Source organism: Malus domestica, chromosome 02 (genome assembly GCF_042453785.1).
Source record: "Malus domestica chromosome 02, GDT2T_hap1".
NCBI lineage: Eukaryota > Viridiplantae > Streptophyta > Magnoliopsida > Rosales > Rosaceae > Malus > Malus domestica.
Genome location: NC_091662.1, coordinates 32,916,042 through 33,047,500, shown reverse-complemented (window position 1 = coordinate 33,047,500; position 131,459 = coordinate 32,916,042). Strand labels below are relative to the sequence as shown.

At 38.2% G+C, this 131,459-nt stretch overlaps 11 protein-coding genes and 5 long non-coding RNA genes across 41 annotated transcripts; 12 read left to right on the top strand and 4 right to left on the bottom strand.

The window, feature by feature from the left end:
• The first annotated feature begins 5,560 nt into the window (after positions 1–5,560).
• On the top strand, positions 5,561–5,914 carry LOC139191957 (rust resistance kinase Lr10-like). The gene has a single exon (XM_070812994.1). It carries the CDS (start codon positions 5,561–5,563, stop codon positions 5,912–5,914), a length of 354 nt encoding a protein of 117 aa, XP_070669095.1.
• Positions 5,915–5,998: 84 nt separating this feature from the next.
• On the top strand, positions 5,999–7,697 carry LOC114823720 (LEAF RUST 10 DISEASE-RESISTANCE LOCUS RECEPTOR-LIKE PROTEIN KINASE-like 2.2). The gene is made up of 2 exons (XM_029099146.2): positions 5,999–6,520; positions 7,377–7,697. Exons 1-2 carry the CDS (start codon positions 5,999–6,001, stop codon positions 7,695–7,697), a joined length of 843 nt encoding a protein of 280 aa, XP_028954979.2.
• Positions 7,698–9,856: 2,159 nt separating this feature from the next.
• Positions 9,857–13,620, top strand: LOC103429413 (uncharacterized). 10 transcript variants are annotated; one of them, XR_011578517.1, is made up of 10 exons: positions 9,857–10,219; positions 10,358–10,395; positions 10,498–10,560; positions 10,992–11,042; positions 11,177–11,238; positions 11,352–11,385; positions 11,484–11,646; positions 12,286–12,406; positions 12,650–12,715; positions 13,460–13,620. It is a non-coding gene; the product is annotated as an uncharacterized lncRNA (long non-coding RNA). The 10 variants fall into 10 exon arrangements; XR_011578521.1 differs by having other exon boundaries at positions 13,457–13,620; XR_011578516.1 differs by having other exon boundaries at positions 12,634–12,715.
• Positions 13,621–22,193: 8,573 nt separating this feature from the next.
• On the top strand, positions 22,194–24,449 carry LOC108172663 (uncharacterized). Its single transcript, XM_029099145.1, has 6 exons — positions 22,194–22,209; positions 22,284–22,729; positions 22,814–22,983; positions 23,065–23,152; positions 23,283–23,510; positions 24,027–24,449. The coding sequence occupies exons 1-6, from the start codon at positions 22,194–22,196 to the stop codon at positions 24,447–24,449; spliced, it is 1,371 nt and encodes a 456-aa protein (XP_028954978.1).
• Positions 24,450–25,695: 1,246 nt separating this feature from the next.
• LOC108172667 (general transcription and DNA repair factor IIH subunit TFB2-like) lies at positions 25,696–27,047 on the top strand. The gene is made up of 4 exons (XM_029095518.2): positions 25,696–25,851; positions 26,328–26,425; positions 26,682–26,765; positions 26,890–27,047. The coding sequence occupies exons 1-4, from the start codon at positions 25,758–25,760 to the stop codon at positions 26,995–26,997; spliced, it is 384 nt and encodes a 127-aa protein (XP_028951351.1). The 5' UTR covers positions 25,696–25,757; the 3' UTR covers positions 26,998–27,047.
• Positions 27,048–27,362: 315 nt separating this feature from the next.
• On the top strand, positions 27,363–28,470 carry LOC139190586 (uncharacterized). Its single transcript, XR_011574909.1, has 2 exons — positions 27,363–27,479; positions 28,396–28,470. It is a non-coding gene; the product is annotated as an uncharacterized lncRNA (long non-coding RNA).
• Positions 28,471–33,356: 4,886 nt separating this feature from the next.
• On the top strand, positions 33,357–40,905 carry LOC103441147 (putative alpha-xylosidase 2). Of its 16 annotated transcripts, XM_070817836.1 has the most exons (16): positions 33,357–34,193; positions 34,929–34,978; positions 35,056–35,205; positions 35,563–35,610; positions 35,904–36,015; positions 36,118–36,162; positions 36,537–36,654; positions 37,205–37,278; positions 37,541–37,654; positions 38,008–38,094; positions 38,555–38,705; positions 38,836–38,892; positions 39,601–39,667; positions 39,795–39,905; positions 40,026–40,076; positions 40,617–40,905. In XM_070817836.1, the coding sequence occupies exons 1-3, from the start codon at positions 33,974–33,976 to the stop codon at positions 35,089–35,091; spliced, it is 306 nt and encodes a 101-aa protein (XP_070673937.1). In that variant the 5' UTR covers positions 33,357–33,973; the 3' UTR covers positions 35,092–35,205; positions 35,563–35,610; positions 35,904–36,015; positions 36,118–36,162; positions 36,537–36,654; positions 37,205–37,278; positions 37,541–37,654; positions 38,008–38,094; positions 38,555–38,705; positions 38,836–38,892; positions 39,601–39,667; positions 39,795–39,905; positions 40,026–40,076; positions 40,617–40,905. The 16 variants fall into 16 exon arrangements, with proteins under 16 accessions (XP_070673937.1, XP_070673930.1, XP_070673933.1 ...); XM_070817829.1 differs by having other exon boundaries at positions 36,118–36,654; positions 37,143–37,278; positions 39,795–39,937; XM_070817832.1 differs by lacking the exon at positions 40,617–40,905 and having other exon boundaries at positions 37,143–37,278; positions 39,795–39,937; positions 40,026–40,238.
• A 2,630-nt stretch (positions 40,906–43,535) lies between these two features.
• LOC103441146 (rust resistance kinase Lr10-like) lies at positions 43,536–47,466 on the top strand. The gene is made up of 4 exons (XM_070817826.1): positions 43,536–44,352; positions 44,479–44,514; positions 45,969–45,995; positions 46,109–47,466. The coding sequence occupies exons 1-4, from the start codon at positions 43,614–43,616 to the stop codon at positions 47,200–47,202; spliced, it is 1,896 nt and encodes a 631-aa protein (XP_070673927.1). The 5' UTR covers positions 43,536–43,613; the 3' UTR covers positions 47,203–47,466.
• A 607-nt stretch (positions 47,467–48,073) lies between these two features.
• Positions 48,074–55,385, bottom strand: LOC103441145 (uncharacterized). 2 transcript variants are annotated; one of them, XR_001790660.2, is made up of 4 exons: positions 55,165–55,385; positions 49,110–49,206; positions 48,387–48,530; positions 48,074–48,295 (listed from the first exon to the last, which is right to left on the bottom strand). It is a non-coding gene; the product is annotated as an uncharacterized lncRNA (long non-coding RNA). The 2 variants fall into 2 exon arrangements; XR_530208.3 differs by having other exon boundaries at positions 49,110–49,202; positions 55,165–55,304.
• Positions 55,386–75,783: 20,398 nt separating this feature from the next.
• On the bottom strand, positions 75,784–76,775 carry LOC108170561 (uncharacterized). The gene is made up of 2 exons (XR_001786937.3): positions 76,378–76,775; positions 75,784–76,206 (listed from the first exon to the last, which is right to left on the bottom strand). It is a non-coding gene; the product is annotated as an uncharacterized lncRNA (long non-coding RNA).
• A 5,747-nt stretch (positions 76,776–82,522) lies between these two features.
• LOC103410726 (rust resistance kinase Lr10-like) lies at positions 82,523–85,001 on the bottom strand. Its single transcript, XM_008349400.4, has 3 exons — positions 84,185–85,001; positions 83,928–83,954; positions 82,523–83,821 (listed from the first exon to the last, which is right to left on the bottom strand). Exons 1-3 carry the CDS (start codon positions 84,858–84,860, stop codon positions 82,710–82,712), a joined length of 1,815 nt encoding a protein of 604 aa, XP_008347622.1. The 5' UTR covers positions 84,861–85,001; the 3' UTR covers positions 82,523–82,709.
• Positions 85,002–87,159: 2,158 nt separating this feature from the next.
• On the top strand, positions 87,160–87,876 carry LOC114821943 (uncharacterized). The gene is made up of 2 exons (XR_003769807.2): positions 87,160–87,482; positions 87,615–87,876. It is a non-coding gene; the product is annotated as an uncharacterized lncRNA (long non-coding RNA).
• A 10,203-nt stretch (positions 87,877–98,079) lies between these two features.
• LOC103409570 (rust resistance kinase Lr10-like) lies at positions 98,080–100,589 on the top strand. Its single transcript, XM_070817825.1, has 3 exons — positions 98,080–98,956; positions 99,084–99,116; positions 99,203–100,589. Exons 1-3 carry the CDS (start codon positions 98,170–98,172, stop codon positions 100,393–100,395), a joined length of 2,013 nt encoding a protein of 670 aa, XP_070673926.1. The 5' UTR covers positions 98,080–98,169; the 3' UTR covers positions 100,396–100,589.
• Positions 100,590–100,865: 276 nt separating this feature from the next.
• On the bottom strand, positions 100,866–105,872 carry LOC103409560 (uncharacterized). The gene is made up of 6 exons (XM_008348378.4): positions 105,523–105,872; positions 104,035–104,107; positions 103,842–103,935; positions 102,536–102,658; positions 102,387–102,444; positions 100,866–101,941 (listed from the first exon to the last, which is right to left on the bottom strand). The coding sequence occupies exons 1-6, from the start codon at positions 105,553–105,555 to the stop codon at positions 101,324–101,326; spliced, it is 999 nt and encodes a 332-aa protein (XP_008346600.2). The 5' UTR covers positions 105,556–105,872; the 3' UTR covers positions 100,866–101,323.
• Positions 105,873–110,591: 4,719 nt separating this feature from the next.
• On the top strand, positions 110,592–115,685 carry LOC103409550 (protein ABA AND ROS SENSITIVE 1). Its single transcript, XM_008348371.4, has 7 exons — positions 110,592–110,991; positions 111,669–111,768; positions 112,277–112,493; positions 113,776–113,953; positions 114,949–115,024; positions 115,110–115,156; positions 115,264–115,685. The coding sequence occupies exons 1-7, from the start codon at positions 110,903–110,905 to the stop codon at positions 115,442–115,444; spliced, it is 888 nt and encodes a 295-aa protein (XP_008346593.3). The 5' UTR covers positions 110,592–110,902; the 3' UTR covers positions 115,445–115,685.
• Positions 115,686–122,186: 6,501 nt separating this feature from the next.
• LOC103407407 (uncharacterized) lies at positions 122,187–123,218 on the top strand. Its single transcript, XM_008346338.2, has one exon. The coding sequence runs from the start codon at positions 122,187–122,189 to the stop codon at positions 123,216–123,218; it is 1,032 nt and encodes a 343-aa protein (XP_008344560.2).
• Positions 123,219–131,459: the final 8,241 nt, after the last annotated feature.

Below are 131,459 nucleotides of genomic sequence, written 5' to 3'. Positions count from 1 at the left end.
TGGATATTTTAGACCATGATTACGACACAGGGAAAGCAGCTTGTAGTTCTAACAGTATGTACTTTCTTATTTTTGGAACAATCAGTCTCCTTGTCCGGTTTGCTAAAGTTTTTTTTTTTTTCATGTCAATATTCTTCATACATGATCCATACTTAAGTTTTCTTGGATGATGCAGGCATCATGAAGATGATCATTTACGACTGCGTACTATGTGAGAAATTTTATAATTTTCTGTTGTTGAGTGTCATTGTAATACCTTTCCCTTGATTTAAGGGAGTAGACTTGCATAAGTTAAGTTTAGATAGGTTGGCAGATAGGTTGGCAGCTTTATTCCTTATTTTTTTTATTTTCTTGTTAGCTGCTTGCAGCAGCTTTATTTTCCACTTTCTTCCTACTACTTTCTCCCCATTTCCTGATTTCTTGTCGGCTGCATATAGCAGCTTTCCCTCCCTCTTCTCATATATATCCGGACTTCCTCTTGTACCAATACACATGAAATACATATGAAAACTTTAAACCAGAAATTCTACATGGTATCAGAGCAGGTTTTGTAACCTGTCTCTGGCCATTCTTCCCGCTGCATCTTTCTTTCAATCGTAAGCCATGGCTGAAGAAGATTCAATAAACATTGAGGGTGACATCTCGCATGCCTCTCCTTCAAATTTCTCAGACGTCGAGGTTAACACCAATCAACATTTGTGTTCAGTTCTCTTGAATGAGTTTAATTATCTCCCTTGGTCTCGAGCTGTGTCACTAGCTCTCGGAGGCAAAAGGAAATTAGGATTTGTAAATGGAAGTGTGGAAGCTCCAGACATCTCCTCCCCTTCATACGGTGCATGGCTTTGCAAGGATCAACTTGTCATGTCTTTGCTGCTCAACACCATGGAGAAACATGTTGCTGAGATTTTTAGATACTACAATTCTTCATGTGAGCTTTGGAAAGCATTGCAAGATATGTATGGAAATCAAAACAACTATGCACGTGTCTTTCAACTTAAGAAGGACATAGCCAGTGCCCAACAAGAAGGGAAAGCATTTGTTCAACATCTTGGAAGCCTCAAAGCCATGTGGAATGAGTTGGATGTATACCTTCCACATACCACAGATCCTATCATTCTCCTTAAACGAGCCGAGGAAGACAAAATCTACCAACTGTTGGGGAGTTTGAACTCTGAGTACGAGGATCTAAGGAGTCACATCTTGATGAGTCAGGAGCTTCCCACGTTCAACAATGTCTGTGCAACTATCCAACGAGAAGAAGCAAGAAAGAAAGTGATGAATGCTGAGCACAACTCGAGATTGACTGAGACTCGTGCATATGCCTCAAACTACAAGACCTCAGAGGCAAAAGTGTACAAGGGTAAAAATACACACCTGAAATGCAAATATTGCAATGGCGTTGGTCATGTGGAAGACAAGTGTTGGGAACTTCATCCTGAACTCAAGCCTAAGTTCAGCAAAGATGGAAAAATGATACCAAGGTCCTCACAGCAATTTCAACCTCACTACAAGGCTCAACTTGCCAATGCTCATCCCTCTACTATCTCACAAGGATCCATGGAGTTCACTACCAACCCATTGTCACTTATCAATGAGTTTGCAGCTTACCTTCAAAGTAAGGAACACGAAGGAGGTTCACAAGCTCGAGGCAATGAAAAGAGCAGTTATACAGCCATGTTAGGACAGTTTGCTGGCTTTCTTGCTGGAAATGAGAAAGTCCCAAAGGATGAAGCACCAGGTATACTCAAAGCTTTCACTACTGCCCTATTAACTAGTACTGAAAATGATTGTTGGGTAATTGATTCAGGAGCCACAGATCATATGACAAACAAAGTCACAAATTTGAATCATTTTAAACGTTTTTTAAGTCCCTCACATGTGTCTATTGCAAATGGAAAAAATGTCTTAGTTTTGGGAAAATGAGAAATAAACTTACTTTCACACAAAACACCTTCCACTACCTTATATGTACCAACCTTTCCTTTCCAACTTCTGTCAATTGGAAAGATCACAAACACCCTAAATTGCCGTGCCATTTTCTCACCAGATAATGTGATGTTTCAGGATGTTCTCACCATGAAGATGATTGGTGAAGGGGTCTTTATAAATGGACTTTACTACCTGTGCAAGAATACTTGTTTTACTCAGGCCCTTCAAGCTCAATCAAAGTCCGTAGATGAAAACCAACTTTGGCATAAGAGATTAGCTCATCCCTCTGAAGTTATCTTGTCTAAATTATTTCCAAATTTTTGTAAAAATCATGTTACTTGTGATACTTGTCAACTTTCTAAGTTTACTAGATTACCTTTTGGTAATTCAATGTCTAGGACAAGTAAACTCTTTGAAATGGTGCACACCGATGTATGGGGACCAACAACTGAATCAATAGAAGGGTTCAAGTACTTTGTTCTATTTATCGATGACTTCTCTCGAATGAGTTTTGTGTACCTTATGAAATCAAAGAGTGAAGTTCAAACTATTTTCAAAGATTTTCATATGCATGTTAAGACACAATTTCAATCAGACATTAAGGTGTTAAGATCTGATAATGGCACTGAATTTCTATCCAACAAAATGCTTCAATACATAAGTTCTCAGGGCATAATACATCAAACCAGCTGTGTAGGGACTCCCCAACAAAATGGAGTAGCCGAGAGAAAAAATAGAGATATCTTGGAGAAGACTCGTGCCCTCATGCTTCATATGCATGTTCCAAAGAAATTTTGGTCATTTGATATCCTCACTGCCACCTACCTCATCAACCGACTCCCAAGTCATGTGTTAGGGTTTAAATCTCCCTATGAAGTACTCAAGGGTAGGAAAATTAATTTGACACACCTCAAGGTATTTGGATGTGTTTGCTTTGTTCACATTCAAGCCTTGAACCGTGACAAATTAGATGCCAGGGCAACCAAGTGTGTGTTTGTGGGGTATTCTTCCACCCAAAAGGGATACAAGTGCTACAATCCAACCACTAAGAAATGTGTTGTGTCAAGGGATGTGAAGTTTGAAGAAGATTGTCCTTATTTTACTCACAAGGGAAATACTGCAAGTCAAGGGGATGAGCTGTTTGAAATCTTTCCACTTCCTCAGAACATTAATAATCCAGTATTGGAAGAGAGTTCAGTTACTGTGATACCAGATATTGAAGAAATACAAACTGACTCAATCACCGATAGCAGTATCCCGGCCAATGAGAGAGACGAGGAGTCTCATTCTGATAATTCACAATCTCCTACAGAGCCTCAAGGGCTTAGAAGAAATCCTCCTCGAACCAGAAAACCTCCAACTAGGCTGCAAGACTATGTTACTTATGCCTCACGGTATCCTATCAGTGAAAACATCAGTCTTGGTAAGTTCTCAACATCTCATGCTACATTTCTCTGTGAAATTGATAAACACAATTAACCTAGAAGCTTTCAAGAGGCTTTTCTCCTCCCACAATGGAAACAAGCCATGGCAGATGAGCTTAGTGCTCTAGAAGAAAATAAAACTTGGAGCTTGGTTCAACTACCACCAGGAAAAAAAGCTGTTGGAAGTCGTTGGATTTACAAGATTAAATTCAAGGCTGATGGTTCTATCGAGAGACACAAGGCCAGGCTTGTTGCTCGAGGTTTCACCCAAACCTTTGGGGTAGATTACAAGGAAACATTTGCTCCTGTGGCCAAGATGAATTCAGTGAGGGTTCTACTCTCAGTTGCAATCAATTGTGGGTGGACTCTTTATCAAATGGATGTGAAGAATGCTTTCCTTCAAGGAGAGTTACAAGAAGAAGTGTATATGCAGCCTCCTCCAGGTTTTGATGGTATTAAAGGTAACATGGTTTGTAAGCTACACAAGGCAATCTATGGATTGAAACAATCCCCAAGAGCTTGGTATGCCAAGCTCAGTTCAGTTCTAGAGAAGGCTGGATTCCTACGAAGTAATGCTGATTCTTCATTGTTTGTAAAAACTGGCACCAGTGGGAAATTGGTGGTGCTCATCTATGTAGACGATCTCATCATCACAGGAGATAATGTTGCTGAAATTGAGGCACTAAAAGTCTCGCTATGCCAAACAGTTGCTATCAAAGATCTGGGGAAACTAAAGTATTTTTTGGGCATAGAAATGGCAACCTCTTCAAAGGGGCTATTTCTACATCAACGGAAATATGTATTGGATCTTCTTCAGGAAGCAAAAATGCTTGATTGCAAACCTGCCATCACTCCCGTGGATTCTAAACTAAGGCTCAACACAGATGGAGAAGCCATGCATAATGTGAGTTACTATCAACAATTGGTGGGCAAACTTATATATCTCACCATCACACGTCCGGATATCACATATGCAGTGAGCCTGGTAAGCCAATTTATGCATTCTCCTACAGTTGATCATCTTAACATGGTTAAGAGAGTTCTGCGTTATCTCAGGGGTTCGATAGGGCAGGGAATCATCATGCGTAACAACAATTCCACTGCCATCAGTGGCTACACTGATGCAGATTGGGCAGGGAATGCTCTTGATAGGAAATCTACCACGGGTTATTGCACGTTTGTTGGTGGAAATCTTGTCACTTGGAAGAGCAAGAAACAACATGTCATTGCTCGCTCTAGTGCAGAGGATGAATATCGAGCCATGGCAGCCACTGCATGTGAACTTATATGGCTTAAAGGGCTTCTTTCAGACTTAGGGTTTACTAGCACTACTCCTATGTCTCTTATGTGCGATAATCAAGCAGCCATTCACATCGCTGCTAACCCTGTGTTCCATGAAAGAACGAAACACATTGAAGTGGACTGTCATTTTGTTAGAGCTCAAGTGCAAACTCAAGTCATTCAGACCATCTTCACTCGAAGCCATGATCAACTGGCAGATCTCTTTACCAAGGCTCTGACATCTACTCCATTTCATCGTTTTTTGGGCAAGCTTGGCTCGATTAATCTACTCGATCCAGCTTGAGGGGGAGTGTTGTTGAGTGTCATTGTAATACCTTTCCGTGTCATTGTAATACCTTCCCCTTGATTTAAGGGAGTAGACTTGCATAAGTTAAGTTTAGATAGGTTGGCAGATAGGTTGGCAACTTTATTCCTTATTTTTTTTTATTTTCTTGTTGGCTGCTTGCAGCAGCTTTATTTTCCACTTTCTTCCTACTACTTTCTCCCCATTTCCTGATTTCTTGTCGGCTGAATATAGCAGCTTTCCCTCCCTCTTCTCATATATATCCGGACTCCCTCTTGTACCAATACACATGAAATACATATGAAAACTTTAAACCAGAAATTCTACATTTTCACTTTTTACTATCGGCGAACCCTTCCCAACTCTCTCTCTACTAATTTAAAGTTGTTTCTTGCAGCTATCTATTTCGGGCTTCTAGCCATTGGTGAGTACTTCTTATTTGTGTTTTTAAATACAAAATGAATTTTCAATTTGAGACAGTTGAATGCAATTTCGAAATATTTCCTCTTGATTCTTATTTATTTCCATTACAGTAACATTTGTCCTTCCAGCAAGAACTGTACTCGGCATTCCATGTGTGATTGTGCTTTTAATCTATAAATGGAAAAAGTGGCACCTATCAATGTATGTCCTAATTGAAGAATTCTTACAAAGTCACAACAACCTCATGCCAATAAGGTACTACTCCGACATCAAGAAAATGACCAGAGGATTCAAGGACAAATTGGGCGAAGGAGGTTACGGCTCTGTCTACAAAGGGACGCTTCGGAGCGGCCGGTTTGTGGCGATTAAGATGCTCGGTAAGTCCAAAGCTAATGGACAAGATTTTATCAATAAAGCTGGTACCATTGGAAGGATTCATCATGTCAATGTGGTGCAACTAATTGGCTACTGTGCTGAGGGATCAAAGCGTGCTCTTGTATACGAGTTCATGTCAAATGGATCTCTTGATAAACACATATTTCCGAAAGAATGACTCATCTCCTTGCGTTGCAAGAGAGCTTTTGAAATTTCACTTGGTGTGGCTCATGGTATCGATTATCTACATCAAGGATGTGACATGCAGATTTTGCACTTTGATATCAAGCCTCACAACATTCTTCTCGACGACAATTATGTTCCAAAGGTTTCTGATTTTGGGCTAGCTAGACTCTGTCCAGTAGATGATAGTAGCTTAACGTTGACTGCAGCAAGAGGAACTATTGGATACATAGCCCCTGAGTTATTCTACAAAAATATTGGAGGTGTGTCTAACAAAGCAGACATCTATAGTTTCGGAATGCTACTGATGGAAATTGCAGGCAAAAGAAAGAACTTGAACGTTGCAGCACATTCGAGCCAAAATTACTTTCCTTCATGGGTTTATGACCAATTCAGCGAAGGAAATGACATAGAAAGTGAAGGTGCCACGGAAGAAGAAAATGAAATAACAAAGAAGATGCTTATTGTTGCTCTATGGTGCATCCAAATGAAGCCTAATGACCGTCCTACTTCAATGAACAAAGTAGTAGAGATGCTTGAAGGAGAAATTGAGAGTCTTGATATGCCTCCAAAGCCTTTCCTATACCCACAAGAGAAACCGGTACTGGATGATGAAGATGATTCAGAAACAACATGGTCATCAAGACCATCGAAGATGACGTCGAAGAGTCACAAAGTTTAATCCAAGATGCTGAAGAAAAAATGTAGCACCTGTTAGTCTGCATTACGTCTGGGCATAGTCATGTTGGGTAGAAGTTTGTGCCTTCCCTTATACAGCCAAGTTTGAACCTCCCATCGTAGTTTACAGTAGATTGATTCACTCAAATAAAAAGAAAGTTTGTAGTAGTAACAGGGTTATTCCTATAGCAAAGTAATAAATTTTCATTTATGATTTCTGTACTTGTCTTTTCAACACATTATGCTTCTCCCTGTTCTTCATTAGGGCCATCTTTTTCTTCCTATGCTATTTTATTATTTCCAATAGCCTATATGCTTTGCTATTCCTCATTAGGCACTTCTTGTGGGTTATGATTTAAAAACAATCAAATAAGTGGCTTAGAAAGATGGACGAGAGATTTTAAGCAATGGGGAATAATTTCGTAAAAACAAAACAATATTCAGGAACAGAGCATGCTTCAAGGGGGGTAAACTGTTTTTTTTCCAGACTTTATTCGCAAAGGAGATATGCAAATAAGCCTTGTTCATCAAATGAAGTACTGCCCAACACCGATGTTTGTCAATATCATGTACAATCTTCCTCGTATATACAGGATCAACTGATCAAGTGACTTTCTGAATTGGTTAAACAACCTTAGGTCTTTATTGGGTACGCTAACAATCAGAAATGCTATAAGTGTTATCATCCTCCGACTCAAAAAACATATATTACCATGGATGTCACCTTCCATGAGGAAGTTTCGTATTTTGTGAAGCCCTCTTCCGACTCTCCACTTTAGGGGGAGAGGGGGAGTGAAGTGCAGATTCGAAGAGATGGTATGGATGATGTGTTACAGGCAGAGTTGGAAACAGAACCTACTATGTTGCGTGATACTGATCAGTCGACTACAGATAGTGATCGGTCACCTGTTATTCCCGGAACTATTTCTACTGACGATAGATCAGATGTGCCCAGCGAGTTGCCTGTTAGTATGTCTGAGGAATTGCCTTCTAATGATCGGTTGCTTGCTGCTGATATGTCTAACGAGTTGCCTGATGATGGTTCGTCCAGTGATGATTTTCTAACAGTTTGGTACAATATGGTGTCATACATGAGGTAAATTTTGATTGTTAGCATACCCAATAAAGACACACCGGAGAGCACATGCATCAAGTTTACTCCGCTGATGAGAGTAGACATGCACATACGCAATACACCCAAACACTTTTGGATGAAGCTTTGATACAGAAACAAGAGAAACATGTTGTTGTAGCACATCGAACGGTGTCTGAAAATCAAGAACCCTACTTGGAACACGATTGATCAAATACACAGCAGCCAAAACAGCATGACCCCACAAATGATTAGGAACACATTTATCCAACATCAAGGAGCGAGCAACTTCCATTATTTGACGATTCTTCCGTTCGGACACACCATTTTGTTGGGGTGTAAACGGAGTAGTCGTCTGGTGAATAATACCATGATCACGAAAAAAAACATGTTAAAGTGTGATTCACATATTCTCCCCCGTTATCAGACCTGAAGACCTTAACTTTGGTCTGAAACTGAGTAGACACCATTGTACAAAATTCTTGAAGAAGTAACGGAACATCACTCTTTTTCTTCATCAAGAACACCCAAGTTAATCGAGTACAATCATCAATAAAAGTAACAAACCAACAGAATCCATTAGAAGTAACTTTCGCTGGACCCCACACATCAGAATGTATCAAATCAAATGGCAAAGTAGCTTTAGAATCACTTACAGGAAATGAAGCACGATGACTCTTAGCCATGACACATGTTTCACACTTGAACTCTGAATCACTACAAGTGCGAAACAAAGAAGGAAATATATGTTTCATATAACTGAATGATGGATGTCCCAATCGTCGATGCCACAACCAAATTTGATGTCTGTCATCCACTTTAGCACTTAAAACTTGATGATTATTTGAACCAAAAACAACAGTATCCTCCATAGTCAAGATGTACAAACCCCCTATTCTTTTACCATGACCAATTATCTTCTGAGTTTAAATATCTTGAAAATAACAATACGTAGGGTAGAAGTAAGCAGAACAATATAAGGTATCAAGAAGTTTTCCTACCGACAAAAGATTGCACTTAGATCAGGAACAAGTAAAGCACGGACCAATGATAAGGTTGGAGTCAGAGAGATAGTGCCTTCACCCTTCACAGGAGAATGTGCTCCATTTGCACTAGTAATATACGGATCACGAACATAGTCACATAACTCATCAAACACTCTAGGGTCACTAGTCACATGATCAGTGGCCCCAATATCTATTATCCATTTATTTGTTCCGCCAAGATGCATAACAACACTATGATTATATTAAGCCATTGAACAAAAATCACGAACAATAAAGGCACAAAAGATACGCAGCGGAATGAAAACAATTTACCAGACACTGTAGCATACGGCAATGTAGCAAAGCACTGTTCACGACATTGTAGCAATCACTGTTTACGACACTGTAGAGGACCACTTGTACTGTAGCACGCCACTATTCACTTTTTTTTTTTTTTTGAAGGAAATCACGAAAAATGTGGGCACAAAATTAAAGCACACAGGTCACCAAGAGCGAACTGCTCTGATGTCATATTGAACTAAACATGGTAAATACCAATATTAAATTAAACATGATAAATACCAAAAATATATATGACAATATTTGGGAATTTCTTATATATTCATTAATCTCCAAAGTGGAGTATATATAAGAGTTACAATTGGTATTATATATGTACTTCACCAATGTGGGACAATAAACTACTATTTACACTCTAACTAATACATAACTCGCAACAATTATATGTTGGAAACATTTTTCCACCAGAGAAGATTCCAACGCCAAATCCCTGAGAGCAAAGAGTGAAGCTCCTCTTAAGAGAATTAGGGATGGGCAAAATAATCGCAGGAACGGGTACACACGGGACCCTACCAATTAAACTTTGGTGGGTGTGGGCGCAAGTGCGGGTACCGTCTAACTAAATTGGTACCTTCGACTCCGAGCACGATATTATCTATATACTAAAACCTGGTGGAAGGCACTGTTCACGAGCAGTAAATTACGAAAATAACCCTCACCTGCTTCTTTTTCTCAGCTTAACTTTTTGTTCTGAACAGTTAATTTATGATTTTACCCCTTCTATACATGTGTTGCTCATCGCGAAAGGAGGGGGAGAAGGATGGAAAAGCCGCAGTTTTCTATTTGCTTCTAGACTCCTCCTATACACGTGTTGGTCATCGTGAGACGGATGTGCATTGCCCTCGGTGGCCACGCGTCTATCATCGCCGGTCCTTCTTCTTCGATTTCTTCGTTGGTGTTTTTTTCCGTTTGCCTCTTTCCCTCCATTCTTTGCTTTTTCTTTCCGTTCGCTTCTCTCTCTGCATCCTCAGTTTCTGCAAATTGTCGAACGTAGCTTTTTTTCTCTTCCACGCCGGTGTTGTTCTTGCTGTCCACACCTAGCAAGTTTCTCCGTCTGATTATTCAGCTTCGTTATTTTTCCCGGAAAATTGCTCGATTCGTGAATGGTTTAGGGGCTACAGATTTCTGCCTTTTTCAATTCGATTGAAATCCATTTTTTCTTTGCGTAGTCTAACGTGTTCTGGTGAGTTTTTCGTTTTTTAAGCTTATGTGATTCATTTTTTCGGTGGTTTTCGACTTGGAGATAAATTTTATCATTAAACTTTTTTTTTTTTTTTTAAATTTTGGGATTGCGCTTATTTGGATGGGTTTTATATTTCAGGAAACGCTTCTGCTCCAATTTTGGGCTTTCGTCTGCAGGTGGTTTTCGATTTAGAGATGAATTTTGTCTTTAAATTTTTTATTTTTTTTTCATTTTGGGGTTTGGTCAGTGCGCTTATTTGGTTGGGTTTTTGGTTTCAGGAAATGCTTCTTCTCCAATTTTGGGGCTTTCGTCTGCAGTTTTGCAAGCCCATTGTGTTGAAGGTATGTATATAAAATCTATTTTTTTCTATTGGTTTTTTGTTCAACATAATAATTTTTTAGGGGTGGTGTTCTGTTCATTAAATTTATTTTCTTAAAACTTAGGTTTTGCTCTCAAAGTTTTGATCTTCACATTTTTTTTATGCTGTAATCATTTTTATGCTGTAATTGTTTTTGGGTTTCCTCTCTCATTTTGCCTTTGTTTGGTGCTTTATTAAATTAGGGCTTACGGGGAATTTAGTCTCTTCTTGCTTGCTATGAAAGAAAAGCATGATTGTTAATTTTTTATCTCAACAGTACTCTCTCTCGATCTAATTTTAAGTGATTGAAAATTGGGTTTGGTGATTTTTCTGATTGTTTTTTTTTTCATGTTTTAGTTGTTAATTGACTTATAGAGCTTTTTTGTTTTGCTGTAATATTTGTTGAATTGAAAGGATTTGGAGGCTCCTGCTTGGGAACTCAGAAACCTTTTTTAATCTTTCCAGGTACACCCATATTTATATCCCAAACAACTGTTTATGTGTATCTCTTTGTTAGAGAAGGCTTTTGCCTTTTGGGTTCAATTTCATCTGCTCTCTGTATTGGATTTGATGACCTCTCGGTCCTGTTTTTGATCCAGCAATGGAGCTTGCATTGTCGCTTGAGAAATCGACAAATGAAAAGCTCTGCTCAACTTGCAGTGTAAGATGATAAGGTTTAGGTGATTATATTTTGTACCTGTAACATCGTTTGGTTCGTGTTATAAATTAACAATCTTATTATGCTATGTTCATCTTCGAATTTACGACTAACAGGTTGTTGAGAAGAACAAAGATGTGTAGTTCGTAGGTCAGTTTTGTTACCCTCCTTTATTTTTCCTTTAGTTGAAAAGGTTCTACAGAGACACTTGCGGCATGATTTTTGATGTTCTGCTTTTACCTTTGTAGGTGGAAGCCATCAAGAAAATATCTGAATATGTTGCTCAACTATAGATAATTGGCGAAGAACACGATTAGTGACATGGAGCACACTCAGTGGAGCCATTTACCACTACTGGTGTCCCTACTGATTTATTACCATATACCAATCCAAGTCCAAACTGATCACAAAGTAAGCAAGCTCAAAGCAAAGTTTTAGATGTTTTTTTTTTTTAAATTCTAATAAACAAAGATTTAGACAAATAAATGTTGAACTTGGCTAAACTAATTGATATTATCGTATTAGAGGGAATGATTTGGTTAGAAATATTGGTGTATATTTTTATGCATAAACTCGATTAGATAATTATAACCCAACCAAAAACACTTTAATTTGTTAAAAAGCATGTTATACCAACACATTCAAAGCTCACGCACTATAGATGTTCATAATTGCAGTAAGAAATGTACTTTACTCACTTTCGAAGGCTAAAGTGATTTATAAATGTGATCCAAAACGTGGTTGTGGCATTTCTTGCGTCAATCGTTCTCCTCAGAGAGGGTTGAAGTATCGTTTTAAGTTAGTGTTATTGTAGCTACTTTGTTTGGTTATTTGGAAACACACACACTCATGATTACATGAATCACTGCTTGGCTATTGTCAAAGTGGCACATGTTGTAAATAGTGAGCATTAGCAGGTTTTTCGAACACTAATGAAATATTAAAAATTAGAATATAATAGAATATGACTTTGTGCTTACAAATTTTTTATCCTTCTTCTAACAACTCTTTTTGAAACCATGTTACTAATATCTGACCTGATTCTTTTAGGGGTCGGACCACAAAAATTTATCTTCAGTGCTTCATAAAGCTTTAGAGGGTGCAATCATATTTGAAACTTTCCCCAAGACTATTATGGATGTTTTTGCATTGGTGTTGGAATCTATGAGCAGTAAGTTTTTCCATTGGATTTTAATATCTAAGCGTCTATTCTTTCGGCCATTTATGTTTATGTGAAGGAAAAATTAGTTATGTAGAAAATGAATGAATAGAAATAACATAGTAGAGAATTTAAAGTGGAACAAATAAGATTATACTCTTGCTATGTCAATATATATGTTTGTGTATAAACGTGTTCATATTTTTGCGTATGTCAATGTATAACATTGCTGCAATTAGTTTGGTTACTTTACAGGAAAGCTTATATGAATTTTTAATCGATGAATTCCAGTTTCCAACACTTCATTTTCTTCAATTACAGGTATTTGAATTTTACATGTCTAAATTTTGTTCTCCAATAATTTTTAAGATCAGTAGATCTGTTGAATTTGATAATATTATTCAACAATGTGGTCAGCTGTTCAAACTGCATTACAAAATTTAATATGTAGAATTAAGCATTGTAAGTTTGATCTTTTTCTTCTGAGTGATGTATTTCAGATATTGCCTTCTCCAACTAAACTCTTGAAAAGCTTTTCTATAAAATTTATAGTTGTTTAAAGTGTTGTATCCATCTTTGCAATTAGTCTCATAAATTATACCAAATTTGTTAATTCTTTAGCAAAATAAGCAAATCATTTTAATTTGTTTAGGTCAGATCATATGAATTTTGAAGTTACTATTTTGATTGCGTAATTATCCATGTTTCTAACATTGCATTCCTTTTTTTATAATAAATTTGTTTCGTTTTTAGTTCTAAAATGTAGTTTACAAAGGAAAATCCATGCGTTTCTAATCTACACAAGTCAAAAGTTAAAGATCATTTTGACAAAAAAAAAAAAAAAAGGTTAAAGATCAAGAAGAATTGATGAAAGAAGCAGTAAGCATTTTACAAGCGTCTCTCAGTTTTTATTCAACAATCCAGGCGTCCCATGTTTCTCCTCCCTGGTTTGGTAAAGCAGAAACTTATAGTTTGTCTTACATTTAACTGAGAGACGTTATGTGAATATATCACAATATCAGTAATTTTTTTGTATGTTTTGTGAATTTGTTGATATTCTAGCAGGAATTGCAATGGTGGAAGGGAACAAACATAAAGGCAGTGTTATTTCAGCCAAAAGCCTTATTCTCACAACATTGAGTACGATTGCTTAGACTTTCAATTCATTGTACCTAAATTGAAACAATTCTTTACTTTACATATGTCAAATATAATCTTTTATACAATTTCTAATCCCGCAGCAACGCGCGGGTGGTAATTTCTAGTTCAGTACTAGTTTCCAATGCAGCACAAATATATCTGATATTTGTATGGCCAACTTTAAAAATAAAAAAATTCCTACTTCTAAATCCTTCAATCCAGATCCCTTTAAGAAATATAAAGATTTGCAAATAATATGTACAAATAAATAATTGAGGCACCACAGTTTCCTCAAAATAAACCATAGAAAAATCACGGATTATGTTATAGCATTGCAGCCCATTCTTTACCATCAATGAGATTTTGCAAATCATTAGCAACGCATATGCATCCCGTAGCGGAACGAGCAAAGAGAGCAAGAGAGAGCAAGGGAAAGAAAATCCAATTCAGACGTCAGAAGATTAATTGAAATGCCTAACAGAACTACTAGCTTCCACAAGAAAACAACGAGCAAGCTACTAAATGTCCTAGAAATCAATAACAAACATGGTAAATTAAAAGGCAAACCACTCATAGGCAATCCACCACTATTCAAGGGTGCCAGATTCTTCAGACACTGCTAAGAACCATACTGCAGAGGCTATCCCCAACGAAAAACTGAAAATTTTCTTCGTAAAAGGATGACAAGGGCATCAACCAGGTCACCTTAGTTTATGAACTCACATGCTCATGTCTAGGAGGAGCTTTTAGTTCCTTGGGCTCCTTTTCTTCTTTGGTCCAACCTTGGATATACTCGTTTTCTCCTTCTTCTTGACTCGAGTGATTCCCAGTTATAACATTTCCAAATTTGTTCAATTATTTTTAGTTTCCTCGCAGTGGTGGGCATTTCTGTATTCTTCGTGTCATATTTGGGAACATCAGGAGCCTGTTAATCTTCTTGTTGAAAAGACAGATAAGAAAGGTCCGTAATGTACAATTTTGACCGAAGACTCTAGAGATCGGTACAAGACAGCTCAACAAGGAAGTAGTATATCTTATAAGAAAAAATTAAGTCACAATGTATTTGCCCTAATTGGATAAAAGCTATATCTTACATAAAAGAAGGGAACCATATACCACTAGAAATTTAGGGGTTGGCATGTCATATATGTAGTCGTATAGATGATCTATGTTAGAACCAGTGTTTTAAAAATCAGCCTAGGCGCTACAAGGTGGCCAGCCGCTCCTTTTAGCCCATAATCGGGAGAAAAATCGGCAAGAGGTTTAGGCGGGCGCAAAGGTAGCTTAGGCGGTGCTTGGGCGACCTAGGCGGGCGACTCGATAGCCTAGGCAGTCTGGGCGTTTTAAACTTTTTGTCGTTGTAGAGAGCTGCGTTGTTCTGTTTCTACCTTTCTGCGTTTCAAGAAGATGAAAGGAAGAAGAAAAAGATGAAAGGAATAAGAAGATAGAAATGTGTTTCTCTCTCTTCCCACTCCCCCATGTGACAAACGTACACTCCACTTTTTGTTTTATTTTTTTTTTAAATTAATTACCTCTAATCAATTGTCAAACATACATTGAATATTGGTGTGGTGTGCCCCACATCCCTTTTTGGTGCAGCATGCCCCAACTTCCTTTTTACAGACTTCAAAATACAAACCACAATCCTTTTCAAAAAAACAAAAAAAAAGTACAAACCACAATGTTTACACTTTTATTTTTTTTTAAGTTCACTATATAATAAATAATCTTTAAAAAATATTTATTATGTAATACATACTTATTATCATATGAACTTTCATCTTATGCAATCTAGTTCATTAAAAAATAAAAAAATCCTATCTATTGGAGAGACATTGTTGGATACCATTTTTACATTTTATCATTATTTTATTATCTTATCTATAGATTTCATACAAGTATAATTTTTCGTAAGTGTTAATATGCACTTATTTACAAGATATACAATAAATTTACCTAAATCTGCCTAGGCCGTCTAAGCGCTAGGCGCTAGCCCGCCACCCGACTAGCGCCTAGCGTTTTTTAGAACCTTAGTTAGAACACAAGGAGGCCGAAGGACAAAAGATTGCAAGAAGAGAGGATCGAGTCCCATTTCAAACTCTTGCATCCAGATGGACACTAGTGTTTTAAATGGTTCAAAGGATTAAAATCAGTATTTAGGTTCTTAAATTTGCATTCAAATCTGTTTCATGCACATTTCAATAAACTTTTGTTTAGTTTCGCTCAAATCATGTGCTATATATGGTTAAACATTTGCAAGATCAGCTCATTCGAACTTTTGCTTATTTCTATTGGAAAACTAACCAAAAACCCTAAAAAACTTTCTTTTTAATCAGCAGGAGAAAAGTTTTTGAAAATGCCGATCATACCTTTCAAACATCCGTACAAGATTGGGTCAGTATTCTGCAAATTTCATGTGGTTTCACCAGAAAATGCAGCCAAAAGAAGAAAAGGAAGACTGACATTTTCAGAAAACATTGGCATGCAAAAGAAAATGTGGCAAACATTGCAACAACCAAGACAACATGGATTCACATGCAAAAGAAAATGTGGCAAATATTGCAGCAACCAAGACAACATAAATTCACATGACATTCAAGCAAAGACAAGACAGTCAGTTTTCAGAAACAGTGCTGATAGCTTTCAAAAATAGTGTGTTGTCACTATCCAAAAAGTTGTAAATATTGGAACGTTATTCTATTTTAGGATTTGTATATAAGGGAGCTTTTCCTCCCATATAGACTACCACTATCTCAACCTCAACACGAAACAACACAGCAGAGACACACCATACACACCATCCTTCAATCCTCATACACTCAAGCATCCATAGCCTCCATATCATCCTTGTAAACACTTTGTTGTAAACAATTGTCTTTATAAACATTCTATATATCAATAAATGTTCAAGTGTACATATTCAAGCAATCTCCAAGTCTTAAGTAAGTTTTATTTTCTTTCTTTAGTGTGTTTGTTTAATTAAGACTTATTGTCCAAAACAAGGAAACACTATTGTAGTTATATTATTAACCTGCAAAACTGACGATCATACTTCGTTCGAGCATTCTTTTATAGTTGAATGCTTGCCATACAAATAACTGGACATTAACCAGGGTACCTCTGAGTTCTTCGTACCTCTAAGTTCAACTGTTAAGGCCTTATACTTGTACTGTGAGTGGCCGTCATGCTGAAACATGTCGAGTTCCATGTGCAAAGTTTTATGTTTAGTTGTTATAATGGTCATCCGACTATTTAACCGGGCCTGCTGTGCGAATGTGGTATCAGAGCCAAGTTTAATATTTTAATAATATAATTATAATAGTAAAGTACCTTGAGGATGGAAGTCATTGATACAACTGATATCACACTTGTTTATTTTGTATGAACAACATATATTATTGTCTCTGTAGACCTTGTTAACCACAACTACCAGGTATTTATTGTTACAGACACCCAACTATAACTAGCATAAAGAGAAGATTATCATATATATCCAAAAGAATTAGCAGGACTTTGAAGAAGCAGAAGTTTTATCTTGGTTATATTGAACATCCTTCATTTATTAGTAAATATAATAATACAGAAGTGCAGCATAAAGTTTTAGAAGCAAAAAGAGCAATGAATCAAGTTTTAGAGACCTTGAGAGAAGAAAAAGAGTTTCTAAGAAATCAGTTAGCCATAACTTTAAAGAAATGTAGACTGTAATTTATAATAGATTTTCTTAATTTATAAATTAGTGAACCTCAAAAAAAAAAAAAAACCTTAGACCAAAATAGTTTAGTTTGTTATTTTCCATTGAGAAATCTTAATCATATTTTGCATAGTGAAGAAAATTCACAAGCCATTAGTATTGTAGATCTTATTATTAGTCAAGCAGAAATATAAAATTAGAAAATAATAAGCATAATCATTTGTTAAATCAATTGTTAGAGCATTTTCAGAAAAATTCCATAAAAACAACTAGACAAAATTTAGACTATATTACATCTCAGTTAGAAGATAATAATAAAAACAAGATTTTGGCAAATACGATTAGCAGAAGAATCAATAGAGTCGACAACTTTTACTTGTCCAAAAGGACATTTTGAGTGGCTTGTTATGCCATTTGGACTTAAAAATGCTCAATCAATCTTTCAAAGAAAGATGGACCAAATATTCAAGAAATATGATAATTTTTGTAGTGTTTATGTAGATGATATTTTAGTACATATTAAAAACAGAAATGAATATAGGAAACATTTAGAGATAGTTTTACAAGAATTTATCAATAATGGAATTGTGATTAGCAAAAATAAAATAGCATTAGAAAAGTAAGATATAGAATTTTTAGGAATGTATATCAAGTCAGGTACAATACAATTACAAGATCATATAGCTAAAAAGGTCTTAGAATTTCCAGATAAGTTAGAAGATAAGAAACAGTTACAAGCATTTTTAGGATTGTTAAATTATGCAAGAAATTTTATTCCTGATCTAGGAAAAAAATAGTAGTATTACATAGTAAAACCAGCAAAACAGGACAAAAGTATTTTAATAGTGAAGCTATTAAATTAGTTCAAAATATAAAGGAAGAAATTACTAAACTTAAGCCATTAACATTACCATTAGATGATAGTTATAAAATAGTTGAAACAGATGCTTCATCATTAGGATGGGCATATATACTATACCAGAAAAAGTATAAGGAGTCTCCAAAGTCTGATGAACAAGTTTGTAGATATTCATCAGGAAAATTTAATGATGTACAGTCAAGATTACCATCAACAGATTTAGAAATTTTAGGAATAATAAACTCACTTGAAGCATTCTCATTATTCTTACATAATGAAATATTTACGATTAGAACAGATTGTCAAAATATAGTTTCTCATTATAACAAGATACATGCTAATAAACAGGCAGCTCGAAGATGGGTTAATTTTGTTGATTCCATTATAGGGAATGATTTTAAACCAATTTTTGAACATATAAAAGGTAATGACAATACATTGGCCGATATCTTATCAAGATTAATTTGTTGAACAGGAATGGAATATCGTGGACCATCATTCTCAAATAGCACAAGACCACAAGGCAGAAGCGTACATTTCAATAGCATAATAATGCACCATGGACCTCCATCATTCCATGGATTCCAAAATAGCATAAGCAGACCAGCATCACCACCAGTACCCACTTTCAACTTTAATGGCAATATTATTGAATGAATCAGAAATCCAACCCTAAGATAGAGGCCAAAAGTACCAGGACTTTCTGATAGGTAGCAGGTTCTCTTAGATAACTTTTGGAACCTTCAAATCAAACAGTCAAGCATGAGGTTAGGTCATGAAAAACTAATTAGAGCCTTAGAACAAGAGTTTGATAGTTTTAATTTTAATTTCCATCAAAGCCAGCAACATATTCATTCTCTTGAGCATAACCTTCAAGTCATCTCTAGGGCCATGAGTCATTACTTAGCAAGTTTACCAAAATGAACCAAGAACTCCAATCTCTTAGAATATAGCAGAAGGCAAGTGACACCCTGAAAAGAGAATTGAAAATAAGTTTGGAAACTGATCAGCATAAGAATAAAGAAAAAAAGGTTATTGAACCCATAGAACAAGAGGCTAATGAGCCCATAGAAGAAATTAAGATTGAGCTCTTAGAAGAATACATTGAAATGGAGCAGAATCAAAATAATGAGCAGCATCAGCATCTAAGTGATAAAGAAAAACAAGAAATATATGAAAGTTTTCTTAGGAACATATCTTTAGACTTAATATTAGATGATATTTTATTAGAAGAAATTTCAAAAGCAAAATTAAGAATAATGCCACCAAATATGCAAAATAAGATCCTGAGCAGAGCATCACAGTCCATGAAAGAGTTACAATTACAATTACAATGTGCTTTGTATCAGTCCATCTTTGATCCAAAACCAGGGATGGATATTATTACAAAGATGTATCCACCATGTCTTTGTGATAGTACAGAGAGTTGTATTCGTAAACCAAATGTTAACATAATTGTGGCCATAATTAACATGAGAGATTTTAGACTATGACATTTTAGTTATGAGCATCAAAAAAAGCATAATGTGGTAGAAGTTACCTTAGCCTTACTATTAGAGTTTGGTTATCTTGATAAAATATTCGTTAACCGTATTTCCCAACTAGAATTATTTCCTGAAAAACTTATAAAAGTAGCAGAAGATTATCTAGAAAAGTGGAAAGAAATTTGTATAAGTTGGTATGTACATATGCATAAACAAAAAGCTAGGCACATAGCCATGATTAATGAAGAATCATTTAGACTATCCCATATCTCTCCACACAGGTGGACTCCTTCATACAAAAGTATTCTAAAATTTCGAGGGATCCAAACGTTTGCTTTAGATGAGTTTGAAAATTTTAGGTATGATATGGTATTAGTAGCAGAAGAAGAAGGAATGCACATTTACACCAAGTCAAAAACCCGTCATCAGCAATACTGGAAGCCTTAAAATTTCAAAGGAGAAACAGAAGATATGTATTACAAGGTGAAATAAGATAGAGAAAGAGATGCAGAGCTAGTAGAAGACGATGAACAATATTGGAATAATTTGACAGAAGAAGAGCTGCATAACATTGACAACATGATGGAAGCATGAAGAGCTGATAGCAAATTTGCATAAGTTGAATAGCATCATGCAAAATAATGTATTTGATCAGACAGAAATGTCAACATCATTGTGAACCCCACTACAATAATGAAATAATGGCATAAGAGTAAATAAAGAAAAGAGCTTGACCCATTATAGACTTTTCATACACAAAATGTCATTTTGGTTAAGAATGAATAGTGCTAGGCCATTTTCATTAAAACTCCATATTTCTATATGTTTACATTGTGAAAGCAGGGGATAGACGATAAAGTGAAGTTTAACATGCTACTAAGGGCTGGTTTAGTATTGCTGTGCTTTGAAAAAAAGCTGATTCTACTGTGCTGTGAGAATAAGCAGTTGTGAAATAAAGCAGCTGAGTGTTTGGTAAACTTTTTTGTAAAAGTGCTTTCTGAAAAAAAAAAGCAGTATGATAGTGTTTGGTAAACTTTTATGTAAAACAGCTGTGACTGTGTGAAATGACCAAAAAATGTATAATACTATATTATTATTATTATTATTATTATTATTATATTTTATTTAATATTACTATTTTTATGTGAGGATTTTCACTCAGTTTCACACCTTCCTCTCCCTTTCATTGTTTTCACTTTCTTCTTCCTCCTTCGACATACACACACGGACGACAATGGCAACACCACCAATTGTGTGGCCGTGAAATCCCTAATCCAAAACCCTAAAAAATCAAGAACCTTCCTCACCGCCACCACCTCATTCTCCTCCTCCATCTCTGCCTTTCTTCACTACTCTCCTCTCTCTTACCCTTTCTCCATCGGAGCAAGACCGCTTCGCTTCACCCCTCCAATTCTCTGCGGGCGATGGATAACGGAGGCAGCGACTCAAGTCCAGCCTCGCTTTGCTTCTCGTTGTCTCCAGTCTAGCCTCTCTTTTTCTCGCTGTCTCCAAGTTGTAAACTTTGAAGAAGGAGAAATTAAAGATGGATAACGGAGGCAGCGACTCAATCCTCCTCTTCTCGCTGTCTCCAATCCAGCATCTCTTCCTTTCGCAAGCAGCGACTCAAGGTTATCTCTTCCACCTCCACCTCCTCCTCGTTTTCTTTTTTCTGATTTGAAACAAATTCAAAGTTGTAAACTTTGAAGAAGGAGAAATTGAATTGTTGTTGTTCTTTTTGTCTACAGATTCTTGAAGTAGCAGAGGAAAAATGAGAGTTTTATGCTTTTTTTTTTTTTTTTTTTGAAATTATCGATTTTGGCTGTGGTAGTCTAGTGGGTTTTTGGGTTTTGTGGAGATCGGCAAAGGAGCACCGTTTCTAGTTTGAGGGTGTTATTGGACTTTAGAAAGTTTCATTAAAAAAGCACTGTAGCTCCACGTGCTTTGAAAAAAAAAACCAGTTTTCCAAAGCAGCATTTAGCTGTTTCAGCTTTTCTGATGATTTTAGCTTATTTTCACAGCAGCTTCCAAAATCATCCTTTTTTTTTTTAGTTTATCAAACACCTTCAACATGCAATTTTCCAAATGCATCTATCTAAAGCCCCAGGTCCGGATGGTATGTCACCTTTGTTTTTTCAAAAGTTTTGGCATGTTGTTAAGCATGATGTAGTGAATGCTATTTGCTCTTTTCTCACATCTGGACGGTTACTATAGGAGGCTTGTTTCACTCATATTGTATTAATTCCTAAGGTAAATCAGCCACAGGAAATATCACAATTACGCCCGATTAGTCTATGTAATGTAATCTACAAGATTGGTGCAAAGGTGATTGCGAAACGATTGAAGAAATTTTTAAATGTCATAATTTCTCCACATCAGTGTGCCTTTGTTCTAGGGAGGTTGATTTCTGATAACACTTTGGTGGCAAAGGAAATAGGTCATTTCCTTCACAATAAGAGGTGGGGACGGGAGGGATCATTTGCACTCAAATTGGATCTGAGCAAGGCATATGATAGGGTGGAGTGGAATTTTTTGGAAGCTATTATGTCGAGGTTGGGGTTTGATAGTAGATAGGTGGCTGTCGTGATGATGTATGTGTGAAATCGGTTTCATACTCCTTTTTGGTTAATGGCGAGGAATGTGGGTATGTTGTGCCATCTCGCAGTCTTCATCAGGGTGACCCTCTATCTCCTTATTTGTTTCTTCTTTGTATTGAAGGTTTGTCAGCACTTATTGTGCATAAAGAAGAAAGGGGAGTGATTAGTGGGATAAGGATTTATGATGGTGCTTCTAGTGTTCATCATTTGTTGTTTGCCGATGATAGTTTTTTGTTTGGTAAGGCGAAGTTGGAAAAGTGTGCAGAGGTTCAACATATTCTGGATCTGTTTTCCCAAGCATCAGGTCAAGAAATAAATTTGGGTAAAAGTAGCATTGCTTTCAGTGCTAACGTGAGGGGTCATGTGCAGCAAGGGTTGGCAAATTTTTTGGGTGTTCAATTGGTGGAGCGACATGAGATATATTTGGGCCTGCCTACGTTTGTGGGTAAGAACAAACGGCAAACTTTTGCTTATATTAAGGAGAGAGTTCATAAAAGGCTATGTGGGTGGAAGGGGAAGTGTTTAAGCGGAGCAGGACGGGAGTTGCTTGTGAAGGTGGTGGCTCAGGCATTGCCTTCATATGCTATGAATTGTTTTATGCTTTTGAAGAATTTTTGTGATGATCTACATCAGCTCATGGCTCGGTTTTAGTGGGGTAGTGATCCTGACTCAAGGAAAATTCATTGGAAGTCGTGGGATAAGTTGTGTTTGGCTAAACCGGAAGGGGGTATGGGGTTCCGGAACCTTTATGCCTTTAATCTGGCGGTGTTGGCGAAACAGGGATGGCGTATTCTCCAGGATCCTGAGTCTTTGACGACAAGGTTGTTTAAAGCAAAATAGCACCCTCATTCGTCGTTTTGGGATGCGTCAATCCCCTCTTCTTCGTCTTATTGTTGGTCTAGCATACTCAAAGCTAGAATTGTCTTGGAGAAGTTGTCCAGATGGTTGATTGGTGATGGGGCGTCAGTACGTGTATGGAAAGATCAGTGGGTACCTAGACCATTGACTTTTCGTCCTATATCCCAGCCGCCTCCCTCAAGGCAGAATATGTTGGTGTAGGAATTGATTGATGAGGAAAGAAGAATGTGGTGTGAAACTGCATTGAGTGCATATTTTGAAGAGAAGGATATGGAGCATATTCGTGCTGTACCAATTAGCCATCGTTTACCTCCGGACAAGCTTGTATGACATTACACTGATAGAGGACAATTCACGGTTAAAAGTGTTTATGAGGGTTGCTTGGGATTATGTTAAACCACCTTCTTTGAGTGCTTCTTCTTCAGCTCTTGGTGGTAATTCATTTACTCCGTTATGGAAGGCAATATGGCAGGCCGGAGTCCCGCCGAAGGTGCGGAATATGACATGGTGGACTTGTCAAGACATTCTCTGGACAAAAGAGAATTTGTCAAAGAAAGGGGTTGGTTCGGATTCGTTTTGTGTTTTATGTAGTGGAGAGCCAGAAATGGTGGTGCATGTTCTTAAGGATTGTTCATTTGCCAGAGCTACATGGTTTGCAACCCCATGTAGTTTTCTAGTTGATTCCGTTCTTTGTGGATCGGTTAAAGAATGGTTCATGTTGTTACTTCAAAATCACCATTTGGATTTTGATTTTATGTGCATGGTGGTGTGGCATTTGTGGCAGGAAAGGAATGATAGAATTTGGAAGGGGAAACATGGGTCTCCAGCTGTAGTGGCTTAGTGTGTGGTGTCTTGGTTGCAAGAATTTCGGGTCGTGGCAGAGCTTGTAATTGCTGCTTAGCAATGCCATCCTCGGGATGGGCTTACGGAAGATGCTGCTGTGTCCCGGGAGGGGGTGGCAAAGTATTGGGTACGGTTGAATGTGGATGGTGCGACTAATTTGCAGAATAAAGTGGGTGGGGTGGGGGTGGTTCTTCGAGACGGGCAGGGACATTTTCTGGCTGCAGCGGCATCTTTTCTCCCTACGGTGACGTCTGCTCTCCAAGCAGAAATGTTAGCTATTAAGCGTGGTGTGGAGCTCGCCCATCAGCTTGGCTTTCAGAAGGTTCTAGTTCGAAGTGACTCCTCTCAAGCAATTTCCATCATTCACACTTGTGTTGACTGTGCGTCAGCTATGGATTTGTTAGCGGGGGATGTCCTACATATTGCAGAAGCTTTTACTGCTTCTAAGTTTATTTCCGTTTCTAGGAATAATAATAGTACTGCTCATTGTTTGGCAAAGGTTGCATTGTCTGTTGAGACAAGCATAGTTTGGGTTGAGAAGCCTCCTAGTGTTATTCAGGATCTCCTTATCCAAGATATTTTGTAATTTTCCTCAGTTAATGATATCATCTTTTATTAAAAAAAAACACCTTTAATATAAAAACTTTGAAAATAAGCAGCTTTTTTTAGGGAATTTTAACGAAAAACTCATGGTACTGTTCACTTTAACGAAAAACCACATTTTTACACTAAAAAGTCAATTTTAGTACTATTCACTTCACTCTTTATTTTATCCTTATCGTTAAAACTCAAAGTTTTCAAACTGTTTTTATTAGTTTTTTTTTTAAACACTTCAATGCCAAACCATACCTTAGCCAACCCCTTCACTACTGTTCAGATTGAAATTTCTATTTATTTATGAAATTGCCACCGCTTTGTACAGTGAATTGGCGCCCGCGCGTCAATCATCGTGGAGTGCTCAGCTTCGACTACTTTTTCGTCTGTTTCCATCCCCTCATTCATTCCCTCTTTTTTCTCTCCCGACTCTCTCTATGTAAACATCCAGCAAATCCCATCATCCTTCCCTTTTCTCACTCTGTAATTTTCCTCAGATCCCTCACCGATTCTCTCTCTCGCCATTCTCAGTCTCGCCAGCCGCGAACTCATTGACAACTTGCAGCTCCATGCTCCATGCTCCGCCTCCAGATTCGTCGCATGTACCAGCCGAAATGGTTCAGCCCACTGTGACTAGGGATTGCAGAGGTACAGCGAGAGGGAGAGTGGGTGGGAGTTGGGATGGCGGTCGAGTTCACGTCTGGCTTGGACGACGCCTGGTACGACGTCCTGATAGCGAATGATGGTTGTGACCGACTGAGAGTGAAGTTCGTCGGCTTCGACGACGACCATGACGAGGATTATGAAGTGAGCGAGTTGAGTTTGTTCAACGACATCGACAAGTTCAGGCGGAGGTTCAGGTAGGTGTCCGTACAAGTTCAGGAGACGTAGTGCGTCTCTGCCTCCACTAATACGGCGCCATTTTCTCAGCACCACCACCACAAATGTCTCAAAGAAATGGGCCATGAAGGAAGTGACGAAGTCCAATTTTCCCGAGTCCCTGGAGGAGTTCAAGAACCACCTGTCCACTTCGACTTCGTGCCTATCTCGCTTCGACACCGCCGACAAGTCATATTGCAAGGCTAAGTACGCCGCCGGGCGGTTCCAGCTTCTCCAGTTCGCCGCCTGCCCTTTCACTCTCAGAGCGTCCAAGCTCACCCCTCACATGTCCGTACATTCTCACTATGCCTATACATACACATATAAATTTGTATGTATATATGGATGTGATTTGATGATGTGTGTTTGCTGATTTTGGTTCAAATACAACTTCGTATTGTTCCCAAGGGATATACTGAAGATGGGGATGCCAACTTATAGCTTTTCAGTTCAAACATCACATTTGACTTCCATGGTGGAAGAAGGTTTTGATTTCAATGCCTGCATATATAATGGTAAGCCTCCCCTGTGAAGTTTTGGTGTTTAATTTAACTCCCCAATTTCTAATTTTGTGGAATATGATTTTACCCAAGTTAATATTTTTACGCAAACTAGAGAAGTTAAGAAATTGTCTCGATGAATTTGGGAAAGTGTAATTTGGGATTCTGCAAGTCTGTAACTTTTGATGTTATTCTGATATTTTGTGTTTTTTTTCCTTCACTGTAACATCCCACATCGTCCAGGGAGTGATCCTTAAATTTATATTCTCATCCCTACTTAGCACGAGGCATTTTGGGACCTCACTGGCTTCGGGTTCCATCGGAACTCCGAAGTTAAGCGAGTTGCGCTCGAGAGCAATACCATGATGGGTGACCCACTGGGACGTTAACCGTGAGGGCGTAGTCGGGGCCCAAAGCGGACAATATCGTGCTACGGTGCTGGAGCGGGCATGGGATGTGGTGGACCTCGGGCCGAGATGTGACATTCACAGTAGCTATGTTGGTCTCTCCTCACCTCTCCTTTTTGGCGCAGGATTCTTCAGATTTGATTTCATTCCTGGTAGAACTTAGTTTTCATGTTAAGGGCGAGGTATTAGTTATATGCTCTTTATACATGACTATTCTCTTGCAGTAGCATATGCTTTATTGAATTCCCCCATATTTTTTTGGCTTATAGTTATTTCCGACTAAAATATGAATAGTGCTGCAGTAAATGTTGCCACAAGAACTTTTCATAGTAATCACTGTTTTATTTCTTTTGTAGAACAGTGTTTTCTTCCACATGGAAAGTTTCTACCTAGAATTAATCTCTCACCTCTTGATTCTATTCTCTTTTCGTGTGTTAGGCATATAACATAAATACATTGAATGAGAGGCAAAAGAATATAGTCAAGGACCTTGCAGATTTGGGACTGATCAAACTTCAGCAGGTTATACTTTTGTGATTTATTCTTGGTATAACGTGCACTAAATTGGTAATAATTTCCCAGATGACAGTTTAACCATTTCCTGACCTCAAGTTTTAAATTTTTATCTTTTTGTGTACTTATCTAGGGAAGGAAAGACAGTTGGTTTATACCTACTAACTTAGCTACTAATCTTTTAGTTAGCTTGACAGACTCATCATCGAGGAAACAAGTTGGTTATTTGTACTCATTCTAGCTTTGTCTCTAATCGGTTATTCCACAACTAATTCCTAATCATCAAGAAAACTGATGTGCATCCATACAAGCTACTTACAAATTTTTTACTCACTGTTTTTGTTCAGGGATTTGTTATAGTGGAAACAAACTTCAGGCTCTATGCCTACTCAACATGTGAACTACATTGTGAAATTTTATGTCTTTTCCTAGCTGCTCTCCCCTTTTACCTACAATTGCATGTTTTAGTTTGATTTTAGGGAGCTCTTGCAATGGAATGTTCCCCTTTTGCAATATATTGAACATAAGACTTACCCCTACGCAGGGGCGGATCGACGGTGGGTCGTTAAGGTCTGTACTGAATCTTGCTGCTTTGGAACATTTCTTTTAGTTGTAAATAAGAAGTGTGTTAAATGTTTATGGTGTTGTATTGATGTGCAGGCACTGATGGCAATGTTGTCTCCTGATTTCAGCCTTTGTCTCTGCTTAATTCCAGAAAGAGTGGTAAGGTTCTCTCATTTGCTTTCCCCTTTCAGTTTATTACATACTTGGTTACAATTTCTTATTTTTCTTTCACATGGGTGATATGGGTTTCAAATAGGTTGTGCACTCTGTGTGTGCGAGCCAGAATTGTAGTATGGTTTTCAAGTTGCATGTTTATTCATATCTCATTAGTTTCTGGTTCTTTCTTTTATCATCTCGACGAATTTCATTATCAAAATTTGAGATATTTTTGGACGTTGAATGTTATTCAACGTTGGCCAACGAAGGTTATTCAGCTAATTCCCTCTGTTGTTTACTCTAATTCTTTATTAGCAAATGGATGAGCAGTTTAAGACACTAATTGTTTTATCTCACTACTTGGAATTAAGTTTGTCTCTGTATCCAAACATTTGGCATGTTCTTAGTTTAGGTCAGAGGAAATCATAGCCACACACTTTACCAGCAACAAATAATTTTCATTTTAAGGAAAATTAATGGAAAGGGCTTCAAAACTTTGCATTTTAATAAAAAAAACCATCTAATAACTTTATTTAATGATAAGGACAAAAAGAAAAAAACATAAAATATAAACATGTGTGCCCAGCGCTCGTTAAGTTTCATAAATAGTGTAGTAATGTTCCTCTGTCATATTCTTTGCTGAGGATTTATTTTGAACCTAGCGGAATCAAAAAGACAACTTGAGAGCTCAAGTTTGAATTTTTTTGCTATTTAGTAGTGAATTTGTAGCACAGTGGAAATATGTGGAATGATATTTTTTCCTTTCAATTCTAATTGGCAATATGCTGCAAATTTAATCTCATGTTATATTTATTTTGTTATTATGTATATTCTTGATTCATGATTGTAGATGAAGATGGTTGATATTGATACACACTTTCTGTCTGTTTTTGGTTTTCCGTTTATTTAATTTGGATAGGGTTTTGGAAAATTATCTTTGGTTTCTGCATCGGCGGCTCAGTCGGCTGCAAATGTAGTCCAGGCAGGCACAAAAGAGATCACTACTAAGGTATTTTTCTATCCATTCTTAAATTTGTTAGATGCTAGATGATTGCTTTGCTACTGCCAGGCATTTATATTTGGATATTAGATAGGTGATTAGGGATGGGCAACGGTTATGGTGGTCGGGTAACCCCGGTTATTTACCCATAACCGTTTATGCTCATACCCACATAACCGTTTACCAGTTGGGTAATTGCCTAAACAGTTATCCTCATACCCATAACCGTTTATAAACGGTTAACCATACCCATAACCGCATACTCATTTAACCGTAACATTTTAATACTCGTTTACCCATTTACCCTTTTTAACCCGTTTATCGTTTTTTTTTTACCATTGCCCATTTTTCACCCGTCTACATGTTTTTTAACAACTTGAAAATTCAAAAAAAAATTGTCATAATTTTTTTTTTTTTGACAATTAAACACCGTTATAGGTACATTCATCATACATTTCTGTATTTTAATTTTTTAAGTCCTTATACCATTCTAATAATTGAAATAATAGTTTACAGACGATATTTTTAACTGTTACCAATGAAGGTAAATATAATATTTGCTAAGTATTATTGGGTTACAAAAATTGTTTAGAAGACATTTATGTCAAAGCATTTCTATCAAAGCATTTCTGTCAATTTCAAGGTTACCCGCAAGGAATTTAAATTAATTTGGCGAATTCCTTGATGATGAGAATCATCATTCCTGTAGCAGTGTTATTGAGAGAATGACCGATGAATTCCTTGCTAATTTATTGGGTGCTAAGTATTATTGGATCGAGAACATGGTTTGTGTTAGTTTTACATATATAAAATAAATAGGTAAACGGTTACCCGTTTATAACCGCGGTTAATACTCATAACCGTCCATTTAAATTTCGCGGGTAAACGGTTATACCCATAACTGTTTATTTATCTAAACGGTTACCCATAACCGTAACCGTTTAATTTAAATGGGCGGGTAACCGCGGTTACCCATAACCAATGAGTATTTGCCCATCCCTAAGGTGATGTTAGCATTTACAAAACATATTGAGGACGTGAGGGTGAGCATTCTGAATTTGGACACATTATGCTAATGGTGTCATTAATGTAATCCCATCTTTTGGACACATTATGCTAATGGTAATCTCATCATGCTTAATTACCATTCTTTCTTCATGTCATTATTTTCAAAGCATTACCATATTAGATAGGTGGTGTTAGCACAGAATCCCATATGTATCTTTGACTGTACTATTAATATCATGATCTGAACATAAGGGATTAGTAATCATGTTATGCATGACATCAAGGCCTGTACTATTAACTTCCAATGGTTGACAAATTGGGAATTTGTTCATCGAATTGAGTTTTTGGAGTTTAAGTTCTTGGATCGATTCGAGATTTCAAATGAACCTTTGACCTACTAATCTTGATGGAGGGGCAGAGGATGAAGAAAATTGCGGGCAATGAGCTCTGACTCTCTAATTTTTTCACATGAATTAGCATATTTCATTCCCTCAAAATTAATTGTAAGGCTGCACTCAAAATGGGCTAAATGTTGAGCTTTGACTCTCTAATACTTTCACATGAATGAGCTCTAACTCTCTGATGTTTGTTTATAAGTTTTTGGATTAATTTTACATTGTAATTGGTTTCCCCTAATTTGAATGATTAATTGTTGAACTTTTCTTTCCTCCAAATCCTCATGTTTTCATATCCACAACCCAAAAGAAATCAAAGATGCAAAACTCGTAATTGAAGCTGTTTCTAGGCAATGCCCGCGGGATGTTATCAAAATATTATATGTAAAATATGTTGGGTGGCAATCCATTGGCAGTATATCACAAAAATAATAACTAAACGTGTTTCAGTTGCCTTATGCATATATTATCTTTCACCTCTCATATGCAACCGAGACCTATTGACCCTTATGGGGCCGGGTATATATGTGTTCTGTTTTGAAATTAATACCATGATTTATTAGGTACATGGTAAAAAATTGTTCCCCTCTGTCATGAAGACAATTGTATGTGGGATTTGTAATCACACTTGAAACATCACTGAAAAATTAATATCCCCATTACGTTTCGATGAGACAGAATCTGTGTGTTTTGAGTTCTCAAGAAAAAAGATTAACTGAAAAATTAAAATAGTCCGCATTTATATCCATATCAAAATTCCAAAGAATGTGTGTTGTATTATTGTCATAGCTTTCTGATGAAGTAGATATTGGAGAGTAAGTATGAGAAAATGTGAATAATTAGAGGAAGTTAAAGACATCTTTGCAAGTAAGCAAAAATCTGACCATGAGATAATTGGGTTTTCACAAAGAGTTTAGAGAGAGAGAAAGAGGAATAGTATCATATTTGATGATGGTAATGGCCACATCTCAATCGTTTGTACGCTAATATTACTTTAGTCTAAAGAAAGATCCTAACTTGCTTTGGCTGCTGAAGCCAATTCCAAAGAGGGCTATGTCTTCTACTTGCTCACACAAAGGTTCCAATTTTTTGCATTCTTTTGGGTTTTTTTTTAAATTTATTTATGAAATTTAATGACTAATTTTTAAATAATGAGAAACTAGTTCTTCGCTGTGAAATGTTCATTTTTCGGTGTTTATGTTAAAACAATAAAATCTTATTCTTCTATCAAATGGGTTGTAATTTCATATGTTTTAATGTAAACTGTTCACTGATTATGGTTGTAGTGGGTTGGTTTGGATCGCAGGATTATTAGAGCAACTCCACCCATAGAGCCCTCCCCCTGGCAATCCACTATTCAATTCACCCTATTGAACAGTAACTGCCTTAAATGAATAGTAATTACCATTAATGAACAGTAATTGCCATTTACATCTTCACCCTTGGAACCCTCCCCCCTGACAATAAGCAATTAAAATAATAGTTTTTTTTTGTTTAAATAATAAAAAATTACAAAAGCTCTCTCTCTCTCTCTCTGACACAAAAAAAATAAAAAATTGCAAAGCCCTCGGGCCACAGGCCCGTCGACTCCCCACCCCCTCTTCGCTCGGGCTCCCACCCTCACTCGGGCCCTTCACCGCTGGAGCTCCTCCCACCGGGCCTCGGGCCCTTTCTCCTCGCCTGTCGCCCGAGCAACCAGCAACACTGGCGTTGCTCTTAAGGTCTGGAAAAGTTGCAGCCTGAGATGGACCAACTATCTGAGGCCAGACTTGAAGAGAGGTCTTTTATCATAATATGAGGAGAAGATATGCGGGACGAAGAGGTGAGCAAGAGAAACGGTGAGGTTTTATTTTCTGATTTGGATTTTGAAATTGAGTAATTTTCTGCTTTGTGTCCTTTGAGTATGTGTGAGATTTAGTTTCATACCAGGGGTTGTAATGGGTGGATCGGATGTAAAATTTTCTTTTCGAATTTCAATCCCCCCTAAATCTCTTCATTGCAACCAAACATTTGAGGATTTGGTTTTAATTGTTTGTTTGGACTTTTTGAGCTTTTGACCAATTATTTGGATGCTAGGAAAATTTACATGCTATTTGGATACTAGGAATATTCATGGAACTCAAACAAGATTGTTTTCATAATTTTTTGAGAAATGTGGAATTTTGTTTATGATGGTATTGACTATTTTTCAAAATCCTATAATCTGATCAAAGTTTTGATTTTCCATTAAGATCAATATTAGTTGTTTTTGGTTCAAGAAATTTTGTAAATTGTTTTTGGTTCAAGAAATTCCAACATTCTTTGTTGGTCCTTGAAATTTTCATTAGTATTGAGTATAGTGGTTTTTGGGGCAGGTTTGCATGGCAGATGAGAAAGACGATCTTTGTGTCCCTCGACACAAGTATTTCGGGAAGCTGGATGATTCGTCTATGTTTCGCGAACAGGTTTGTTGCACATGCATGTAAATGGTACAAATTGTTTTGGTTTTGGACAATAAGCTTTTAAGTTTTACAACCCTTGCAACGGGATTGTGACTCCAACAAATGTAGTGTTGGGGGATACAATTTGGTTCTCCTTAATACATAATATAAAAGGGCCTAGAAATTTTCCTTCAAGGAATATGCAAATGTTTTTTGCGCATCTTGGCCTGCAGTTTGTATGAAGGGGCATTAGTTTGTGTTATCTGCATTGGTGCATTTGAGGGTGTGATTTTGTTCTTACTGCCTTTTTAGGTTTGAACATCTGTGCTTGACAACTTAGCTGCTCGAACAAGAATGGAACACTATTTCTGTTTTTTGGGAACTGCTAAAACATGTGCCTAGCCTGTAGGACATATTTTGCCGTCATAACTACAGGGGTAAAATATGTGTGAACTGCATGTTACTTATGTTCCTTCTGTTTCATATGGAAACAGGGCTTTTGCATATTTTTGGCTTTGAACATTTGTGCTTGAAAAATTAGCTACTTGAACAAGTACTGAACACTTTCTATGTTTTTTATTAACTGCTGAAATAGGTGTATGCCCTGCAGGACACATATTTTGCCATCTTAATTACACAAAATATGTGTGAACTGCATGTTGTTTTTGTTTCTTCTGTTTCTTATGGAAACATAACTTTTTTGGCAACCATGTCTTTGTGATAAAGAACGTTTAGTTTCTTCCTACTAATTGTGCAATGTCTTTAAATGTTAGCTCAGTTGAATGTATATAAAAGCCAAGCTTATCTTATTGACCTCATTCACTCACGTGTCCCTTTGTTCATTCATGATAGTGTTGAATTTATTCAGATTAACTGTATCTTATTTATGCAGTTATGCCTAAAATAGTGGTTCCCACTGCAACGTGCGGGCTTATTTTCTAGTTTGTATCTATGGTATAAGGTATTACTTTGGTCTAAAAGTAGGGGGGAGAGTGGCACTGTGCAATTTTGGGTTGATTTCATTTTATTTACAAATTTGCCACAAGCTCTCTCTCCCGCTATCTTAATGCACACATGTTGATGATCGCGGGAGGGGAATAACAATGGTAAAGCACGCCCTTTCCGTTTCCTTCTCAAACCCTCATTGCCTTCTCCGTCTCATAGACCCGCGACACAAACGGTCTCGCCTCCGTTCTATCCTCCTCTCGCCGCCGTCTCCCTTCTCTCACCTCTGTTGTCTTACTCCTTTCTCTGTCTCTGGAATCCTATCGTCATCTTCCTCACATGCAAGGCTCCAGCCCTTTCAATTGAAACCAAAACGTGTTTCAGGCGAAGACGAAGAACCCCATCGAAGTCTCAGAGTACTCCGACTCTGAGCTCATTCTCAGCTACATCTCCGACCCGTTTGGGTTCGCCGTCAAGAGGAAGTTCGACTGGCAGGTCCTCTTCAATTCGAGCTCCGAATCCAAAGACCCATATGGTGAACTGGTGTTTAAGGGCCAGTACCTCGAGATATCCACCTGACTGCCGAAAGAATCCTCCCTGTACGGCGTCGGAGAGAACTCTCAGCCGCACGGGATCAAGTTCTACCCGAACGATCCATACACCCTCTTCACCACTGATGTCTCGGCGATCAATCTCAACACTGATTTGTACGGGTCCCACCCGGTTTACATGGATCTCCGGAATGTGGGCAACGAGGCTTACGCGCACTCTGTTCTGCTGCTCAACAGCAATGGCATCGATGTGTTCTACAGAGGGACTTCTCTCACCTACAAGGTCATTGGGGGTGTTTTCGACTTTTACTTCTTTGCCGGGCCGACACCGTTGGGCGTTGTCAACCAGTACACGGCGTTCATCGGCAGACCGGCCCCGATGCCCTACTGGTCTCTTGGTCTGTTCTGCTTCCTACCCTCTGCTTTGCCTTCATTAACTTACTCAGTTATTCCTACTTCTAGCTTTAGATTAAAAGCATTGGATGTGTATATTTTTTCTGGTGCTTCTTTCCCTCCAACTTTGCAATTTTTTTTTAGATGTTAATTGTTTGGTTGGTTTGTTGCGATCTTTTCATATTATTTTGATATGGGATTTTGCTTTTCTTGCATTTTAGTTTGATCAATATTGTGAATCAATGAGTAATTTCCATTGGGACTATAAGAACAAATAGTAATTTAATTCTCAGTGCGCAGATTCTGATTAGTTGCTTCTAATTTGTCGCCCAAAATGTTAGGTGTTTTGTGTTCGACGTATGAAATGATAAATGTGTGTTGATACCGAAAAAGAAGATGAATTTAAAAGAATAGAATCTCTAGGACCAACTGATGAAAAGGATCAGAGAAAAGGTTGTCGAATACACTCTTGGTCATGCATCTGTGATGTTGTAAGAGCTTTAATACTATCGCTGTAACATGGAGAAAGGAACAGTCCATAGATATCGAAGTTGTCCTATAGCACTGGAGGGCTTTGGTGCATTTTTGTTTTGTCTGAGTGTACATTGTTATTGTTGTTTTTGGTGTTGTGGGTGGAACCGTGGAAGTGAGGGAGTGGTGGCTTACAGTGTGATTCTGTCAGTCGTATTTCTTTATGTTTGTTTGATTTTGGTTTCTGGTTTAAAATGTCGATGTTTAAGGTGCAAAACGAGGAGGGAATCATCACCGAACTCTACATCTTGGGAAAATGGTACATAATCGAATCTAATCCGCAATTTTTTTGTATGATTGTTTATGGGAGTAATTTGTGGTTTTTTGTGGATACAGTTCGGAGACGAACAAATGATCACCAAGAAGGTGTGATAAAGGATGGAGGGAATGAAGTATTGTTTAATGACCAAATCATGAAGCGGAGGACAACATGGAGTGGTTCTGATTCTCATACCCTGCCACATGCTCAAACACATCAGACTCAGAGTAATTGAGAGCTAATTGTACAATATTTATGATTTAGGGCTTGCATTCATTAGAATGGAAACACATTCTAAATTAGGAATATCATAACATTGTCTTACGAAAATGAGGGAAACTGAAAGTATATAAATTATGAAGTGCAGAACTTCAAAATGAGGGGCAAAAATTTTGTGTATGCTAAAGATAGCATACTGCATAAACCTCAGTTTTAAATGTGACAACATGATAATGCATTTCAGTGCATATAAATGTAGTTCCACAAATTAGGCTCTATCTGAATGCAATTGGTTTCTCTGCTAGATTGCCATGGATGAAGTATGATGTTTTATTTACCGCATCTAATGATCTTATGGATTGCAGGAAGAAGTTATCAAGTTAAATGAACAATTTAACCATTTGAAAAGTTTGGTAATCTCTTATGCCTTGGTTTATGTTCAAGCTTGAGCTTCTTAGTTGGCCGTCAATCACTATATTTTCATTCATTTATTTGGGATGTGGTGGCACTGTTGATGCCATTGCTATCAAATCCAGGATTTTTCATCTCAGATTTCACTTTTGACAGTTGCAAATTGGTGCTTTACTTAACTTTTTTTCCCCTTAATTTCGTAAAGTTTAGGCCTTTTCTTAATATTTAAATAAAAAGGAATATCTTTCTGGTATTGGTTAGTTTTGATCTTGATATTATCTGGGTTTGGTGTTAGTGGGGATGGCGGTGTCGTGCAAAGTTAGCCGTTTGTGGCTCACCGGAAAACCCCCTGATTGGGCTTTATTAGGAGGGAACTCATAATGTAGTAGATATTCCTCAATGCAAAGGTCCCAATCCTAATGACTTTATTTTTGATATTTAATCCTTGGATTAGTGTTAAATTCTATATTTTTTTAGTTTAATTTGTGTTTTCTTTTCTGTTTTTGCAGCTCATCCTCCAAGTATAAATGCTGCTGTGGAGCTGCATAAACAAGGTCCCTTTTCGGTTATTAAAACTCAATGTTGCTTTCATTTCCAGTTTTTGAGTCTTCTATTTGTTTGGTTGCTGCAATTATTCAACTTATGCTGCTATAATATTTGTTTCCTTCTGTTTTGTCCTCTGCATTAACTACCATTTGGATCATGTGAATGAAAACTTTCATGTATATTTCGAATAATGAGCAGTTTATTGCTGTTAATCTTTTGATCACTGTATATGTTGCTAATTTACCTTCTCAAACAACGTACATGTAAACATTGATATATAAAACTTATTTACATGTTAATAGTATGGTTTCTTTACTTTTGAGTTTGGTTGAACAACAACATTTTCTACTTTCTAGAGTTCATCCTCTTTATTTTAGCCCAGGCCAACTCACTCCACTCTGTTCGAAGCTCTTCAACTTTTTTGCACAAATTGCTCAAAAATTCCTGCTCTCAAACATCTTAGATCCCTCACTCACCCTTCTGGCATCGACGCCCCAAAGGTATATTTCTCTCATTGCTTTCAGAATTCAGTATATATTTATATAGCTGACATGTATATAGACATTCACATATGGTAGAACTAAAAGGATGGTAGAATACTCGAATAATGGAATAGAGTCGAGATTATGATGAGAAAGGACAATAAATAGCTATCACTATGTGAATGTCTTATTTTCTTTCACTATATAATAGCTATCACTAACTTTTGTTTTTACCGTCTTATTGTATTTCCCATGTTGAGAGAGAGAACTAAAAGGATAGTATAATGCTCGAATAATGGAACAGAGTCGAGATTATGCCCGAGGTGTTTGGTAATCTTTCTACTTTACCAAAGCCAAATTGCAATTTGTTTTGGTACAAGGAAAGACGCTCTGTTAATCTAGGGATATGGTACCCCTTTGGTTTTTGGATAGGATTTGGTGCATTATCAAATAAGAGCTTTTTTCTTTAGAATTATCGAATCAGTGCTTATGTATGCTGTCTGTAGATGTTACAGTCACAACTACAAATACAAGTTGAGAGGAAGATCATATTCCTTTTGTGGTGCAGCTGGAGTTTGTTATCGTATGCGGTGCTTTTCGTTGTATGGCCATATGAAGCTGCAGATGCAAATATTTCTTATGGTAGTCTTCTTCACTATGAATAGATTCATAAACGCATACTTATTCACGCTTGCATACAGACTTTGGGGTTGCTAAGATTTTCCTTTGGGTTTCATAGGTACATGATGATCCTTCTAACGCTCCAGTTTGATGGTTTATTTTCATGTGCATATTTTCTGGAAGTTCATTCCTGTTTTGGGATGTTTGAATATATAGGCATTGTTTAAATTACAATATTTTATTAAGTTAAACTGTTTAAATTACTTATTATTTATAATTTTAGCCCTTGCGCCACTTGGAAGGACTGCTGGTAGAGCTCATAGCAATTGATGTAAGTCCCTTACTTCCGTAATAGGGTACTTGGGAGTGACTGCTGGTAGAGCTCATTGCAATTGTTGTAAGTCCCTTACTTCCGTTATACGGACACTTACATTTATGATCATTTTTGTGTTAAGACGATACAGTTATAACTTATAACCGTTTACCATAGATCAACGCATATGTATATCGAATTTACCTGCATTACTCGAACAATTTGCTTTTCGATTCGCGAATGGAATTAATAAAGAACCAATATCTGTGTAAAAGTTTAGTTTCCAACTTTCTAGCAGTGAAAATGTTGCCCTTTCTGCAGACTACACCCTTTCACACACTCACTTTGATATGGTTAAACATATATATTCAAGATTTTGATCTCTGTGTGATTTGGCAATACTTTTCAACTAATATTCCTCTCTCTCTCTCATGAAGGCACTCATTGCATTAAACAAAGGATCCCAATTAATCAAGTATAGCCTGAAAGGGAAGCCAAAACTTCGTCCATTCAGAATTTCTACTGTGAGTAATTTCCTTAAGAGAAGAACAAGTTTGAATCACTTTTTTTGAATTGCGTTTATTATAGTTCTTTGAATGAAAATCCTAATTTGTACAAATTACAAGGTATGTTACCACTCTCCTTAATCTACATATATGCAATGTGCAAAATTACATCTGTTCTCAAGAATGAACCTGTTTTGTTCCATCCTTCTGTTAAGGATTATAATTTATATAGGATTTATAAGTTCTCTCTTTCGGGTTACTTTTATGTTTCGAATTAGTTGGATTTAGCATTCTTCACAAGCTTTGATAATTGTTTAATATCTAAGTTTTGTTCCATGCATGGTTGATTTTCTTTAATAATTGTTGAATCGCTTCTATATTTGCTTGGTACTTAGGATCTAAAGCATTTTTTGCATCTTAGGTAAAATCGTTTTAGTTCTGAATTTCTTTTCTTTGATTGATTTTGGTGTGTTTGCAGCACTCAATGTCAGATTTTGAGATCAACGGATCAGCTCACTGCTGCGGTCGATGTTGGGGAAGGTGATGCGATGTTAGAAATTAGGCTGCGAACAGGTTCTTTGATCAATGTTCTTATTAATGCTGGTGCATTTGTGCTCGCAATCAAAAAGGTTGTTTGAATGTCTGTGTTTCTGTGTTTCTTCTTTGAATGCAATTACAATTCTGAGTTTGTATTTGTTGCAAATTTGAGGAATTAAGTTGGTATTGCACTGATTATGTGTAATGTTATATGGGCTTTAGGATCCACACATGGCTACTCATGTGAGTGAGAGATTTGCGGAGACTGACCGGTTCAAGGTAATGCCATATTTTTGTCATATCTCAATATGTCTTGTGCTACTAAGAAATGAGCTCTTCTCTGGCATTTTGGACAATTGGAAATTAGGTCTTATGCTTTTATGTTTTTATTGCCAATGCCATTGTGATCACTTTAGCAAGTTTTGTCACTTAAATTTGTAGGTTTTGAAAGAGGACTTTGTCAAATGTCGCATTCACTCACATGTGTTGTCGTTGTTGGCATGTGCAGAGCCATTGGTCTCACCCCCGCGATCTTCCACGATTCCATTTTTCCTTTCTTTTAATTTATTTTTAAATTGTACCTTCCTCAACACGAAAAACAAAGAAACATTGATCCATGGAGACTGCAATTTGTGGGAGAATCCATCTCTCCCCCAACCATGTCTTCAACCCCAAACCAGATTCTCTCCATTTTTCTCAATTCTTTCCCTCTTTTCAGATTTTGGGTTTCCCTCAAAATCTTTGATTTCTTCATCAATTGTAAGATTAGGAGTAGATTTTCTTAGCTCCTTTAATTCAAAGCTTGGATTTATTTTATTTTATTTTTTAATTTTAGGAATTTTATTATCTTTTTATCTAACTTTATGAAATTTAATGTATAATTGGCCTAGAAAATTGATTCTCTCTTATGGGTTTCCTTTTTTTATTTTTTTATTTTATTTTATTTTATTTTTGGTAAAATGCAAGTGTTCTGTACTTATTTTACAGAACATGAATTGCCAAGGGTCAACACTTGAGAAGGTGATTTGGGTGGAGGTCGTAAAGATGGGCATTTGTAAGTCTTATCAATCTTCAATTTTTATTTTTCTTGCTTTTATTTTAGTTTCTTATTACTAATTTTAGTTTTGGGTGTATTTTTTACAGTGGTTGTCAAAACGAGGTTGTTTATGTTGTTTTGATAGGTTTGATCATGTATAGAAGCATTTGATAGTGAATACATGCAGAGTGCTTGACAATTGAAAAGAAGTGTCGAGATTTTTGTTGATCCCCTTATGTTGTGATGCCAATTTACGGTACTTATCAAGTAAATTGGTTGACTAAAATGGTATTTTCTGTAACTGATTTAGTTGTTGCTATTGTGTTCTTAAGCATGACGTCTGACCGCCAATGACATATTCTATTATTTTTTACAGCTACCAGCACCTAAACCTCCAACAAAATGGAAACTTTTGCCAAAACAAAAGGTATATCATTGTTGTAGGAGCCGAACAGTACCTTATGTTTCTTTTTTCTTTCTTCTTCCCCCCCTTTAAGGCTTTGTTTTGGTTTCTCATATGTGGCCATTTGGGGATTGAGAAATGTAGTTGGAATTAAGATTTTGAGAAATTGGAACATCTTTAGGAAAATGACACAAGTTGGTATAATGTTAATGGTTTGCAGATGCGTAGTAGACTATCAATAAAATTGCTATAAATGAAATTGCTATCGATGAAAATGGGAAAGAAACTTGGGGAGATAATGTTAATTGTTTGCAGATGCTTAGGAGCCTCTGAAACTGCTTAAATTTTATATATTGAGTTGCATAAAGTCCACTAACATACGCAACCAGAGTCAGATTGCCACCCTTGGTGGTGTTATCTTTGCAATGCATTTAAAGTGGGGATTTAGAAAATCTAATAATAAAACTGAAATATATGTTCCATGCTTTTCGCTTTCATTTTGGGTTAAAAGGTTGGAGCTTTGGATTGGGATTTTCCTTTATTAAACTATAATTTTGTGCTTAGGAGCAGCCTCGCCCATGAGCGGCCACTTGGTGCGATGGCAAGTGCCTTCACCCATGAGCGGTAGGTCTCGGGTTCGAGACTTGGGAGCAGCCTCTTCATAAATGGGGGTAAGGCTAGCCGACATTCACCTCTCCCAGACCCTGCATAAAGCGGGAGCCTTGTGCACTGGGTACGACCTTTTTTTGTGCTTAGGAGGAGGCTATATGAAACTGCTTAATTTTTTTTTAAACATGGAACTTTTTTTTCACTGTAATCTGTTTTGTTAAACGTAATGATAAAGATTTATCAATTTTGTTTGTTTGGGAGGTTTATGATCAGAACCCTGATGAGACCTTCAATGTGAAAGGCTTCTGGTTTCATAAGTCACAACAAAACTGAATACCAAATGAATAAAAATCTGGCCATAAATGCACCACTTCTTTACTCCATATTTATGCACATATCTCCCAATACATATGCACTGATGAGACCTTAAGGAGGTTATGATATGTTTCCCAATTATTAAACACACCGAGATAACTTAACAAGTTAAGTCCGATATCAGGCTCAATTGTAGGTTGCCTTTAATTATTATATCTTTATAAGAAACATTAGCTTATATGTGCACTAAGTAAACTAAGGTCATCTATTATAAGTTTTCCTATGTCTTCGATCTGTTTACAATGTGTGTGTTATTTGTGTCTGATTGGTTTTTCCCCTATATTTTCCTATGTTGTCTATCTCTTTATATGTGCACTAAATAATTTGATCAGTGTGTCTGTATTATTTGTGTCTAATTGGTGTTGGGTATTTTCCAATTTGGGCTCTTTATTTACTTGTGTGCAATCCAATGTCTTATCTGGTTAGAGAGAACATAATGTTTGACAATAAGATGTCTGATATCTGATCCAATCTGGTTATGTAGATATGCTGAATAAGTAAGGATTGTTTGCTGATTTAGTTGCATATCGAGTATCTAGGGATTGTCTTTTGTCAGTAGATGATTAATTGTAGATGTAATACCCCTTAGTAGAAGGAAATTAAGGTGCATTAACAAGAAAAATCAAGATAACGTGTACACAAGTGGATTAGTATTTTTGCTGTCAGTTGGTGTCCAACCTGATGCAAGCATCTTTTGAAGTGTGTAATATCTTTTGAAATGTATATAAAAACCAAGCTACTTATCTTACCGACCCCGTTCACTCATCTATCCCTCTGTTCATTCAGGATTATGTTTAATTTATTCAGGTTCAATGTGTCTTATTTATGTAGTTAAGACTGGTGCATTCAAGTTCCGCAGCAACGTGCGGGCATATCTGCTAGTTATTATTCTATTACTTATGATCTTTGTTTCAATATCTCTCTACTCTTCTCTTCCGTATGCATCTTCTTTGTTATTTCCTTTTCCTTTACCGTGCGTGGCATCTTCAGTTTATATGTCGTCTTCTTCGCTGAATTTGTCATAAACCCAAGTGGGCTGCAACTGCATTCAAGTTCTTTAGTCTCCTTCGCTGGATTAATTTCGTTAGTATATTTGTCATGTAGCAATCAATCCGGTTTCGACCTATATCAAAGCCCTGCAACCATGAGAATTCAAATCCGTAGACCAGTTTCATTGTCGATGTCTATGTAGGAAATGTTCATACTCTTTGTACCAGGTCATGATGTCAATAACTATAAGCTCAACACGGCACCTATCCCTCGAATCGGATGAGAGAGGAGCACTGGAACTACTGATTGTATCAATGCGAGGGGAACTATAGACACACACAGCTATGCGAATATCCAAGGGGTCATGAAAATTATAGGCTTAGGCAGTTCAATCGGATCCATATTTTTGAAAGCCAAGCTGACACCCCATCTGATATCGAGTTATGAACTTGAGAAACAGTACTAAATGAATTCTGGTCACTGAAGTCAGCGATCCGCATCGACTATATCGCGATCATCCTAAGCAGCATTGACAGTTCCACATGAATAAGTCGTGGTCTGGTGATACAAAGAACAATGATTTAATCTTTAAATTGTGTTCTGGCAACTTTAGGAACGACCAAAATCCACTTGTTCAAAAAGTGAGACGACAGGCGACAGTAATCTAGTCGTTTAAGCCAAAAATTGTAAGTGCAGGTTGGAAAATTGAAGGGAAGGTTCAATGGCCCTTAATTCTGTCCACATCCGAAAGACTTCGAAATCAAGTTGACCCAGTAATGCAGTGTTTCTACAAGTTAACACAAAGAAATTCTATCCACAAAACTTTGTTATATGAAGGGTATGGGGAGCTAATTTCCACAGTAGACAATGAAGTTCACAATTATCTGCTCCTCACCACTAGTCAACGTAAACGTAAACGTGTGGGACTGAGGAAAGCTATTTCTATGGAACTCGAATACTCCGTTCCTTATCGTGGTTGCGAGATGACTACTACCCTTTGCAGCAGGATGTGCTTTTAAAATGACTGAAAACGTTTTTGATGAAAAATATTTTTGGAATTAATCTTTAGTAAAGATGCAAGTAAATCTTGTAAAGTGCTTTATGGAAGAAGCACAAAACTGGTGTTTTTTGCAAAAAACACTTTAAGTGCTTTTGGAACCTAAAAATATTTTTTCTAAAAACGCTTTTAGTTATTTTAAAAGCACATTCAAACGAGTCAATAACCTCCAAATTTGAGTTTATGTTCTTATCAATTTATTCTTAGCACTCTAATTTATTTACTACGAATTACAAGCTGCGGTCGTTGTACCCTTTCGCAAAGGTAAGGAACAATCCTTTTGTCTTTTACTCACTACTTCACGTCTAGACCGATATTGAATATAGTATGTGTTTTTGACTTAGTAAATTTGGATTATTGTAATTTCGATGAAGTTTCTACTTTTCCACGTCAGAAATGAATCTCACTTCGAGGAAATGAGGGTCTTGCATATGCTTATAAGTAGTTAATGCAGTTCACAATCATCTGCTCCCAACCACAAACTGAGGAAGCTATTAGCGTTTGAAACCTCCGGTTTCCTCTCTCTCACCATGGCAACCATAAGAGTGCTACCCTTTACAGCTAGTTTATTCATAGTATTTCTAGTTGTTGGCTTTTTCTGTGTAGTTTGCAGTGCTAAGGATGATCGTCATCACTGTGCACCTTCTTCCTGTGGAATCATCCCCAACATAAGCTACCCTTTCCGACTGAAACATGACCCGGACAACTGTGGTGACCAAAGGTATAACCTGTCTTGTGAGCAGAATCGAACAGTATTGTACTTGTATTCAGGAAGATACTATGTCCAGGCAATCAATTATGATAACTACACAATCCGAATTGTGGACGCCAATCTTCGTGAGGGTGACTGCTCTTCAATGCCTCGTTATTCATTGGCTCAATTTAACTTCAGTAACGTATATAGAGAAAAGAATCCATATCGCCTTGTTTTTGTAAATAGGGAGCCTATAATTTTCATGACCTGTAAAACCCAAGTGAATTCTCCTTTCTATGTGGATACTGCTCCTTGCACCAGTCCTATGAGCAGCTCAGGTGGGCATGTTTTTGTTACGATTGGTGATTTAAATGCCTTAGATATGAGGGATTTGTGCCGTATAGATCTTACAGTTATGACATCAAGGCCTGGTGCAATGGACACCTACACAGACATCCACAAAAAGCTAGTCTATGGGTTTGAACTTTCGTGGTTGCAGATCAAAAGCAGATATCACGGGTTGAGTCTTTGCTCCATCGACTACGACACAAACAAAGTGGATTGTTTTTATAACAGTACGCATTTTCTTACATTTTTAAAAAGCAGTCTCCTTGTCCGGTTTGCTAAAGTTTTTTTTTTTTTTTTTTTTCATGTCAATATTCTTCATATGATCAATACTTTTGTTTTTTTGGATAATGCAGGTCCCATGCAGATGATCATTTACGACTACCTACTACGTAAGTAATTTTATAATTTTTTGGGTTCTTTAGAGAAATGTCCTTGAAACTCCTATTTTCCAAACAAAAACCCACATAATATTAAACATTCAAATAAAACCCAAAATTCAAATAGACTACCATGTAAACAAATATATAACCAATTATTACAAAATATTTACAACTTATGCCACAAAACCCTAATTATGTCAATAAATATTATCACACACCCTAATTATGATTAGCAATTAACCCCATATGGAAATTTTATCCTTCTTGTATCATAAATATTAGTAACATATATATATATATATAATATTAATTTATCCATATTCATAAACAATTATGGGTACATTTTTCATATGAAAAAGGAAAATCCTTTGTACAATCAGTTATTTTGCATCAAATAATATTGTTCGATAAAATAACAAACAATTAATATTTTATGTTGTAGGTAAATTATTTTACATACATTATTATTACATACATTAGACATTTTTTATTTGTTATTATATATGCGTGTTAAAAATAATTTATCTAAATTTATATGTAAAATATAGGTAAATAGTGCCCAAATTATATAGTAAAAACTAAACCAAGACAAATTATCACCATTAACATAAAACAGTAGATACATTACTTTACACACACACACACACACACACACACACACACACACATATATATATATAAGATTAAACAATAGGTAAATTATGTTGTAAGTACATTATGTTTGTAAAAAAAAAGGAAAATTGCAAGTAGTAGATATATTATTTTAAACCAAATTTCCTTTATTTATAGGTGAATTATTTGCATGCATTATTACATATATATTGGGCACATTTTATTACTAATATATATGTGTGCAATGATTCACCTATATTATTGTATAAAATATAGATAAATTTATTTTGAATCAAATAGCATTTCTTTTATTTTATAAGTAAATTATTTTGCATGCTTTATTACTGGGCAAATTTTATAGTGCCTTTTCATATTTTCATTTGGTAAGAAAATGACAAGATTAAATTAAAATTGTCTAATTTTATGCAAATTTGAAAAACAATTACAAAATCTTAAGGAAGGTGTAACATTAGTGTTTTTTTTTTTTGGCCAAAAGCATTAATATACAATTTGTTATGATATATTAATATGCAATGATTTTAAACATTAATGCATTTTTTTCATTAATCCCTCCCTTCAAATCTGCATAGAATTAAATGTATACATTAAAATCGTAATTAGGGGTGTTTTAGGCATCTGAAAAATGCAAAATGTGTAAAGGCAAACATAATTAATGAATTTGCTCATGTGGAGCCTAGTCATTGAGTATTATTCAGGTAAAAAGACTATGTCGGGTTTTATGTAAAGAAACTTGAATTTCAAGGGCTAAAGTCATATTTTCAGTAATGTTTTTCTTTTTACTGTGAACCCTTCCAAATAACCTCTCTACTTAATTAAATTTGGTTTTGCAGGTATCGTTTTCTGGCTTCTGGAAATGGGTGAGTATTTAGGATCTTTATTTTTAATTACAGAATGCATTTCAAATTTGAGACGATTCAAGGCCGCTTCCAAAGTTTCCTCTTCATTCTCATTTGATTTATTTCCATTACAGTAATATTGGCCCTTGGAGCAAGAACTGTAATCGGCGTTCCATGTGTGATTGTGTTATTAATTTATAAATGGAAAAAGCGGCACCTATCAATGTATGTCCTAATTGAAGAATTCTTACAAAGTCACAACAACCTCATGCCAATAAGGTACTCCTACTCCGACATCAAGAAAATGACCACAGGATTCAGGGACAAATTGGGGGAAGGAGGTTACGGTTCTGTCTACAAAGGGAAGCTTCGTAGCGGCCGCTTTGTGGGAATTAAGATGCTGGGTAAGTCCAAAGCTAATGGACAAGATTTTATCAATGAAGTTGGTACCATTGGAAGGATTCATCATGTAAATGTGGTACAACTAATTGGCTATTGTGTTGAGGGTTCAAAGCGTGCTCTTGTATACGAGTTCATGTCAAATGGATCTCTTGATAGACACATATTTTCTAAAGAAGGACCTGTCTCCTTGAGTTGCAAGAGAGCTTTTGAAATTTCACTTGGTGTGGCTCGTGGTATCGATTATCTACATCAAGGATGTGACATGCAGATTTTGCACTTTGATATCAAGCCTCACAACATTCTTCTCGACGACAATTATGTTCCAAAGGTTTCTGATTTTGGGCTAGCTAGACTCTGTCCAGTAGATGATAGTAGCTTAACGTTGACCGCAGCAAGAGGAACTATTGGATACATAGCCCCTGAGTTATTCTACAAAAATATTGGAGGTGTGTCTAACAAAGCAGACATCTATAGTTTCGGAATGCTACTGATGGAAATTGCAGGCAAAAGAAAGAACTTGAACGTTGCAGCACATTCGAGCCAAATTTACTTTCCTTCATGGGTTTATGACCAATTCAGCGAAGGAAATGACATAGAAAGTGAAGGTGCCACGGAAGAAGAAAATGAAATAACAAAGAAGATGCTTATTGTGGCTCTATGGTGCATCCAAATGAAGCCTAGTGACCGTCCTACTTCGATGAACAAAGTAGTAGAGATGCTCGAAGGAGAAATTGAGTGTCTTGAAATGCCTCCAAAGCCTTTCCTTTACCCACAAGAGAAACCTGTAGTGGATGATGAAGATGATTCAGAAACAACATGGTCATGAGGAGAGGACCATCGAAAGATGACGTCGAAGAGTCACAAATTTTAATCCAGGATGCTGATGAAATAATGTAGCCCAGTTAGTCTGCATGACGTCTGGGCATAGTTAATTTGGCTAGACATTTGTGCTTCCCCTTATACATCCAAGTTTGAATCTCCCAGCGTGATTTACAGTAGATTGATTTCCTCAAATAAAAAGAAAGTTTGTAGCAGTAATCGGGGTTATATCCTATAGCAACGTAATAAATTTTCATTTATGATTTCTGTACTTGTTTTGTCAACACATTATGCTTCTCCTGTTCTTAATTAGGGCCATCTTTTTCTTCCTTATGTTATTTTATTATGCTTTGCTATTCCTCATTAGGCACTTGTTGTGGGTTATGATTTAAAAACAATCAAATAAGTTGGCTTAGAAAGATGGACGGGAGATTTTAAGCAATGGGGAATAATTTCCTCAGAACAAAACAATATTCAGGAACAGAGCATGCTTCAAGGTGGATAAACCTTTTGTTTTAGACTTTACTAGGAAGTTGGCCCACGCTTCGCTACGGGTTTTGAAACTATTATCCACAACAGACGTGAATAAATAGAACAGAAAGATGCAATACAAAGGCAACACGAATGGAGTCACCCTAAAATGAACCAATGCAGATAAACACATTTCACTAGAGTAAATCCAACAAAACCAGAAATCAATACAGGCATCTCTAAAGAATTCAAATAAACAAGAGATGGGTGAAGTGAGCTGATAAGCAGTTTGGTTTTCATTAATTAAGCTGACATCAAGAGCCACTGTACAATCAAGATGATGAACTTAACTCTGTTTACAAAAGTTCTAATCGCAAAATATAGTCTGCATAAGAAACATAAGCGGCATCCAGTTGTCTGTGCGCACAACATGACAAAATACATGTCCTGCAAACTCCATTGTAGTTTTAGCAGTTGGCAAAAAATTCTAAAAACTTTCTTACGGTTCTTGCAGCAGCTAAGCTTTCAAGTGGAATGACCAAAATAAATTACGTATCTATGATCCCTTGTACCAGTGTATCATTAAGATCTTCACAACTCATTTCTTCTGGGAATGAACATCTTCCACACTGAAACGCAAAACATAAATCATCATTTAATAATTGCTGTTGCAATAGATGGGATTTAGTTATTCGGGTAAAAAAAGGTATTGTAAATTACCCCTCTTTGATCTTTCATTTGCGATCTGCTTCTGAGCGCACTGATGAGAATTTTGTCTGCGGGTTCAAATTTGGGGACAACCAATTTGCAGAATTCCCCATCTATTCTTGCTGAATTAGCAGACTTTGCTTTCAACAAACAAGTCTGGGTGTAACGAGGAAAAATAAAACGGGAAAATTGAAATTTCAGATAAAACATTTAAACATAAAAAGGAAACAAATAAACAAAACAAAATGAAATACCAGATAAAACACTCAATTAAAAATAACTAAGCAGAACAAAAAGCCAATGACAAAAAATATGACCATATGAAGCAAATCCAAAGCACACCCCAGAATCTTAATAAAGACATAGAAATAAGAAGCAGCTTTCAAATAAAAAAAAAGACATAAAACTAATTTAATAGTACCTCATTTAGCATGTGGGGGATTCAAATTGGATGTTCATAACTAATAATATTTCACACAAAGTGTTTACAAATAGGTAAACTGTGTCCTAAATCAAGTGTATATCGTGTTGGACTCAAACCGAACATTAACCTGCAAAATTAAAGTTAAAATGTTTTTGTTTCAAATGATCTGATACCTGAGAATAGAGAAAGATATATGGTAGTAGAGAAAGGCCAAAAAGAAGAAACACCCATTCACTAAACCACCCCTTCAAATCAACACACAGTCAGCATGCAGAGAAAGATCGCTTTGGACATAAAGATTAACATTTTACCTGCAAGCCCACTGTCTGAGATAAACAACACCAAATCATTGTATCCCCTTAGAAACTAAACAGGATGCTCCACCTTGACCCAATGACCGAAGACTGCCTTCAAAAAAATATGGGGGCAATAAGACATATATTAGATAAAACAATAAAATAGGTTATAGAGAATATGTTGGAAAATAGGCACTGGTTGTATACTGAAATCAATCATTACAACCCCTCTGGCTCTAAAACATTGAAGATGAAATATCTGCAGTAGTTTGGAAGCCTGAAACTCCACGCAGAAAGTAGATTAACGTGGGTCAACTACATCTTCATGGTCAGTCTAATTTCTAGTAGCGGAGATGAGGATGCTTCGTTGGATGTGTGGGCACACGAGAAAGGATAAGATTAGGAATGAGGATATCCGGGGTAAAGTAGGAGTAGCCGAAATTGAAGGAAAGATGAGAGAAAATCGGTTACGATGGTTTGGACATGTGCAAAGAAGGCCTACTGACGCTCCGATTAGAAGATGCGACTATGGGACAGAGGTTCAGGGCCGAAGGGGTAGAGGAAGACCTAGGAAAACTTTGGAAGAGACCCTAAGAAAAGACTTAGAGTACTTGGATCTAACGGAGGACATGACACAGGACAGAACACAATGGCGTTCTAAGATTCATATAGCCGATCCCACTCAGTGACTTGGATTTTCCAAGTCTCCAACCGAGAAGTTTTCCTCACTCGGGAAATTAAGGGAACACTACCTCAACCTACATGCTCCACTCACAAAGCTTCAACATACAAGCTTCAACAAAAGAAAATTCAAAGAACTTAGCGAAGAAGGCTTTGGTGTATTTAACACAATACGTTGAAATGAAGGAAAGTTTATTTATTGATATCCCCGATAAGTTACAAATATGTACATATACTTGAGTCAAAATAAACAAACAAGAGGGAGCCTTCACAAAGGTTGCTTAGGAGAAGTCTCAGCAGTCGGTAGAGCCCCAGAAAGAGAAGGCACCGGAGGGGGATCATTCGGAGCCTCAGTACTGGACAAAACCCTAGAAGGAGGAGGCATCAGAGGTTGATCATTTGGAGCTTCATTACGCGGTACAGCCCCAGAAGACGAAGGCAATAAATGCCTTTGAAACAAACCCACAAATCTCTGATGATCAAGTAAAACCTGACCATCAGATTCCTTCATCTGGTCAAGCTTCCTCTTCATGTTTGTAGCATAGTCATGTGCGAGCCGGTGCAACTGTTTATTCTCATGCTTGAGCCCTCTAATCTCCTGTTTGAGACTCATCACTTCAGCTGCCAATGATTCAACTTGGCGGGTTCGAGCAAATAGGCGTTGGGCCATATTAGACACAGAACCTGCACACTGAACACTGAGAGCCAGAGAATCCTTAACAGCCAACTCATCAGACCGTTTAGAAAGTAGTCTGTTATCTTTGGGAGTGAGAAGGTTCCTGGCCACTACCGCAGCGGTCATATCATTCTTCATCACGGAATCCCCAACGGTAAGAGGACCAGTAGGGGAGACGAATGATGGGCGCCATATGTTGTCTGGAGAAGGCGGGGCTGCCTCTTCAACAAGGTTCAAGTCAAAACGACGATCGGAGGGGCCAGACATTTTCAAAGGTGTTGAAGAGAGAAGAGGTCGGACAAATCAAGATCTTAGAAGTGCAAGAATGGAGCTTCTACTGGTGGATATTCAAGTGTGCTTTGGAACTTAATGTCAGCCCCTATAAAAATCTGCACTCGACGAAGCTTCAGAAATCGAAAAGGCGCCTGCTCAGAAATCGAAGAGGCGTTTGCTTTCTCAAAAGCTGGGCTGCTCAGAGACCACGAGGGTCGATCTCAGAAATCGAAGAGGCGTTTGCTTTCTCAAAAGCTGGGCTGCTCAAAGACCACGAAGGCCGATCTCAGAAATCGAAGAGGCTTGCTTTCTCAAAAGCTGGGCTGCTCAGAGACCACGAGGGCCGATCTCAGAAATCGAAGAGGCACCTACTTTTCCAGCCTTGTCAGCACCTGTCACACGCACACTCAGCTTTGCGGAAATTATGGGCATTATGTCGAAGATTTCTGGCGAAGTAGAAAGCACATGAATCGTACTGTTCAATCACCCACTTCCCACACGCAACAGTAACTCATGGGTACCACATATAACTTTGCCAAAGTTCTCTGACAAAGTTGAGACACGTGAAGCTTGCAGCTCCCGCTACATCGCTCTGACCAAGAAGGGTAAAAGAATTGCAAAGAAACAACACTAACAAAGTTTAGACACATAAATTTTGAAGGTCTAGCTACCATATTATTACCCACAAGGGTAAAGGAACAGTACCACTGCTGGATAATTGGAAAGTCCCGGTGTGTCAACCTCTGTGCTTCGTGGCAAGGTAGACTAGCAAACATGCCTAACATGCCCAACCTTTACTCACATTCGAGAAAACAATCCCAACAGGATTGCTTGCTCCAAAATCGAAGAGGCACCGCCCTCCGAATCTCGAGAGCCAGACTCCCAACATGATTACTTTCTCAAAAATCGAAGAGAGGGTAAAGGAACAGTACCACTGCTGGATAATTGGAAAGTCCCTGTGTGTCAACCTTTGTGCTTCGTGGCAAGGTAGACTAGCAAACATGCCCAACCTTTACTCACATTCGAGAAAACACTCCCAACAAGATTGCTTGCTCCAAAATCGAAGAGGCACCGCCCTCCGAATCTCAAGAGCCAGACTCCCAACATGATTACTTTCTCAAAAATCGAAGAGAGGGTAAAGGAACAGTACCACTGCTGGATAATTGGAAAGTCCCTGTGTGTCAACCTCTGTGCTTCGTGGCAAGGTAGACTAGCAAACATGCCCAACCTTTACTCACATTCGAGAAAACACTCCCAACAAGATTGCTTGCTCCAAAATCGAAGAGGCACCGCCCTCCGAATCTCGAGAGCCAGACTCCCAACATGATTACTTTCTCAAAAATCGAAGAGACACCGCTCTCCGAATCTCGAGAGCCAGACCCCCAGCAGGATTGCTTTCTCAAAAATCGAAGAGGCATCGTTCTCCGAATCTCGAGAGCCAGATCCCCGACAGGATTGCTTGTTCGAAAACCGAAGAGGCACCACTTTCCCAACTTCAAGAGCCGGATCTCCTTGGATAAAGCTTGTCTGTAATCTTCACACGCAACATCAGCTTTCCAGATACCACAGACCACTTTTTCAAAGTGCTCTGACAGAGTTAAAACATGTGAAGCTGGCAGCTCCCACTACCGTGCTATGACCAAGCAGGGTAAAGGAATATCATTATTACTTGATGTTAGGGAGACTCCTATATATGTCGACCTCCATCCCGAACGGACAGGCAGACCTGCAAAAATGCTCAACCCTTTCTCTTATCTGAGAGGGCACTCCCAACAAAGCCTTTCGAAATATTCAGCTTTCTTTCCCCCCGATAATACCTCTGTAAACAAGCTATACTAGAGCAAGAATATCTCATATCATCAGGGTTAAAAGCAAGAGTATCCCATATCATGCTTTTTCCCTGTCTTTTCCTTTGGCCTTGTTCTTACCTGCAAGACAAGGAGAAAGAGAGCAATCAGTTAGCACTTGGAATCAAGCTTCCAGCCAGGAACTGACTGCCTGGAACCCCTTACCTGATTACTTACCTGCCATTGCTCTCGAGTACTCATCTTCAACATCTTATGCTTCCAGGGAAGATACCGCATCTGCCTGAGGAACAGATAGGGCAAGTGAGAAGGATACAAGGAAGCATGTGGAGACAAGCGTAACAGCACACGTGCCGATACATCCACTACTCTGTCAAAAGCAAAAGTATCCCATATCAGCAGGGTCGAACGTACTCTAGATTTGATGGACTTGTTTTGACCCTCAAATTCTTCAGTCGGCCTTATACTCTGGAGGAAACCAGAAAACCCTCCAGCCCGGTTCAAGAATAAGCCTGTGGAAAGTTACTTCTTCAAAAGCAAAAGTATCCCATATCATCTCTTCTCATTTTTCTTCTCTTTATCCTTCATGCTGCCTGCAAGATAGGGAGAATGTGAACAATCAGCCGGAGCTCTGATTGCTTACCTTGTCTGTCACCTCTTTCAGCAGATCCCCTAGCCCGGCGACTTGGGGGACTCCTACTACATGGTTTGTATCGCGCTTGACCAAGCCTGAAACTACAAGTAAGCTTCAAGTGAAATTGATACATTACCTTGTGCATCTCCACTAGTTACAGATACCACCCCTGGATGGAAGAAGAGTACTTCCAGAGAAGATGCCACATCTACCTATGAGACAGATAAGGCAAGTCAAGACGATACCACACTCCGGTACTTAGAAGTTTCGTGGTTACGAGATCATTCTCCCACAATATTTCCTAATGTCATTTGTACTAAATCATTCACTTGTACTCACTAAAGGAGAGCTTGAACCTATGTACTTGTGTAAACCCTTCACAATTAATGAGAACTCCTCTATTCCGTGGACGTAGCCAATCTGGGTGAACCACGTACATCTTGTGTTTGCTTTCCTATCTCTATCCATTTATATACTTATCCACACTAATGACCGGAGCAATCTAGCGAAGATCACAAAAAGTGACCGTTTTCGCTACCTAGGATCTATCTTGCAAGAGAACGGAGAATTAGATGGAGATCTCAACCATAGAATACAAGCTGGATGGATGAAGTGTAAGAGTGCACCCGGCGTGTTGTGTGACCGTCGTAGGCCACTGAAGCTCAAGGGAAAATTTTATAGGACGGCAATAACGCCAGCGATGTTGTATGGCACAGAATGTTGGGCGGTGAAGCATCAACACGTACACAAAATGGGTCTAGCGGAGATGAGGATGCTTCGTGGGATGTATGGGCACACGAGAAAGGATAAGATTGGGAATGAGGATATCCGAGGTAAAGTAGGAATAGCCAAAATTGAAGGAAATATGAGAGAAAATCGGTTCCGGTGGTTTGGACATGTGCAAAGAAGGCCTACTGACGCTCCGGTTCGAAAATGTGACTACGGGACAGAGGTTCAGGGCCGAAGGGGTAGAGGAAGACCTAGGAAAACTTTGGAAGAGACCCTAAGAAAAGACTTGAGTACTTGGATCTAACGGAGGACATGACACAAAACCGAGCGCAATGGTGTTCTAGGATTCATATAGCCGACCCCACTTAGTGGGAAAAGGCTTTGTTGTTGTTGTTGTTGTATAAGGATTCGACGTAATTATGGAGTGCCGGTTGTCGACTACCTGACGCCCTCCCCCTCCTCCTTTATCCGGGCTTGGGACCGGCAATGTAAGATAAACTTACGGGTATAAAATAATTGAAGTGCAATACGCGCCAATAACCATGTATCAGTAACAGAGGAAACATATGGAACTAATTTCAGGAATACACAATACAGGGGCGTTACAAAGCCCAATAAAAAAAGTATCTTATCATACAATTTGGTGGAGCAAAAACTAAAACTACCAACATCAATATGCAGTGTTTGTCATAAAACAACAATTTCATATCCATTACCATTATCCTCTAATGCTCTGAGCAATCTTAACGTTGGCCTGCAAATTATTCGGCCCCTCACATGTGGAGGTATTATATGCTTATTTTGTCAACCAAATCGAGATCATTAAACCTGAGTAAATTTCCACTTAATTAAGTTCTAAACACTTTAGTTAAATCTTAAGTTAAAAAGAGCAGTTCAATTTGACTAAAAATACATAAAGGAAGAGAGAAAGAACAAAGAGTTGTAGAAACCTGTAGAATGATACTAAACCTGCAAGTTGAATCAGAAAAATATTCAAACAAATCAAAAAGATTCACACGATCAGTAAATTAATAAAATAAAATAAAAAGGAAAATGCATATAAGTTCATTGGAAATTAAACGTGTGAATCAATATTGCTATAAAATTAGCTACAAAGCTAGGTATATTCACACTCAACCAAATTAAATGGAGAACATATAAGTTTACACACAAGAGTTTCACTTCTTACAGTTTACATAAAAAGACTCCATAACGTTTTGTCATCCATAGACAAAGATGTGATCATTTAGAGAGTGATTACTTAATACTTACCCAGTATTCTTCATCCAGTGTGGTCTCTCGTGCAACAAATTGTCCAAATTCCAACTTTTTATCTTGATCTAAATCTTCATCTGATGGTTGCAGCCGGTCAAATTGCAGATCAGAATGCTTTGATGGTTCACAGTGAGGAATAGTCTGTGTTGGAAGCTCTACTGACAGTTCTTCCATCTTCCTTGGATGGAAGAGAGGAGAGACCCACACGGTGAGAGAGGGAGAAGAAGGAGAGGAGAGAGAGAGGTAGTGGATCTGATTATGGGCGACAGACAGAGAGGAGACGGGAGAGCAAGGTTTCTGAGAGAGAAATGGAGATGGAAGCAGATCCCTAAAATCCCTTGTCTCATCTCACCCTGTTCGTCGCAGGAATCTCCTGGCGGACGAGCACACAGCTCCCCTGGGAGAATGGCGTCGGTTGAGGGTATCTGTCGTACTTCTGCTTTCTTCTCGGGCTCGCTCGGGCAAGCCTTTGTCGGGCAGATCTTGGTCGGGCAAGACACACTTCGGGCAAGGCTCGTCGGGCAGTTCTGAAAGAGAAGGACAAAGTTAATTTGAAAGGGTGCCTTTGTGGGGCCTTAGGTGTAGGCCTTAAGGCTCACAATCAAGATTAACTTTGTCGTGCTCAGGCGTGCCACTGCCATCTTCAGTATGGCAGATGTTGAATGGGTGTTAAGCTTTGATTGAATATGTATACGCCCGAGAAACCAAGTTAGATATAACAGGTGCCTTTGTGAGGCCTTAGGTATAGGCCTTGAGGCTTCCTGTCAAACTAAACCAGCGCTTGGATGTATCATATTTGGTCTTTTATGGTTGCCAGAGTCTTATCACTATTATACCTTTGATTATCTGAATCCAAGAGGTAGGACGAACCCAAATGAGTGCCTTTGTAGGGCCTTAGGTATAGGCCTTGAGGCTTCTCATCAGAGTTAATCCTTATACTCGGACCAACTAGACCGCAACATGAAATGAAGCTAAATAGATGCCTTAGTGGGGCCTTAGGTATAGGCCTTGAGGCTTTCTATCAGAATTCACTCCATGCTTAAGCCTTTTCTACGAATCAAGATATAATAGCAACAAAACGGAGAAATAGATTGATTACTTGCGCCCCAAGTAACTTCGGACTTCTCGCTTATCAAGGATTGTCGTGGATGGGTTGAGTCCACATAGAGTTCTTTTTTATGCCTTGAGGCCAATGACTTTTAAACTGATCTTTAAATTACATGCCCGCGGGCTTAAGACTTAGATCTGATTTGAACTCTGACGCGATTCAGATCGGATTCAAGTGCTGAAGACTCATTTTCATTATGACTTTGCTAGAAATAACTTGTATATAATTGGGAATATATAACATGTTATTGTGCTTTTAAAAGAAAGAAAAGACAAAGACAGAGCAAAGATAGTCGGGTAAGTTTGAACCTTATCGACCAAGGCTGAACTTCTTACAAAATCTATCTTTGTGGCTCTGTCAGAGGTCTGAAAGCTTTTAGAGGGGTTGACGGGGGAGAAGAGGATACAAAATGAATCGATACCACCATGAACAAGGTAGCAGAGCTATTACAGGGGTTTGGGAAGGTTTATCCCGAATGGGATGAAGGCTTGTGCTGACTACAGCTTCGTTGAAGGCAAATCTGGCTTGAGCAGAGTTTTGGCTTTTGTTTGTTTGTTTGAGTGTCCTTAATTCTGTCTTCTCTTCCTCCTTTTATAGACGACTTCAGCTTGGGTTCCTGTAGCAATAGCGGTGCCCGAATGCGGTTTGGTGATGACTCACTAGCTTTTTTACATGAATGCCACCAATAAAGTACTTTATTGGGCTGTGTAGTGACTGAATAGCCTACCCCCTGTGGTCTTTGAGCAGGTAAGCAGGTGGCCTTTGTAACTTGTGCCCAGCCGAAAGCCTCTTTCCTGCCTCCTAAGTTTTCCTCTGGGCCTTGGGTTTGGGCCGACTTTCTCTTTGGCCCAAATTTCAGATTTTATCCCAAACAGTGCCCCCTTCAATTAATGTTAAGGTTGGGATCCCAAGCGCCAACATTAAATGAATAACAGCATGCGTGCCCTTTGAGCTTCTTGCAACCTTTAAACTGCCTTCTGGTTCTCTATAAATTCTGGCTTTGGAAACCCTTTTCAAATCATCACCTCTTCTTCATTTTGGTCTTCACCCTTCATCCACCTTGAATCCTTCCGTCTCCCCACTGAGAAATGGGTTCCTCAGGTTTTGAGTGGAGTTTCCTGAAACTCCCCTTTCGTGAGAAAAAAGAAAGTTTTCACCTGATGATTGCTACCTCCAACACCTTTGGTCAATCACCCCTCTACCTCCAACACCCTTGGTCAGGCGGTTTCCTCTTGATGACTGATCTTCCCACAACTTGTGGTGATAAGTCGGGCTTCATCATCATACATGGTGAAGATCTTGTGGGAGGGTCCTCTACCAAGCTCATGTTGGCCGCACAACCCGATCACCTGATTGGGTTTCAACCAAGAAGATAACGGGAAACCAGTTGAAGACACCAACACTTTCAGAGAGGATCAAATGTAATACATAAGATTTGGTATCTTGTAATCTCATCAATTTGTCGACATGAAATAAGTATTTTTATCTATTTCTGCATCTCTGCCTTCTTTAAATGTTTGGATGAACAAAATACCGTATGTGAATTTCTAAGGTCCGTCTCACTCTGCTCCCTCTTCGATATAGCAATCCCTAACATCCCATAATGTAGGACAATATTTCTTCAAGAATTTTGCATTAATAGGGTGTTTCTGCTCATTGCCTTCGAGGTCTGCTAGATAATATCCTCCTTTGTTCAAAACCCGACTAATAATAAAAGGACCTTCCCATGTCGGGCTCCATTTCCCGAAGCCACGCAGCTGAGCGCCTAGCGGGAGGACCGCTTTCCACGCTAAATCTCCTTCCTTAAAAGACTTTAACTTCACCCTTTTGTTATAAGCTCGGGCAACATCAATCTTTCCTTCTTGAATCTGGTTCAAGGCTTCAATTCGGGCTGCATCCAGATCTTCAATACCTTGACACATGGCTTCGATATATTCTGCACTATGCAACCCAAATTGGTTTTGAATTCTTACGGAACTGACGTTGATTTCCATAGGAAGCACTGCATCTTGCCCGAAAGTCAAGGCATAAGGAGTCGTGCCTGTCCCCGCTCTTTTAGAAGTCTGGTATGCCCACAACGTGTTCCCTAGCATCTCATGCCACCTTTCTGGACTATCAATCACCATCCTTTTAATAATGTTGACCAAGATCTTGTTGCTAGCCTCTGCTTGCCCATTTGACTGAGGGTAGTATGGACTGGATTGGATCATCTTTATTTTGTACTTGCTTGCAAACTCTTCAACCTCCTTTGAAATAAAAGATGGCCCACGATCCGTTACTATAGTTTCAGGCACCCCATACCTGTGCAGGATCTTGGTCTCAATAAAATTCTTGACCACGGCTGAAGTTATGGATTTTACTGCCGATGCTTCTACCCATTTGGTGAAGTAATCCGTTGCCACAATTATGAAAGTATGTCCCTTACTAGAGGCCGGATAAATCTGCCCGATGAAGTCCATTGCCCATCCTCGGAACGGCCAAGGCTTGACCACTGGATTGAGAGGTACTGATGGTACGTGCTGGAGAGGTCCATGTCTCTGACATTCTTCACATCCGCGGGCATAGGACTTACAATCTTTTTCCATGTCGGGCCAGAAATAACCATACCTTCTGAGTAGCCATCTCATCTTTGTTCCCGCTTGATGTGCTCCACATATTCCCTTATGTACTTCGGCCATTACTCTCATGGATTCCTCTAGGCCTAAGCATTTTAATAGCAACCCATCTGGGGTCTTTCTCAACAGATTTTTTGTCCACAAGACATACTTGGTTGCTTGCTGCCTGTTCTTCTTACTTGTGGGTGAAGAAGGATCTTTCAGATACTGAGTAATAGGTGTCCTCCAATCTTCCACCTCGGTCTTTAGAACCATTACATCCAGACTGAACCTCCGATCTAAGATAGAGGGAAGGTTTCTTGTTTGGATCTCAACATCAACACCATACTTCCTTTCTTGCATTGGCACTCCTGAAGCTAGTTGCGCCATTTCATTGGCTGCCAAGTTAGATCCCCTAGGAATGTGATTGACTGATATCTCAGACTCCCACAAACTCAGCAGTTGTGTTGCTGCCATATAGTACCCTGCCATAGTGATATGTCTGCATTTGAACTCACCATTTAGTTGATTTATCACTAACTCTGAATCACCAAAGATCTCTACTTCAGTTGCCCCCAAGTCCATCAGGATTTCCAGGCCGATAATCAATGCCTCATACTCCGCCCGATTATTGGTATTTTCTTGATAATCAAGTAGGAAGGAATAGTAATGATAAACCCCTTGAGGGTTTATAATCACAATTCCAGCTCCTGCTGCCTTCTGAGTGTAGGATCCATCGAAATATAACTTCCAAGGTGTAATCCAAAGACCTGCTACTCTCCTTATCTCTTGCTGGATCTAATCTTCTTTGCCCGAAACATCACTTCTTGGTGGGATCCATACATTAGCAACTTCTAAACTTCCCGGGATATTGATTTCCTCGCTTTGAGACTCCTGATGTTCGGTCAGGAAGTCAGCAATTGCCTGGCCTTTGACTGCCCTCTGGGGTATGTACTGAAAACTGAATTCTGATAATGCTAGAATCCACTTCCCAATCCTCCCTGCTAACATAGGTCTTGACAACATATACTTTATCACATCTGTTTTGGCGATAATGTGCACATGACAAGGTAGCATGTAATGCCTTAGCTTGCTGGCAGTAAAATATAGAGCCAAACACAGTTTTTCCACCGGAGAATATCTTGTTTCTACCTCGGTCAGAATTCTGCTGAGGTAATACACAGCCTGCTCTTTTCCTCCTTCATTATTCTGGGCTAGTAGACTCCCAATTGATCTTTCCGATGCAGAAATATATAGTTTCAATGGCTTTCCCCTTTGAGGTGGCACCAGCACTGGTGGGGAAGTTAAGTAAGCCTTGATGCTATCAAATGCCTGCTGGTGGGTTGGCCCCCACTCAAAATTCTCCCTATCCTTCAATCTCAGTAGCGGAGTTAGTGGCTGGATTTTGCCCGCCAAATTGGCAATGAATCTCCTTAAGAAGTTGATTTTACCTAGCAATCTCTGAAGCTGTACTTTGTTGGTAGGTGGAAGTGACTCTAATATTGCCCGAGACTTATTTTTGTCCACCTCCACACCTCTCTGATGCACCAAGAATCCCAAAAAATTGCCCGCTCTTACTCCAAAAGCGCATTTCTTTGGATTCATCTTCAACTTGTGGATCCGCATCCTCATCAATGCTTGCTTGAGGTCCACGAGATGCTGTTCTTCTGTCTTAGATTTCACCACAATCTCATCGATATACACCTCCATGCTTTGGCCAATTAAATCATGAAAAATGGCATTCATTGCCCTTTGATACGTGGCGCCTGCATTTTTGAGCCCGAATGGCATGACCAGATATTCATATGCCCCCACATGACCAGGACATCTAAAAGCTGTCTTATGAATATCCTCTGGCGCCATCTTTATTTGATTGTAACCGGCATTTCCATCCATAAACGATAAAACTTTATGCTTTGCTACAGCATCTATGGATAAGTCAGCCATGGGCATGGGATATTCATCCTTTGGTGTGGCGCTATTAATATTCCTATAATCAACACAACACCGTACTGCTTTTGTTATAGCTTTTAAAACGGGTACAATGTTGGCTAGCCACTCTACATATTTGGCTGGTCTAATAAAGCCAGCTTTCACCAGCCTTTCAATTTCTTCTTTGACTTTTTCTTCTATCTCCTTTGACATCCTTCGTGGTGCCTGCTTGACAGGTTTATATCCTTCCTTGATGGGCATTCTATGTTCCACCAAGGCTGGGTCTAATCCTGGCATCTCGGTGTAATGCCAAGCAAAACAATCTTTGAATTCTTGCAAAAGAGAGATAATCTTGGCCCGATCCTCAATCCTTAATAAACCGCTGATTTGAATTGGTCTCGGATCCTCTTCTGTGCCTAGATCAATAACTTCCAATGGATCCTGGACTTCTGGAGGTGGCTTATCAGGTTCTGCACACAAAAATTCAACTAACTCCGGGTTCTCGGGCAGACCGTCTGGCTCGTCTATATCGTAGACGCATTCGGCCATTTGAATGGCCTTATCTAACTCCTCTGTGCAAGATTCTTCCTCATTTTCCTGCTGGCTGGTAGAAACTTTCCCCTGCCACTCTTGCTCTTCTTTATCCAAGAGCTTTTCTTCCTGTCTTCTTCCCTTTCCATACACCAACAGTCTTTTAATCAGGGATCTGACTGCCATGACCTGATCTTTCTTCTTTTGTTCGATCATTGATGGTATAGAGAGTTTGGTATAAGACAGGGTCTCTCCCACTCCTCCTTGGTAAGGAGCATCCCTTGTTCTAGAAGCTTTCGGGCCGTCACCTTGGTAGGGCGGCCGTTCTCATCAGCTCCTAAACATTTCAAAATTCCCACGTTGGGATTGTAGAAATTTGCTTCTGCAACATTAGCTGAGGGGAGGAACGGCCGTGATTCGGCCTCTACCAACTCCCAAAAGCTTGATCCTTCAGTACTTGCCTCGTGGTATACAGCCACTTGTTGATGAAGAGTAGAAGGTATGGCTAAACTTTGATGAATCCAATCTCTTCCAAGTAGGGCCCCGTAAGTGGAAGTGCAGTCTACTACAAAGAACGCCAACATTATTTTCTTGGACCCCAGATCTACCTCCAAAGGTAATATCCCATGAGTCCTGGTGATGGCACCTGAAAAGCTCGAGACTGTAAGGTTTGTGGGAATAAGATCTTCAGTGCTTCTCCCCATCCTCTTCATCTGCTTGGCTGGCAATATGTTAACAGCAACTCCTCCATCAATCAAAATTCTTTTGAAAGGTACACCTTCCAGATGAGCTGAAACGTATATAGGCTTCAGGTGGTTGGCCAACGAAATACTTGGGCGGCTGAACACCATTTTATCTGTGTAAATCCGTAGGGGACCACCTTTAGGTACTTTTGAGGATTCAACCTTGCCTGAGTCTTCCTCTGTAACTACCTCCACATTGACGTGAGCCATCATCGGCTCAGTTGTTAAATAATCACCTTCCATGGCAGCGGGCTGGTCAGGCATGGCGCCAAACATGGCGGATAATACATACGTCATGTTGATGTGGAAGTTGCTGGGTTCGAGCAAGTCCTCCTTCTTGCTCCCAATGTGATCCATGAACTCGTCTAACCAGGCCATTGCATCGGCTGGTAGTAAGGGCTCTGGTATCCCTTCCTGTTGTGGTTGATTCATGTCTCCGTACAGCGCTTGCTTTGGAACTTCACCAAACGGATCCAAAGGCAGAAAGGTTGGTCTCCTCTCAGATGCAACAGTTTCCTCATGGGTGGGCCCTGGCCTCCAACCAGGTGTTGGCATCATAGTCAGATCTTCCTGAGCCCTTCTTAAGATCCTATACTTGCCATGATGTTGGCTTTGTGGCACATGATTCCCCATACCCTCCGTCTTGCCGTTGGCCCTTTCTACTTCCTTCTTACTTCGCCAACGAAGCTGACTACTACTTCCAGATGTTGCCCTCTCTGGCTTTTGATTTTTTGAGGCTTCAGAGGTGATGGGGGTCATCAGGGAATTCATGTAGGCTTTGTGCTGCCTTTGAACCCTTCTGACCATGGATGCTCCCATTGGTCTGGTGGGCTGCCCATTTTTCCAACTACATACCATTTCCGCCCACGATATGCAGGAGTTGCTTTCTTAACAAGATTAGCTATCCCATCAGTTCTTCTGACTTCCTTCCCCTTTTGGCCATTTTGAAGCTGCTCTGTACTTCTTTGGAGTTTGGCTTCCATGTCCTCTGCCTCGTCAGAAACTTCATAGTTTCGAAACTCGTCAGAAACTTCATAGTTTCGAAATACTTCTGACAACGCCTTGGGTTGGGAATCACCTCCTAAACGTTGAAAAACGCTTCGGGAAGTATTTTTTCTTGTTGCCTGCTTAAGCCTTTCGCGGGCTTCTCTTTTAATTAACTCGTGATCAATAAGGACTCCAGCTGGGGGAATCTCGAGTTCACATTCACACTGGCATTTACTACACATAACCAGCCCTTTGATTATGGCAGCCTTTGGGTACTCGGATGGTTTGCCTATCCCTTCCGTAGGTAGTTTGGCTAGTTTCCCTTCTTCTTCTTCCCTTATAATTTTCCCTTTTCCTTTCTCTGCCCAGGTCATGTTGAGCATGTTTACCGGGGCTTCAGAAAAGGGCAACACAGGGTTGACTATGACTACCTCATCTGGTTGGGTAGTCCTGTGTCTTTCTCCTTTGAGAGGAGCCAAACCTGTCTCATTTCTAGAGCCTAGAGAGGCTTTATTCAGTCTCTGTAGCATTTGAAACAATGTATTCTGTAAATCTTCTGGCATGTTTATCTTTATCTTCAGATCAGAGGGTCCCACTGGGCGTGCCAAAACTATGTTCGTCGCAGGAATCTCCTGGCGGACGAACACACAGCTCCCCTGGGAGAATGGCGTCGGTTGAGGGTATCTGTCGTACTTCTGCTTTCTTCTCGGGCTCGCTCGGGCAAGCCTTTGTCGGGCAGATCTTGGTCGGGCAAGACACACTTCGGGCAAGGCTCGTCGGGCAGTTCTGAAAGAGAAGGACAGAGTTAATTTGAAAGGGTGCCTTTGTGGGGCCTTAGGTGTAGGCCTTAAGGCTCACAATCAAGATTAACTTTGTCGTGCTCAGGCGTGCCACTGCCATCTTCAGTATGGCAGATGTTGAATGGGTGTTAAGCTTTGATTGAATATGTATACGCCCGAGAAACCAAGTTAGATATAACAGGTGCCTTTGTGGGGCCTTAGGTATAGGCCTTGAGGCTTCCTGTCAAACTAAACCAGCGCTTGGATGTATCATATTTGGTCTTTTATGGTTGCCAGAGTCTTATCACTATTATACCTTTGATTATCTGAATCCAAGAGGTAGGACGAACCCAAATGAGTGTCTTTGTAGGGCCTTAGGTATAGGCCTTGAGGCTTCTCATCAGAGTTAATCCTTATACTCGGACCAACTAGACCGCAACATGAAATGAAGCTAAATAGATGCCTTCGTGGGGCCTTAGGTATAGGCCTTGAGGCTTTCTATCAGAATTCACTCCATGCTTAAGCCTTTTCTACGAATCAAGATATAATAGCAACAAAACGGAGAAATAGATTGATTACTTGCGCCCCAAGTAACTTCGGACTTCTCGCTTATCAAGGATTGTCGTGGATGGGTTGAGTCCACATAGAGTTCTTTTTTATGCCTTGAGGCCAAGGACTTTTAAACTGATCTTTAAATTACATGCCCGCGGGCTTAAGACTTAGATCTGATTTGAACTCTGACGCGATTCAGATCGGATTCAAGTGCTGAAGACTCATTTTCATTATGACTTTGCTAGAAATAACTTGTATATAACTGGGAATATATAACATGTTATTGTGCTTTTAAAAGAAAGAAAAGACAAAGACAGAGCAAAGATAGTCGGGTAAGTTTGAACCTTATCGGCCAAGGCTGAACTTCTTACAAAATCTATCTTTGTGGCTCTGTCAGAGGTCTGAAAGCTTTTAGAGGGGTTGACAGGGGAGAAGAGGATACAAAATGAATCGATACCACCATGAACAAGGTAGCAGAGCTATTACAGGGGTTTGGGAAGGTTTATCCCGAATGGGATGAAGGCTTGTGCTGACTACAGCTTCGTTGAAGGCAAATCTGGCTTGAGCAGAGTTTTGGCTTTTGTTTGTTTGTTTGAGTGTCCTTAATTCTGTCTTCTCTTCCTCCTTTTATAGACGACTTCAGCTTGGGTTCCTGTAGCAATAGCGGTGCCCGAATGCGGTTTGGTGATGACTCACTAGCTTTTTTACATGAATGCCACCAATAAAGTACTTTATTGGGCTGTGTAGTGACTGAATAGCCTACCCCCTGTGGTCTTTGAGCAGGTAAGCAGGTGGCCTTTGTAACTTGTGCCCAGCCGAAAGCCTCTTTCCTGCCTCCTAAGTTTTCCTCTGGGCCTTGGGTTTGGGCCGACTTTCTCTCTGGCCCAAATTTCAGATTTTATCCCAAACACACCCATTCCCTCAACCCGACCCTCAAATCATGCACCCAATCCCCCTCTCTCTCTCCCCCAAATCATGCTGTGAAGCCCTCTTTCTCTCCCCCAATTCCTGCACGCACTCCACCGACACCAGAACCCCGACCCTAAGTGTAAATTGACTGAACTGCCCCCAACTCATATCCGTTGGATCTGGATTAAAGCAGGCAAAATGATAATTTTATCTACCCACCGGACAGCCCACTCCAAAAGCTCAGTTGCAGAGTTGTAAATAAGGTGAAATCAGGTGGCAAACAATTGACTGTAGCCAGGCCAATGCCCCTAAAGTTAGGCCATATCCAACCGAAGGATCCAGAGGGTCAGAGAGCAAAAAATAACCCGAAAATCATCTCCAACCGAGGGTTAGGCCAGAAGGCTCGTGGACCCCACGAAATCTGAAAGGGCTAGAGGATTGGCCCAATCCAGCCAGCTAGCCAGCACCGGGCTAGGCCAAAAATTCTAGCATTCCTGTCGGATATAACCAACAGGAATTCTAGGCCAAATTTCAAATGCAATAGCTAGCTGACATCAGCTAGCCGTTATTTTATTTATTTATTTATTTTTATATTTTTTTTTACACAATTTTTTTCCTATAACTTCTACTTTTTTCTAGAACTTCCTATAATCTCTATTTTACAAAATTTGTTTTATATTTTTTCTAAATTATATTTTTTTCCTATAACTTCTATTTTACAAAATTTGAATTTAATTTAAGTTGTTTTTTTTAAATAATAAATTATGTTGTAGTTTTTTACAGTACTTAGCCGTTGGATTTGAATTTGAATTTAAGTTGTAGTTTTTAAATAATAAATTATGTTTGGCCCTCAGTTGGATACGATTTTTTGTGACAGGGCTAAAACGAGCCCTATGGCTCTTTGGCCCTGGGTTGGAGATGGAGACAAATATGACATTGTATTGTTCATTAAAATATTAATATCTTGGAGGGCCAGAGGGATAAAACGAGCCATTTGGCCAGCCTTCAACTGGAGATGACCTTAGCTCTCTCTTCTTGACTACTTTCTTGATTGGTTGATACAAATGGTGTGGATGCCTTCTCCTTTTATAGGCATGGATGGAACCTTGGAGAAGTATGGAAACATCATGTTAGAGACATATAGATAATTCCACTAACTTCCTAAGCTAGAATTATCTACACTAATCTTGCATGTTGGTGGAAACCTCACCATTCTTCTAGACACCAACTTAAGAAACAACCTTCTAGTCCTTTCTACAAATGACTACTTTAACTTGGATAATCTAGCTAACCAACTTTAGTGAATGTTCTAGAATTCTTTATTCTAGATTTGTGTAGGTTGTTCAATGAGATGGGGTTGATTTCTTTAGCATACACTAAGATATAGTGTGCTATTTTCTATTTCTTATTTTCTTAAATTAAATTTCACGATTGTCCGCTATTGAAAAATTTATCTTTTGATGAATTTGGGCGCATATGTTGGAAATTTGTTGTGGGTTAGAGGGTAGGTATAATGTGACGACCCGTCCCTACTTTTCATAGAAATTTTCTTTTTGTTGGTGTAATTTGACGGTCATACCTTTTTTGGACAAAAGTGGAGTGTGACATGGAAGTGGTTTTCGGCTTTCATTTTCATTTTATTGGTTTCGTACTAATTAGTAGTCGTCGCTACGAACGCGTGGACGCGAGTTAGACCCGATACGGATCTATAACGAAAAAGTTATGTTTTGTTAAAGTACGTAATCACGAGTACTTTTGTACACGCGCGTACAAATTAACAGTGTTGGAAACACTGTAAGGAAGCATATCTTTACATTAAAAATTGTACAAAAATCTGAAATCAAATCCTTCCCTTGATTTGTGGATTCATGTTCCCCCCTTCCTAACAAATCAATTTTCTTTTCCACCAATCCCTTTCGTCCTTTCCTTTCTCCCTAAAACCGTCATAACCAATCACTTTCTTTTCCCTCAAACTTGGCACCAATCAGAGCACTTAAACTCACTCTCTCTCTTCTCTCTCTCCCCGAAAGCTTTATCTCATTCTCTGCAACATACACACATACACACAGGCACGCCAAGCTACCTTCACCGTGTGGTTCATTCTCCGATGGCCTCACCACCCTCGAGAGCCCTCATTCTCGAAACCTGACCTGGTAGAGGTCCCTCCTCATTTCTCCTTCCTTGCACCTTGGAACCACCATGGTTCTCGAGTTATTCCGACGAGTTTTCGCCGTTCACTGCTTAAGTAAGCCCCGGGAAATCTTAAAAACCTTCATTTCATTCCTATGGGTCGATATTGATCTCGTGTGCATGTTTGGATCGAACGTTTTAGCACAAAAAGCTCGAGGATAGAAGATTGCTCATTTTTCCAGCCACGGATCTTTGGCCATGTGGCCAACTTTCAGACCAAATTTTCGATCAATACCGTCAATGTTTAGACTTCTAGTAGGTATGGATCTATTCACTACATTTCTAGCTTTATATTCGTTTTTGTATCACTGAAAATGGTTAAGAATCGAACTAGAAATTAGCCTTCAAAGTTGGGAAGAAATTCCTCGATTTCTGGAAATCTTGGACCGTGGCCATTTGGCCACTTTCAAACCATTTTTCCGGCTAGCTTTGTCCATGGTACGACCCCAAATGGACATAGATATATTCCCTGCATTCCTAACTTTATTTTGGTTTTTGAATCACGGATTTTGGTTGAGAAATGAGCTCGTTTGGAGCTCTGAAAGTAAGGCCTGCAACCTGCAAAAAGTCGCAGGTTTCGTGAAGAAGGCGCGTGGGCGCGCGTGAGGGAGCCGCGTGAGTGGCGCGTGCCGCGCTTGACTACCAGTGCAGCTACCTTGTGGCGGCGCGTGGTGGCGCGTGAGTGGACCAAAAATCATTCTAAAAATTTTTTTAGGTCCGTGACATCGAGTAGATTGATTTCGTATATTTAAAACCCACGTTTAAGTAATCTACAGAGGTTTTATTTAAGTTTCAATTTATGTGTTATTAAACTAAGTTAATTAGTAATTTCACGTATAAGGGAACGTATTCCGGGGACGTATGGACTTAAGCCAGGCTATGAGGCTTCGTTTCGACTGTGTATCAGTGAGTGGGCAGTTTATTTTATACTTGTATATATTTATAGTTTCCATAATTGCGTATTTACTTCATTTTTACGCTCTTATTGCCAAGTATTCGTTGTTGTGAGATAAATTGTGATAAATTCTGTTATATGGTTGGGATATTACTGTCATGACATACATATCTGTACATGCTCATCTTGCTGCACCGGTGTTAGTACTCGCCCCAGGGCCAAGGCCAGTCCTTCACGTGTATGTTCACCTTGCACCGTTCGCTCGCCTTGGATCCAAGTTAGGTGCCAATCATGTCGGGCAGATTGCATTATGCAATCCGACTTGTATGTGACCGTACTTCTGCACTAACCTTCACGTGATCGTAGTACTAAAGCGTATGGATTATACCCAGTCTTGTCGGGTAGAATTGCATTAGGCAATTCTGACTCGTGTGCTAGCATATATTGATGAGCAATTGATTATCTCATGATTATATTACTGTGGCATTTGATATATCATGACTTTGCATTATGGGCAGTATTGCGTTCATCACACACGTGATGTAAGCATTCTTGGTTCTTGAACCTAATCTTCGAATCTTGCCACCTCGTTGAGCACGAAAAATGTGTTAACTTTTACTCAAGTTTTGGGCACTTTAGACAACTTATCGTCATTTTAGAGAATCGTTTTGGAAATCGCCCCTAGACTTTAAATGACGAATCTTCCTACCAAGGAAGTTTTGTTTTGGGAGAAATGAGTTGCTAGCCCCACAGTCGGGCTAATGCATTAAGAGTTGAATCACCAGGGATTTACCAATTGTTTTTACCAACCCTTCAAATTAGGAAACCAGAAATGGTTTTGTTTCTTTGTTAGCACTTATTTGTTTACCCTTTCTTAGAATCTTGGCGACGTAACATATTCTAGAAATGTTGTGAACGATAATCTAGTGCTAAAGTGGTATCATTTAACGAAAGACCATCTTAGGGACAATCACTTTTGGTCCTGTTAGCACTAATATCTTCAAACGTACTAATGTTCATGTTGGATCTTCAGGAGGAAGATTAACTCTCGATAAAGTTTAATTCCAAAGTAGATTATTAGCAAGTTCTTTTTCCAACCTTGGAACTTTCCAACCAACGCTAATTCCCAGATTTTCCTTTCATTGTTATACTCATCAATTGGGTGAGTATAGGCTTGCGAGGGTGAGTTGTCATATCTTAGGGGTAACAGAAATCCCAAAAGCAATAATCAAATCCTCCTAGGATCAATGAACTACTTCACTTAACTAGTTCATTCCCAATCACCTGAACGGGCTCTAACCCGTAATCAGCCTACAGTGACGCTACAAATCGACGATGATGTCCGATATCCAGAAACCATTGACCAGTATTTGGTGGTATGATTTCTGATACCGGATGCAGGTACTAGTATCTGGGAGTGATACCTCTAAGCCAGAATGCCAGTTCACAGTTTCAGGGTAACGAACAATGTTACAATACCCTCAGCGCGTTAATTAGCGGCGCGACTGCTAACCTGATTTACAGTGACTACTTGAGCCGAAGAACTAAATAGTGGAAATTTAGGAGTGGAACTAGTTTTGAGGAGCTTACGAAGACCTTGTAGTACGTGACATAGAGAAAAGAAGTAGTATTGTTCAATTCGAGGACGTATACTTTTGGCGTCATTTCTCAATTTCCTTCAGAGCCGTCACCAATTAGCGAGGTAAGGTACACCTCGATCCATTCTCTATACAACACCAGTTTTTCCTTACATCTTTTCGAACCCTTAAGAGAAGACGACACGTAACTTTTATGGAGGGCCCTTGTCGCATAACCAACCAAACACTTTATCTTAGGAACCTCAAACCTATCCACAAAGCAAAAGGTCAAACCCTAGAATCGTACCTAGACTTCAACAATTCAGTCGGTTGACGACTAAAACCATTAGTCCTACTTCAAGTTATTGTTCTTTCCGATTAACTATTAGAAACCGAGAATTCTTTCATAGCCTAACGAAATTCGGAGTAGTCTTACCAATGACTCTCTCTTCAATTTTAGTGTTTGGGAACACCAACATTCAGTTTATACCATTTCCTCAATTAACCCTTGTTAGTTAGTACTTTCTTGGAAGACGTGATCTTGGTAAACGACAATCTTTCCTTTTTTCCAAAAAGGGTTTAGTGGAAGAAGGTTGAAATTCTTGCAAGGTATTGCAAAACTATGATATCTTGATCTTGTCAATTTATCGACAAATTGTTGGCGATCTTTTCGGCTACCGTGTTTCTCCTCACTTACGACCGAGGAAAGTTAATTTAGGTTGGGTTATTGCAAATGACTAAAGTTTCTAACAACTAAAGTGTTGTCTCATCTTACCCTTATTTTACACCTTTTGTTAACTCTAATCATTTCGAGATCCAATGTGACGTGTTTTTTGGATGTTTCGACTGGGCAAAGGCAACATGATAGAGTATTGCTTTTATTTTCCAATGGTTAGAACCATTCGAAACGAACCATCTTATTCATGACCTAAAGTCAACAGTCATCATCTTTATTCGAAAGATGGATGACACTTCTTTGTGGAGAAACGTGTTCAAATCTTCACTAACCTCACAATCACAAATTTCTCGAGTACACTTTCGCTGAGAAAGAGCTAAATTTTTTATAGCGATGAATGGAAGAACCAAACCAACGTCTATGATTGCATTATTGTGTACTACCCCAATCATGCAAGCATATTGTTGCTACAACAACAAAAGACGTATCTACCCTTGAACGTCTTTAGCTTGTCTTATCCCATTCTAATCGGGATTTGTGAGTATCGATTTGACAATACTTACAAATGATCAAGAATTGTTCAAGTCGTTATAATCCCTTCTTATGTCTGAGTAGAGATAGGAAAATATCGTTATACGCTCCTTGTATGAGTTTCTTGTACATGTAGAGATTTTGGTGATGTATGGTGATTATCAATTGATGTGGCAAGTCAATTCGCTTTTCGTTGGTTCAAAAGGACAACATTTTCACCTCTTGGTGATGGAAGGTATTCTAGTTAACCTTGGGTACGTGTCTACCCTATTGCACTTCGTATTGCACTGTCTAGAAAAACCATTGATGTTGGGAGTGCAATTGTGACCATTAATTTCTAAATCACCCAGCAATTACTCGGTTAAATGAATCTTTACCGTGCTGATTGGATACCTTGAAAACTACTGTTATAATTGATGTTTTGCATTCGATCCAGCTTTCTCATACCCTAGATTAAATGGACTTGCTTTAATTCTCAAAGTCTCGAATATTCTTTTAGCCTTCTCGACGTAGTCACTATCTCAATAAGTTCGAGAGAACTTCTCTTTATAGAATTACTTACTAAGGCGTTGTGGACTACGTTGACTCGACTACATGGCAGGTGTGCCACTATTATATCTCATCGTGATGCGAGTTTTACTACTAGTTATTGAGATGGTCTTTTTGAAGGCCACGTGTAGTAAGTTTTGTCATCGGCTACATTTCACCTTCAGACTAACGGCTAGTCTGAGCGACTTACTTGGACCTTTTATGGTATGTTGTGTTTATCTGCTCTTTTGTGGTAACATGATCGTATTAGACATTTATTTCTGTTAGAACTGCTTGTAACTGCACTTACAATTTTGGGTCTTGGTTGTGACACGGTTAAGATGTGGTTTGGAGATTCTTTGCTTAGCACTTGTTTGACGGAGGAGTTTATGAACAAGTGTTAAATTGTGCGAGTTCACAATAGAGAATTGCTTTATTGTTGTTGATACCCAAAGAGGGTTAGTGTGTGGGCACGGTAGAGACTTGGTTAGACGTTGTTTGCGTATTTCCCCAATGGAGGGCATGATAGTAATATTACACCCTTGGGAATTTGTTACTTGCTTATCATGACAACGATGAGTTATCGAGATCACGGGCTGCAAACCGTAATATCAAGGACTTATTCGTTGGATTCGTTAAGCAAGTAAATAGGTAGATTCTTTTACGTTAATGCTTACCTAGTACTTATGTGTTTGTTGTATTTTACCTATTTATTACTTGGGCTCGACCCAAGGATATTACGTACTTCTTTCAGAGTACACGACGCGCGAGAGTGTAGTGGAGAAAATCCTATGTTCAGTTTCAAATCAGTACAACTACTTCAACCTTATGTTGCTATGTATATGTATTTTCGGCGGAATGTTAGTACATATAAATATTTTAGACGTTTTATTTTTTTGCGAAAACTATTATATTATAGTATTGTACTGAAGAAGAAGGAAAGTATGAGTTGGAGGCATGAGAGAGGAATCATTGCACTCCGATCGCGACGGAATGGCATTTTCCCTTTTGTGCAACTGCTTTGACTTAATTTCTTCGTTATGTACACATATTTTATTCTTCCTATCTTCGAGTTTTGTGTAACAAATGATTTCAAATTTTGGGGACGAAAGTTTCTTAAAGGGGGTAGATTGTGACAACCCGTCCCAACCTTTCATAGAAATTTTCTTTTGTTGGTGCAATTTGACTGTCATACCCTTTTTGGACAAAAGTGGAGTGTGACGTGGAAGTGGTTTTCGGCTTTCAGTTTCATTTTATTGGTTTCGTACTAATTAGTAGTCGTCGCTACGAACGCGTGGACGCGAGTTAGACCCGATACGGATCTATAACGAAAAAGTTACGTTTCGTTAAAGTACGTAATCACGAGTACTTTTGTACACGTGCGTACAAATTAACAGTGTTGGAAACACTGTAAGGAAGCATATCTTTTACATTAAAAATTGTACAAAAATCTGAAATCAAATCCTTCCCTTGATTTGTGGATTCGTGTTCCCCCCCCCCCCTTCCTAACAAATCAATTTTCTTTTCCACCAAATCCTTTCGTCCTTTCCTTTCTCCCTTAAACCATCCTAACCAATCACTTTCTTTTCCCTCAAACTTGGCACCAATCAGAGCACTTAAACTCACTCTCTCTCTTCTCTCTCTCCCCGAAAGCTTTATCTTCTTCTCTGCAACATACACACATACACACAAGCACGCCGAGCCACCTTCACCGTGTGGTTCATTCTCCGGTGGACTCACCACCCTCGAGAGCCCTTATTCTCGAAACCTGACCTGGAAGAGGTCCCTCCTCCTTTCTCTTTCCTTGCACCTTGGAACCACCATGGTTCTCGAGTTATTCCGACGAGTTTTGTCCATTCACTGCTTAGGTAAGCCCCAGGAAATCTTAAAAACCTTGATTTCATTCCTATGGGTCGGTATTGATCTCGTGTGCATGTTTTGATCGAATGTTTTAGCACAGAAAGCTCGAGGATAGGAGATTGCTCAGTTTTCCAGCCAAGGATTTGTGGCCATTTGGCCAACTTTCAGACCAAATTTTAGATCAATACCGTTAACGTTTAGACTTCTAGTAGGTATGGATCTATTCCCTACATTTCTAGCTTAATATTCATTTTTGTATCACTGAAAATGGTTAAGAATCTAACTAGAAATTAGTCTTCAAAGTTGGGAAGAAATTCCTAGATGTATGGAAATCTTGGACCGTGGCCATTTGGCCACTTTCAAGCCATTTTTCCGACGAGCTTTGTCCATGGCACGACCCCAAATAGACATAGATATATTCCCTGCATTCCTAACTTTATTTTGGTTTTTGAATCACGGATTTTGGTTGAGAAATGAGCTCGTTTGGAGATCTGAAAGTAAGGCCTGCAACCTGCAAAAATCGCAGGTTTCGTGAAGAAGGCGCGTGGGCGCGCGTGAGGGAGCCGATTGAGTGGCGCGTGCCGCGCGTGACTACCAGTGCAGCCACCTTGTGGCGGCGTGTGGTGGCGCATGAGTGGACCAAAAATCATTCTGAAATTTTGTTTAGGTCCGTGACGTCGAGTAGATCGATTTCGTATATTTAAAACCTACGTTTGAGTAATCTACGGAGGTTTGATTTAAGTTTCCATTTATGTGTTATTAAACTAAGTTAATTAGTAATTTCACGTATAAGGGAACGTATTCCGGGGACGTACGGAGTTAAGCCAGGCCAAGAGGCTTCGTTTCGACTGCGTATCAATGAGTGGGCAATTTATTTTATACTTGTATATATTTATAGTTTCCATAATTGCGTATTTACTTCACTTTTACGCTTTTATTGCCAAGTATTCGTTGTTGTGAGATAAATTGTGATAAATGCTGCTATATGGTTAGGATATTACTGTCATGACATACATACATATATGTACATGCTCATCTTGCTGCACCGGTGTTAGTACTCGCCCCAGGGCCAGGGCTAGTCCTTCACGTGTATGTTCACCTCGCACCGTTCGCTCACATTGGATCCAAGTTAGGTGCTAGTCATGTCGGGCACATTGCATTATGCAATCCGACTTGTATGTGATCGTGCTTCTGCACCAACCTTCACGTGATCGTAGTACCAGAGTGTATTGATTACACCCAGTCTTGTTGGGTAAAATTGCATTAGGCAATTCCGACTCGTGTGCTAGCATATATTGATGAGCAATTGATTATCTCATGATTATATTACTGTGGCATTTGATATATCATGATTGTGCATATTTCTGGTTATAATGTTGTTGTGTTATTGTTTACATACTTACGTAGTATGTTTTAAGGAAACTATACTTGTTTTACGGCGAATGATTAGTATATTCGAAAATAAAGGTTTTTGTATAAGCATTGTTTTGCTGACCCACTGAACTTTGTTTTTCGCCCCTCCAGGTTTAGTAACTGTGCTTACATGTATACGAGGATTCTGGCAAATCTTAGGAGATGGTTACCTTCAGTGGTATAACCCTCATCCTATTTACTATGTTGTCTTATGCTCTGACATCACGTGTGAAAAGGATTCAATCCCGCTCACCCGCACACTCTTTTGATTAGGCACTTTTAGGTTTAATTTCTTCACTTTTTTCCACATCACTATACTTTATGGTTTCGTCACCTTCCAGGTGTCGGCCAACACAACTCGATTCGGAGTCCAAGGAGACATTCCGGGTCGGGGTGTGTCATATAATCAAATAAGTTGGCTTTGAAAAAATGAAAGAGAGATTTTAGACATTGGGGAACAATTTCTAATAAACAAAACAATATTGGGAAGCAGAGCATGCTCATGATTGGTAAACACTTTCTTTCCAAGTTTATTTGCCAACATATTAAGGAGATATGCAAATAAGCATTGTTGTTCAAAATGAAGTTCGGTCCAACGCCGATGTTTGTCAAAAGAAAGAACATTGTATGCCAATTAGTGGGCCGGAAGTGCAGGCTGGCCCGGTCCTGGAGGGAATCTGTTATATCCCAGTTAGTACCAAAACTATTCACTAAGGTGTTGTGTACTTGCTTTTCCGATTTGTATGTTTGGCATTACGGTTCTATTTCTTTATCTTTGTTTCAATATCTCATCACTCTTCCTAGCTAAATAGATTATAGAATGTAAAAGTGTAGAATTATAATTGTATTGATACAATTGATCTCATAAGGATACATATATACATATACATATATATATAGGTCGATTGACTTGATGTACAAGTAAACCTAAGTCCACTGAGATTTACAAGACCTAGCCCATAAGAATACTAATTAGATTCTCCTACACTAACAACTAGAATACGTCAAACAATGCAGGTTCCTGCTTTGTATGTTTGATAATGAACAACAAAGATGCGGTTCTTTACATCAGATAGAATTATTGTGCTAGTATATTTAACACTTCCATAGTAGAATTGGAGAAAACATACAGATGAACAAAGTCATTAGAGAGAGTGGCCATCGTTTCCAGCCCTCGGAATTGAGCGCTTAATAGTGAGAATGCAGCCTGTAGGAGTATCATTTGGTAAGCGATCTGAAACACAGAGTAAAAATAATAAGCCAACCTGATATAATCTCCACATTTGGAACAAAGCTAAATGTTTCTTTATTCGTTTGGGGTTTATAACTTAGTTTATTAGTTCAATTTAAAAGTAAAGCCAGATATAGACAGGTATGTACGAGAGAAGGGAGAAATGAGACGTACCTAAATCATTTTCCTTATGCTGTACATATGATGTGGATTGTGGAAGTGGTTGAAATCATCATGAGCTAGCTTTGAGTTACTGGTATAAAATTGGGAAAATTATTCAATGGTATGTAGTATTGAAATGATACAGAAAATCAATGACTAAGGGGGGGGGCGGGGGTATTGCGTCCGGAATTTGATGGACTTTGCTTGACTCTCAAATTAAGGTGTATTCAATTCAAAGGCTACTTAAACAACTATGAATAAATTTCCCCATGTTGATCTTCTTTAACAGATCTGGTATGAGTTGGCTGTTCATTTGGACTTCAAATACTTGAAATCTCTATGGTTTATCAACTATTTCAGACTTTGTATACTTTAATTTATAACTCGTGGTCTGGTAATACAAGGAACAACGATTTAATCTTTAAATTGTCATCAATGTGAAACTGTCATCTGACTGTGTCCCAGATGACGGCTGGTGTTCCAGTTGACGGGTTATTAACAATCATCTGCTCTTTTATGAGACGACAGACGACAGCAAACTAGTCGATTAAGCCAAAAATTGTACCAGTGCAGGTTGGAAATTGGAGGGAAGGTTCAATGGCCCTTAGTTCTGTCCACATCCAAAACACCTCCAAATCAAATTGACCTACGAATGCAGTATTCTACAAGTTAGATAAATAAATTCTATCCACAAAACTTTGTTATATGAAGGGTATGGGGAGCTAATTTCCTTCTGCTTTTCCTTACTTCCACAGTAGACAATGAAGTTCACAATCATTTGCTCCTCACCTCAAGTCATTGATGTAAACGTGTGGGACTGAGGAAAGTTATTCCTCATTAAGCACCAGTCCATTGTCTTTACAAGATTTTTCTGAAGTAGTATATATTACCCCAGTTCCATTCATCAATAATTGATTTGCCTGCATACGATAAATTTTAAAAATTCTCTTTTGACGAATATTTTGTCAGAATATTGGAAATTTGTTGTGGGTTATAGGGTAGGAAGAATCAAATAAGTTGGCTTTGAAAAATGAAAGAGAGATTTTAAGAAGTGGGGAAAACAAAACAATATTGCTAAACAGAGCATGCTCATGGTGGGTAAACTTTATTTTCCAATACATTTAGGGAGAGATGCAAATACGCGTTGCTGATCAAAATGAAGTTAATTCGGTCCAACACCGATGTTTGTCAATATCTTGGACAATCAAAGACGAACCAAACGTTGAAAGAGTGAAAGGATAGGTACTGCAGAAATTTGTTTCAAGATTTTTGAACTTTCTAAATAATGATGAAGGAAGTAATGTTATTGGTTAGTTATTTCATGCAGAAATCTTTAGGTGTGGCTTCAACGAAACGTAGCACTCAGTGCTATGGGTGCTTTTGAATCTTGTATTTTCAATCTCAACCATTCATATTTTGTGACACTCAATGCTATGTACTATTGAGGAAAAATTGGAAATCTTTCTCGTATAGAAAGATCAAGTGACTTTCTGAATTTGTTAAACAACCTTTCATACAGGCAAGCATCACTTAGTTCTAACTTCGTAATCAATCAAGAGGTTCTTCTAGTGAACCTAGTTTTCTGACAAATAATACAAGGAGAGCATCCAAATCGCACTACTATATTAGTGTGGTACATTTTTCATAGATTTATGTATTTTATCGTGTTCTTAAATTTGAATTTAAATTTTGTGTCCTGTGAACTTTTTATTTACATATCTTTAAGATTTGTACATTTAACATAAGGACGGATTCACTTAAATGTTACTTGGTGCTTGTTTCTATTTGTTTGCACTGTGGGCGCCAGGGATCGAATATTATGCATGGTTTATACAAAAATTCTTGAGTGATCCGGAGTATCGAATGGTTTAACCGTTACATCTTAAACTTTTATATTTTTAAATAAAGAATTAAAATATCCAAAGTACCGAATACTCAAAAGTACTCAAGAAAGTTCCAATTTTACAGCATGCTTGTAAAGGTGAATAGGGGAGGGGAAAATGAAGGTACCTTCAATCTGAATCCAAATTGGTGTAGGTGTATTTTCATGCTTTGGTATCTGTTAGCACATCTGTTATGTCCTAATTAGTACCAAACTAGTCACTAAGGTGCTGTATATTTGTTTTTCCAATTTTTTATGTAGGGTACAAATAATAAGCCAACCTGATAATTTTAAACGCGGCTTTACCCTAAATTATTGTAATTTCTCCATCTTTTCTTAATTATTTAAAAAACAATTTAAACAAAACAAAGCCAACCTAATAATCTTGACATTTGGAGCCATTTGTTAGAATATTTTAGTTGAAGGAGGAGGTAAATTTGGGAAAAGGAGTTCAGGTGGTAAATTGGCACAACTAAATATTTCTCTATGTATTTGAGCCAAAGCATCGCAACGGATTTGTAGCTTAATTGATTATAGTTAAATTTAAACCAAAACCTAAAATAAAATTGTATTCCCTTTTAAACATTATGTGGATTGTAGAAAATGGATGAAATTACATGAGCCTTGAGGATATATTTGTCCCACCAAAGGAGTTCTTACATTTTCATGATACAAAAGTTGAGCTAGTCTCTCCGATTTTTATGAGAATAACTTACATACACCTACGGCTAATCATGTTATTTTATATATATATATATATATATCATGTGTAAGGTTAAATGCTAAAACAAAAGGAGATAATTATAATTTTTTAAATTATACAGATGTGGTTCATGAAAAGTTATAAATATGTGAATCAGGATCGTCCACCATTTCATACACACAAATTACGAGTGGTCAAATCAAAGCTGTTGAATTTTCAAAGGAGCCGTGAGTGCCATGTGGAGGCATATGAACTCCCATCGTATGGTTAGGAAGCCAAGGGGAATTGAGCCTTGGAAAATACTAGTTGCGACCCCAAATCAAGTAGCCAGACTTTCAAGGGTTTTTGGTATTTATATTTGTTTTTTCCTGAAACACTAATAAATATTACGAAATTGTACTAAAAAAAAAAAAGAAATTTAGCTACATTCATAACTACTTAAAACAAGAAATTAAATATAAGATACCAAATCGGACACGAGAGGAATTGAGAGGAGAAAATATTAGATAGCCTATTTATAGGCTTAAGATTTTTCATATTCACATCAATGAGGATCTACAATATATATTAAGATAACCAAAACTTTCCCAAAGCGAACAATTGGTTTTACCTTGCAAACTTTGATTTTAAAATCAAACCGAACTGAGTGCATGTCTTCAGTTTGGTCCATAGTTTTGAGGTAAAAGTAAACCAAATCGAGCCATGTCAACCCCTAAACGATTAGTTCTTAGCCTTGTGCCCAAACCTAAATCATTATTTTCCTTGCAAGTCCATTAGACTAGCCTACCAAAAGACTAGGAGATAGTACACGTCGATTCATCAAATCACTTTAGTAATACTACCCTGTACAGCAGGATTATTATCATTAACTGTGAGCCTTCTTCGTAATCGTGTGACCAATATGAATTTCTACTTCTACTCGCAAAAATTGTAATTCATGCATGCAGTAGAGCTTTGGTAACGTTTTGCAAAACAGCCTTTTGTACAAATACAAAAACGATTGTACGTAAATTTAAGAATTTTGAACTTTAATCTAAACCACATTAAAACCGTGGTGGCGATGTCAATACGGGAAAAATAAGAGTTAATCATCAAATGTTTTCCAAAGCAAAGCTACCCAACTCAAGCATTGAAGATAAATGCAGCCGGGGTACGATTGCAACATATATAATCAAGGGAAAGATGATGAATATAGCCACAGATAAGGAGATCGACTAGATGTAAACAAAATGACTGGCCGTTTTTTTAACCTCTAAATTTGAGTCTATCTTCTTATCAGTTTCTTATCAAGTCTATAATGTTGGAATTTATTAGGTTTATTTAGGAAATTAATTAGAGATTTGATTTGATTTTGTAGTAGGGTATTTTGGCATATACGCATTAGGGTTTCTTTGGTTTATTGCTCTATAAATAGAGCTTGTAATTTAGTTAGAGAATAATTATTCACAATGTAGTCTCTTAAGGTTTTGTAGCCGTCTCGGCATTCTCAATTTGTTCAATAAAATTCTTATTATTTTGTAGTCTTGTTTGTTCCGCACTTTGATATTCAACTTGGTATCAGAGCGGGTTCGATCCTTATGGTTCAATCCGTTCTTGTTGGTATCAATTTGTTTTGTCACTTTTTGTTTTTTGGTTTAGTTTGGGTCTCGTTTAGGCTTTCGCTTCCGCTTTGGTCTATGTCCTTTGTTCTTGGTCACTCTGTTTTTTTTCGTTTTGTCTTTGGATTTCTGTTTATGTTCTTTGTCTTTGGATTTCGGTATTGACCGTCAAATTGTGTTAGTCTTGTCCGTAGATTTTTTACGTTTTCTTGTTTGGTTTTCAGTTTGTCCTTGGTAGTCTTCAAGAAAGGGAAAAAAAAAATTCTGTTTTTTGAAAAAAGGAATTTGGTGAATCCATCGCACTAGGATTTCTGCATTCCCCAGCCCCACCCTGCATCTGGATCAGTCCACAATCGTACCCTCGCGAAAAAAAAAAAAAAAAAAAGGAGGCTGGTGATGTTGGTTCGCACAGAAGAAAAAAAGGAAGGAGGTTGGTGATGTTGGGTCGCACAGAAGGTAAAAAAAAAAAAAAGGAAGGAATCGCACAGAAGGAAAAAAAGGAAGAAAGAAGGAAGAAAAAAAATATTTGGTTGGATTTTTTGTTTGTTTGTTAGGCATCGGCATCGACATTTGCACTGGTACTGGCATTGGAATCTTGCACTGGCATGGAAATCTTGCACTGGCATTGGAATCTTGCACTTGCACCGATGGAATTTCGTATTGAAATTGGCATCGGAAATCGGCATCGGCATCGACATCGGAATTTGGAGGCTTGCATCCACATCTGCTTGTTGGCAAACTCATGTCGTGTACCGCCATGAGTTTGACAGGGGGTGTTGGAATTTATTAGGTTTATTTAGGAAATTAATTAGAGATTTGATTTGATTTTGTAGTAGGGTATTTTGGCATATACGCATTAGGGTTTCTTTGGTTTATTTCTCTATAAATAGAGCTTGTAATTTAGTTAGAGAATAATTATTCACAATGTAGTCTCTTAAGGTTTTATAGCCGTCTCGGCATTCTCAATTTGTTCAATAAAATTCTTATTATTTTGTAGTCTTGTTTGTTCCGCACTTTGATATTCAACTTATAATTTATTTAATATGCCAACAAAGGCTACTTAGACAACTATGACTAAATTTCCCTATGTTGATCTTCTTTAACTGGTCTGGTATGAGTTTCTGTTCATTTTGGCTTAAAATGCTTGAAATCTTTACTGGTTAAGTAATACTAGGCAGATTAAATTTCAGACTTTGTATACTTTTACTTTAATTTATAAGTCATGGTCTGGTAGTACAAGGAACAATGATTTAATCTCTAAATTGTCGTCTGGTAACATTAGGAAGACGAAAACCAACTTGTTCAAAAGGTTTATGTGATGAAACGACAAATTTCAATGTGAAACTGTCATCTGAGTGTGTCCTAGTTGACGGGTGATTAACAATCATCTGCTCTTCTATGAAACAACAGACGACAGCAAACTAGTCCATTATGCCAAAAATTGTAGTCATATAAATTCTACCCACATCCAAAAGCTTCCAAATCGTGTTCTACAAGTTAGACAAATAAATTCTACCCACAAAATTATATGAAAGGTATGGAGAGCTAATTTCCTTCTACTTTTCCTTACTTCCACAGTAGACAATGAAGTTCACAATCATCTGCTCCTCACCACAAGTTAACGTAAACGTATGGGACTGAGGAAAGCTATTTATGTGGATGTCGAATACTCCGTTCTTTATCGTGGTTGGGAGTTGAGTGCTATACCTTACAGCAGGATCATGATCAATAATTGTGAGCCTTCTTCGTAATCGCTTGGCCAATATGAATGTCTAGTTATACTCGCATAAACTGTAATCCATGCATGCATTTGGGCTTGTTTGGTAACGTTTTACAGAACAGTTTTTTTGTTTTACAGATACAAAAAACGAATGTAAACTAGGATGAATTCATAAGCAATATAAGCAATCGGGCTATGAATGCAACATATAAGTAAGAGAAAACTGAATGCAGCCATAACTAAGAGATAGAACAGAAGAAAACAAGATGCAATGGCATTTTTTCTTGTTTAATTATGTATTACACTCACAATACTGCTTTTTTGAATATGTTTAACCTCCAAATTTGAGTTTATGTTCTTATCAATTTATTCTCAGCACTCTAATTTATTTAATATGATACAAGCTGCAGCACAATGGCAATTATGATCAATCATTTCCTGTCATTCTAATTCGGAGATGACTGGTAACTCTTGGCGATGGCGTTTTGCAAGCATAGTGATATCGTTTCTTGCTGAAGCGGCAGAGGAGAAAGGATTAGGAGGCAATTTTACGTTGTCTTCTCCTTCCAACATTTGAACGACAGCTTTCATTGAAGGACGGTCTACTGGATACCACTGGATGCACCATAGCCCCACAATTGCAAGTTTCGTGGCAATTTTAGCATCATTCTCTCCCTCGACGTGGATGCGTATGTCATCCCCTTGTTCTAGAAGATTATAGACCCATTCGGGGAAATAAACTTGCCCTGTATTCTCCTCTGTGACTTGAACATTTTTCCTGCCCGCAACCATTTCAAGTAACAACATTCCGAAACTGTAGACATCTGACTTGTAAGACACGGTACCAAAGTTCCTTGAGAACACTTCCGGCGCAATGTATCCCATGGTACCCCTAGCAGTTGTCATGGAAACTGCACTTTGGTCCTTGGAGCACAACTTGGCAAGACCGAAATCTGAGATTTTTGGGTTGAAGTTGTCATCTAATAGAACATTGTGAGGTTTGATATCGAAATGAAGGATTCGTTGGTCACATCCATGGTGAAGATACTCAATTCCTTTGGCTATGCTGAGTGTAATATGTTGCAGCTTCTCCCAACCAAGGAAATGGTTCTTGCTGTCTGCTGACGAAATGAAATTTTGCAGTGAACCGTTTGGTGCAAATTCATAAACTAAGGCTCGCCTAAATCCATCAGCGCAATATCCAACCAAGCGAACCACGTTAATATGGTGGATCCGACCTAATGTTCCCACTTCATTGATAAACTCTTCTCCATTTCCTTTGGAATTGTTGAGCATCTTTACAGCAACAAAGATCTCACTCGAAAGCTTTCCTTTGAACACTGTTCCAAATGTTCCCTGTCCCAACTTGTCTCTAAATTTATTTGTAATCCGCTTGATATCTGCATATGAGTACCTTGTAGGCCTGAGAGCTCTGTAGTTTTCCAAAAATTCTTCGATCATGGTTCGCCGCTCCTTTTCTTTTCGGTCAAAAGTATATACACGATGGAGTCCGAGAAGTATCAACACAAGTAAAAATGAACCAAGGACTGCACCTGCATATTTTAAGTTCAATTAAGAACCTCTACACTTAACTTCAAAATTGAAAAAGGAAAAAAAAAAAAAAATTCTTTCATGGTGAATATTGCATATAGAACGAACCTGTAACAACTAGTTTTTTCGCGGTACCTGTAGAAAGATTTTAATCCCATTAGTTCTTCATGTGTACCAAATCATTAAATCATTGCATATTATTTTACAGAACATTCTCAAGTTCTTGATTGCGAAAGGAACATTTTTTATCTATGGAACTTCAGCATCGGGAGCAAAGGGGTGATGCCTGACTAACTACTGCATGATTAATGCTTCAAAAATGTGAAGAAGCTAAGTAAAAACATGATGCGGACAAAAGACCATACCGTTTTGCTTGCTTACATTGAAGCACTCAGTTTCGAAGTTGGTGCGATTGTTGTTCTGCAGTCTACATCCTTTACCTCTCCTTTCACATCGGTTACATGTTGGTTTGGACCATTTCAAAGGAAGAAAATAATATGGTTCGAATATATCATATGGAACACTGAATGGAAAGTTGTACAACTTGGTACAAGATGTGAGGGAAAGACTGTCAACGAATCTATCTGAAGGTATAGAAAATATGTGATGGCTAGTCCCACTAAGGCAAGGGATTGTATCATAATATATATCTCTTTTTGCTGGTGAGCAATTAAATAAGGTATAGTCATATAGGTACGGCTCTTGGAATATGAAAGCAGAGGAAGATAAATTAAGTTTCGGAAGATGTCTTGGAAGACAATTATCTGGATCAAATACTTGAATCACCTGAGATTTGTAGTTGATACTAGTGATGAAGAACTTAACGGAAACTGGCAGCTCAAGCACCGTGTTGTTGCTTCGATCGCAGGATAAATCAAATCCAGGATAGCCACAGTGGCTTGGCTGTTTCTCTCTGAGTCTAAATGGGAATCGGATAGGCGGACCATAATCTCCGCAGCGTGATTCTGTGCACTCATTTTGGCATGCTCCAAGGTTTATCATGAGACCTGCCGTGAACAGGATGAAGAAAGAGATTGTCATCTTTGAGTCTACACAAAAATTTCTCACTCTCTCCCAAAATCCATCTAAAATAAAATGTATGGTCTTGGCTTCCCGGGCAGATAATTAAATTGCTGACTGTCCACATCAAAATACCTCACTTCCACTTGTGCAATGGTCTGCAAGTTATATGACTGGTGGATAAGTATATTGTATGTCCCCAGTTGCGACGAACGATGTGGGAGATTTCTTCTACTTTTCGTTACTTCCACAGTAGTCAATCAAATTTGTAGTCATCTGCTCCTAACCACAAAATTAATTTCGTTGTACCCTTTCGTGAAAGTAAGAAAGCTATTAGTGTTTGAAACGTCCGGTTTCCTCTCTCTCACAATGGCTGCAGAAAGAGTGCTACCCTTTGCACCCATATTGAGTTTTACCATAACGAGATTTTGTGAGTTTTACTACCAATTTATATTTTTATTAATTTGAGACTCGCATTCGCCTATTGTACCAACAATTTCATCAACTGATCTACATCACTGCTGAAGACCTAATGCAATGTTCTGTTATTTGGACTGTTTACTGAAAGATTGTTTTTTTGTGACCAAAATGGGTTCAAGTCGTGGAAATAACATCTTTGCAAAGTTAGTGTAAAGCTGCGTACGATAGATGTTCTTCTCTAGACCCTCGCAGAGAATCTTGTTGACTTGGGGTGTATTTTGACTGTTAAGGGCATTCATGCGATAAAACGAACGTGCGTTTGACACCCTTTGGAACTTAAGCAAATAAATACATATAATGCTCTACCAGGACTAGGGATGGGCAACGGTTATGGCGAGCGGGTAATATCGGTTATTTACCCATAACCGTTTATATTCATACCTGCATAACCGTTTAACCATTGGGTAATTGTATAAACGGTTATACACATACCCATAACCGTTTATAAACGGTTAACCATACCCATAACCGTGTACCCATTTAACCATAACCATTTACCCGTTTACCGATTTTTGAACTCGTTTGACCAGTCTACATGCTTTTTTTTAAACAACTTGAACATTACAAAAGAAAAATTTGTCATAATTTTCGTTTTCTGACAATTAAACACCACTATAGGTATATTTTAGTATGCATTTCCCTATTTTAATCATTTAAGTCATACAATTCCAATAATTGAAATAATAGTTTACGAACGATATTTTTTTGCTATACCCAAGCAAGTCTTTAATTATAAACCATATGATTACAAAGTAAAACTTCTAAAAACAAAAAGTAGTCATTATCTTCAATACTAGATGATTCAAAGCTCTAAAATATTCCGAAACTAAACACTTTCGAACACTAATGCTTTAACACGTTCAATCACAAAATCTCATCGACTCGTTGTCACAAAAAATGTCTACAAAAGAAATGTATAAATTGAATTAGTATCCCATTTAGGAACATCGATACCAATTAGCATGAATCCGATTAGCATCGACTCAGTTATGGATATTGACCGTTAGAGACACTCAGAAGAAAGAATCAGAACACCCTCTGGCCTTTGCGTCTCGAGTCTGTGGACGGTAATATATTAATGTTAGGAACATGAATTCGAGCCATGCATGCACTTAGTAGGCCCCCTACCCTACGTGAAGTTACAATTTCACCAATGCTGAGCGAGCCCTTGAGGGTATAAGGATATATATATTGAATGGGTAAATGGATAAATGTACATATTAAATTAAATGAGTAAATGGATATCCGTTATAACCGCGGTTAATAACCATAACTGATGGATACCCGTTATAACTGTGGGTAATACCCATAACTGCTCATTTAAGTTTCACGGATAAACGGTTATACCCATAACCGTTTGTTCGTCTAAACGGTTACTCATAATCGTAACTGTGAACTTTTAATGGGCGGGTAACCGCGGTTACCCAAACTCATAGGTATTTTGCCGATCCCTAACTAGGACCATAAGAATGAGTTACTCAAAAGATGAAAAACTTATTGGGTGTCAAAAGTATACAGTTTCTCTATTTGGAGTGTATTTGCACTGCATCAATTGATCTACTTCACTGTTGAAGACCTAATGCAATGTTTTGTTTTAGTATTTACACACTCAGGGGACTGTTGCATTCCTAATTTAGTTATGAATATGATTGTATAAATCTTAGTAAATTCTAGGAAATCTAGATAGTATTCTGTTTAGGTTGTAATCTTTATTGAATAAAGAATTTTCCTTCCATACTATTAAAAATAAAAAAAAAACTAATGAAAAGAGCTTAAAAAACTTTAAATGTTAACAAAAAACTAGTAACTTTATTTAATAATTATAACAAATCCCAACACTAAACTTGTCCAATCAAAAGCCCAAAGAATGAATTTTCAATTTTGCCCGAACGGCACTCCCTTCCCCGTTTAATGTTTCTCTCCCTTTCTCGATCCTCCTCCATCTATTCTCTGCTGTTGCTTTTATTTCCAATTCAATCACACTTCCTCCATTTTTGCAATCTCTCTCTCTCTCTCTCTCTCTCTCTCTCTCTCTCCACCCAATCTCTTTTTCATTTTCAATTCGAATTCCACCAATTCACAAATAAATTGAATCATCGAATCCGATAAGCACGGGCGAGCGGCTCAGTATCGGGCCTCTAGAGCTCAGTTTCTCCTCAAATAGTACGCTCTCTTCTCGTTTAGGTTTCTTGTTTAAAATATTTGCATATTTCTGATTTCGTTCCTGATTTCAATTCACGGTTTTTTTATATTTTATTTTGTTATTGAATTTCTGCAATCGAATTAATGATGAAGGTGAAGACCACGGCAGCCGGAAGCTGGAGCTGCTGGGCTTGGAGGGAAAGTGACAAACAAGGAGGTCAAGAGCTTGAACAAATGGTCAGAGCTGTTTCTTCATGCTTTTTGCTTTTCAATTTGTTAGGTGCTTCATTTGGCACCTCCTTTTTAATATGAGGGATGAGTTTTTATTATCTAATTATCTCTTAAAATTTCTTTTAGTTACTTTTCTAGTACATATACATCTTAAATAGTTTATCACAATCATCCAATTCCCATATGGTTTGACCTCTTTTCATTGTTGACGTGGGATTCTATCTTTGTGAATGTTGATCTATCCCTAATGAGTTTTAACTCGATTAAGTTATAATACTATATTTGATGTGTTCTGGGTGGAATGAGTGGAATTGGGGCCTGAGGTTTTCAAATTTCAATCCATGACTCAGAGGACGAGTAAATGGTTTTCAAATTTCATTACAGGAAGTTGTATTTGAGAATGGCATTGCATTGTTCTTTGGAATTTTAATCTTGATTATGAACAAACAAGCAAACAAAATCGTCAAACGTTTTTACATTTTTAGGATTGTTGGCAAATTGCTTAGCTAAGCAGGTTGCATCAGCCTTTTCCTGAGCGACGCGCATTGCGTCACCTACATTTAGGTGCCTGATCGTAGTTTTCTGAGACATTGGTTGACGTGTCATTGTAGACCTTTAATGCTTTTCGTGTTTGAACTATGTAACTAAAACCTTTCTTTTTCCCTTTTGTTGTGGTTTGGATTGTGGGATGGTGTCTGTCTAAGCATTTAAATGGTAATTGATATCCAATGGTTGACAAGATAAGTGAAATTATTTTGGAGTTCAAATGGTAGGCTTGTGGATGAATGGTTGATATAATGGACAATTTAAAAAGTTTGATCCTTATCCTACCTTAACAAATATGTTCTCTTATTAGTTCAAAGCATTCAACCCCTTCAGACTTTGGTCTTGGACTAGGAGGAATTTTGATCACAAATCTATTTGCCTTATAGTCAGTGATAAGTTAGAAAAGTTATTTATCTTCTGGTTACTTGTTATCAGTTTTACATTGCCAACTCAATATAGCTTAAACTCGAGAAAACGCTAACCAAGACAAAAGATCAAGAGCGTATAATCTTTCTTAGCACTACGATAATTTTCAGTGTCCTATAATATTTATAGTTTTATTAAGAAATTTTTGTAATGCATTTTGTGAAATGTTAAGACTCACCAAAACTAACAAGAAAGTTATGATATCTTATCTAGCATTTCAGGATTTTTAACTGTAATATATGTTAACAGGAAGTATATTTACTTTAGAACAAACAACTGTGCTTCATTGGGTCGAACCACAAGACATAGCATCTTAGTTTCGTCATGTTTTTTATACTTTCAATTTTTGTCACGTTCGTTATACTTTCAATTTTTGTCACTTGAGTGCTTGGTATAATCACCTTCCATTATGTGAAGACAAAAATCTTCTCTAGCTTGTGTCGCTTCTAGAGAAGCATTTCTATTTGATATTGATTGAACACTATGTGATTCAAGAAGTATGTCTCTCTCTCTCTCTCTCTCTCTCACAAATACATTTTTGGTGTATAATGCTTTGGTATTATTAGTTGTACATCTTTTGTGGATGGAAGGAAATTATCTTAAACTGTATAACTACAATCTTCCTTGACTAATAGGGAATTCTATTTCCTTACCAAGTTGCGGAATTATTTGATGTTAGATCGTGTTGGTCACCATGTTTTTTAGCAATTCTTTGGACAAACAAAATATAACTTTTTATATGTAAATTTGATTTGTATGCAGACTTTCGTACTTTTGAATCTACTAATGCTAGTTTTATCTCTTAAAAGTTGGAAAACTTTGTTCAATTTAAGAAATAGCACACTATTTCAGGAAGAAAACAAAAAAAAAACTATTTTTTGGATAAATTACATAGTAGCCCCTCAGGTTTGAGGTATATTACAATCTCATACAACATCTTTAAAACATTTCATTTTCATACTTCAAGTACTATTTTTATTTCAAAATACATCCGTTACATTTTTCATCCATTGATCCGTTAAATGCTGACGTGATTGTCACGTTTATACCACGTGGCTGCCAAATGTGTGACACGTGGTAAAAAATAGGTTAGAAAATCCAAATCCCATCAGTCCACCCCCCCCCCCCCCAATCCCCATACCTGAACCTTGAAAGAAGAAGAAGCAGCAGCAGAAAACCTGGAACCCGATGAAGATGAAGAAGAAGAACTAGACAACCTGGAACCTGATCCCATAACCCCCCCCCCCCCCCCCCCCCCCGCAATTTCAATGTTGGATGATTCTAAAAAAGTTCCTTTAGTGGCATGAATGGTATCACATCGTGAAGAACGGAAATCAAATAATTGATCCATTATGTCGGTGCATAGACAAGACTGAAGGGCAAAGCATTGGAAACCTTATCTCCTTTACAGCTATGGCAGACACAGAGAGAGAGACCCACAGGAACCTAGATCCACGAAACCCATATCCCATATCCCCCCCTCGGCGAACCCAGATCCCATATCCCCCCCTCGGCGAACCCAGATCCCATAACCCCCCCCTCGGCGGCGAAGTCCAGATCTCAGCAACCACCCCCTCCAAATCATCTTCCGTCTGTCGTGCGCACCCATCATCCATCTCCTCCTCTGCACCCATCTCCACCTCCTCCGCACACCCATCTTCCGCTCCCTCGACTCGAGCCCAACCTGCAACCCAGAAAGAAGGGAAAAAAAAACCAGCGCACCCACCCTTCGTCTTAAATCCACACTCATTAGGGAAGACAGGATCTGGGTTGCAGGAAAAGGGGAGATGAGTTTTTTTTTCCTTTTCTTTTCTGGGTTGCAAGTGGTGGGTGCACAATGGGTTTGGGGAAGACGGGAGGGGAAAGAAAGGAGTGGGTTGCAAGGAAGGGGGTCGGGGAAGATGAAGATGGGTGTTTTTTTTTTTCCTCTCCTCTTCTTCTTCTTCTTGGTTGCAGGTTGGGTGGGTTGGGGGCATGGGTGGGTTGGGGGCATGGGTGGGGGTTGCAAGTTCAGCTTTTGTTTTTGGTTTTTTTTTTTTTTTTTAAATTTAGAAGATTCAGGTTTTTGAAAAAAAAAAAAATTTTTTTTGCCACATGGCATACATTTGGCAGCAACTGGCATAAATGTGACAGCCACGTTAGCATTTAATGGATCAATTGATAGAAAATGTAACGGAGATATTATTTTGAAATAAAATAGTACTTGAGGTATGAAAGTGAAATGTTTTAAAGATGTTGTATGGGGTTGTAATAGATTTCAAACCTAAGGGGCTACTATGTAATTTACCCCTATTTTTTGAACTACAGCAAAATAATCTACACTATTTATGAAATTGAACAAAATAAACACTACTTCTGAAACTACAACAAAATAACAAACATTATTCTTGAAATTAAACCAAAATAACCCATAATATTTATGGAATTATAGCAAAATTACCCATATTATTTTTGGTAGGGAACAAAATAAAGACTACTTTTGGAACTCAACAAAATGACCCACTATTTATAAAACTGAACAAAAATAACTCACACTATTTATAAAACTAAACCAAAATAATTCACACTATTTCTTAAACTAAACCAAAATAATTTACATTATTTATGAAGTTGTACCAAATAGCCCACACTATTTATGAAACTGAACCAAAATAACTCATACTATTTCTGGAACTACAACAAAATTACACACTATTTTTGAAATTGAACCAAAATATTCCACACTATTTTTGAAACTGGAACAAAATAACTCACACTTTTTTCTAGAATCTCATCAAAATAACCCACACTATTTCTGAAACTGAACCAAAATAATCCACATTATTTTTGAAAGTGAACAAAAAAATCCACACTATTTCTTGAAGTTAACAAAATAAACACTATTTCTATAAATACGGCAAAATAATCCACACTATTTAAGAAATAGTTATGGTACCCGTGTTGAGTTCTATAATATGAAATAGTGATAGTGCATTTGTTCAGTTCTAAGAATAATTAGTATTCATTTCTAGAAATAATGTGAATGGGAGGCTAAGGAACCTTGGAACCATATAAAGAGATTTGTGGAGTTTACCATGACACATAAGGAAGAAGTGAAAGCTATTGTCACATCTGTCATTGGAAGTTGTAGACCTTAAATGGTACATTTATTTTTTGTATGAGCATAACATAGACTCCATAAACAAGGCATCACCGCAAGGCTAGAGGGAAAGTTATTTGAGTAAGCAATATGATATCTAGAGTTGGTGGTCTGTCATTTCTTACATTTAGTTGTTATGCATGTAATTGTTAACTGTAAGTGATCTATATTGTAGACTAGCTTTGGTTTAAAATTTAAAAACTATAAGTGATGCCATTTACTTTGCTATCCGTTTTTGCTACAGTTGAGTTTGTAAAGGTGTCTCTGGAAGACATCACTGCAATTAGCCATTTGAATACGTTTAAGCTATTGAGTTATTACAAAATATTTTTTTTTGGTTGGGTCAAAGGTGAATAGATATTTGGAATAAATTAAATTAGTTTTGATTTTATTTGACTTTTTAAGGTCGGTGGCAATTTTGTAAATAAAATGAAGTTGTGTTAACAGAATTTGGTTAACTTCTGTTAAGGGCAAAGTTGGAAGAAAGATTTGATGTTGCATTTTGGGCCTTGCCTCAGCCCATGAGACTTTTTTTTTTTTTGCCTATTATATGTTACTTTTGTCTTTTTCACGAAATTTCAAGATCTTTTCATTAAATAAAAGTTGTGCATAGTTTTTTATTAAGAAAAAGTTGACCCAAACCCTTTTTATTAATACTCCCATAAATAAAGTCATAGCATGAAACTCCCTATTCCCTTTTTATAATTCTTCAATTAAAAAGACCTAAAACATTTAAGATATTATTGTTGGTATTTATCATAGTTTTTTAGGTAAATTACACAGAACTACTTCAACTATTGGGTCATTAATAGTTTCATACCTCGTCTTTAAAAGGTTTTAATATCATACCTTATCTTCGAATTTGTTGCAATGTCATACATTTTGTCAATTGTCTGTCAATTCCTCTGTTAAATGCTAACTTAGCTTGAGGCAGGGCCCATTTTCTATTAAAAATTAATTAAATATTAACTAAATAAAAAAACCAAACCCCCCCCCCCCCCCAGAAACCCCATCCCCTTCCCATCTTCCCCATCGATCCCCCCCTGCGCCCCCATAACCTTCCTTCCAAACCCAGAACCCTACCCCCACCACCCTCGCAACACCCCCACCCCTCTTCTCCCTCCCAAGCCTCCCAACCACCTCCCTATCCTCCACTCTCTTCACCTCCCCTCCCATTCAAAACTAAAAAAATTAAAAAAAAAAAACAATCAAAGGGTCCCCATTACCTCTGTCAATGAGTTTGTCAACGAGGTGGGACTCGACAAACCCAGCTTCATCGGTAACGATGATTCGCAGCCTTTGCTGGCCGAGCGCGACAGGGACGCGACCCACCTTGGCATGGGTGGGCTTGGAGACGAGGTCGTGGGCGGTGGAGAAGGTTTTGGATACGAAGTTGGCGGCGGAGTTGGGATCGAATGGGCCGAGGTAGGAGAGGGTGGGCTAGAGGATGAAGAAGGTGGAGCCGATGAGAATGCCAACGAGGATGAAGAGGAGGCGCTGCTCCTTGAAAAGGTAGTTGATGGATCTGGGTCGATGGGGAAGATGGGAAGGGGATGGGGAGTTTCGGGCCGGGGGGGGGGGAAGAGGAGGGGATCTAGGTTTGGGTTTGGAATTTTTTGGGTTTTTGGTTTTTTATTCTTTTATTTTTTAATATTTAGTTAATATTTAATTATTTTTTAAATATGCTGACGTGGCTTGGGTCTCGCCTCAAGCCACATCAGCATTTAATAGAGGAATTGACAAACAACTGACGAAGGGTATGAAATTGTAACAAATTCGTATATGAGGTATGACATTGAAATTTTTTAAAGACGAAATATGAAACTGTTAATGATCCAATAATTGAGGTAGTTCTGTGTAATTTACCCTAGTTTTTTATTAAAAAAAATTGACAACAACAAAAGCAAAGATTGTAGACTCCTTCACGAACGCAATTACAGTTTTTTGTAGTTACCAAACAAACAAAAAAAGAAAATTACAGTTTTGTCTCATCCTATCATTTAGGCTACCACAATTTCAACAAGGGTGTGCGGACTCGAGGGAAAATGACTCTTTTAAGAACGTGCTGCATTTGAGGTTTATGAGCAGTGTGATTGCTTTCCAACCACAACTTATCACACAAAGTGAGGATTACTTTCCAATTCCACAAATTCAAAGAAGATAAGGACACTGTTAAGATAGGCACGGTGAGAAACACATCAAATAGGGTTGGGATTTATAACCTATGTGGATATGCATATGGAGTCCCATCTGAGGAGAGAAGTAGGCCTCATCGTGCACACGTGGCCCCAATTTGCATGCTTTCTCATGAGATTTTATCTGGACTTTTTTCTTTTTCTTTTTTTTTTTTTTTTGGGGAACAATTTTATCTGGACTTGAGCTTTGGATTATTAGCAAAGAATCTGGCATTAGAATGAGTAATGATAGGCTTTAGCAATGTTGGAAAAGTCAAACGACTAAAATATTGGCTTTGGCCTATAGAACATAAATCACTCGCAATTTCATGAGTTTGAATTGCAATTGGATTCTGCAACGTGTGTCAGGCCGCAGGCAAATATCTGCTTCAATAAATAAAAGAGACTGCGGCAGTAAGCGACACCTTCAGTTTGGTTAAAGGTGGGTAAACCTTTTTCAGACTTTATTCACGGAGGAGATTGGGAATGAGGATATCCGAGGTAAAGTAGGAGTAGCCGAAATTGTAGGAAAGATGAGAGAAAATCGGCTCCGGTGATTTGGACATGTGCAAAGAAGGCCGACTGACGCTCCGGTTCGAAGATGTGACTACGGGACAGAGGTTCAGGGCCGAAGGGGTAGAGGAAGACCTAGGAAAACTTTGGAAGAGACTCTAAGAAAAGACTTAGAGTACTTGGATTTAACGGAGGACATGACACAAAACCGAGCGCAATGGCGTTCTAGGATTCATATAGCCGACCCCACTTAGTGGGAAAAGGCTTTGTTGTTGTTGTTGTTGTATTCACGGAGGAGATATACAAATAGGACAAGGATTGTCTGCCCTCCTAGTTGTGGTGCCCTTCCATGCCCTTTTATTTTGTGCGGCCACGGTTAAATCACGTCAATATTTTATATTTTTATTATATTTTGTCTTATTATCTCATTAAAAAATTAATATAAAATGTTGACGTGGCTTAACCGTGACCACACAAAATAAGAGGGCATGGAAGGGCACCACAACTAGGAGGGCAGACAATCCTCGTCCATACAAATAAGCATCATTTATCAAATCAAGTACGGTCCAACACCTATGTTTGTCAATATCTTGCACAATCTTCCTCATAGATACATGATCATAACATTGAAGTCAAGCAAATTCGTTCACAAGACAACTTGGCCAATCTCTTCATGAAATCATTGCCAAATTCTACCTTTTTTATTTTTTTTATTTTTTATTTTTTATTTATTTTTTATTCAGATTTGGTGAGCATCTGGAATAACTAGTGAAGTACAACTCTATTGTACTGCAATTGGTGCATTGGTCTTCGCTGGTTGGTTCCATTATCACAAGCTGCTCCGAAGTTAGCTTGGTTCCAAGATGTAGAATCTATGTTGAATCACCATTTAGCAGGGCTACTAGGCCTTGGTTCTCTTTCTTGGTTGGGGCATCAAGTACATATATCTTTACCAATTAACCAATTTCTAAACACTGGAGTAGATCCTAAAGAGATTATGCTCCCTCATGAATTTATCTTGAATCGGGATCTTTCGGCTCAACTTTATCCCAGTGTTGCTGAGGGAGCAACCTCATTTTTCACCTTGAATTGGTCAAAATATGAATAATTTCTTACTTTTTATGGAGGATTAAATCCAGTAACTGGAGGTTTATTGACACGTCCCAACCTAGATATCCAAATGACACCTAGATGGCACGTGCGAGCCGACACTCAAAAGTGACGAAAGCCCTAAGTGTAAGAACAAATACTAATGATAGGGAACAAGTAAGAATATAAAAGAACCAATAAACTAAAGTCATATAACAAACAAAAATGATACGGAACAATAAATGCTAAGTGACATTAATAATGACATAAAATCCACATGAACGAAACAGAAAGATCATCGATTACCAATCTAAAGTATAAGATGCAATATGTCCAGAGCATACCAATAAACAGAGTGCTAAAAGAAAGGTGAGCATCAGATTACAAGAGTCAAGAAGGCCATACGTAAATAGAAGTCAGCAGGATCACTGGTAAGGAAAAGCCTCGAAGCTTGGGTCGTACTCTTCGTCGCTATGTCCTGAGGGGGCGCAAAACAAAAAAGGTGAGTGGACCATAATTTATAACAATACTAATAGTACGAAAACTAGTTTATTTTAGAACATACTAACCCCCTGTTTTGAAAACATATATATAATTCTACGTATAGGTTTTATAAAAACCCTAGCATGCTGTGTAAAACATTCATAAAACATCTGTAAATCCTAAACGTGATGTACTCAACTAGGGGTATCATAGTCGCCCGAAGGCAGTACCTGTCCATCACCCAAAGGTGAAGTTGAATAACATGTCCATCACCCGAAGGTGAAGTGTATAACTAGCATAACATCCACATCGACACTAGCCGTGGCTAGTGAAGCTGTTTGACACTGCTTTCGGCAGTGAAGCTAGGGGTATATCATATATCATATCTCACTCCTCCATCATCTGTGTCCTATGGCCATAGACATCTATACACGTGGTGTGCGGATGTGTCGTATGATAACCCACTAGATAAGTACCAAAACATATCTCAAAACTCATATCAAACATCGGAGCTCAAAAGCTCAAACCTCGTCTCAGAAATCCATGGCAAATCATATTCATAAATCCATAATAAACATATACGTGAATCCATAGAATTTCATAAAAGAAAAAAATCCAATGATTCATTGATTCATAACCTTTAGTAATATATAGATCTGATAAATCGTAATTATTTTGTAAAAGCAATTTATCATAAGTATGAAAATCCGTAAAACATATTATAAATCATGCTCCAATCATAAAATATGTAATGCATGCTAGGCTAATATTTTATAAAAACATATAACTTTAGAAGAGGTTCACTCACAAATATTCTACTACCGGAGAGCCGCTCGAACTAGGGTGGACTAGATCACCTTCAACCGATGCACCTATACACAAATAGAGAGCATTTAATAAAACTCTACCAAAACGTTGGAATTTGGGAAAACGTCAGAATTAGTCTAGGAGGAGTCTCGGTCGAAAGCCGAAAAGTCAACCCAAAATCAATGGTCAACGGTCAACATTGGCTAAAGAATTTACCTTCAAACGATTAAAACATTGGCTTTGGCCTATAGAACGTAAATCACTCGCAATTTTATGAGTCTGAATTGCAATTGGATTCTGCAACGAGTGTCAAGCGGCAAGCAAATATCTGCTTCAATATATACAAGAGGCCGTGGAAGAGAATTTTCAACTCAACACACAAATTAACACACTGCGCTAAACCGTCTCACATCCTAAGAAAACACTAACTACTCACTAACCCCTCCCCGTTGGCATATACTTAGTTTGTTAAACATCATTGTGTCATGAACCAGCTACACCTTCAGTTTGGTTAAATCACTATGTCAACAACCGGTATCACCTTCAGTTTGGTTAAACAGGAGCGGTAGAACCTGCTTGGCCTAGGAGACCTTCACTCTCCTTTTTGGTTACCTATCCAAGTTAGTTTGGATAAACATCACTCCTATCCTTGTTGGGTTACCTATCCAAGTCTTAACCGGCGAAGAGTTTCTGATTCTCTTACCAAAAGAGGTCATTTTCCAACGAAGTGAGGTCATCTAGCTAAACAACTTTTACCATAAAGACGCTCATTTCCTTTGAGTATCTTTGCCCTTACTATTTTATTTTCACAAATTTAGTTGAAGCCGCTGAACCCAGTGCAAAGGATCTTGAACTTCGTATCGAGATTAGCAATCTTGTCTTCAGGTTCTAAGAACCCTAGGCCAAGAGTGTTCCTTCCTCAGCATAATCGCTCAGTCCATAAGTCAGCAGCACGATTCGACACCACCAGTACATTCATCTTACTTGCTCGATTCACCTCGATAACAACCTGACACTCCCACATCAACCACAAGAAAAACGTGGTTAGCTCTACATAGGCTCAGTAGTTTTTAGGTTTAACACATCACTTTCACTTGTGCAATATTCTACAAGTTAGATTGACTGGTAGATAAGTAGATTGTACGTCCCGAGTTGCAACGAAGGATGTGGGAAATATTCTACGCTAGTCAATCAAGTTTGTAGTCATCTGCCCCTAACCACAAATTTAATTTCGTTATACCCTTTCGCTAAAGTAAGAAAGCTATTAGTGTTTGAAACGTCTGGTTTCCTCTCTCTCACCATGGCTGCAGGAAGAGTGCTACCCTTTGCAATTAGTTTATTCTTCGTGTTTCTAGTTGTTGGCTTTTTCAGTGTAGTTTGCAGTGCTAAGGATGATCATCCCAATAAGTGTGCACCGTCTTCCTGTGGAATCATCCCCAACATAAGCTACCCTTTCCGACTGAACAATGACCCGGACAACTGTGGTGACCAAAGGTATAACCTGTCTTGTGAGAATAATCGAACAGTATTGTACTTTTATTCAGGAAAATACTATGTCCAGGCAATCAATTATGATAACTACACAATCCGAGTTGTGGATGCCAATCTTCGTGAGGGTGACTGCTCTTCAATGCCTCGTTATTCATTGGCCGTATATAACTTCAGGAGCCCATATCCATATAACTTTTGTCAAAGGACAAAAAAAAGGATTGGGAAGTTCGATGTCTTAGACTGCATAGAACTGTCGAAGCCTGTAATATTCATGAGCTGTGAAACCCAAGTGAATTCTCCTCTCTATGTGGATACTTCCCCTTGCACTAATCTTATGAGTAGCTTAAGTGGGCATGTTTTTGTTAAGATTGGTCATTTAAATGCCTCGGATATGAGGGATTTGTGCCGAATAGATCTTACAGTTGCAACATCGTGGCCTGGTGCAAACGACACGAACATCACCTATGTAGACATCCACAAAGAGCTAGTCTATGGGTTTGAACTTTCATGGTTGCAGGGCAAATCCAGAGATTATAGTTGGCGGAGTACTTGCTACATCGATTCCGACACAGGGAAAGCAGCCTGTGGTTCTAACAGTATGTACTTTCTTATTTTTGGAAAAATCAGTCTCCTTGTCCCGTTTGCTATAGTTTTTTTTTTTTTTTTTTTCATGTCAATATTCTTCTTACATGATCCATACATATGTTTTCTTGGATGATACAGGCTTCATGAAGCTGATCGTTGACTACCTAGAAAGTGAGAAATTTTAAAATTTTCACTTTTTTACCATCAGTGAACCCTTCCAAATTATCTCTCGACTTATTTAAATTTGTTTCTTGCAGCTATCTTATCTTTTTCGGTCTCCATTACAGTTATATTGGTTTTTGGAGCAAGAACTGTATTCGGCGTTCCGTGTGTTATTGTGTTTTTAATCTATAAATGGAAAAGGCGGCACTTATCAATGTATGTCCATATTGAAGAATTCTTACAAAGTCACAACAACCTCACGCCAATAAGGTACTCCTACTCCGACATCAAGAAAATGACCAGAGGATTCAAGGACAAATTGGGCGAAGGAGGTTACGGCTCTGTCTACAAAGGAAAGCTTCGTAGCGGCCGCTTTGTGGGGATTAAGATGCTGGGTAAGTCCAAAGCTACTGGACAAGATTTTATCAATGAAGTTGGTACCATTGGAAGGATTCACCATGTAAACGTGGTGCAACTAATTGGGTACTGTGTCGAGGGGTCAAAGCGTGCTCTTGTATACGAGTTCATGTCAAATGGATCTCTCGATAGACACATATTTTCCAAAGAAGGACCCGTCTCCTTGAGTTTCAAGAGAGCTTTTGAAATTTCACTTGGTGTGGCTCGTGGCATCGGTTATCTACATCAAGGATGTGACATGCAGATTTTGCATTTTGATATCAAGCCTCACAACATTCTTCTCGATGACAATTATGTTCCCAAGATTTCTGATTTTGGGCTAGCTAGACTCTGTCCATTAGATGATAGCAGCTTAACGTTGACCGCAGCAAGAGGAACTATCGGATACATAGCTCCTGAGTTATTCTACAAAAATATTGGAGGTGTGTCTAACAAAGCAGACATCTATAGTTTCGGAATGCTACTGATGGAAATTGCAGGCAGAAGAAAGAACTTGAACACAGTTGCAGCACATGAAAGCCAAATTTACTTTCCTTCATGGGTTTATGACCAATTCAGCGAAGGAAACGACATAGAAATTGAAGATGCCACGGAAGAAGAAAATGAGATAACAAAGAAGATGCTTATTGTTGCTCTATGGTGCATCCAATTCAAGCCTAGTGACCGTCCTGCTTCGATGAACAAAGTAGTGGAGATGCTTGAAGGAGAAATTGAGTGTCTTGAAATGCCTCCAAAGCCTTTCCTATACCCACAAGAGAAACCAGTGGTGGATGATGAAGATGATTCAGGAACAACATGGTCATCAGGACCATCAAAAGATGACGTCCTAGAGTCACAAAGTTTAATTCAGAATGCTGATGGAATAATGTAGCACCAGTTAGTATGCGTGACGTTTGACATAGTCAAGTTGGCTAGATGTTTATGCCCCCCCTTGTACATCCAAGTTTGAATCTCTCAGCGTAGTTTACAGTAGATTCATTCGCTCAAATAAAAAGAAGTTGGTGTGTAGCGGTAATAAGATTATATCCTATAGCACAATAATAATTTTCAGCAATGATTTATGTACTTGTTTTGTCAACACATTATGCTTCTCCCTGTTCTTAATTAGGGCCATAATTTTCTTCCTTGTACTATTTTGTTATTTCCAATAGGCGATATGCTTTGCCATTCCTCATTAGGCACTTCATGTGGGTTATGGTTAAGGAAGAATCAAATAGGCTGGCTTACCATCGCTGCCGATTCTTTACCATCATTGCGATGGTACAAACCATTAGCAACGCATATGCATCCCGTTTCATTGCGGAACTTCTTTAGGAGCGAAAAGAGTAAGAGAGAGCAAGGGAAACAAAATCCAGTTCACGGGTCAGAAGATTAATTGAAAAGCCTAACAGAACTAATAGCTTTCACAAGATAACGAGGAGCAAGCTACTAAATGTCCTAGAAATCTATGACAAACATAGTAAATTAAAAGGCAAACCACTCATAGGGCAATCCACCACTATTCAAGGGTGCCAGATTCTCCATACACTGCTAAGTGTCATACTGCAGAGGCTATCCTCTGTGTCATCGTCACGGAAAAGCTACCTCTGGAAATGGATGTTAACAAATGCTACGATACTAACATTGGACAGGATAAGAAATTCCGACTCTCTGTTGGGACAAAGTGCACTGGCCATTTCATCTCCAATTAGGTCACTATTCCACCTTTTGTATTACTTTTATTTAATTTTCCTTCAAGAGCTTTCCACTGATCTTGTTCCCGCTACCCTGCTTTGGGACAATAAGCCATCAAGTGGAATTCAGCCCTCTTCGTCATAATCTTCTTCATCCTCGTCTAGCCTTCTGCTCAGATTTGCAAGTTGAAGAGGATCAATGGCCATTCTATCCACATCAGCGAGAGACCACCCAGGATATTCTTCATGTTTAGGCTCAGAAATAGGTCCGGCTGATGAGGCTTGGGCTGCCATTGGGGCTGCTTGGGATGCCTCTGGGGGTGCTTGGGATGCCATTGCTCCAGCTTGGGCTGCCATTGGGGCTGCTTGGGATGCCACTGGGGCCGCTTGGGATGCCACTGGGGCTGCTTGGGATGCCATTGCTCCAGCTTGGGCTGCTCTTGCTGCAGCTTTTGTGTCCTCGTTATCATTTACATCAGCATTCAGATCAAAATTTCGAACTGCTGGATCAGTTTCATCAGGGACAGTGACATTTTCCCTCAATACATCCTTCGACTCGGAAACATCATCCGCCACCATTCCAGGGTTTGGATTAGGTATAATGGTCTGCTGAAGAGATGTGCAGGGTTCAGATTCAGTCTCATGGTGTGAAATCTCTCTTTCAGCTGTCCGACCACGTCCACGGCCTCGTCCTCGACCCCGGCCTCTCCCTCTGCCACTGCTGCTGCCATGGTTTATCTCAAGCTGAAGAGAGAGAGTAAAATGTTAAACGAAGTTTTTGACATCAGAGAACTCTTTGTATATTGCATTCCGCCCAAGTACAAATAAAACCAACTCAGAACCTCTAAACAAACTTGTATGGATAAATTCACAGAATAATTACATGCTCAACCTGGACATCCTAAGGAAACCAACTCAGAACCTCTAAACAAACTTATGTATATAAATTCACAGAATATTTACATGCTCAACCTGGACATCGTAAAGAAACCAAAAGAGGCATCACTCCGGTTAAGAGCTCTTGTGAAAAATTAGAATGAGAAACACAAAACAACACAAAGATCTCAATAACACGGATTTGGTATAATGAGCATGGAAGTTGGTTTTACGTTTTTTTTGGTAAAAGGAAGTGGGTTTTACGTTAAGAACAAGAAGATAATGATTAATTGCAGGGTGCCATTAGAGTTACCATCTTGCTCCTCTTCAATTCTTCATCACTGTCATTGCATTCATCACCTGGTGGTTTTCTGCAAAAAAATATGTCAGTAACTAGATTCAAATGACTATCTCATAAATTAATGATAATGCGAAATAACAAGAATAGACCATCTAACATACCTTCTTTTTGAAATGGTTCGGTCATCAGTAGCAGCATCAGAATGACCATGACCATAGTCCGGAACTCTGCTGACGATGTCCCTCAGAAAATCAAACACATTATAGCTCTGTACACAATGCTTTCTGCAAACAAGGTAGAGAAATTAGATCTGGCTCGCATAACTGGGACCACATGGCATTTTCTATTCAAGTCCAGGTGCAAAAAGTTCTTTAAAAGATATGCAGTAAACAGATTTGAGAGAATATTGCAACTAGATAATCTTAATTTAGTTTCAGAAAGATTATTCAGGCACCAAAAAAATATATGGTATTCGAACGGCACAAGCTTAAATTAATTATTTCAGTTACTAGAAAATATAAGCTTTTCTTCCCTTAGCTAATTAGATCATTCTTCAGTATGGGACCTGCAATAAAGTTTGGTACACTAATTGCACATTACTATTGATGTGCATTTCTCTAATAATGTTGTATCTAGGAATTACAGTCGATGGAACGATACTGCAAATGGATCCATTTCATTCCCTCATAATTTCATTTATATCCACGTCTTCTGAGATTGTCATCCATCCAAAACGTATCAATTGCTAATTCCATTAATTAGGCTGGATCTGAAGAAATTTAAATGATCTTGAGATAGATGAGCTCTCTTCTTTTCTTATTTCATTAGAAAATACCACAAAAGATGGGTGAATTGACTATTACAGAATATTCCCATGCAAACTCTTGTTCTAACGGGTTTGATTTGGAAAGATAGAATACCATGCAAAGTACAGATAATTGCTTTGATATTTGTCTAAAAATTAACACTTGTTCTGATATTCAAAGCAGGAAACATAATTTTTGTACATAACCTTGTTCTAATATTCCTCAATCATTCTGCTGCGCTACAAAGGTTAATCTGGGTCATTCTCACTCTTTCATGTTTCTCTGCTTATTGAGAACTTATGTGCTTAGAAGAAAGTTATGTAACCTATATTTAGGATCCTTGAAGTTGGGGAGGAGGTCAGTTTCTGGTGGGATAGACAGTGCACTTCTAAAATTCATTGTGGGAATAAGGTGCTCAAGAGTTTAAATATAGGGCATCTCTCTCTAATTTAGCAAAATTGGGAAACTGCAGTTTCTGGATACTTTTGTTCTTTTGCACTGTGTATATGTTGTACTAAGATATTAGCCAATAGAATTTTTTCCTGTACAATTGGAGTAATCATTCCCTGCTGTTGTATTTCTTTACTATAAACTTATTCTGCTATTGATACCTTAAAAATAATTAAGTAAACAGATAAACATCGTTCAATCTTTGACTTACAGATGCAGTGAGTTCATGGTTTTAGCTCCTCTTTGGAGGGTTATCTCATAGGTACGGTCACAAAGGTCTTGCAAAAATAGCTCCAACGCTTTAGCTGCATAACATACAAGATGAGAAGTATAAGCAACCAAATAATGAATAACATAACCTGGTGACTGGTATTTTATTAGTCCCGAAAGTTAGAAGTACTGACACACTAAAACAGGCACCGCTAATGCTATCTTCCCAACGTCCTCATCAGCTTGCATAATCTTTTTAATCCGGGCCTGCCAAATTAAAATTGTGTATGAGAATAGGAAGCACAAGGCAAATATCCTACTAGTACTTGTTTAACAAAAAAAATAGCCATCAACATGCTTCATTAAAAGATAAGGGGTTCTCCCGAAATTAGTGCATTTCATACGTGGACACTCTGAGGTAAATGACAAGTGCTATCAAAGATATCCTATATAACATACTCCCACACTTGGCACACAAATACAAAACACAAAAGAAACTAGGGGAAATTTAAATAATCTTTGCTACATGAAAAACCGATAACCAACAAGCCGAAGATTTGTTAGTGAAAGAAAAATCACGGATTGATAAACAACAATGGCAAACAACATCGGAGGCATAGACCATGATTCTTGACACAATCTCTTTTTCTTAAGTGTATACAAAGGAGCTATAAAAAAAGTATAAAAGAGGACTCTGTTCTTTCACATTTCAGTCTTCACCCACAACTTCCACATGCAAATACATGCGATTACAATTTTATGGAGAGTTCCACATAAGAGAACAACTATATACTGAAACAACAGGCAGCTAGCACTTCATAAAGTGCCAAATTATATGTCGATCATCCAAGTTTTCAATCATGAAATTACCAATGCATAACTAAATCTGCATAAAAAAACGTTTCTTCCATTCCTTCTTTCTTTTTTTTTCTTTAAGAAAGTTACAAACATAAGGTTCACAACTGTTGGTCACCTAAACCAGTGCCTTACAGAGGTATTCATGAAACCATGCATAGAATATGGATCACAAAGTAGTTAAGAAAGTGTAAACTTCCGGTTTCTTTCAACCCACGATACAAAACTCTCTAGTTGTTTTACAATCTTCAAAATTAATCCAATCCCAAATCTAAACACTCATTGAAAAAGAATATTTAATAAAACAAGATCAGATTTAGCCCTAAGGGGCCTCAAAAGTCATCACCTAATCTTGACCAATCAGCAAAACCACATCACCACAAGACCAAAGACGCATGTTATCCCCAGAAACAAAACCCCCATGATTTAAGTTCCTATCCACAAACCCTAGATGAAATCATCGATACGAAACAAATCCCAAGACTAAATCAGATAGCCAAAAACAACAAACCCATAACCCAATTCTACCTAAAACCACAATCACAGCAAACAAAAGGACAATACGGCCTAGAAAAACCCGACCCAGATCGAATATCTCAAAAATCCCCAAAAAAAATTGAAACTTTTAACCAAACAATTCAAATCACCGAAACATAAATTCATTAATCTCGCTAATTAATCACACGATTAGCACAAGGAAACTCCAATAATCTAAAATTTCCCTCCTTTTCCTAATTTCCCGTCAACCAAACAAATTAAAACTCGATCTGAGAATAACATAAACCCTAGAAGCAGCGGAAAGAGAGAGAGAATAAGAGGGGACTTACAGCAGGGAAACGGGTATCCAGCTTCTTCCTCATGGCGTCAGATTTGAAACATTAATTAAATCGAAAAGGCAACACAACAACAAGGAAACCGAAGGAGAATCGAATTTTCAGAGCCACAGAAGAATGATTGCTGCTGATTTCATCATTGTCGTATAAAATCCATCGCACCCCTCTCAGATCCGAAACGTTTCTTATTTTATTTTTCTTCGGGGAAAATAAAATTTAAGACCAAATTATAATAATTAAAAAAAAACAAACAAATAAAACTGGTTTTTTTGTTCCAACGGAATATCCGTCCGTACGAGTTTGTACCAAATAGAAACTTAGAGAGATGATAAATGAAGATGGATAGAGAAATTTTTAAGGGAACTTTGATAAAAAAAATTCATGTTCACTTTAACGAAAAATTATATTTTTATATTAAAAAATTAAGTCTCGTATTATTTATTTTATCCTTTATTTTGTTATTATCGTTAAAACTCAAAATTTTCAAGTTATTTTCATTAGTTTTCCTAATTTTTAATTGTGACGTAAACACCGGTGGATTTAGTCTCATAATAGGTTAGCAATTATGTAGTTCAAACTCGCATTTGACGAGAATATAACATAAAACCTTTCACTTACAAGTGAAAAGAAATATCACTAGATCATAGTACTAAGTGGCAGGAAATTTTATTTTTTAAGTTATTAATTTTTTTAACACACATATCTCATCATATGTGTGTATCACCTCATGTTCCGATCATATTAAAAAATCTTATTCACCACTATAAATTATTGTGCTTATCACGAATCTCGAAATTCAAACTTATGGTGATAAATAGAGTGGTGATTACCATCATTTGAAGATGGTGAGCAACAATGAACTCCTAGAACATTGTAGGGCCGCTCCACATGTCACGTTGTGAGTGGTCAGTTTATTCAAAGTGTAAGACTATGATTGTAGTTGGCTATTCAATCTTGACCGTTTAATCTTCAATGGTTGGGATTGTGCCACGTATGGTTGTAGTTTATTGGAGTTGTCCTGCACTAATCGTTAGTAGATAGCCAATGGCGGTTAGTGATTTGAATTATGTTTCGGTGATTTGAATTCTGAGGGTAACACCACCACAATGGTTAGTAGATACAGAACCCCATTATCCAAGGAGCCCCCCAACTTTTGATTGAATATATATATATATATTTTTTTTTTTTTCAAATTCTATATTATTTCAAATTATATATGCATACTTAATTAAGTACAAATTTGAAAATATCCAAGTTATTTTCTATTTTAAAGAATATTGTATCTTTTTATATACTTTATTTTTTATTAAAAACTTAAATTTCTTTGACATGTACCATTTTTTTTAATTTCTATACTTATTGTTCAATAGACGATATTGTATTAAAAATCGATTTTTATACTAAGTTTTGTACTCACAAAATATACCATGAAGAAAACATATGTTTTAAACATACACAAAAAAAAAAAAACAAAAAAGAAAGGGTATTGTATGTGGCAAATACCCATTTTAATTTTGCATAAGAACCTTGAAATCTCAGGGCCGCCCCTGTAAATAACACCACCACAGGTCCACAACCCTCTTTAATTCGTTAATTGGAAGAAACATCATTGTTTGGTCTTTCTTTTCAACCTACTCGAGTATCCCATACAGTACTTCGAACTTGGAATAAACATAAAGAAATTAACTATACTTCTTTATCTTTTGGGTTATTATGTTGGATCGGTTGGTCAAGACTTTCAATCTCTACCTCGACCCAATGAAAAAATGAGATCACTTAACCCCTCAGCACAATCATTGGTGTCTTGTCTTTCACACCAATGACTCGAGACTAGTCACTCTTTGAAGATAAGATATAGTAGGTATTGATCTCTTCGAATTGTCAATGCCCAATTGGCAATCTTATGATTAGGAACATTGAGGCTAGTGTATGGTTGAAAAAGGTCTCATAAATCTAACTTATTTAGGTCAAGTTCTCATGAGTTTAAGGTCTCATGTGAAATGTTTGTAATCATGATTGACTTTAGGGAACCTTTTAAATAGCTCGAAAAGCAATTGACGTGGCAACACGTAACTGGCTATTTGTGGCAACCAAATGTCAAGCCATCAACAGTAAGAGAAAGTGAGGACATTTGTCAATCAAGTATGTGACCTAATTACAAATTAGAAATGTTCGTTATTAATTAGGCTGAGTCCAAGGACTACCGTAAGTTGTAGGGATAGGATTAAAAAGAAGTCCTAATCCTGAGATACGTACTCTACATATTTTAAGTCCTTAACTATGTTCCTAGTCGTTGGATAATCGAATGGATGCCTGAACATCTGCTAAGGCCGGTTTATGTCGTATTCAATAGTAAGTCTCAGACAAACTGTGTTGTGACATGGAATAAGCACAAAGGTGCTCATCTATGAGATCAAGTTCACTAAACATTGACATATAAGTATACCAATGGAAGATTACCTACTTGTCAATCATATCACACTTCTGAATTGTGAATGCAACTAGTTCTTCGATTTGAGGCATCACTTGTTATCTCATGTTAATGAATATGATCTTTGGTCTCACCTCGAAGTTTTTAAACGATACCAAAGCCTTATAATGTGAAGTTTGGGATCATATGCATTAATATGGAGATACATGAATGCAAAAGAAGGAATCTATCACCTTCTAGGTAATCATGAAGGTAGATATGTTGGGAAGTGGACTACTTTAGTACAGGTGTGTGGAAGCGTGGTGGGTGATGTAAGTATAAATAATCATATTAACGTGCATGGTTAGTGAAACATTGGATTCCGATAATCATATTAATTAATCTATGTGATTGTGGTTAATCAACGTACTTATATTTATGAAAAATAATTAAAAATACATATTCAAGCAAAATATATTAAGAACACATGTACGACTTGTATTACTTTAGAGTTCCAGCCTTTAGATTTTATATGCAGGCGAATTTAATGTTGTTGAGGCTCTCAAGTGTCAGATCTCTACTAGTATCTACATGATTGAATCTTCGGTTGGTGAAGGTAGTCTGCTAGGAAGCTCTTCACCAGTTGATGCGGCAAGGATGTAGAGCGTGGTTCAACAGCTCGCAAACTAAGAACCCATGGTGAAGAGTGATTAAAAGGCATGGATCAAATTAGGCCTGGCATTTTGGACTCAACCCGTTAACCTGACCCGACCCAACTCGTTAATATTTGTATTTGAATGGATGCTTAACGAGTCAGGTCGCTAACGGGTGAACTCGTTAAATAACGGGTCACTTTGGGTCAACCTCTTAGACCCGTTAGCACCCGTTAGTTAATGATATTTTTGTAATTTTAGTAAAGTTTTAATAACAAAAAATAAACTTTATGCAAAAAAATAAATAATAATAATTGTTAACGGGTGTTAACGGGTGATCCATTAGCTTAACGGGTTGGGTTCAGGTGACCCGTTAACTTAACGGGTCGGGTTCAACCCGACCCAAACCCAATAAACCCGACCCGTTTACAGGTCTAGATCAAATAGTCTCATTTAAATCAATCTAATAAATCAAAGATTTTATCACAAATTGACTTCAAATCCTAGCATCGTTACTCCTTTTCTTCCTTTCTTGCGAATAACAAAAAGACCATCTCACCACTGACCTTTTCCTTTGGTTGGAGCAGTTGGCAACCCCTTATTCTATGCAATTTTCTTTATCCTTTTTCTCGCTAGAATCTCAGGCTATTCTCTTCATGGGTGACTTGTTTTTTGGGCATGCTTCTCCATTTTCCTAGTGTTCTTCGTCAGTTTCTTAATGTTTATCACCATATTTTGTCTTTGGAAAACCTAACTTTTATCCTCAAATTGTCATGCTTCAACCCTCAGCACACACTGTTGGAATCAAATTTGTGCACCACCATATATGGTGAAGTGCAAGAACGGCCACTTACAAAAGAGAGTAAAGAACCCTGAATTCCTAGGCACCTATGTGGTATCGGTGAAAGAATCTTCGATGGTCAAGTAAGTAAAGGTCTTAAAACTCAAGCAGTGGGCTAGAGAGCGAGAAAGCGAATATATGCAAGGTGCATAATATTAGAATACCTTTTATGAACCCTAAATGGGGTATTTATACTAGCCCGAGATAGTCCTTTAAGGATAGTGAATCTTCATAAAGCAGAGAGAATCCTACCAGAAATCTATTAATAGATACGCTTTCTTTTTAAGATTGAGATTACGTGTGGCCTAAACCAATTTCTAGATTGTAGGAATCTCCAAGATTATAGAAACTAATCCTGATCCCCAGTCCTACATAGTGTGTGTGTTATTTATTTTTTCTAATTTGTTTGAATTTATTATATGTGGTACTGAATAATGAAAATTAAAAAAATGAATTTTTTACAATCAAGTCTTGTATCAAACAATGAGTTAGATTTAAGTCCAATCCAATCTCATCTAGCTTAGTGTTACACCAAATAATGGACTTGAATTCAAGCCTCATCAATCCATGAATTTTCACTAGTGCACATCAAAAGCGCACATTTAATTTACACATCTGAACAAGAGCCGTTAGATTGTGTTAGGTTAAATAATCTAACGACTCTTGTTCATATGTAAACTTAAATGTGCACTTTTGATGTCAATTGAGAAAACTTAAATTTAATCTTATCCGTAAGACCCAATCCCATCAAACCCACTAAACAGTAGACTTGTTCAAATCGTTTGAGAATTTATGATACAGACAATCCCATAATTTCATAAACTAAGGGGCATTTTTCAATTTTCAGCCTTTGTTTCATTTGTTTTTTGAAAATTGAAATCTTGTTTAGTAACTACATTCAGTTTTCAATTTATAAAAATTATGAAAATTGCAAATCAAAAATTGAAAATTGCTTTCTTGAGTTTTCAAAATTTAACCCTAATTTTTCATTTTTTGTTTTTCACTTTTTCTTTTTAACTTAAAACTGGAAGTAGATAATAAACAAAATTTATATTTCCAATTTTCAAAAGAGTGAAACTAAAAAAATGAAAGCGAAATAATTATCAAATCATCCAAAACAATACGGGATGGATCCTCTTAAAAAAAAAAAAAAAAAAACGGAGTCGGATCCAAATGCTTATTCGATTTTGTCACGTGGCGAGAACGCAGTTGTTGTGGGCAGGAAGAAACATTAGTCCTTTCACACACCTGATTACTAATCTCCACGCCGCACGCCCCAACCCTTCCTCCTCCCGTCTCCTTCGCTCAGTCTATCGCTCCGCCTACCTCTACCGTCCTCCTCACCTAGTCCTTAGCCACCCACGCCCTCATATCCCCATCACCTCCATAAACCTCCATCTCTGATCTCTCAGTCACCGCCGAATCCTCTCTCTCATCCTTCGGCAGATATATAATTCATAGATATAAGAGATGGATGCGAAAGCCAGGAACAAGGCGTTGTTTCGTGCGAGATTGAATGCCCAGAAGAAGGACAAGCGCATAGACTCTCCTCTCGTACGGTTAGTCAGTGCCCATGCCTTCTCTCATCAAATTTTGCTTTTTTTTTCTTTCTCAGTGTTTATATGTATGTTGTCTTTGGGGTTTAGATTTTTATGAAGAATTGAAAACTAGAGGTTATGGAGTTTCAGTGTAATGTAATTATCATTATTAAATTGCATTCTGTAGAACCGGTTTCGTGAATTTCGTTTTTCAATTGGATTCTGTAGAACCCTTTTTGTAAGCATTGTGTATTGTTGTTGGTTCTATGATCATAGTATTCCTCAATGTTTAATTGATTGATGCGATGAAATCATGCTCTCGGAGTTTGATCGTGTCAAAAACTTTTAGTTTATCAAGCACAAGTACGAATTTGGTTTGGCAGTCCGTTTCTTCTTTTTACGAAACTTATGATTTGGAATGAAACTTATGAGAGCTGGTTTTGGTTAGAAGTAGGAATTAGCTGAGAAAATGCTGAGTAGGGAACGATCTAATTTATATTTTCTGGAATGCATATGGGAACTAAAGAGATTTATCTTGACATTGTTTATTTCTACCTTCTCGTTATGTATACTATTGTTGCTGTACCTTTTATTGGAACTTTTTCGTATTACTGGTTCTGTTCTGGTGTTGACATATATAGATTGCTAAGCCAGAGTTCCTGACTGCTTCTTTATGTCCCTTTTTGTGATACATACAGGTACAATGAATCTGAGCAGCCTGTGTGCAAGGTTTGTGACATTGCTCTGAAATCTGAATCACAATGGGACGGACATCAAGCATCTCGTAAACATCGTGAGGTGATCATTGTTAATATAGTACTTCCCTATTTGTAAAATTAAGAAACTAAGAGACCTAAACAAACATCTTTTGTCGTGGAAAATTCGAAGTTGATATGAAGGATGCAATTTTTTGAAATATTATGAAGGGGTTAATGCAGCATTTAACCTGCTTTTTGAAAGATAACAAATTAACTCATTTGATCTCAATCAAATTATGCATTGTGATGTTGAAAAATTAAAATACTCTTGAATTCAACCAGGCAATAACTGATATTGTTTGGTTAGTACATCTTCTTGTGTACTAATTTGGGTTGGATATCCCATTCGTCAACATACATTTAATCCATATTTGGCTGAAAGATGAAGCATTTCCTTTACACTTTCTAGGTTTGAAACTGTGATGGGTCTGGGAAGTTGGTGACGTTACTGTTCCACTTGCATTAATCGCAGATGCAGTTCCTTATTCTTTTTCTTTAATATATCTATCCGAATGAGTATTACTAACATAATGTTTATATTGCAATAGGCACTAAGTAATTTCAAAGCTACAGCTGCTGGACTAAACCGAGTCAACAACGGAAAAGCTGAAGCCCGTCCAGAATTGCCAAAACCTAAGCCAGAACATTCTGTGGAGTTGCTTAAACCAGGACCTGAACGCTCTACAGAATTGCCTAGAGAGCAGTCGTCATCTGGGCTTCCTCCAGATTTTTTTGATAACCATGATGCAAAAAAGCAAAATACAGGTGAGAATATCAAATCTATTTGTTTTTCTATATTACTGTTACCACCTTCTCATTGCTTTGTGTGATTCCCTAAGTGGTAAGGACAAGATCAGTTTGATACAGAATTATTTTTTATAAATATTTTTATAAGAACTTGTATAGAGGTTGTAGACTTATATAAGGAAGCGACTATATCCACTAGCCTTTATGCAGGGGTATAGCTTTGTTATTTTATTTATTTCTACAAAGAAAAGGTAGTTTTAATCAAGGAGATCTATGCAGAATTTAGTGGGAAAGTTTTAGTCAAATTCCTTGGTAGGTATAAAAATTATTAGTGGATTATGTAACTCCTTTGGATGGGGAAGACTAAGAAAGCGGGGCAAGGGTGAGTGCATTCAATTCTTTCTTTCCAGAATACTAATATAGATATAACACTGAATATAGGTATATGTGCATCTCTACTAGATCCTTGCCCATTAAGCCTCTTGCTTCATTTGTAATGTAGTTGAAAGCTAGGAACATAAATCCATCATCAATAACTTTTCCTAAAATCACTGCATCAGTTCTGTAAAAGTAAATGGAATTGAAAATCTTTCCACCACAATCTATTTAACCTTAGGATCTATAAGACCGAGATGCTAAAAAAATGCCCAAATGAGAGGCATGCCAGTCATTGAGCCTCTTTGATCGTTTGTAATCTAGCTGAAGGAAGCGAGGGGCTTAAATACAAATTTATACTTCAAAAAAAAAATGAGCACATAACCTTTCTTTAACCGTCCTCAACATTAGGTCATTTTGGGCCGTTTCTTAATGTCATTAGGCTACAATAAACTGTTTAAATTTCTTGTATGGTCACACAGTTTTGGGTTCTATGAGTTAATTATTAAGTTTATGGTTTCATGTTCTTCAAGTGAAGATTGATATAGGTTTCTTCTTATTTAAGCAATAATCCCTTGTTGTTTAATGTAGTAATTACATTTGCATTTTGACAAAACCCAATCTATATATTTTAAAGCTGTTTGTTTCAGGTATAGTTGCCTAGAAGAAAGTTAGTCCTGCTTAGTTGAGACAAGCATAAGATGATGTCATTCGGGAACAGAGAGTTTAACAATAATGTAGTTTATGTCAAAACGATAATTAACTGAAAGCCTAAAATGTAGTTTTGGTCATAAGCACAATATCAAAACAGAAAATCTGTGTAGAGGGTTTGATATTTGCGTTATTTTGGAATTAGTTTTGAACTGTCAATCGTTTTCTTTTTATGATATCTATTATTCTTTCTGACTTAACAATATCATCTTAGGTAGGGAAAAGGTGCAGACAAGAAATATTGAGCCTGCCAGGGACCTTACACAGACATCATCACAGGTTGCCAGTTCAGAGGCCAAGCAAATAAAGGGAGCTCTTCCTGAAGGCTTCTTTGACAACAAGGAGGCTGATTTATCTGCACGAGGAATAAAGCCTGTTAAGCCAGATGTCAAGTAAGTGCACATTTTTCCTTAACTCCTAGATTGTAAAGGCGCTATTTCTTGAAAGTTGTCTTCTTTGTTTTCATTTTTTAGTCTGGTATGAGGTCATTGCAATGGTTCAAATGCCATTCTAGATAGACTTGTTTAGGATAGAATAACTGTGAAAAGGTTCACAGAGAGAGAGAGAGAGAGAGAGAGAGAGAGAGAGAGAGAGAGAGAGAGTGGGAGAGGGGGGGGGGGTGGGAGAGAGAGAGAGAGTTGTTCAAATTCCATTCTAGATAGACTTGATCATGAAAAAATAACTCGCTCCCTTCATTGGTCATATCATAATTTGAATGTTTGTTCTTGATGCATTTTCAATTTAATAGAGAGGATGGAAAATGTGCCTCCGGTTCATTCTTGGGAATTCATTTTGGTTTGGCTCTTTCCAATAGTCCTCGGCAGTCGACACAAGTTCACTTCACCAAATTACTATCTGGTATTTTCTGAAGGACAAAGGTATAGGCTGTTTTGAACCTGAGAAAATTGGAACAGACCTATTTGTAAATGAGCAATACATGAAGACATTTGCCTCGAAGATAGTACACATTCGAGGTTCCGTACCTAATATGAGCTTATAGTAAAATACATCAGAAAAAATGAAAATCCAGTACCAGTTCACTTCCTACACAAAAAGGAAGCAATCCTTTGCTGGTGGTCAAGGTGTTGAGTTCTACTGTGAAAGAAGCCATAATTATTATGATTAATTAAAAATAAGAGTAGTTACCCTTGAATTCTCCACGTCAGCGGTTTCCACACATGGTTGTCCATTGACCCAATGATAGCCGTCCCTCCCTTATTGTCTCTGGATTTTCCTGTGTTTTCTTTGCTACTCTTTATTTTTATAGTGCTCATGGTTTATGCTGCCACGGGCTCAAGTTGAAGTGTGGACTAGTTAAGTATGAAAACTGCTGATTGATTTAATATGAAAGCATTGTGATCTTGAGTTTGTAATTACTATATGGCAGAGATGAGTACAGAGAATTTGAGAAGTTGATACAAGAGGACTTGAAGGAGGTCGATAATCGTATGGAAGAAGAGGAGGTGAGGGTTTATTGCGATTGTGCTTGAGATTGATGCTGACTTGTGCGCACTCAGATATTCTTTTGTTGTTGCAATTGTGCTGCAGATTGATGCTGCTGAGACGATAGAAGAGGCTGAATCAGTGGAGCAAAGGTAGTGCAGCAATAAAGTCCTATCTTTCCAAACATTCTTTTCTTTTTTGCAACTCAATTGTCTTTGTTGTTAGTGTTTACCTTCTTCGTTCTCCCTTTGTTTTCCAGGGCATATAGGGAGAAAGTGGAATTGTTGAAAAAGAAGAAAATGGAACTGAAGGCAGCCGGTGCTTCCAAGCGCAGAAGAGTTTCGGATGTCGTAAAAAAGGAGCCTAGTCACGATGAGTCATCAAGTGATAGCGACACGGATGAGAATTTTGCAGTGGATTGGAGAGCACAGCATTTGTGAATGCTCTTGGGGTCTTCTCTACGATCCGTTCTTGACATTTTCGAAACCTGACAATGTAATGTGCCAAGTACTTGGTTTTGGATTCCTTGTGCTCTCTAATTGCAATATGGTAATGTATATGTACAATGGGGAGTAAACGAATGAAAAAGCTAAAATGTCTGCCCAGCACATTTGGGAATCCCCACAATGTTAAGAAGAAACAATGAGTTGTGGCAAATATATTTTCCCATCGACGACTCGACGTACTTGTTTGTACCTTAAATTTTCTTACAAGCAGAGGTGAATCAATAAATTTACTTAAAAATGAGAATCCCTAAATGAAGCATAGGCTAACAAGTTCAAACATTTTAATTTATATAGAATGGATTAACAATTAATAGAAGGACCTTTTATCCCAAAGTGCATGAATCGAAGTATATCATTCTTTTGGTTTCTAAGGTTGAAGATTGATCAATGTCGTAGAAACATTTTAATTTTTTTACATGCAAGCTTGAAACCAACACAGAGAGAGAAGGTTTCAAAACTTCCCTTTGTAGCGTGCTTTCTGAGCCCTCGTTCGTAATCCTCCAAGCTCCTTGCTACAAAGCTCTATGCCACTAGCCTCCTCTCCAAGCTCCAAGCTCCAAGCTCCTTGCTCTTGATATTCCTTGTATGTGTTCTCCTAGGTTCCAAGTTAGGAACCCTCTTAACTTTTTGACACATTTGGAAGACGAAGATGGTGGTGGATGAGATAAGAGAGACGTGAACTATTCTATTGGTCTCTTATGAGTACGCCTGACATTTTGGACCCAACCCGTTAACTCGATCCGACCCAATCCGTTAATATTTGTATTTGGGTGGATGCTTAACGGGGTCGGGTCGTTAACGGGTGAACCCGTTAACAACCCATTAAATAACGGGTCACTTTGGGTCAACCCGTTAGACCCGTTAGGACCCGTTAACACCCGTTAGCACCCGTTAGTTGATGATATTTTAGTAATTTTAGTAAAGTCTTAATGACAAAAAATAAACTTTATGCAAAAAATAAAAATAATAATAATTGTTAACGGATGAAACGGGTCGGGTTCGGGTGACCCGTTAGCTTAACGGGTTGGGTTCAACCCGACCCAAACCTAATAAACCGGACCCATTTACAGGTCTACTTATGAGAGGATGGGACGACAAGGGTGCTGGTGGTGCTTCAAATTTTCTTTTTGTGAGTTTTCTAAGCTCTCCTAGGCTTGCATGCATTCATCTCTTCAGAAAGATGAACACAACACTCAATAGAAAGTTTCTTACAAACTCTTACAATCTTAACATGCAAGTTTTGTTTTCTAGAGAGCAACTTCCCCACAAACTCATTGTGAAATGAACTAGTCATCTCCTTCTTAGAGAAGGATGAGCCATGAGTGCATGCATCTGGCTTGCTTATTCCTCGAACGAGCTCAAAACTAGTTGCTTCCAGTTTGAGCTCAGTCAAGACCTCATGGTGTGTTGAAAAACCCAAACCCTAGCATCCATAACGCCAAAAGCAGCAATGCCCTTTTGGGCCTTTTTTCACACTTATGTCAATACTATTACTTGGGTTGGATCAAGTGGGCTTCGGCCCAATGGGCCTTATGAGTCCCAAAACCCTTTTGAGGCCTAGCTGTCTCTTGTTTATGGAGATGACTGAGTCCCAAAATGATTAATTTTCACTATTTCAACTAATAGTTTGCTTGACATTCGAGATTGCATGCAAGCACTCGAGTTGATCACGCTCAGTAAACTCAATCTCTATTGAGCACCTACACACTTGTTTAGTGCTCTCTCTCGAATGGTCTTTTAGACTACCCATGCACCCCTCTATATGCAAACATAGTGTTTACCGATCTTTCTGAAATTTATCAACATCCACTTAATAGCTTCATTGATCGGGAACAACCTTAGGGTAAACACTTAACAAGTCTAAATTTGTCTGGCAAACTTTCACCCACTTTTTTCTAAACAAATCAAAATTTCACATTCTTTTGGCCCGACGAATATTTTAGGTTTGCCTGATGAATGGGTTCGTCGGGAAAAGGTCCTGAGATTTTATAACAGGCACGAGAGCCTTCTTCTTTCTTCCTTACACCTTTTCTCTCATATCTCTCTGTGAAATTCCACCCCCCCCCCCCATCTACAAACTCCATCCCCTCTTAGCTCTCTGTTACTCGTCATCTCTGCCCTCTGTCTCTTCCACACCCTCTCTCTCAAGTTCTCATAGAAGTATGATATAAAACTTTTTCATTTTTTTTAAATATTATAAACTTTATAATGCGAAATGCTTTGATTTACATGTGAAATGCTGTGAATATTTGTGAATTTGTACGGGTGGGATGAGTTGGGGTGTGTACGGGGAAGAGGATGGGATGGGTTTAGGGTTTAGGCAGGGGGAAGGGGTCGGGACTCGGGGAAGGGGACGGTGGGGTGGGGTGCATATGGAGGTGGGGTGGATATGGGGGCGGGGTGGATATGGGGGCGGGCTAGGCTCGGTGGGTCGACTTGGGTGGGTAGGATGGTTGGGCTCAGTGGGTGTGCTGGGGTTGGGTGGGCTCTGTTGTTTCTTTTTTTTAAATTTTCTGTGAAATATTATATTTTTTTAGGATTTTCAAAATAATTAATAAATTTAAGAAATATTAGAAATTTTTAGGAAATATTAGATACATTAGAATTTTGAAGAAATATTATAATTTTTTTCAAAAATATTAAATTTTTTTGAAATATTGAATTTTTTAGAAATATTAGAAATTTGTAGGATTATTAGAAATTATTAATTTTTTAAGAATATTAAGAATTTTAGGAATATTAGAAATTCTTAGGAAATTTTTGAAACATAGAAAATTTTAGAACATAGTAGATATATTAGAAATTTTCATTTGAATTTTTAAAATATTAGAATTAAAAAAAAATATTAGAACTTTGTAGGAATCTTAAGAGTTATTTATTTTTTTACTAATATCATGAATTTTATGAAATAAGAATTTTTGTAAATTATTGTGATCTTTTTTCCATGAGCGGTAGGTCTCGGGTTCGAGACTTGGGAGCAGCCTCTCCATAAAATGGGGATAAGGCTAGCCGACATTTACCTCTCCCAGACCCTGCGTAAAGCGGGAGCCTTGTGCACTGGGTACGACCTTTTTATTGTGATTTTTTTTGTAGATGTCATCTCAATTGACCACCAATGGCCCCCGATTTGCCTCTGGTTCGAGTCATAATGACTTGGCGTTGGCGGCAAAGATGGTTGATTTTCCATTGGCGGGGACCAGCTGTACCTAGGAGGCTGAGCCCACTACATCAGCTTTATAGGTCTGGAAGTGCAATCTGGCCAGCACATTCACTGTTGGAAACAACTTGGCGTCGTGTCAGCCCCAATCCCTGTTAATGCTGCATAGGCCGATACCGAATCAGTGTCCATGCCCTAGGCAGAGACAAAAAATTCCTTGTCAGGGTGTGAAGAAGGTGAAAGTGAGGGGGATCACTAGCATATGCAAGTAATGATTGTGATCGTGTATGACCCACAACATTGACGAGCGGATGTCAAAGTCAACAACATGTTGACTCATGACATGAGAGCAATCATCCGCACCAAGTGCTCTGTGAAAGCCCCCACAAGGAAGAAGCTCACCCCCGAGGTGAAGGTGACGATGACAAAGATCTAGGTAAGTATGCTTTATTTAAAAAAAAAAATTATTATGTTTATTAGTTTTAAAATTATGGTCGATAATCTTAATTGGTTTTTTTTTTTTTTTTTTGGTTTGTTTTTTGTACACTTATGTGTCACATAAGAAGGATGAGTATCTCACCAACCTCTCCTAGCAACAACCGAACATGCCACTGGAGCAGCTAACACCTGATCCACATGTGTCTCTACAATTGATGATGGAAGGGGTTTTGGTGATGGGAAGGCTGAGAGATCCACGACCTAGGAGAGGGTCTAGTTGGGGACCTCAATCAGGGGATCTTCTTCATCTAGCTCTTAGCCTACAAACATGACGTCTTCTACACCGCAGTAGTCGGAGATAGAGTTAAAGGCCATGTGCCATCCCGAAAAAGTTGCACATCAGCAAGAAGAAGCTCAGGAAGAAGCTGAGCACCTTCAAGAGGATGACTGTCAGCAGTACATGCGAGATATAGCACATGCAATGGCAACCTCTGGCATTTGCATCATCTATCCTCTGAGAGACCTACAGTCGCCATCCCAACAGCTACCCTAGGAGTACTTAGTTTAGGATATTTTACATGCATTCTACTAATATTTCAGTTTTAATATAAATAAATATTTTTATATTTATATTTTGAGATTAACAGAATTAAAACTATTTTTATATTTTGATTTCTTTTGAGATTAACAGAATTAAATACTTAGTTTAGGATATTTTACATGCATTCTACGAATATTTCAGTTTTAATATAAATAAATATTTTTATATTTATATTTTGAGATTAACAGAATTAAAACTATTTTATATTTTGATTTCTTTTGAGGTTAACAGAATTAAAACTAATTAATTTATTTGAATGCTGTTGGGCAAAGTATTTTTTCTTTTTTATTTATGAAAAATACCACTTTGCTGGACGAAATAGTGAAAAAATTGTCCGCAATGGTTTAGGATACTATATTCTAGCTCAGCAAATGGGTTTTAGCGACGAAATTCTTTCGGCGGGTAAATTATATTCGTCGGGCCAAGTTGGTCAACGCACTTGACATGATGAAATTGTCATCAATGATTCCGTCGGGCAAAAGTATTTGCCTGGAAGAGTTTTTTATATTTGTCGGGCATATACATTTGTGCGACGACGTTTGCCCGACAAATATTGCCCGACCAAGTTTCGTCAGACAAAACATTAGATGATTAAATCTTAATTGGCCCAACAAAATCATTTCGTCTGGAGAGGATTTTTTTTTAGGAAAACTAATGAAAAAGACTTGAAAACTTTGAGTTTTAACGATAAGGACAAAATAAAGAGTAAAGTGAATAGTAACAAGATTGACTTTTTAGTGTTAAAATGTGGTTTTTCGTTAAAGTGAACAGTACCGGGAGTTTTTTTGTTAAAGTTCCTTATTTTTTTTGTAGTGTTGAAGGGGAATGTACATAATATTTTCCATGCCAGCTGTAACTTATTACCAAGTTCGATTTCCCTGCTCAAATCCAGTATAAGCTACTTAAAGTTCGATGCACTGATTGCCACCCATCTAAAACTCATTATAGAAGATTGGCAAACATGGCATCCATTTGATTGGACAGTCATGATTAATTACTTGTTATAAGAAAGGTGGTTTGAATAAAAAGTACGATATGTCCTTGATTGAAAATTGGTTTAAAGCCCAACTTTTTTTAAATCCATGGTAGTATGGAACACTTCCATTTTCTTCGCAGCCTAATATTTCTTTCAATTGATTACTCTTTTTAAGAAAATATAGAAATTTTAAATCAAACATTCGAAATATAGAGTCAACTTGTGATGGTGAAATTTCAAAATTTCAAACACCAAAAAGGACGGGTTTTCAGAATTGGATGCCAATTAAGTTGATATACATGCATCTTAATTCCATGTTTACAATGAATACTATTGATACGGTTTAGGAAAAATACTATATATCTTTTTCTGATACTAACGTTACTCAAGTGACAACTAATTTTCACTGTGCATGCATTAAGAGAGTTATATTTTTGAACTTATCTGCAAGCGTTTGATTAAATTTTTGAACTTAATTATCAACTCACAACCTTGAAAGTTAAGACCTGTTCATATCTAATGTTATCAAAGCTGGATTTTTCTGTGTAATTTTTTTTCCTTGTAATAAGTTGCATGATTTTTGCTAAGCCAAATTAGGTAGAAAGAAAAACGAGTAGACTTCAAAGTTCAAACTCTTGACTGGAAATATAAAATGGTAATTATAATGAAAGGATAAATTAATAGTTAAATGCAACATATCTTTTTACTGATATTGAACAATTTATAAATAAATTGCGGGTCTTTCTCTGTTATTTATTTTCTTCTTTTGTAATATTATTTGAGTCTAGTGACAAAGACAAGTATAATTTTTTTGTAGTATCATTTGAGTTTAGTAACATTAAAGAACTCTATAATTTGTTTTTATTTTATTTTTTATATTATCTCTGTTTAATAAAGAGGAGGTTTATTTTTTCTCAACACCTATAGTTGATCGTGTGCCACATGAATGATTTTCAACTGAAATTGTCTATTGATTGATGTGGTACACATGGAGGACCGATGCTAGCATTTTCTCCCTACAATTTTACACCTAACTAGATGGATGTATATGCAATTGACTTAAAAAGGAAAGTCTACCGATTCTCTAATATTATTATTATTTTCCATGCATGGTTGTAACTTATAAGCAAATAGGGTTTTTGGTTGCTCAAATCCAGTATAAAGCTACTTAAAAAGCCGATGCACTGATTGTCACCCGTATGAAAACCGCATAGAAGCTTGACTTGTATATCTGCATAAATAGCCGGAATTACATTGTACTTGCAAATTTTGTTTGAATGATATAATTATTTTGGGGGCAAAGTCTTGGTCTCGAAGCCAAATCTCATCAAAAGCTTAGTCACCACTTTAATCTTTTGCTATTATTGTGCATATTACAACTACGATACGAGATTTCTTTCCTAACATGAACGATAAGCATTAACTCAAACCCTTAATAAAAAGGAGTTGATGTCTCCAAACATTTTCATCAAACCCAAGATTTCTTTTCTAATTAGTTCATGAGATGGCAGAAGAATATCAAAGCCCTTTTGAAGCCTCTAACATCTCTGTCGCCTCAGATGGCACTCCACCACCAAAAAAAGATAGCCCTCCTCCTCTCCCTCCTCCTGATCTTCCTGACCAAAAAAAGAAGATGAAAATGAAAGAAAAAGTCATTATTGATGATTCTGATGATGAACAACCCAAGCCTAAACAGCCATCCCCGGCAGTCGGATCATCCTTATCACCGACACAAAATTCTCGTCACTTGCTTGATCCGAAGCTTTCCAACAATGACCCTGGTCATGTGTCAGGGGCGTTGTCCTCGAAGGAACTCGTTCTGTTCAACCCTCTGAACCAGGGTTCATCATCGAACCTGGGGGGATTAGGATTATTATCTCAACGCAACGAGCGAAGAGACGAGAACCCGTGTGGTGATGATGGGAAAAAACCCCAAAGTAGGGTTTTTACATGCAACTTTTGCAAGAGAGATTTCTCTACTTCCCAAGCATTGGGAGGGCATCAAAACGCTCACAAACAAGAGCGTGCCTTGGCCAAAAGGCGTCAAGGAGGACTAGGAATGGACCATAATTTATTCGGACATTCCCATCCTTATTATAGCCCATATTCAAGTATCACTCAACACCCTCTCTATGGATCTTATGGTAGATCTCTTGGGATTAGGATGGACTCCATGATTCACAAGCCTTCTTATCCATGGTCCTCCTCGACCTCCGGTTTCGGGCGCTTTGGCCATGGTGTTGGTTCTGGGGGTTGGTCATCATCAAGGCCAGGGGGCCTCATGAATAATTTTCAATCCTCCATTGATAGGCTCAACCTTGATGGCCTTCATGCTAATACTACTTCCAGTGGAACATTAGGCCTTCCAGGAACTATCAGTGCTTCAAGGTTTGATCAGGAAATTGGTTCTGCTCGCAACTTTGGTGGTTCAAACTTTGGAATCAACAGGCCAATCATTGGTGGTGATGTTCTTGGCGGTGAGCCTCCAAAACTCGATACGGATACTTCTGGACTTGATTTGTCTCTTAAGCTTTAAATTGGTTGTTCGTTGTTGTTGAATTTTATTTATATATGTAGAACACAGTCACAATGTTTGGTTTAAGTTCGATTAGATGCTAGTTTGTTTGAGTACTGCTTTTAAATTTGTACTTCCATCCACATATCATCTGTTCTTTAGAATATTGTTATGAAAAATTAAATAAGATTATTGTTTTTTTATATTTTGATTGTCTTCTGGGTTTTGTTTTGTTTCCAAATGACTTGATTAAATAATTTAATTCATCATCAGGCTTTTTAGATGTCCTTTGGGGTTTGATGTCTAAGTGTGATTTAGGAAGATGCAGGCATGATAAAGCTTTTATCACATAATGATTTGAATAGATCATGAGTCTGTGTGTCAGTGTGTACGTTTTGATTGCACTCAAATAATCATGCGATTTATTGCAAAAATTATTATGTTAGTATAAACCTCTCATAAACTTATAATATTGATCTTTTAAATTTAATGTCCTGGAAATTATTTATTCAATTATTCATTTGCTCATTAAAAAGTTTATGGCTTTCGAAACTGAGATCATGTGATTAAAGCTGATCATGTTTTTTTATAAAGAGATTTTATTAATAAGCTTAAATAAATTCAGTCCTCATCAAAACGTTATTTAATAATCAAAAGTTTTATGAACTAAGTGGATTGGCTATTTTTTCCCCTCTTCTTCTTAGAAAAAAGTACGATATTCATTAAATTGGTAAAAAAAACGTACAAAATGAGGATAGGGTGCTTATTGGGTATCGATAAAAACCTTGCTAGAAATTTCAACCCAAACGAAAGGAAAAAGAGTGTTCCGCACGTACAACTAAGGCTAGTTTTTGTTTCTTTGACAAAATAATCAGTTGACTTATTTCCTTTTCCTAAGAAGGTTAATTAAGCCTAAACCCTAACAGATACAAGAATTTTTTTGAGTGTATTTGGCACATTGAAATGACGGTAAAACAAACACGTGGAGTTCGGAGCGAAGTCAACCAACAAACCTAAAATTGCCATGCTTGTTTGTGAGCCCTTGATTCATTGAATCTTGCATATGGAATCATAAGTTCTTAGGTGCATATGTAGCTAGCACTTTGTTGTGATTCTTGTATCATTGCTTTTCCATGAATTAATATAACAATATGGTAATTACTTAGTTGGGATTATCCTAAATCACATAAAACAAAGTTATTATTCATCGTCATCTCCAATCCAGGAGGTCAATCAGGTCCAAACTGATATTCAAGAGGCTTTGACACTAATTTGAATTAGGCTCCAAGTCAACTATTACTTTGTTAAAGGGTGCCTCTCAAGGAGGTTATGTCCGAGAAAGTTGGAGCTAAGGAGCCTGTGTGTTTTTGTGTTTGAAACCTAGGGTTTGGAAGACGGCGGGTGTGTTGAATTGGTGTTTAGGGTTTGGAATCTAGGGTTTTGAACGACGGCGCGGGTAATGATCTGGTGTTGCGTGGTGGATAGGAATTCATGGGGGATCTGGAGACTGAAGGCGTAGTGGAGGAGCTAGGGCAGGCGCTGGGAACCAAACCTTTTCTTACTGATAAGGAGAATAAAGGTGTGATTATTGGAAGGAAAGGCGATGTTAGGGTTTCATTATGTTCTTTTGGCAGAGGGACTAACTGAGAAAACTGTGAATGCAGAGGTTTTCATTGACAGATTCATGTTTTTATGGCGGGGTAAGGAAGGGGTTTCTATTCGGGATTTAGGTGATCGATGGTTTCTGATCAGATTTGTTGCTAAGTGGGACATGCACCGAGTGTTAGAGTCAGAGTTCCCTTGGACATTTAAAGAGGATTTTGTCATGGTGAGGGATTGTACGAACATGCATGATGAATGGTGGCAGAAGCTATCCATGGGTGCAATGTGGGTGCAAATTCATAAGGTGCCGCCATTGAGTATGATGGCTGCGGTTGCTATGGAAATAGGGGGAAAATTGGAATGGTGATTACTGTGGACAAATCTGCGAGTTGAGAATGTATTGGCAGGTTCTTAAGGGTTCGTATTCAACTGAATTTACTGGAACCTTTGATGCGTGGGATGATGGTTACATTCCCGGATGAATGATGGGTTTGGGTTCACTTTCAATAGGAAGGACTGCCGAATTATTGTTTTTACTGTGGGAAGTTGGGGCATGCGATTAGGATATGTAGGGCACAACTGATGAGTGGAGAGCAAGGCAGGGCTCAAGGAGAGGAATCATCGGTGCACATTATGGCTTTACCATATGAGGGTTTGGAAGCTCGTACAGATTTATGGGGGAATGTTCTTTGATCACCATCGCGGAGGACGAAGAGTTCGAGTTGGGGAGAAGGAAGTGGGAAAGTGGTAGAGGTGCGAAGGGATGAAGACATGTATCATGAGGGGATGCAAGGGGTTGTGCACACGGGGAATGGGAGTGGGAAATTGGATCAGGAGAGTAGACGGGGTAGGAATAATACTGTGGATAAGGGGAGTGGAAGTAGAGAGGGGATTCGGTGCCAGGTTTTGGTAGCAGAAAAAGAGGCTCGGAAGGCGCGGGAAAGAGCTTTTGATGTGGGACTTATTGGAAAGGGAGAGACAGTTGCGCCGGGAGTTGTGAATGTGGTTTTAGTTGATTTTGTTGGACCGGAGACGACAAGGGGTGAGGATGTGGATGGGAACCGACGGGGGATTCAAGTGGATTTGAACGTTCCAGTGAACATGGAAGAGGAATGTCTCACTGTTATGATGCAGCAAAGCAGTGGTACGGAAAAGGGGCTGTAAGTACAGGATGACTTGTAGGAGGTGGTTTTCGAAGGTGAAGGTTACAATGGGACCCAAGATTCGGATCCTTTTCAGTTGGGTCATACTATTTAGGCAATTAGTCGAGAGAATAGGCGCATGAATTGGCGATTTGAGGAAGTGGAGGAGAAGGCTGATGGGATGGGTAGGGAAGTTGCTAGTACCGGTAATAAGTGTGCTCTTGTTTTTTCTGAGGCGGATGAGACCAGCCGTGAAGGGTCTCCACGGTCGCCATGAAAACACTAGTTTGGAACTATCAAGGAATTGGGGGTTCTTTGACAGTTGATGCCTTGGTGGAGCAGGTGAGGCTCCACAACCCCAAGGTAGTGATTTTACTTGAGACAAAAAATAGAAGTGATCGCTACAATTATTTACTTAAGTTGTTACTGATGGATTTTATGCAACCGGTGGAACCAAAAAGTATTGGTGGAGGTTTGTGTGTGTTTTGGAAAGAAGTGGTGGATATTTCTATTATCGTGTAGACTAATTTTTATATTGAATTGGGTGTGGGTAGTGATCCGATTTAGTCGGATTGGACGCTAATAGCAATTTATGCAAGTACGGATGATAAACGACGGAAACGGCAGTGGGAAGAGCTAAGTAAGCGGATTCGGAATTCATGTGGGAACTGTTTGGTGATTAGAGACTTTAATGATATTGTGGATGACGAAGAAAATGAGGGTGGTAATTATCGGACCATGGCAAGTACGAGAGATTTTCGAGACTTCCTAACAAACAATGAGCTTCTTGATTTGGGCTTTGAGGGCTATCCTTTTACGTGGAGGAATAAGCGGGATGATGGGTTGATTCAACAAAGGCTTGATTGTGGGGTGGCAACTACTGGATGGATAAGGTTATTCCCTCATGCGAAAATTATGCACGTGGTGTTGGAGGGGTCGGATCATTCTATGCTCATTTCATCTCCTTATACAACCTCCCTGAAAGGCTTAAGACGGTTCCTATATGATTCTAGGTGGGGGAAGAAGCCCGAGTGTAGAGAGATTATCAAGGAGGCTTGGAAGGTTTCAGTGGAGGGATCCTTGGGTTTTAAAGTTTGTGAAAAATTGAAGGGGACTCGGTCTCAGTTGGGTAGGTGGAAGAAGACTACGAAACCGAACTCTAAGCGCCATATTGAGGAATTAAGGGATGATATTAGGAAGAGAATGGTTGATGGGAAGGTACGGCATGAGTATAGTAGGGAAAAGGAAAAAGAATTGGTGGTGGCACTCAAGGAGGAAGACGTATATTGGAAAACGAAATCCCGAAATACATGGCCCCATTTAGGTGACAAAAACACAAAGTTTTTCCATGCTTAAACGGTTCAACGGCGCAGAAGTAATAGTTTGCAGGGGTTGGAAGATAATCATGGGGTTTGGCACACAGAGTCGGTTCGTATGCAGGAGATTGTGGTAGATTATTTTACTACTTTATTTCGGTCTGGGGGATATTTGAGTGGAGGGGAAGTGGCGGCATGTGTTGGGGGAAAGGTGGAGGGAAAGCAGAATGACGAACTTATCTGGCCTTTTTCAGTGGAGGAAATTCGAGAGGCTATGTTTCAAATTCCCACTACTAAATCACCTGGTCCTGATGGATTTACGGCAGCATTTTTTCAGTATCATTGGGAGGTGGTGGGGGATGATATTATTCGAATGGTGCAGGCCTTTTATCATTAGGGAAGGTTGTTGCAGAAGATTAATCATACCCATATTGTTTTAATTCCAAAGGTGAAGGCTTCGCGGCGGATGACAGAGCTTAGGCATATATCCTTATGTAATGTTGTGTATAAGGTAATTGCTAAACTCTTGACGAGAAGACTGAAGTATGTGATGGACCGGATTATAAGTTATAATCAGTTAGCTTTTGTTCCGGGGAGACAAATTCATGACAACATTTTGGTTGTTCATGAGATTTTGCACTCTTTGAAGCAAGGGGTGGAGGGAGAGGATGGTAGAATGGCTATGCAATTAGATATGGCGAAAGCGTATGATAGAGTGGAATGAGGTTTTCTGCTTGAGGTGATGGATAATTTGGGGTTTCATCCTAAATTTTGTGCTTGGATTCGTGAATGTATCTCTACGGTGTCGTATAGTGTGATGGAGAATGGTGTTCCGTCGGGTTACTTTCAGTCGAAAGAGGGTTGAGACAGGGTGATCCTTTGTCCCTTTTTCTTTTTCTTATATGTGTTAAAGCCTTTTCAGCTTATATTCGGAAAAAGGAAATGGAAGGGATGATTAGTGGGGTGCGGGTTGCATCGGGAGTTGAGGCAATTACTCATTTGTTTTTTGCGGACGATTCAGTGGTTTTTTGTAGAGCGGATGAGACGGAAGCAGGGCATATGATTAAAATTTTGGAGGATTATGGTAAGGTCTCAGGTCAAATTATTAATTGGAGAAAAGTTCTATATTCTTCGGGAAGGGTTGTTTGAAGAAGAATAAAAAAAGAATTGTATCAAGGATGAATATTTAGGCCCGGGACGGATTTGGCAAGTATTTGGGAATTCAGGTCGATTTTGGAGCTTTGAAGAAAGCGGTGTTTGAATCCGTACATCGCGGTATTGAATGTCGTATTGATGGGTGGGCAGATGAATTTTTGTCTTCGGCGGGGAAGGAGATATTAATTAAATCGGTTGCAATGGCGATGCCGAATCATGCTATGGAGTGTTTCAAGTTGCCGGTGACTACATGCAAAGAAATGGAGCGAGTCATTGCTCAATTTTGGTGGAGGAGTCAATCGAAGACTAGGGGATGCCATTAGGTAGCATGGGATAAATTGACTGAGAGTAAGAAGGTTGAAGGGTTGGGTTTTCGTGATATTATGGTGTTTAATGTAGCTATGCTTGCTAAAATTAGCTGGAGGGTGTTACAGATGCCGGAGTTGATGCTTAGTAGGGTGCTAAAGGATAAATATTTTCCCAACACATCTTTCTTGGAGGCCAGTGGGAAAAATAAATCGTTATAGGGGTGGAAAGGCATTTTGTGGGGGAGACAAATATTAAATAGACGATTACGGTAGAGGGTGGGGAATGGGGAGTTGATTAGGGTGGCGGATCCTTAGCTTCCCAAACCCTATTCGTTTAAACCTATGGTTAGGAATGGGGTTCCAAATATAAAGGTGTCTGAGTTGATGAGGGCGGATAAGCAGGGGTGGCATTTAGAGGAGGTTGAGGCATTGGTGTCTCTGGACGATTTGGATTTGATTCGGACTATACCGATTAGTAGACTTGGGTGCAAGGATAAACGTATTTGGCATTATACAAAGAATTGTTTGTATTTTGTAAGGTCGGGGTATCACGTTGCGATGGATATGATGAAAAATGGTGAGCTTGGAAGGAAGGGTAGTGGGATGTCGAGCACTTCTGGTACATTGGGCAGGGTTTGGCGGATCATTTGGTCTCTTACGATCGCACATAAATTTCGGTTCTTTATTTGGAAGGCTTGTAGGAAGGCTTTGGCGGTTCGGCATAATTTGTAGCATCGACGAATCAGTGTGGTGAATAAATGTGATTTGTGCGGAGCCAGTGATGAAACAGAGTCCCATCTCTTTTTTTATTGTGACTTTAGTCGTGCTTTTTGGTTTGGGACATCTTTAAAGATTAATATGGTGGCAATGAGGGTCAATGAGTTTCTAGAGGGTTGGCAGGGGATCGTGTAGTGGATGGAGAAGGAGGTGGATGCCGAGGCAATTCTGCAACAGGTAGTGTTTGGACTTTGGCGTATTTGGAAATGTAGGAATGATGCGGTTTTTAAAGGGGTGCGGATTTTACCACATGTGGTTGTTGATCTATGGCAGCGACAATTAGTAGAATTTAGGGATGTCATGGGGGACACGGTGGGGAAGGGAGAGGATGATAGAAGGGATAGGATGTTTGGGGTGGGAGGTGTCTACGAGAGAGCTTTGGGGAGGGTATGGGTAGTTGGGAAGGCATGAGAATTGGAGAAGAGCAGCAGATGGGGACGGAGCATGGGGAGGGTGTGGGGGGTTGGCAGAAACCGGGGTTTGGAGTGTTGAAATTAAATTGTGATGTGGCATGGAGGAAACACACGAATGAGGGAGGGGTTGGGTGGGTGCTTTGGGATTTTGCGGGGATCCCAAAGATTGCGGGTGAGGAAGGAGGGGGATGGTTTGGGAGTGCCATTATGACAGAGGCGGAGGCAGTACGTCAGGGATTGGAGGCGGTGGTGGGAAGTGGTGTGGGAAGTAGTTTTAGGTTGGTGGTTGAATCGGATTCCAAGGGCTTGATTCAGATGATCAACAAGGAGATTGCGGTTGATGTGATTCTCGAGATTTATCTCCAAGATATTTGGAGAATGGCAAGTTAGATTTTGCTTTACCCCTTGTCATTGTAATCGTGCAGCCCATTTGATAGCGGTGTACGTAGTTAAGCATGGCGGGAGATTTGGCTGGGATGAGTTAGGACCAGAGTTTCTTTTCAATATTCTAGCAGAAGATGTGCATGTAACTATTCGTATTTAAGTTTAATAAAATTTCTATCTTTCGGAAAAAGAAAAAGAAAAAGAAAAAACTATTACTTTGTTGAATCTAGACTCGATTCCATCTTTTTAGGGGTTTAACCATAAAGTACCAAGAATGGAAAGTTGTTTGTCACTTAATTTCACAAAGAAATAATTACTACGCACTGGCTCTTAATTAATATCATTGTTCTAAAAATCCCTGCCTAGCGCCGCCTAGGTCCTGCGGCGCTAGGCAGTTGGTCACTGTCCCGATTAATGCATAGGCGTTTAAAAATTAAGAAAGGGCACCTAGACCTACTGCGGTGTCCGCCTAGATCGCCTAGCCCGTCCAGACCCACCTAGACACCCACCTAGGTTGCGACTCACTTAGACAGAAAATAGATAACTTTCATTTTACATTGTACTTTTTCAATAAATTGTAAGAGACTTGTTGAATACTTAAAGGAACACACATTATGTACTTGTTCTCCATGTTTTCATTGTGTTCCAATAGCTCATAATATATATGTCTCTCCATTTTGTAGTTTATGATGAAATCATATATATTTTAAATATAAACAGACACTTATTTACATGAAATATATTAGATTTAATTAAATCTGCCTAGTCCGCCTAGGCACCTTCCTAGACCCCGCCTAGATGCCTAAGCTCTAGGCCCTAGCTTGCCGTCCGACTAGCGCCTAGCGTCTTTGAGAACCTTGATTAATATATAATTTTAAATTAATTTACGTTGACCTAATAGCATCATTCTTTCTTCTTCTTCTTTTTTTCTTTTTTTTTTAAGAAAAAAAAGAAGTTTACTATTATAAGGGGAGATGAGAGAGTACGAAATTATTACAATAATGTAAGGAAGGGAATTTTCGAACCTAAGATATAAATGGGTACAAATCCTACCCCCTATAAACTAGTATATCACACCATATATTGTTGAATAAGGAGGTTGATAAAAAGAAAAAAAAGAAAAAAAAAGATGAACAAGGAGGAATTCCTACCAACATGTATTTCA

Coding starts and splice junctions, on each gene's coding strand:
- LOC108172663 (XM_029099145.1), top strand. Junction 22,730..22,813: donor TTGTGAAGGTGGTGGCTCAG/GCATTGCCTTCA, acceptor GCTCGGTTTTAG/TGGGGTAGTGATCCTGACTC. Junction 23,153..23,282: donor GTGTATGGAAAGATCAGTGG/GTACCTAGACCA, acceptor CATATTTTGAAG/AGAAGGATATGGAGCATATT.
- LOC103407407 (XM_008346338.2), top strand. CDS start 122,187: ATGGCAGAAGAATATCAAAGCCCTTTTGAAGCCTCTAACATCTCTGTC.
- LOC114823720 (XM_029099146.2), top strand. CDS start 5,999: ATGCAGATTTTGCACTTTGATATCAAGCCTCACAACATTCTTCTCGAC. Junction 6,521..7,376: donor TATACCCACAAGAGAAACCG/GTACTGGATGAT, acceptor TCTCCACTTTAG/GGGGAGAGGGGGAGTGAAGT.
- LOC103441146 (XM_070817826.1), top strand. CDS start 43,614: ATGGCAACCATAAGAGTGCTACCCTTTACAGCTAGTTTATTCATAGTA. Junction 44,515..45,968: donor CATTTACGACTACCTACTAC/GTAAGTAATTTT, acceptor TTGGTTTTGCAG/GTATCGTTTTCTGGCTTCTG. Junction 45,996..46,108: donor TTTCTGGCTTCTGGAAATGG/GTGAGTATTTAG, acceptor TTTCCATTACAG/TAATATTGGCCCTTGGAGCA.
- LOC108172667 (XM_029095518.2), top strand. CDS start 25,758: ATGGGGATGCCAACTTATAGCTTTTCAGTTCAAACATCACATTTGACT. Junction 25,852..26,327: donor CAATGCCTGCATATATAATG/GTAAGCCTCCCC, acceptor TGACATTCACAG/TAGCTATGTTGGTCTCTCCT. Junction 26,766..26,889: donor GACTGATCAAACTTCAGCAG/GTTATACTTTTG, acceptor GTACTTATCTAG/GGAAGGAAAGACAGTTGGTT.
- LOC103409550 (XM_008348371.4), top strand. CDS start 110,903: ATGGATGCGAAAGCCAGGAACAAGGCGTTGTTTCGTGCGAGATTGAAT. Junction 110,992..111,668: donor ATAGACTCTCCTCTCGTACG/GTTAGTCAGTGC, acceptor TGATACATACAG/GTACAATGAATCTGAGCAGC. Junction 115,025..115,109: donor ATCGTATGGAAGAAGAGGAG/GTGAGGGTTTAT, acceptor ATTGTGCTGCAG/ATTGATGCTGCTGAGACGAT.
- LOC103409570 (XM_070817825.1), top strand. CDS start 98,170: ATGGCTGCAGGAAGAGTGCTACCCTTTGCAATTAGTTTATTCTTCGTG. Junction 98,957..99,083: donor AGCAGCCTGTGGTTCTAACA/GTATGTACTTTC, acceptor TGGATGATACAG/GCTTCATGAAGCTGATCGTT. Junction 99,117..99,202: donor GATCGTTGACTACCTAGAAA/GTGAGAAATTTT, acceptor TGTTTCTTGCAG/CTATCTTATCTTTTTCGGTC.
- LOC139191957 (XM_070812994.1), top strand. CDS start 5,561: ATGTATGTCCTAATTGAAGAATTCTTACAAAGTCACAACAACCTCATG.
- LOC103441147 (XM_070817836.1), top strand. CDS start 33,974: ATGGATCTCCGGAATGTGGGCAACGAGGCTTACGCGCACTCTGTTCTG. Junction 34,194..34,928: donor GATGCCCTACTGGTCTCTTG/GTCTGTTCTGCT, acceptor TCGATGTTTAAG/GTGCAAAACGAGGAGGGAAT. Junction 34,979..35,055: donor CTCTACATCTTGGGAAAATG/GTACATAATCGA, acceptor TTGTGGATACAG/TTCGGAGACGAACAAATGAT.
- LOC103410726 (XM_008349400.4), bottom strand. CDS start 84,860: ATGACAATCTCTTTCTTCATCCTGTTCACGGCAGGTCTCATGATAAAC. Junction 83,955..84,184: donor CAATGTAAGCAAGCAAAACG/GTATGGTCTTTT, acceptor ATCTTTCTACAG/GTACCGCGAAAAAACTAGTT. Junction 83,822..83,927: donor GAAAAAACTAGTTGTTACAG/GTTCGTTCTATA, acceptor TAAAATATGCAG/GTGCAGTCCTTGGTTCATTT.
- LOC103409560 (XM_008348378.4), bottom strand. CDS start 105,555: ATGAGGAAGAAGCTGGATACCCGTTTCCCTGCT. Junction 102,659..103,841: donor ACCATGAACTCACTGCATCT/GTAAGTCAAAGA, acceptor CCTTGTTTGCAG/AAAGCATTGTGTACAGAGCT. Junction 101,942..102,386: donor AATTGAAGAGGAGCAAGATG/GTAACTCTAATG, acceptor CTCTCTCTTCAG/CTTGAGATAAACCATGGCAG.